This window comes from Plectropomus leopardus, chromosome 18, assembly GCF_008729295.1.
Source record: "Plectropomus leopardus isolate mb chromosome 18, YSFRI_Pleo_2.0, whole genome shotgun sequence".
NCBI lineage: Eukaryota > Metazoa > Chordata > Actinopteri > Perciformes > Serranidae > Plectropomus > Plectropomus leopardus.
In genome coordinates, this window is record NC_056480.1 from 2,377,402 (window position 1) to 2,510,243 (window position 132,842).

A 132,842-nucleotide genomic window follows, 5' to 3' on the forward strand; every position below is an offset into this window, starting at 1 on the left:
GTTGTTGTTGTTTAGCTCTGTTCATGTAATTAGCACCTTTAGCTGCTGGCAGCACCTAATGTCCAGCTACTGTATAAGGTCTGAAAATGCCATATCTTCTCTTTTTCACTGACAAAGGAACNGTTGTTGTTGTTTAGCTCTGTTCATGTAATTAGCACCTTTAGCTGCTGGCAGCACCTAATGTCCAGCTACTGTATAAGGTCTGAAAATGCCATATCTTCTCTTTTTCACTTAACAATGAACTGCTACTTTTTGATTTTCAACACAGGTCAGGGAACAAAGTCTCGACTTGAGCGGCCCTCTTTCCTCCCCTCCAGGCTGCAACCACATTCACTTGGTGTCAAATGACACTTAAGTGGTCCATGATTTGATGGCCAGAATTAAAACCAGCAGGGGCCCTGAGAACCAGAACTAGTAGAGTCTAAGCTAGTGGTTTGGGTTACTACCCCATTTTACTCACCCTTAGGAGGATGATTCAAATCAGTTTTGCTTGAGTGGTTAAACTTGTAATTTACAACTGATTAGTCATTATAATTTACCACACCCTCCTGCAGGCCTGATGACAAAGAGGATCCCAGTCCAGCGTTTGGTGCTGCTTCAGTGGCTCCAGAGTGGAGTAGTGTGGCACTCAAAGCCTATTAATGTAATTGACTATGGTAAAAAGTAAATGGCAAGAAGCCATTAAGACGCACCTGGTGAGGAAGGAGCTTTAATGTGATGAGCTTTTCAGGTCATATAAAGGAGACCAAGCTGTGTGTGTGAGTGTGTGTGTGTGTGTGTGTGTATATCTGGAAATTCAAGTGGGGAATAAAGTCATGTTTAAATATTGTTCTGTGATAATCACTGTGGTTACATTTTCTACTTTATATTTTGAGAATCGATTTTTTGTGTAAAAAACAGTGCCCAGTTTCCCCAAAGCATCTTAAATTATCTGAATCCACAGAGTTATAGTTGGTGTAAAATCAGGAAGCTACGCTAATGACAAGACTTTAGGGTGTCGCCAAAATAGAGTATTCACAACTCGCTTTGGACTTATCTGCACTATCTCACTTTATGGCAAAAAAACTCAAGTTTTGAAATGGTAGCATATCAGAAAATCAATTAAAAAAGGTGTCAGCTGCACAAAAAGGCACTATTAACAGAGTTATGAAAGAAAAATGCTAAAACAATGCGTAAGCTTAAACTAAGCATAAAGAAACCTTTAAGGCTTACAAGTGATTTGCAATTTGCTTATGAAAAATGAGCTAAAACAATTAAATCGCTAAAGCTGCTGATCAACAGAAAATTAATCAGCAACCATTCTTATATTTATTGACATTTTTTAAAACACAAACACTAATAATTTCAAGATCTTGCTGCTCTACCGTGAAGTTCTGACACTTTTTATTTCATTTTATTATTATAAGGTAATATTTTTGGCCTCATGTGGTATTAACAGAACCAAAACATCTGAACATGAAACCCGAGAAACTGTGATGGACATTTTTTTAGACAATAAACTGACTAAATGATGAAAGTTAGTTGCAGCACTACTTGTGCCATGAGCTTGTTTCAAACTAAACTTCTGCCTGAGTCCATGTGTATTTCAGTGCTGCTATGTAGCTAAGTTTATTTACTTAAGTATAAATTTGAGGTACTTGTGCTTTACTTCAGTATTTCCGTTTTTTGCTACTTTATACTTCACTACATCAAGAGGGAAATATTGTACTCTTACTGCAATACATTTATTTGACAGCTTTAATTACCATGCAGATGACAGATAATTAATTCAAAATATTAATCAACTGATACATTCTAATGTGTCATCATAGACTGAAAACCCTGACAGTGCGTGATTTAAAATAGCTCCACATTTTCCATCTGCAACATTAAAGTGATGAAAACATTCATGCAACAACCAATATAACCCAATAACAATACATGTGAATTTGGGGGGCAACCTGTATGATGCCTACTTTTATTTTTGGTTAGCATCATTTGACTGACTAAGTTGGTGCTTTTTTATGAATGAAGTGCAGTCGATTTTAGCATTTTAAGGCTAACACTACATTTATTTGATACCAATAATTACAATGCAGAAGTCAAATGACTGTAACAAATATATTATCAACTCACATGTTCTGATGGGTTCTTATAGATTAAACTACTCAGCAGCATATACAGTAATGAAAATAAGCTTTTGCAGCTGCAACATTACAGTGGTAAACTCTTTAATGTATCACCAATTATGATTGAATAATACATATATATCATTATGGGGCAAATCTGCATAATGAGTACTTTTATTTTCAGTGTTGTTTGGTGCTAATGCAACAATTTTACTTGTAGTTTAAAGATCTGAATACATCCTCCAACAACAATGCATTTGCAGATGACACTAAACGCACATGGCCGTTTGTTTGCATTGACTGAAAAGTAATTCTACCACTGACAACTTTAAATCAAAATTAAATTATGCATCTTTTTCACCACTTGCTTTGGGTTCAGCATGACACTCTACTTTTAACCTCTTACCACTTTTACATTTCAATTATCTTTCTCTACATTGCTGTTAATGCTATATTAATAAAAGTGACTAGGTTTGCCTTTTCAGGGGAACAATCACCTGCATTTACATTTGAAAATAAACAATTTTGTTAATCTTTTGGTGGTTTTCTGTCCCTGTCTGCACCTTGTTATGTTTAAACTGAATTATGCATCTTTCTCTCCATTTGCTTTTGGCTCAGCTTGATGCTTACTTTTTTAATCACTTTCAAATTTCAATTGCCTTTCACTACATTACTATTGCTTGTATCATGTGAGTCGTTCTAGGTTATGTTACTTCACTCCTGCCTTATCTCTATTATTTTTTCTATTATTGCTGAGCTTTACGCACCATTTGCCTCCTTTAATCATGTAAACCAGTGTTGGGGCAGACTGGAAAGCACTTTGGTTTAGCTGCTGTTGTTATTAAATGTGCTATGTACATAAAAGTAACTAAATTTGCCTGTTAAGTTGAACAATCACGTGCATTTACATCTGAAAATAAGCAATCTTTGCATATCTTTTGGTGGGATTCTGTCCTTGTTTGCAGCTTGTTTTGTTCATACAGCATCACTGAACAGATTTATAAAAGTTGGTGATAATTGATGAATGAAACGCAGTTTGTTTTGTTGATTTTAGCACTTGAAGCTAACTTGCAGGACTTCTTGTTCTCAATGGTTCCGCCGTGTACGCAGCGCGTGCTCGTCGGAATTATACAAACTGTAAACAGTGCGATCTTCGACATCAACATCCCTGGTTAAAAGCGGGTGTTTGAAAACGTCAAGGGGTTCAATAAAGTCTCAGATGTGACTATATTATGGTGTATTATTTGTACTTTTTCCTCACACTCAAACCGAAGGCGCCGGCCATGAGGAGGGGAGCTCATCTGAACGTCATCCGGCAGCTTCCAAGCTAACTGGCTGCCTCCATCTTGTCATCGACACGTAAATAATACCGGTAGCAGGCTAAGATTAGGCCCCGGGAACATGCCGGTGAGTCGGCGTGACTTCAATACAACGCAGCTACCAGCCACAACGCTTCTGGCTCTATTTTGACTAAAACTGTTTTTTTAAAGAGAGGCTTTAAACAGCAGCACGGGCGCAGAAAAAATAGCGAGTTAGCTCATTTTGCCGCGAACGTTAGCTACCCGGTAGTTAGCATCTTTGACTAGCTTTGCTAACGAAACATGATTGATATGAACGTCAAAGAAACACACACATGCTAGCCTACAACCAGTTTGAAGCTAACAAATGAGCCTTGTCTTACCGTGCAGTAACCGGTCTTCTGGGGCTCCATAGTCATCTCTGTCATCCTCGCTTCCAGACATAGCGGACAAGCAGAAAACTTTCTATTTAGTTAGCTAACAGTTTAGCTAACTAAATAAAGTTATTTGTTTGTCGGATAATCCAGAGTTGTGACCCAGTCTTTTCTTGAGTCCGTCCCAAGTCGTGTAGTTTTTAGGTGGAGGGCACCCGGCCAGTTTTTTTTTTCGACAAGGGAAATAAGAACAAAAAGAAAACGGAAGTGAATATTTAGCAGCAAAGAGAGCATTCAAAACAGCCGGTGAAAGCGACATAAACACTCGCCGCGTGGACTTTTTCTCGGACAATAAATCCAACTTTATCTGGCTATCAAGTTCACAAAGATTAGCAGTCCATCTCTGCGTTCAGCTGACATGCCATCTTGCCCACAATCGTTAGTTTCCGTGCCATTAGCATGCGTGCTAGCCGAGCTTGACCGGCGGCCAGCTTCAGATTGTGAGAAAAGAAACAAGACGCTTAAATCTTAAAAAAATATCTCCGTGTAACGAGCCGGCGTTTGAGACTGCCTCACCATCTTCACCCTCACTCAAGTACATTTTTTTTGTTACAAACAAACAAAAAAAAACTGGCATACTTACAACTTGATTCCAGAAACTCCCGGGCACAGTTTGTGTACCAATCAATACTTGGAAGCTCTTTATGTTGACAATTTAAATATATTTCCGTGTTTTTTTATTTTTTATTTTTTTGTGTGTGTAAGGCAGCGTGTGCGCACGACGCCGTCTCCTCTTTCTCTCCCTCGCACACTACACACACCCCGCGCGCGCGCACACACACACAAAGAGATCAGGGGGCAGGCATCCCATAATATCCCCCCCCCTTCACACACACACATACACACACTTCACTCACCCCTCCCCCACTCTGCATAGTTACCTTGCAACGTACAGACCATAATAGTCAACTCACCCCCTCCCTCCTCTACAGTCTCTTCCCCATTCCTCCATGCACCCCCCCCTCCCTTAGCAACCACGGTTGCCATGGAGACGCTCACCCCCTCCCACCCCCGTGCAACATCCCATAATAGTAATGAGCGCAGTCACTGACATCCCTCAATAAGCATAACTCCAAAAAGAGAGAGATAGGAGAAAGGAGGGGAGAGGAGAAAAAAAAAAAGGAAAAGCCGTCACATGGCAACTGTGTGTGCCACATGACTGCTTAACTTGAGTGTGCATGTTTGCATGTATGCGCAGGCCAAGTACTGTATATGAGGCACAGCATGTATACACGATGCAAAAAGGATGGCGACCACATTAAAAAAACGCCAACAATAAGCAGGGTTACCCCCGGTGACCCCAGGTGTAACCCCCAACCTGTGTGAGCTGATTCTTTATATACATGACTCAACATAAAGATCTCGATGTGAAAGAAAACAAGGAAAGGTAGAGTCAGAAAACTATCGCCACACGGTTGTATGCCACCGTGCTCCAGTCAAGTTGTACTTTTTCTTTACATCCATGTCTGTGAAAACATGAATGCTTCACACACATCTTTTATCTGGAAAACCTATACAGTCAGCACAATTTCAACATTAGTGTCACCAATTCAGTATCTGATCAAATGTCTCCCCGTTCTGTTCCTGAGTTATTACGTTGAATAATGGCCAGGAAAATGTTTTTCAGAACATTACGTTGTCACAGTCGACCTTTGACCTCATGGATATAAAATGTCAGAACTTTATCATCATATCCTGTTAGACATTTGTGTGCAATTTGTTTGAAGTCTTGAGTCATGGCCAAAAACCTATTTTATGTGGTCACTGTGACTTTGACGTTTGACCTTTGACCACCAGATTCTAATCTGTTCGTTCTTGAGTCCAAGTTGACATTTGTGCCAAATTTAAAGAAATTCCCTAAAGTTGCTCTTGAGATATCGTATTTAAAAGAATGAATGAATGCAAGTTCACTGTGGCCTTTGACCTATTATCTTTGAGCACCAAAATCTAATCATTTAATTCTCGAGTCCACTTGAACGTTTGTGCTAAACATGAGGAAAATCCTTTAAGGTGTTCTTGAGATATTGCTTTCACAAGGAGACAGATGAGGCCACAGTGACCATGACCTTTGACCTATGAACACCAAAATTTAATCATTTCATCCTTGCATCAAAGTGGACGTTTAATCTAAATTTGAAAAAAAAATCCCAGGTGTTCTTGAGATATTGTATTTACAAGAATGAGACAAATGTAAGGTCATGGGGACCTTGACCTTTGACCAACAATCTCTAATCATTAAATCCTTGAGTCTACTTCAACATTTGTGCCAAATTTGAAAAAAAAATCACATAAGGTGTTCATGAGATATCACATTAACAAGGATGAGACAGACAAGGTCACCGGGACCTTGACCTTTGACAAATCATAACTGATCATTTCATCCTTGAGGCCACTGAAATATGCATGCCAAATTTTAAAAAGAATCCCTCAAGGTGTTCATTTTTCACAAGAATGGCACAGATGAGGTCACAGGAACCTTAACCTTTGACTTATGACCAGCAAAATCTAATCAGCTCATCGCTGAGACAAAGTGAACGTTTGTGCTAAATTTGAAGAAATTGCCTGAAGGCCATCTCCAGATATTGCGCTCACGAGAATGAGACGGGTGCACGTTCACAGTGACCTCGACCTTTGAACATCAAACTCTAATCAGTTTAATGTTGAGTCCAAGTGGACGTTGTTGCCAAATTTGAAGAAACTCCCTCAAGGTTTTCTCGAGATATCGTGGTCACAAGAATGAGACAGACGAGGTGACAGTGACCCCTACATTTGACCTTTGACCACCAAAACCTAATCCTTTCATACTTGAGTCAAAGTGGACGTGATAGCTAAATCTGAAGAAATTCCCTTAAGGTGTTCTTGAGATCACAGGAATGGGACTGACGGACAACTTGAAAACATAATGCCTCCGGCCTCGGCTATCGCACGGAGGCGCAAAAAACGTCTTGCCTGCCGGTCAGTGTGAGGTTAAAAAGTCAGGTTGCACGCAGAGCCCTCCAGGGAAGAGGTCACAAAGGTCAAACTGTCGTCAAAACCTTCACGTCTGCTGCTTCAAGCCGCCCCTCAAAACACGGAGCCCAGCAGTACCAGAGCCAAGCCAACAGCTGAGTTAAGCTGTCTGCACACACACACACACACACACAGACAGACAGATACACACACTCCACAGGCTGCTTGCATTGCAGTCAATGGTGGGAAAACCGTCTGGGTCCTAGACAGTTTTTTCCCACCATTAACTGTCTGCAGCACATTGAGACTGTGGAGCGAAAACGCAGAGCTGTTTGTGCTTCGTGTGGCAGAGAGGCTTCTGAATGACGTTTTACCACTCGGGAAATCAACAGCGTGCACGTCGGCTAATGGGGAGCTCTGAATTCGGGGGCCTGCGATGCATCACAGTGAGTTATGTGCTGTTATTGTAGCACTGCAGGACGGATCTGCTGTGCTGGTGCTGCTTGAAGTCACCGGCAAGTGTGCAAAAAAGGGCAGAAATTCAACAGCTGTTTCACCAGCCAGAGTGCAGGACACTGCCAAAAGTAAAGTGAACACGCTTTAACAGTCACGCAGAAATACCTTTGCAGAAAAAAATATACAGCATTATACAATATGTTAACAAAATGCATCACTTTAAGATAAAAACATTTTGTTAGTATAATGCATTGCAAACAAAAAAAGTCAAAATTTGATGTAATAGAAATCTGAAAAAAAACATCATACAATAAATATAGAATAATAAATAAACAAAAATAAATAATGCAAATAAAATGAATCTAGTAAAAAAAAACCCAATTGCCATATAAAAAAAATCTGGAAATTAAACTAATCTAATAAAATAAACAAAATATATAAAATAAACAGAAAAATAAATACAAATAATAATGACTCGAGTAACAAAACCTGTTTAAAAATGTCTGGTAGAATATAATAAAAATAGAATAGAATTAAATTACAGTGTAGTCAAAATACTAAATTTCATCTTAAAAAATGAAATTAGGTTTTGCCAAGTTTTTAGTACAGCAGTTTGATTGCAAAAAAATGTCAACTGTGTGATTTCAGTGCCTGTTAAAGGGATAAAATGAGAGTAATTGACATACACACAGGCAGGGTTAAAACAAAGTGTGTAAGACACTAAAGGCCCTGACACACCAAGCTGACAGTAAGCAGTTGCTCAATAATTTTGGCGGGAAATATAAAATGAAAGTTTGAATTTACGGAATAAGCCTTGAGTATATATAAAATAAACCTTGAATATATGGAATGACCTTGAATATGTGGAATGCATAATGCTTGCACAATCCATAACCAAAGTTAACAGTAGTAGCAAAATTGCAGATTACATTGATTACCTTTGATATTTTGTTCTTTTATTACAGACATCTGTTTTTAATCCCCTAAAACAAGCATGAACCAATTAATAATTGCCTTTCTTACACACAGATCTCGCTATAATACCGTCAACAACATATGATGCCTTTTATCTTGTGTTTCTAGAGTTATATGTTCTTTTAAAGAAATGTAAAGAATTATTAATGTGCCACATTTCTTATAACGAGTTTGGTGTATTATTTTATCTGATAAGATTTCACCTCAAGGACCTCCATCTGCAAATAATACTACAGTTAAGGAAATAACCTGAGAGGACAAGATTATGACCAGAAGTCCTTCTGTGTCTCCTACTCACATTGGGTTAATTTCTATTGTGAATGAAATAGTGAAAATAAACCGTTCCACATTTTCCTTTCGCCCCCCTGAAGCTCCCTCAAGGACCCGTGGTTGATTACCACTGGTCTAAACTCTCATTTTATGTTGCAGAATTAAGATTTCTCTAAATTAGAATCACATGGCCTAACCCAAACCATGTATAAAACAGCCCCAGACATGATAGAGTGCTGCAGGAATGAGTCCTAAAACCTGGAAATGAGTTTGCATTTTAGCACTCCCGGTTCCCTTGTCTTAAAGTCAATGGCATATATATATATTTGCTGTGAAAGTATTAAAACAATTTCAATTCAGTTGCATTTTGGCAGATGAGTGAATCGATGAATAATTGCACAAATTTAGGTATAGTTAATGCAAATAACTGAAGTTTCCACTCACTGTCAATGAAGTAATTTTGACTGCTAACTGAAGTCCGGTGATCCCCAGTCGGCCCCCTGCTACTACATCTCCTTTTTTCCTCTTTCTTCCATAAAGATAGCATCAGAGGATGCTATCTGTAAAGCCTTTGATAAATCCCTGTCCTCTACCACTGAAACTGGTCTGCAGTCTATTACAATCCATTTTGAGAATGGGTTAGTTAGTTGGTCACAGGTAGACTTACACAGTTTGCGTCTGAACGCCCGGTCGAGTGTGGCTTGACGTGGTTTTATTTCACTTTATTTTTCATTGTGAATTATAAAATTACTGGGGTTCTGCCTGGCACCATATTAGGGGATAGTGGGTCGTAAATTGAGGATCACCGTTTTAGAATATACAGGAGAATATCGGGTTTGGGGGGAAACTTGCAAAGAAGACAGCTGGTGGTAATTTCCCAGGGTGAGTGTGCATTAGTCACATAATATGAACGACTTATTTTGCAAAAAAACCCACCAGTTTCTTACACACTGCAGGGGATTAATCATGATATTGCAACGCACACTGCGTCATTTTACCTGTGAAATTGGAAAATTGGTGCTGTTTTTTTAATCTGTGGAGGATTCATGAATCTACGGACAAATTATTCATGTCAGCATATTGTTGCAGTGCCCCGACACTTTGGCTTTTAACCCACTCCAAGCTGTCCCCCTCTCCTCCCTCTTGGCCTCAGGCCTCTCCCTCCCTCTGGATCTACAGTCGCCTCTGACTCAGCACACCCTCATTTTGAATCTTTTTCTTTCTGTCTCTTTGGGCCTTTCCTTTGTCCCACCGCCGGCAGCAGCAGTAGGATCCCTCTCTGTATCCCTGCGACCAGCTGACACAAAGAATGACTTAAAAAAAACAACTTCTTTTCTCTCCATTTCTTCCTCTTTCTCTCTCTTTGGGTTTGCATCTTCCCCCCCTCCCCCACACTTCTCCTTTTCCTTGACTATGGACACAGTGTTCATGTGTGCATTTGGGGGGGGGGGGGGGGGGGGGGGGGGGGGGGGGGGGGGGGGGGGGGGGGGGGGGGGTTAGGATGAGGGGGGTGGTGGTGGTGAGGGGGGTAACATCCTATAATCACCAATCAGAAGGATACTGGGGGCAGTTGTCATAGAAACCTCGTGCACGGCTCTCGACGCCCCTCCCACCCCCCCCCACACTTGCAGAATTGCATATCACATAATGATAATAATATCATTTCTGAGGGAAAAAGGAAAAAGGAGGAGGAGGTGGAGAGGAGAGGAGGGAGATGTGTGATGGTGGGGGGGACAGACCATAATAGTGTTCCTGTGCCGCTGGTCGCTATGGAGATAAGCAGAGGGGTGGCAGTGGTGGTGGTGGTGGGGGGTTACAGGCGGGGTCAGATTATCATGTAAGTCAAAATGCATACCATAATACTTCTCGACTGCTCCTCACCCCCCTCCTCCTCCTCTTCCTCCGCTCCACCTATCGTACCCTACAGGACACGCTCTGACGCTGCAGCAGATAACAAAGTGCAAATGGATTTGATCAGACCCCCCAACATGTCTGCCACATGAGATAACACGCCGCAGCGACTGACAGATGAGAGAGAACAAAAAATAAAGAACCGAAAAATTAGATACGTACGTCGGGGTTGTCCAGATGTCCCAGACGTTGTTCTAGAGGTTTAAACCTGCACTGTGACCTTTTCATCCCCTGTCAGATTTCCTAACTGTGTCTTATTTCCTGTCTCACTTTGTATGTTAGTAGCATGGATGTATAAAGAGACCTGGATAAAAAGTCGAGGACCCGATCATTCCTATGAAAGTAGCTCAGTGGTGCATGATGCCACAAAAGTTTTCTGAGTGAAATATTACCCGAATCTTATGCATCGTTTGGCCCAGAGCAGACACACTAAAACTTTCACCAGCTGAGCAGCTAACGTCTGGTTTATCTCAGTTGACTTGAATGGGGATAAAATTATTTAAATGTGCGCCTCTTACAGACTTTTGAAATGTTATTGAATTGAAACAATAGACTGTATATAAAGATGGACAACATGACAGCTCCCCCAAAATGTAGCTTTTCAGTCTTTATCACCCCTCGGTGTAAGTCTGCAGTATAGGTCATAAAGCCCGCCTCTCCATGTTAGTGTATGGGACATAAGCCAAACTAAAAACAGTACACACTAAACAAAATTATCCCAAAGCTGGTTTCTGTCCTTGAGGGTAGTTCTCATCACCCTGATGTTTGTTCAAGTGATGGTTTTTATGATAAGTTCAGTTTGAATGAGTTATTATTTTCTACGAAAAGAGGGATTTTCTGCTATGATTGACAGCTGTGACAGCCAATCCATGCGCTCGCATTCAATGGGACTGCTCGCGATTGGTTAGTCGAGTGTTTTAGCAGGAATTCTCCCACCGCGGATATTGAAAAACTATACAGTCTTCGGCTCCAAATGATGTCACTGGCACAAGATGGCAGCTGCCTCTGGCCTCCATCCCTCTGTCCTTAGACCCTCACTCGATGTGAGGGTCTAAGGACAGAGGGATGCCGTCTGCTGTAAAGCCCTCTGAGGCAAACTGTGTTTTTGTGATAATGGGCTTTATAAATAAAATTGAAAAAAACAACAACAATTGAATACTTCAATAAATGTCCTTTGTTACACTCCATCACTGGATGTTGCTTATTCAGGGGCCTGCTTGTCCCAATGTTTTGGTTATTTAGAAGATTCCTGTTTTATCATAAAGCTTATTAGATTACCATCAATGCTCACGTCTTTCCAGCTTTACACTGTACACAGACCTCATTTTGGGGATGTTACTACCTCAGTCCCCGGCTTGAAGACAAGACAACTCGGCCCCCCCTTTTAGCGATCAGACGTTATACACATAATGGCGAGGCAGCATAACAGCGGGATATTTCCGCCTTGAACAGGCAGTGTAAATGTGGCTTTAGTCGAACATGTTGGCATGCTAATATTTGCAAATTAGCACAAACACAAAATATTAGTTTTACAGGTAGTTGGGCAAAAACCAAGGTGTTGAACACAATAAAATTTCGACCTTATTGTGTCAATTCATTCAGTGCCTATTGAGATAAATGAAGATGTTGACCTGCTGGTGGCACTTAATGAAAAGTTATAAATTTTAATTTTTTGTGGCAGCCTGACTGAAAGACCAATGACCAGTCCTTAAAGCCACGCTGCTGGTGTGGCTAAAAAGACCAATGTACTCATTTCTTTTTCATTCCTTTGTCTGTCTGATATATTTATAAACTGAATATCAGCAGATCCGATCTCCAGGCATTTGTTGCCAAATTGCACAGAGATGGAAATTTTCCAGCTCGCCAGTCTTTTGTAATATTTCTCTGTCACGGATGGAGCACGCTTGTCCCCCCTGGTCACAGTCTGACTGGTCCCAGCACAGACAGCCGGGCCCAAATCCAAAATCCAGTTGTGACAACATGTTACAAAGATTTTTCACCCACTTTTGAATCAATACTGATCCAGCTACCACATCTGGCCAGGTCAAAATGTATTTCCAAATTGGTTTAACTGCTGTGATATACTGCATTTCAAGAGACATTTTTATCAGCACAAAAGGACGCCGCAGAGGATCCACTGTGATTCAGGCAGTAAACAAGACAAACCGCCGCACATAAACACGTTCATGGCTCCGTCGCTGCCTCGATAATTTACATTTACGGGGGACAGGGAGTGTATTGTGCTCAGATAGTTTGCCAGGCAAGTTTTTTTTGATGAATTCCCAGCTGCCACTCTGCCTCTGTCTCTTTGTGCTGCCTCGTCTCTCTCGGGTCTCGCTACCTTCTTGCATGTGAGTCACTCCGCACCTGAAGATAGATACAATTTCCCCGACATACATCATAGTCTGCGCACGTCGAGCTGTGATGTTGATGCACGCACACACACACACACACACACACACACACAGAAAGCTCATGTGGACTGGAGGAGTGAGGGGGAAGGAGGTGGGGGGGGGGAAGCCACCGCACACAAAAACAGGCCTAGGCCAGACCATAATACTCAATCATCCCCCCCCCCCCCCCTTCTTATTTCACTGCCTCTGCCCCTCCCCCCGCTCGACAACACAGACATCCCATAATATGCATTTGCCCCCCCCCCCCAACCCCACCACCACCTCCTCCTCTTTTCTTCACTGCTTGGCCTGCCACTCCATAATAATCACACTGCTAATTCGCCTCCTCTCTCTCAACCACCCCTCCTCCCCTCCCTCTCCCTCCCCTCCACCGCCACCGCCGCCATCATCATTTCCTGTCTTATAGGTTCCTGAAGTGCAAGTACAGTATGTCTCTCCAAACAGCAGCCACTTAAAGAGGCTCAAAATACCCTGCCTTCCTATCTGTGACGTCTTCATCGCACTTCGTCAACCCGGGGTTCCTCTCCCTCTCTCCCACACAGCTGCAGTAGTACAGATCATCACAGATACTAATAGATATGAGACGCAGCCTGTTTACCATCTCTGAACCACACGGGGAAAGTTCATTTTGTTGTGTTTGTTTTGGCTTGATTATTACAAAATCAAACAACCAGTTCTCATTTCCAGGTCGTCAAACACCGAGGCTTTTTCACATTTCCCCGGTGTCTCATACAAATGTCTGTCACAGCTCTCTCCTGGGTGAAACATGATTTAACACCTGGTTAATGTTGTCACACGACTGTGGTTAAGTTTACAAAAAACATCATGTAATGGGTTACAATAATTATTTTACATTGCTATGTAAGATACGCAACATAACGTTTAAAAACAACACTGACGTTTACTTTCACACGGGACACAAACAATCATCTTATGGGTGAAATACAGGGTTTGTTTGACACATCCACAACCCATATGTGGATTTCCTCATTCTTTATACATTACTTTCAATTTCAAAAATTGCAATGAATGGGTTTACATTTGAGTAAGCTGAGAAGCCAATGCGTCTCATAAAGATGCTAAAGGGTGCCCTTGGCATTGATATCAGCCGCCTAAGGGGTCGTTTACATGGCAACGGTTCTTGCATGAAACATTAAACTTTTGATAAGTTTTGGCCTTTTGTTCACGTGACAACAGTGTTTTGGGGGCCTGAAAATGGAAACTTTTGAAACCAGGTTCCAGACTGAAAAACTTTTTTTGGAATAAATGGGTGTTTTTTTCAAAATTGATGTGTTTTCATTGGGCATAATTTATATTCCCCATTTCAATTTGCGCAATTTGAGGGTTAATAGAAACTTGCCCATTGCTATATGACCAAACTGAAAGAGTAAAAGCTCCACAGTTCTAATAAACTGCTCCAAATGCATGTTAACAGAAGCAGATATGAGGTTTTCCTGAAGCTATTGTATTAGTCTTTATAGACATGCAAGCATGGACATACACTCAATATGTCAATCTTAACTTTTTTCAAAAAGTCCTCTATAACAGATGATCTTTCTAAAACAACAATATTTCGGATCACCTGATATTAAATCTTAATCAGAAATGTATGTATCGTGCCGGTGCAGTCACTACGACTTCATCACGTGTTTGAAGCTGCATCAAAATGTCAAAGTCATGGTGCAAGGACGTGCAGAGCTGTACATACTGATCACTGAAGTAATCGATGGCAGAGTGGCTGATGGGAAGTCTTTCAGATGAGGAGCAGTGATGCTGTGCAGCAGTTGAGGGAGAGGTCGGTGTCTGATGATACCGCCCAATCTGTGGGGTCTGCGTTGTCAACTGGCAAAGTTATTTAGTTATATTTCTACACAATTTCAGCCCAACTGGATGTTTTATTGATTTGACACAGCTGTCTATCTTCGTCCAAACTGAAGTGTTTCATATACAACAGTCTGTCATTTGACTTTGTCATTCAGGGATCATATTTCTTTTACCTTGGCTTTCCGACTTCCTGGGCTTCATTTAGGTTGTCAGTCCACACTGTCACCTCAGCGTTAAGTCTAACGTGTGATATCAAAAACGGCATGCATCAATTTGCAAGGAAGGTGTGTTGATTGATTAAGCATGGTTTGTCATGCTTAAAATCCTGGAGACATCCTAAAGTCCTAGAAATGTCCTAAAATCCTAGAAACATTATTAAGTAAAAGAAACATCCTAAAATCCTAGAAATGTTCTAAAAAAATTCTAGAAACATCCTAAAATCATTGAAATGTCATAAAATCCAAGAAACGTCCTAAAACCCTAAAAAAACATCCTAAAATCTGAGAAATACTATTCCAAGAAGGCCACATTTTTGATTAATGTGTTTGTCTGTGCCAGCAGGTTGTCTCAAAAAACGAAGTGATGGATATCTGTCCTATTCAGTTGATAGATGTGTCTTGGTTAAAGTAAGAAGATTTCATGATCTTACACTCAGACTGAACTCACTGTTTTGAGCTTTTATTCTTAGGGTTAGGGTGTCCTGATTCTTGTTGATTTAGAGGAGTAGGGTGAAGTGTTTAGGCCCTGACACACCAAACTGACGGTCAGCCGTCGGTCAGTGTTGGGCCATGCCTTGTAGCTGTCGTCAGTGAATGAAATCACTGATTGACAGTTTAGCTCAGTGAAGAGATATAGACATGACGCAAATGAAAAGCTTAAGTCAAGAGTGAGTGAGGTCAAAACAAACTTTATATATAAGGTAAGATTTTTTTCTTTAGCCACTGAGCTTTGAAGGAGAAATGTTTCCTGATGGTAGGTTGTCCACAGTAAATATACTCTGTTATTTCAACATATTAGCTTGTGTTGATAATGTGCTAACTGGTTAACTAGTGTCACAACAGTCTTCCAGTTTCTTTGTGAACAACGATTACAGGCCAACTCTTTTGGCTGAGACACTTCAATGTAAAGCAAGACAGCAGGTGAATTTTATCGCAGCTGGTCTTCTGATGTCAGTTTGCTGTGTTTGGGCCTTTAGGGCTACATGGCCGTCCAAATGGAGGCTTTTCAGAGGCACACTTCAGACGGTCAACGTCCGCTGAGAAAGCAACCAGACAGAACCTGTCACATCCACATGATCTGCTGCTGGATGATGTCAGGTTGAAATGCTGCCTGTAAAGATGTAATAATATAAGGAGCACAGAGGTCCCTATAGGGCAGATGGGAGGGGATTAGGATGGATCCAACAAACCCTGGACTTTCATGCAGGAGTCCAGTGTCTGCCTCCTGTCCGAATGTGGTGTTTTTTTTACCCACACTTTACCATGTGCCTCTTTGCCCTAATCCTAACCATCCGTGCTGTTACTGCCTAAACATAACTACGTGCCACGTCATCCCACCATGTGCTCGTGTTGACATCACACTAGTGGCATCCTGGAACGTCAACAGCAGACGCAAAGGGATACCTGGACTGTAATATGAAGACTCGGAAGTCCGCTGCAAAGGGGCAATATTTGACGACTTGGGATGAGAACGTGTTCAACTCAACCAAGTGTCAAGATTCTGCAAAGAGACTTTCTACAACACTGAGAAATGAATGGAAACCAATGGCTGCTTGGAAGAAAGGAGCAATACATTAAGAAAATCTATAACCCCACATCACCGATGCAAAACTTTCAGCAGCATCATATTCATGTCGTTTGATAAATGGCCTAAATAAAACATGCAAAATCACAAGTACGGTCCTTTAAAGGGATTGCACGGTGGGAGAATCACTTTAACCTCAGACTGAAGTTATAGGAAGTCATGTTGCTCTCTCTAAGTTTAGTTTTGCCCTGATAAACCCAATAATTCCTGCTCATGTCTCGTCTTGGGCTTTCGTCAGCCTTAAGAGCAAATTCAACAACAAATCAGAACTCTTGAACGCGTCACGAATGAAAACACGTGCTGAATTAAAGCTTAATGAAGAGATGGTGATGTGAGCAGAAGTAGAAAAAAAAAAACGCATTTTAAAAAAAAACTTTGAAATTCCACCTCGGAGGCCTGCATGCACGCACACACCAGCCGCCATTTTATCTTACCCTCTTACCTTCTCCAAAACACATGCATGCACCCGCTCACTCTCTCTCATGCACACATTATATGCTCGCACGTCCGCAGACACGCACACCCAACCCCCACCCAATCCTCTGCTCGACATGCAAAAACACACACACACCCTTTTCCCTGCCCCCCCCCCCCCCCCCCCCCCCCCCCCCCCCCCACACACACACACACCAAAAACACACATACCTCCCCCTCGCACACGTATGCACCCCCCTGTACCCCCCTGTACACGCACACACTTTTGTGCACGCTAACACACTCACACACACACACGCCCTGTTCCCCTCCCCCCCCCATTCCATACCAGGGCACATCGTGACAAAACAAAGAACACCCCATAATAGTCGGTCGCACAGTATGCATGGTAACCAGTTATGTCAGAGATGAAGGCACTGTGTGTGTGTATATATGAGCACACACACACACACACACACACACACAGTCACACACATTCATACAGCTGCAGATAATGCTCACTTCATACATAAGTAAACACACACACGTACACACCGAGGAGACACAAATTACACATAAACATTCCACAAACCCACATATACACACCTCCTACACACCACCCCTACACACACACACACACACACAACACACACACACAGGAACGTACACAGACACACCAAATTACAGGCTAACGCGTATACATCCAAACACACAATCACACACAAAAGTGCATGCAACCACATGTATGCACACCCAGAAACACACACACATAAAAGTCCATATAAATAATGACATACATGAACATCGAAGGAGGGAAAAGTACACACAACGCGCGCGCACACACACACACACACACACACACACACACACACACACACACACACACACACACAAAGGAAATATACAGACAGACAAAAGATGCAAAATTTGATGTACGAACACAGACACAAAGGATATGAACGTAAGACAACATGTGGACATAAAAGCGGACATCCATGTAAATGATGACATACATGAACAGGACACACACACACACACACACACACACACACACACACACACACACAAAGACGGACACGAACAGAGACACAAAACATTAAAAAAAGAACACAAAGAGAAGATTTTATGTACACACATAGACAAAAGGTATGAAAGACAGCACAAATAATGACATATATGAGCAAGAACAGACAATGCACACACAAAAATCAAAGGACAAACGTTAACAGACAAACATTAAAAGAGAGCCCAAATACAAGATTTAACACAGACACAAAAGATGACAATGAAAGACAACATGAAGACAAAAAAGTGCACATCAAGAACACTGAGGCAGAGGAACAAACACAATTCAACAAATAGATGAACAGTAACAAAAGACAAAAAAATTAAAAAGCAAGAGCACAATGCAAAATTTGAGGTACAAACAAAAGACATCATGTAGACTTAACAGTAGATGTCCATGTAAATAATGACATACGTGAACAAGAACAGAACACACACAAAGACGGACACGGAGAGACATACAAAATGTTAAAAAAGAGCAAGAACACAAGATTTAACAAACCAAAACAGACACAAAAGATATGAATGAAAGACAACGTGTGGACATAAAAGTCCATGAAACACTCTTGAAAACATGCATCCAAAAAATGGGAACATACAAGATAAAAAGAAAAAACATGTAGACGAGGCTGAAGGTTGACGTTAAAATTAGGATGGGACATATGAAATGGGGATTTGGAGGTCCTCCGCCATAAAATTTTAGCATCAAACACTTAATTTCATGCATTCTGGTGAATTTTTATGCACCAATTTGTGCATTAACTTTTGGTGTAAATGTCTTTAGTTTTGTTAAAATACAAGTGCTAAATAGGGACAGAAAATACGAAATGTTCTAAATGTTGACGGGTACGTGTCCCCTGTGTCCCTCCCTGCAATCTATGCTTATGCATGTGGGCACAAATTAAGGGAAATATTCCAAAAAACTCAGACTCAGACAAAATAAACATTTCTAAGGTGAAAAAAATGTAAACACAACAGTCAGAGACAAAAGTACACAAATATACTTGAACAAACATGAACATGACACACAACTTATCCTCATATATGGACGCCAGCATGGACAGAATCCATAGGGAATTAATAATACAAAACTCATGCCTCTGAACTCATCAAACAGCGCCACTCTGTCAGTTTTTTTTTGGTGTACAAAGATGCCAAAAGCCTCCTTCTATAACCAACTGGACTGGAATGCGGCTGGATGGCGTCAGATGAGAACGAGCGCGCACAGAACCGGTGACGTTGTTATTATATGCCCGAAGGCGCCGTCACTTGAGAATGCTTCTGGACAAAACCGGTTGTGTGTGCATGAAAAACTGGAAGACAACATCAGGTAATAACACTGCTGGTAACCACATAATATATAAGGAGCGCCAGTGCACTTATAGGGTGAGTGGGTGTGGAGGTGGATGCGTCCCACAAACAGCTGACTGTCGTGCGGGAGTCAGTAGTTCGCTTCTCGTGTTTTTTCTCTCTACACCTGACCATGTGCCTTGTCTGCCTAAATCTAACCGTCTGTGAATTTTTGCCTAATCCCAACCGTCCTGACAGTCCGTGCTGTTGTGTAAACATAAGGACGGTGCTGCTTCATCCCACCACGTGCATTTGTTGACATCACCATAACGTCAACCCGGAGCATAAACAGCTGACGCAGAAGGAAACCTAAAACGTCAGGGTAGATGTGGAATGTCACCGACAGAGTGGCACCATGTGACGAGTTGTCATGACAACATGTTGCAAATTCAGGCATATGAGTTTAGACCGATATTGGTTTTTCAGGGCTAATACAGATACAGATTATTGGAACTTGATGAAACTAATAACCGATAACTGGAACTGATATGCATTTACAATTAAATGAAAATCTTTCTGTCGAAATTTAAAATTTGATATATAACAAATTTCAACACAAAACTTAGTTTTAATGCTATTAGCAAGTATTTAATCAAAACAGGAACTTCCAACATCATATACAACAAGTTACCTGCAACTTTTAAAAAAAATTTTTTTTTTTACAAAGTTTAAATTAAAAAATAAATGAATAAAATGGTATTTACAAAGTAAAAGTTCCTCCCATGCCGACACTTTCTTTGCAGGTATTGAAGACTTTCTTCCCTGGTGTTGGTTGAGTGAAACTGGCACACTTTTCTATTAATTAACTTGAGCGGCGATCATTAAAAAAAATGCTGATACAGATAATCAATAAAATTCCAAATATTAGCCCCAGTAATTGGCCGGGGCGATAATCTGTGGACCGCTATGTGAACTGTCTGGACACGGTTCTGAACATAAAGGTCACTGAACACCATAAACAGCACCAAAATACAGTAACAATACTGTCAGAGCTAAGGTTGTTAACCAGAGGGTCAGTGCTACATTTCTGCAGCAAACACTGTCCTGAAACACACGCACACACACATGCACGCACGCACGCACGCACGCGCACGCACGCACGCACACACACAGAGGGAGCGTGACTTCTGTCTCAGCTCAGAATAACATTAATCCACTATTTCTTTACGTAGCAAATCGTGTTTGCTGCTCTGAATGTCACCTGCACTGTAAACTTTACATTATCAACAAGTAAGTACCAAACGGAACATAAATTTGGTAAAATTACAAAAATTCGATGCTGCTTACATACGAATACATCAGCAAACAACTCGGGACTTTCAGAGAATTTTATGCTATTGTTGCTTTTACTTGAGTCAGTACTTTCTCCACCACTCAATATTTTGTTTCTACTAACAATTTCTGAACAGTTCATTGATTAATTGAAGAAATGTTGACTATTTTTTGTGGGTTTATACTCTGGCTGGTTTCATAGTTTAACTGACAAACTTTTAACACATTATTCAGCATGAAAAGACACATGAAAACACACAAACACTGACACACACAATGTTGGTTTCCTTCAACAATAGTGTCCAGTGTGTGTGTGTGTGTGTGTGTGTGTGTGTGTGTGTGTATGTTGTTGTGTTGTGTTGTGTGTGACATGTTTTTTTCTTTACATTCAGCCATAAACAAATGTTGCTTTGTTGCTGAGAATAAAGAGACTCGACGTGCAGCTTCTTGTATCTTTGTTTAGACTAACTGTGTGTGTGTGTGTCTGCGGGTGCACACTCTGCATGTGTGCACGTGTACACATGTGCATTTGTGCACGTGTGCGCCTCTCAGAGACGACGGAGAAAAAAAAAAAGGAAGCACAAAAAAAAGAAGAGGTCAGGTTTCTATCCCATGATGCAACTGTTCTATCCCCCTCTCCACCTCCCCCCCTCCTTCTTCTCCAAGCTGGTTGCTCGTGGCAACACACTTATAATGAGGTCAGCTGGACATCCAATAATATTCACCAGCCAAACCAGCGAGCAGCAGAGAGCGCGGCGTGTTGGGACAGACAGCAGTCAAAGTGTCAGAGGCTGAATCAGCAACAAGACAAGATGGCCGACATGTAAACACAATAAGTTGCTTCTGATTCATCAACTCACAGAAACTGATCTGGAATCAGTGAATTCACTGCAGCTCGGACTTTTGTTTAACTGTTTTTTAACCTGGTGGTTTGGCGAGTTTGGACATCAAAAATGGCTTTAATGGCAGATTAAAACACAGAAAAAAAGTGATGAAATGTTTAGAAATTAATGAGGTACAAAATAAAAATGTACGAGTTAAACTAAAGCTGATGTGAAAGCCATTTCTTAGTTTCACAACATTATTTATTAATTTCAGTTTCACTTCACCACACACCCTGTCAGTGACGCATGATTTAACTGAACTCAGAGGAAGTTTTTTTACGCACGAGAAAATGGATTCTGTTGGTCGCTCATGTGTCACAAGTGGTGGTTTGAATGTAAAAAAATATTTACATTGTATTTAAGTGCATATTTTACATACTTTTACTTCACTTGAGTGTATTATTTTCATACCAGTTATTGCTAGTTAGTGCAAAAAAAGAATAAAAATATGACAAAATAAAAAATAAAAATATATATATATAAAAATAAAAATATAAAATAATAATAAAAATAATATAAAATCTAAATATTTATATTTTTTCCTCAATATTTAGATACATTTCAGATCAATATTTTGCAAGTCACAAGTAACACTCAAGTCCCACATTAACACAGGCAGGCTCGAGTCACGTTGGACTCTGAGTCCTGAACAAGTCATGACTTGTTCTTCGCCAAATGTAATGTGATTTTAACAAGAGAGCAATTAAATAACTCATCACTTGCATTAGAATTTTTGCAGATAATTAAATAAATAAAAATATAAATATTTTTGCAAAACTTATGAACAATAAAAAAAATTTAAAAACAAGTGTGACTGAGTATTAATTTTAAAAAGTGGTGCTGACATTTCACTTTCATAGCATATAGCACTAATAACCACAACAGAGTGAGTTTTGTATGTTTCTGTGCTGCCTTGTGAAAAAGTTTCAAGTATTTTCAAGTCAAAACGCACAAGTTACAGAGGTCTTACATGAATTTGTCAAGTTGAAAATCATCAAATTTATATGATTGTAGTCTGACTTGAGTCAAATTCATGTGACTCGAACCCACACCTCTGCGTTTTAATGCTGCAGCTGGTTGAAATGAGCTAATTTTAACTTTTTTTTTTCACACAGCTGGACAATTTAATCTGCCATATTCTTTGGGGGGGAAGAAACATTTCACCTGAAATGTAACTGTCAAATAAAAAAAGTTCTTCTGAAAGTTGCATCAGTTGTATAAGTGCCATTTGTGTAAATGTATTCAGTTTCTTTCCACCACATGATACAAAATACACAAATATTATATTAAAAGGTAAAGGACAGGGAATGCTTTCTGCTATTTGTAGACATAAAAAAGTCCAAGAAAGTCTAGCAAGTTCCCAGAGTCTGCAAACTGATTTTCATGCCATGAATAAAACTAATGGAAATCAACAGTCTGGAAATAACAAAATACATTTAAATAATGAAATAAAAAAGCTAAAGCATTTATGAACTTGGATATGCTTACGTGACAAATACTGATCTTAAAAATCATTTCATATACAGAATAAAAAACAGTTAATCCCTTAAGTGCACAACTGTTGGAGAAAAGCAGTTCTGTAAATAGCTTTTAGGAAACTCTGCTCTGTTTTGCACGCCAGAAAACTGATAAACAAAGCTGGTTTTAACCGGCTCAATAATCGACTCAAGTTCAAAAACGTCTTTTTACAGTCAGATGAAGGCTAACGCTACTACTGAATTTGGGGTGACTTCATGAGACTACAGAGGCAATTTTTTGGAGAGTATTTTTTATGACAGATGTGAAAGTCAGCTGACAAAGCAGCAACGTGTGAAGTTGTGATGAGAACGTGTTGATTATTCAGAGGTTGTCTCCACACGGCTCTCATGGCTGCAGAATGAACAGTGCTAACAGAGCTGTGTTAACCAGGAGGGTCAGGACAGTATATCAGCTGGAACAGCTGTATGAGCATGCTGCAGAGCGGTGGTGATGAACTCTTTAAAAAGTTTCGGCAATTTTTTTTTTCCTTGAAATTTTTGGGTAAAAAAAAATTTTTTTTTCTTTAAAAACCTTTGATTTTTTTTTTTTTTTAAAAATGTTTAGGTGATTTACTTTTTTTAATTACCTTTTTTTGGCTGTTGTTTTTCTCTAAAATTATTTGCCAGCTTTAAAAGAAAGCCAAAATTGCCAAAACGCCATTATTCATCACAGCCAGAAACTGTAAAAAACCCCCAACATATATATGTTATTGTTGGATTTTCAAATCTCCAACGGTCTTGGGATTATCACTTCATGCATTTAACCAAAGTCACCCAGTGAGGCTCAAGGAAAAATATTTGAAGCTTCGGGTACGGTCCACGAAACAAAACAAAACAAAACAAAACAAAACAAAACAAAACAAAACAAAACAAAACAAAACAAAACAAAACAAAACAAAACAAAACAAAACAAAACAAAACAAAACAAAACAAAACAAAACAAAACAAAACAAAACAGACTAAAACAAAACTCAGACAGCCACTTTCTCACAAGTGTCTCACGAGTCCATTCAGACACACGACCCACTTCTGGACTGCGAACCAGTTGGAAACCAGTGTTTTAGACCACAATAGTGGGGATTTACAGAAAATAAAGTCAAATGTTACAGTCGTTTTGTTTACTTTGAGGGTCACTCTGTTGTAGAAATGTATTTTAAGCTTGTTAAATGGAGCCAAAGCTCCTTATTTCTTTACTTCAGTGCCGACACTTTTGGGTCACCTGGCAGATTATTTACTTTTGAGAAACCGTACCACAGACATGTTCCCAAATGAACACACGACGCAGAGACGAGTTCAGAAAAGAGGCCAGTGAACATGTTGAAGTGAACAATGAGGCTGACTCAAATCTCAAACCTCAAACCCAAGACGCTGAGAAGAAGACAGAGGGATGATGGGTAAAATGGGTTAAAGAGCCACAGGTATGAATAAACAGTTAACAGTTTTTTTTGTCTTGTTTTTTGTGTTGCTGCCGTCAGTCAGACAAAGGATCGAGCAGCTCGGAGCCTCCGTGCCACGTCGGTCTGAAGGATCCATTTTAGTCTGCCAATCAAAATGAACCCGGGTCATTTACATACTGTACTGAGGCCGTGCTAAAACCAGGGACACAGCGCCCCCTGGTGTTCACAGCAGGGCACTGCTGCTTTATAGTTTTAAATTATTGATTATAATCAGGTATATAATTTTTTTTGCCATTAACACAAAGATGGAGTAGCTGAGACTGTCTTTCAAAATGTGGTATTTCAACTAACATTTATATTTTATTTATTGAACTTATAGTATATAATTGTTTTAGTAATTATGCATGACTTATATTTTTTAAATTAATATACAATGCTCAGACAAGGAACAACCAATTAGACACAAGAATGAAACCTTCAAAAAGGCATAAAGAAAAGAAAAAGTCCCCAAAAATTACTCAAGTTCTCAGTGACATTGTTCTGCAAAGGCTTCAAAGATTCAAATTTTTTGAAAAATGAATTTAATATATATGAAGAGTATCAATTAAGATGTGGCATAAAAACAATTTTATATTTTTATAAATACCTAAATAGACAAATGGGGTTAAAATAATAGGAGACTGGCTGTGCACTCATTCGAAGGTAATTCTAAGAACGTAAAAAATATCGGATCTAATAATCTGATTAACAGCTTTTATTGAGTTTATTAGTAGGAGCTGACATATGCATAACTCATCAAATGAAAGACTCTTTAATTTAAAATAATTGCAAATTGGAGTAACTGCATATTGTAGTAATTTCTATCCAAAAAAAAAAAAAAGGATTTTAAAAATTTTGATATTTTACCATTACATTTAAAAGACTACAAAATGTAAGATATTTTTCATATTAATTTCAAGATAATTTCAGATGTTTTTTAAAATTAAAAAAAATTCAAAAAGTATTGCAATTTTTAAAAAATTAAACCGTCAGAAAAGTGCATTTTAAAAAAGGGGGGGAAAGCGGCGCAGAGGAAGAAAAAATAAGAAAATAATATCAAGTCAAAGTGAAACAACATTCAAGTTCTGTTTTTATTATTTCCAAACACCCACCAGTTCCAACATTCATCTTTCCATACAGAGTTTCCCACGTCTGTAATTATTGCTTCAGCTGTTACTGTACTGTTGTTGTTTTTCTGCCATTAGAAGCTTATTATGAGGATCGTTTAGTTTGTGACACTCTCTCAAACCGTTGGCACCCAACCGTCAAGTAAAATATCTAAAAAGAAAAAACAAAAATCAAGTGTCTGAAAAACTGCTAAAATAATGTTCCCCAAGAAACAATAAACAGCAAAGAAATATATAATACTTGTAATCATCCATACATTATCAGAATAAACTGCCATTAAAAAAAGCAAAGTGGAATTTTAGTTCATTATATGGGGAATATTCTCAGTTTATTGATTTTAATCGTTATCCCTTCGACCCCCCGAACACATCCGCTGCTTTACGACATCAAGGTTTAACTGTTGACGTTATAAGTTCAAGTTTTCTTATTTCTGCGTTCAAGTGAGATTTGATGTCCAAAAGCAGCAATGAGTCTGCTGCTGGTCAAAGTGAAATCACAGTCCAAGCTTTAAACTGAGAAGTATTCCCCTTTAAGGCCTCCAGGAGGTGCTAACACACCAATCGAGCACTTGAGGTTCAGGCCAGAGAGAGAGCGAAGCAGGAGCAGACGACGCGCGGAGGAGTGAAATGTTAAGTCACGTCTGCTATAAACAGCATTAGGCATCAAAGTTTAGATTAATAATCAACAGGTTTAGTCTGAAAATCAGACTGTTGGTCACAAATATTAGGAAGCAGTGTGAAGAAGAAGGAAAGCTGTTTGCCGTTAGTGAATTTTAAAATATAAAATTTCCTATAAAACTTGAATTAACAGATTTAAGGCGGAAAAACGAGCATTTCACACAGTCTTAACTTGAGGCGTCGCCCCTGAAGTTTGCTCCGTGTGGATCTGAAAATACGACTTTTTCGGATTTGACTGGTTTTGAGCAATAATGCAGAACTGTTATTGAATAAAAATAGAGATATTTTAAACGGACAGTTCACCCTAAAATCAAAAACACACATTTTCTTTGACCTGTAGTGCTTTTTATCAGTCTAGATAGTTCTGGTGTGAGTTGCCGAGTGTTGGAGATATCGGCTGTAGAGATGTCTGCCTTCTCTCCAATATAACGCAGCGTTCGTACAGACGAGTAGGTCAGATTCAAGGACTTTCAAGTACATTTTCAAGCACTCACTTTAATTTCAAGGATGAAATTTTATTTTCCAAAAAAAACATAGTTTTCTCTGCAAATATCTGTTGCAAGAGAATTGTAAAATCCAACATGCTACCGGGGCCTAACATTTTTATCTATTTATTTATTTTTATTTAATGTTTTTTTTCTACTTTATTTATTGTTTAACTGTATTATCCACTTTTTTTCACCTGGTCATTAAAATAACAAATTATTATTTAACTGGAAATTATTATTCAAGCATATGATTAGCAAAGGACAAAAAAGCAGAAGAATACACAAAGAGCAGAGCACAGTGCATCGATTACCTGATTATTTCTATCTGCATTCCTCACATCCTCTCAAAGCAACGTTAGTTTGAATCCTCCTTTACGATATGTTTTGTGCACAAAGTTTATTGGAAATAATATATATTCTCTAAAACTAAAGATAATTTGTACATATTTACAAACTTGCATCGGCAACTCAGACTGCTAAATAGCACTACAGGTAAAAGGGAAAATAGGTTTGTTTTTTTTATTTTGGGTTGGACTGCCCCTTTAAAGCATTTACAGTCGACTAAATCAAGTTTCAATACACACACAAATAATTGAATAAATGAGGTGAAGTGTGGTTTTGATGCTGCAGTACAATTAAGGCGTTTGCAGTTTTTTAGTGCAACAAAAAGCCACTTTTACTGTTTTAACAGTACGATTTCCCAGAAGGACCGAAGCACTGTCCGCGTGTCCCATTACCTGTGACTCATGGGTTAAACTACTGTAAACCAGTAACCAACCCAGTAAGTCCACATGTTTTATGTACCTAATTCTGGGTTGTCAGTCACCTTCCTCAGCTGAAAATCTGAGAGCTGTTGCTCTGTTTGTTTTTTTCCCGTTTTGTGTCATAAAGTGATCAAAATTTTACCGACTGGCTCACAACAGGACATGCAGCTCTGGAGCCGCCAAAAATTAACGTCATATTGATTTACTGATGTTTAAGTCCAATATGTTACACTTTTATATTAGGTGGTATACAGTTTTTAAGAGGTTTGAAATTTAAAAACTCTCCAGGGAGTTTGAGTGTTTGCTTCAGGATGTCCACAGTGAGACGGCAGGACAGAAAAGGCAGCGTAACTGCAGAGAAAGGACTTCTGCAAAGTTCACAATGACAATAGAAAGTATTATTGTGTGCAAATATGTGTGATTCGACTGCAGCATTTTTGAACATTAACATTATTAACGTTGTTTCTGTCGTCAGGTGGAAACCCCGTGACTCCGAATTTGGTGATTATTCCCTGTTTGTCATGTTGCCAGATGTCTGGAGGAAATTTTTCTTGTGAATCCAAACCTATTTATGTTTTAACTTGAAGCTTTAACTTTAGAATAACGTAATAAAAAAGCGATATCAAGTTTGCGAATTTGATTATCGCTCATGTTGTTAGATTACTACAAAAATGCACGTTGCCATCATTCACCCTTTGAGCAAAGTGGCTTGATACATTTTTTTAAAAAATGGAAGGAAGGCAATGAGCAACTTAACAAGAAATGGCCCAAAAATAAGCAAGAAATGAGAAACCTACACAAGAAAAATACCTGATATTAGCAAAAAAAAGAAGAGGTAAAAAACAAAAAGAAAAAGGAAAAGACCTGAAAAAAGTGCTAAAATAAAACAAAAACTATCTATAAATAATCTATTTTTTCCTGTAACTAATTTCAAATATCTAATTGTAAATGGAGTTTTCTTGATATTTTTTTCCTAGTTATTTGATAATTTTTAAAAAAATGATTCTCAATTCTTTCCAGGACATTTCATGCCAAATTCTTGATTGCCTTTTTCCAAAGAAATCAATCTAATTTGCTCAAGTTTTAAATGCTTGTGAAAAGCATTTAAACGCAGCACAAGAAAACTGATGTCCATCCGGGTTTCAAAGTGTTAACTGCTGCCTCCACATGCGTGTGCGCGTGTGTTGTCTTTTAGACTGCGAAGCAGAAGTCAGTAAAGCTCTTCTGAAACTCTAATTCTGCACAAAGTGATCTGAATCTCTTAGAATGGATGAAGTCAGGTTACAGTCTGAAAACTGTTTATAGACCAACAAAAACTCTCAATCTCGAGAACTTGTGACTCGAGCGGAGATCTTTTAAGAAATGTCATTATTTTCAGAAGGTGGTTGGCAGTTTGTAACCGTGACTCCATCCACTGTTTGTATCTTTAAGGCGTCTGAGGTGCAACCCTCTCTATTGCTCAACCCGCCTCCTCCTGTAATTTAAACCCCGGTTCTGTGTTAGTGAGAAGTGTTGCTCACATGTGTTAGTCATATTACATTTGTATCTAGGATGAAAATAAAGCCCGTCTCTTCCAGCGCCACATTCCCGTTAAGTCACTACGGCTGAAGGCACTGTTTAAACATGTGTCTACCTCCACACCCTCCCCCCTGCTGTCTCCCCTTTGCTCCCATCTGGGTTCATCTCTCCCCTCCTTCACCTTCACCTCCTCCTTCACGTCCTTCTCTTGTGGCATCTATAGCAGGACGCAGCGCTTCTTGGGTTTGGTGTCTGGAGGCTCCAGAGCTGCCAGGATGGCCTCATCGAACACGTTCTTCAGTCCCCTCTGAGAGAGACACAGGCAGAAAGAAACACTGATTAGTTGCTTCTCTTTTAGTTTTTAGGTATGATGATCACAAAAATAAAAACTGAAAAGACAAAATATCATAAAGGTGACACATCATAAAAAGTAACATTTGACAATAGGCAGGTTTCAATTAACTCTCAAATTTGCCAAAACAACAGCTGATGGAGGCAGCAGTAGAGCAGCAACTCCACCGATCAGCAGAGTAAACATTTTTGGTGCAGAATTTCACAAGAATACTCCAAAAAAGACAACATTTAAAATGTTACAATACAATAGTATCTGGAAAAAATGGTCAAAAAAATAATCGTTCCAAATGTCAAAGGAAGTCATAGTATAGTATTTTGAAGAAGTTTTCGGTGTAGAATTTCAAAAGAACAAGCCAAAAAGTCATTTTTTTTACTAAACCTAACCCTAAATATAGTAGGGTTAGGTTTTGGGTTAGTTAGGGTTGGTCTGGTGTTTTTCATAAAACGGCTTCAAAACCCCGTCGGTCAGGGCGAAAACATTCTAAATATAGCATAAAATTATTGAATTTTTTTTTAGGTGGCTTAAAACTAATCGAGGCAGAGTTAACTCAGTGCTGTTCTGTTATATGTACGTGACGTGGTGGTTTTTTTACCCTGAAGTTATTGTAAATAAACAGTTATGGCTGTGATTCCATCGATGTCATAGACCATGTAAATAATATAGTTTTATATAGTAACAAGCTGAAAGGAAGCTTATTGCCACCAATGGTGGCAATAAGCGGTCTATTCTCCACCGGTGTTTATATACTGGAACAAGGACAGTAGTCCAATCAAATGGCCTCATTAAGCTTAAACTGTGCATGTAAACGTACTGAATGACACTGAACCGGGGTCATTATTAGCTTTGTGACTTACTTTTATATTTTAGTTATAAACATCTGCCCACTATTTATTATTACTCAAAGTCAAACTAGTCTTCAGCTGAAGGATTAATTTCCATTGTCAAATTGAAAACAAATGCCACTTTAATAATGTTTGCTAACATTTTGTGATGTGAGTAAGATTTTATCATGAAACAGCTTTTCAGTATCATAAACAATAAACATCCATGAACTGACTCTGTGCAGCTATACTTTTATTTTTTCCCTCCAAATGAATGATTTTTTCCATCTCTCTCAAAAAAACCTCAAAATGCCTCTCTCTGCGTACCTGTGTAAGAGCTGAACACTCGACATATTTGACGGCTTTCAGCTCGCGAGCCAGCTTCTCTCCGCTCTCGCAGGTCAGAGCTCGCTGTTTGTTCTTGGCCAGTTTCTCCAGAGTGTTGCTGTCGTCTCTCAGATCCACCTGAGTCCCGACCAGCAGGAAGGGCGTCCGCGGGCAGTGGTGTGAAATCTCTGGCACCCACTGTGAAGAGTCACGAACAGAGGAGGATGAGGCGTTTCATCTAAGAGAACGGAGTCTGGATTCAACACTCGGAAAGATCAAAATCACAGTGGAATTTGTCTTTGTTGAATGAAAATATTTCTACAGGTTTGTCTTAAGTGCATGTTTTCATATTTTGTTTAAGGAAAACTTTTCATTGACTGTTGTTAAAACATCTAGCAAAATAACCTTAAAGAGGACCTAATGTGCTAATTTTAAAGTTCAGAGTTTTATTTTGGGATTCTACAAGAACATGTTTTCATGTTTTCTTTGATCCGCGATAATGAAATGCTGTGGCTGTCAAACACTCAGCTGTTCTACAGTCAAAGTCATCCACTGCATTTGGTTCGCCGCAGCGATATTCTTATTATCACTGGCTGTTCATGTTGTCGCTGGAAAAAATGTCTCATATTTCAATCAAAGAAAAGTTATTCGTGATTAATATCGTTATAATTTTATCACCCTACCAGAAAGTACAAAAAAAAGTTGGAAACAGAGACAAACAGTCCAAAGCCTGAGATTTTTGCTCCAAGGGATTACTTTTACATGTGCTTACCTCATTTTTTAAAAATCCCTTCAGCCACGTTTGATATAAACATCTCACCATGAGATAGAAAACAAGGAAAGGCACAACAGGTTTCCTTTCACCTCAGGCTGGAGATGACAAACACTGACTGAATGACTCAACTACACAGCTTACCTTCTCTCTGACGTTCTCAAAAGAGGAAGGCGATACGACGGAGAAACAGACCAGGAAGACGTCGGTCTGAGGGTAGCTGAGGGGTCGCAGCCTGTCGTAGTCCTCCTGACCTGCAGGGTGAGACACACAAACACTGTGATCAACAACAAACACTATGTAAAAAAACATAGCAGATGGTGTCATGGCAGCTGTCGAAAGGTGGGTTTCCATTAAAGATTTGCGCAAAACCTCAGCGATATTTTTGAAAAGTTGACAAAGCAAAATTTTGTGATGTTATGCAACTTCTCCTCTGGCAATAACACTCCAAGAAGCATGGCGATGGACGTTCAGAATATCAGCAGGTTTACTTCTTTTGCAGCCACCGCACTAGCTGTCATTATTTCCAATCCACGGCCATGTAGGCGTGTAATGCAAGCAATAATGGAAAGACAACGATTTCAGAGAGAAATAATGGATTCAAAACGTCCAGATGATCCGTTCAACTTTTGAAGAGTTATATGATGCAGTAACACCTCATGTAGCGTCTGCTGCATCATGGCGGAGCCAGTTCCTACCGACAAGCGCATAGCTATTTATAAACTGGCTACCTGTGCACAGTACAGGGTAAAAGCAGAAAGTGTTGTCATTGCAGTTGTGCAAAATATGGCTTTTTTGCCATAAATGGGAGTTTTTTTTAATTGTTGTGATCCATTACTGCGTACTATACATACGCAGTTTTAATTTGCACAATTTGAGGGTTAATGGAAACTGATTTGTGTTTATGATGTTAATTGTTTTGTATTATAGCTGGTGTTTCAAATTGTGTCAAATCGTGTTTGTACAGTATTTTATGTAGTTGTTGAGTCATGTATTTGTTTTTAAAGGCCCAGCTAGGGATCAGCATTTCAAATTATATTAGGCTATAAATTCTGTAGTATGCTGCATAGTATACTTGTCTCTATATAAATATGAAATAAAAAATACTTATGTTGTTGTTGTTATTGCTGCTCCTTACAATACCAACATTAACATACACAGTATTTTTACCACATGCAAACTTTTTTACCTGCAGTGTCAAACAGTCCCAAAGTGTACGGCTCCCCGCCGATCATCACTGTCACTGCATAGTTATCAAAAACCTGAGGAAGGAGTGAGAGGCGTGAGGAATGAAGGGTGAGGGAGGAAGACAGAGGGGGAGCACAAAGACAGGAAGTACACATGTGAAAGAGCCATATGATCTCAGACATTCTTTAAAAACAAAACAGGAAGTATACTTGTCATCCTTAAAAGGCATGTGAGTGTCCAACAAAAGACACGCATGCACACACACACTCTGTACTATATTTGTAAGGACCCCAGCTGCCATAAAACATTCCTCACATTTCCTTCTAAAACCAAAAAGCTCTTTTTATGAAGTGAAGACTAGACAAAAAATGTCTTCACTTTCCAAAAATGTCCTTGCTGTCAAAGTCTGAAACTCAAACTGGCAGACGAACAAGAGCACACACATCATACAGAGAAGGTTTCACATCATTGCAGGCCTTTCAGTGATTTTAGGAGGAAGTTTCCCCTTAGTTTCCTCTTAGTTTTGCGCGTAAACAAGGCAGAATCTTAAGCTGGGAAAGCAACAAAGTGGGCATTTTTAACTACATAAATATGATAATTATATTGAGAATTGTGTGTTACCGAGTGGCCCGGGGGTGGTATTTTCCTGGAAGTTAACATCACCCTGGTTCCCTTGTAAAAAAGTTGGGATTTTTTCCATTGCATTTTGGATTATTGCAGAAAATAAGTTCTGTGGTAAACAGAGCAAGATAATCTTCTAAAAACTTCCAGGATTTTTTAAGCCTATATGCATCGCTAGAAGTCAACAACTAATGTTAAGACTGAAACAAACTACACTACAGTCGCATCACCACCGCTACGAAGCTCTGAAGCTGTGTTCGGCATAATGATGTTCTGTGGTGTCATTTAGACACTCGTTAGCATCCATCAAGACACTTAAAAATGTCAAAGTTTACTGATGTATTTTATGTCGTAAAACAAAAAATGCGAAAGTCTCTTCAGCTTGTGTTAACCACAGACCTTATTTCTTACAAAAAACCCATTTAAAAAATCCAATGACTTTAAGACAAGGGAACCACAGGTGCTAAAATGAACGAATTATTGGGATTTAGGACTCATTATTTGGGTACTTTATTGATCTTCCAAATTAGCTATATTCCTCTAACCTGCTAAACAACACAAAAGCTAAGGAACAAACTGCTGTGGAAAAGGTTTGTGATTTTGGGCTTTATGAATAAAATTGACTTGACTCAACCAATCAATGGCCTGTTTTTTGCTCCATGCTTTAAATTTGGATCAGTGTGCTTGGTACCCTGATAGAGGCTTAATAAAGTCTATTGTTTTTTTTCACAACTTTTGACAATGGAAACCCAAAAATAATCGTTCTAAAGTGTTACAAACTCAGTTGACTCCTGGCTGCTTAGTCGAAACAAGGTCTTAGAGAAACTGTGCAACTTTAAATCATGTGAATCCGACAGAAACAAGCTGAGTGCTTGCATTAAAGGGAGTTTTGTTTTTCTGCCGTTCAGGTGAACAGTCTCTCTGTCAGCTCGTCTACCTCCTGTTTCATCACTGTCGTACCTTCGGGCTGCTGCTAAGTGCGATAACAAGCAGCACGGTCCCAACATGCCTGCTAACCTCAGCTCTGTGACTGTGGCAATGAGCTGAAACAGGGAGTGTTTTATAGCCGCTGTGCCATGCTTGAGTACACGGCACAGCTTCAACACGTCAACCTGCCGCCGCTGCCTGCAGACACGGTTCCTTTTTAATGAAGCTCCATATGCTCAGACAGGTTCCAGATAAACTGCAGGATGTAGCCTGCAGGAGAGGAAGCCACAGCAAGTATTACAAACATGGATTCATAGGTTTACTCCTGCGTCTGTTTAGTCTTTATTTAAACAGGCAGGCTCACAGCAGGTGACTGGAAATGCTTGTTGCAGGATATCTCCTACATTAAGGCTGCGTCAAACCTCAATATGTTTTCAGTACTAATTAAAATATATCTGTAGCACCTGGTATCAAAACTACCTGTACTGAAAGTAAAGCTCAGGAGAAGCGAAAGCATCCTGGAGCGCTTTTGTCAGGACATTAATGAGTCAGCACCACCCTGTTTACTTTCTGTCCTCATGAAAGCGTGATATACTAAGATTATCAACACAAGAAGCGCGTTTCTGTTTAGTAACGTTTCTTAAACTTTCTGTGCCGCCATTAACGTTACACCATATGACACCTAACTTTACAGTCTGTCGTCACATTGTGTGATTTCTGTTACAAACTGTAAACTGTTACATTTACTTTCTCTGCTCCACACTGATGCAAAAAAATACATCTGCCAGTGATTATAAATTACTCCAGTGATGAAATAAGTCCATGTCAAAACCATATAAGATTTTAGTCCAGTACTTGAGAAAAAATAACCCACTGATTCTCCAGTTACAGCAAAAGGGCTGCTATGATACACTATGATTAAATTAATATACAGTATGTGTCACAGCAATGATTTTGAGTTCTAGTATTTTTCTGATTGGGCACATGACAAATAGGGGTAATAATAATAATAATAATAATAATAATAATAATAATAATAATAATAATAATAATAATAATAAATTAATGTTATTATTATTATTATAAAACACAGCAGTGATATAAATTGGATTATTTTTTTAAAGCCCCTATTTTCATTGTTTTGGGGGTAAATGATTGAATTGAAGTATTAATTAGAAAAATTTTTAAGTATTTATTTTTGAATTAATTCTTACGTCAATCCAGTGATAAAAATAATAATCTTTCGAATTATCAATACATTAGTCAGATTAATCAACAAATAAAAAAAATATCGTTAGCTGCATTCCTAACTGAAAGAATCAAATTTATGTTGATTTTAACTAAAAAAATGAATAAAACTTTGGCAAAAATAATTTTTCCACAACAAAAAATAAAAGAAAAACAGAATAAAAACTAAAACTTAAAAAGAAAAAGTCCGGCCAAATATAATGCAAATTTAAACAAGCATATTTAGGCATGTAAACAGTTTCTGCTAAACTTGCAATAGAAGAAAACACATGAAACTATGTTAACTGCATATAGATGGCAAAGACGCTACAAAGACGGGAATAGCTGCAGACCGAATAAAAATATAAAGCAACACAAAAAGAGGTATGCAGTATGATTATTTATGCTAGCATTGTGTCAATAATTACAATGCTAGTATTATGACAACCTGATAAACACACACGCACGCACACATGCACGCGCGCGCACACACACACACACAGTGTAAGTTGAAACAGAAACACTGAGTGATTTGTTGAGGCATGATCCATGGAGACACACACGGACTATTTCAATGAAATACAAACCACACACACACACGCCACACGCACGCACGCACACACACACACACACACACACACACACACACACACACACACACACACACACACACACACACACACACACACACACACACACACACTGGCTCATTGTTCACACACACATATCAACACATAGAGACACACACACACGAGCATATACAGGTTTGTGATGATGATGTGTTTGGACAGAGCTCAGACTGCAGAAGCTGCTAGAAACAGTCTGATGACAGCACACTGGTTACTGTGGGAAAGAGCCGCAGACACATGGAGCTACATGGAGAAATGGCCAGTTAGAGATTGTGCAATTTACTATTACAATAACTTTATTATTCTCTGTAATTGAGTTACACTTTGCTCGTTCATTCTGCAACACGAGCTGTATTCAGATCTAATAGAGATCCAAACATCAGCTCGAACTGAACTCCCTAACAAAGACACTCCAGATAAAATGTTATGGATGTGACACTAAGGTCTTGATAAGGTGACATATTTATGAGGGATTATTTCCTGGAGGAGACTTCCTCTCTCCAGATTTTTCTTCTTATTTTTTGTGGCTGTCAGCTGACTGACAGGAAGCAGCTCAATAAGATGCAGCACTGATGTAGAAATGATCAACACAAACATAACAAAGTGAGACGAAACAGAAAGTTTGCTGCATGTTTGCCGTGATGGATTTCATTCTTAAAGTGAAGAGAGGAAGCAGTGGGCGATCAGAGTCTGCAAAATCATGCTTAAAATATTATAATTTCAAGCAAATTCCAGGTATAACGTGACATATGAGGGCTTTGTGATAATAAATCAAATAATCAATTATTACTTGAAGGCACAGAAAGCTGCGTAGGCAATAAAAACAATAAAGTTCACAAACAATGGGACAACAAACAATAAAAAATTACATAAAGGTTTCTGACTCACCCAACTGTTAAGCAGCCTGGATGAGTGGGAGGTATGTAATCCTTAGTTTAATTATATGGTTGAACTTCACAGTTGTTTCAAACTATGTCAGAGTATAAGGAAATACTGGAAATAAATGAAAAGTCTTATTAGGATAATTAAGTTGTATTTTTTTTATACTTGGAGAATAAAATGTCATGGTTTGATTGCATTAAAGCTTAAAACCATGATAATAACAACATTACATAACTTTTGTTACAACTTGAAATAAATATTCTAATTTTTTTTCTCAAATGCGACCTTTATTCTCATAACACTACAACTTAACTGGCATTATAATACCACTTTGTTTCCATAACACACCTTTATTCTCAAATAACAGTGCCTGTATTCTGAAAATACTTTGACTCTATTCTTAAAATACTACAACAAATATTACTATTCTCCGAATACCGCCACTTTATTCTCAAAATATCCCAACTTTATTCTGAAAATATTACATCTATTCTCCAAAAACCTCCACTTTATTCTCAAAATATCCCAACTTTATTCTGAAAATATTACATCTATTCTCCGAATACCGCCACTTTATTCTCAAAATATCCCAACTTTATTCTGAAAATATTATTTATTTTCACAACAAACAAATCTGCAACTTAATTCTCAAAATACTGTCTAAGGATTATTCTCAGACTACTAAAATGTTATTCACAACTTTATTATGACTCTATTTTCAGAATATTAAGCCAAAATGATTTACACTGACATGAAAGATATTTGTTTATCGTCAGAGTATTGCCATATTGTCTTTGAGTTAAATTTTTCTTAAATATCTCTATATTAACATTATCATAAAAGGACACAAAGAGTGATATCATATTTTTGCCTAATTCTGACAGTAGGTGGTCAAATACATACCCAACTATCTATACGCAGAAGAGGAGCAACATATTTTGGTGTTAAGATGCTACTGAAATATTCAAAGCAAATGGTTAAATATGAGGATGGGGGGGCAGACAGACAGGAAGAGGAAGATCAAGTTGAGTCAGCACTGTTGGTTCTGCAAACCTCTGATCAAACTGTGCTGACCACTGACAGCAGCGAGAGAGAGAGAGAAAGGGGGGGGGAGAGGGGGAGAGAGGGGGAGGGAGGGAGAGAGGGAGAGGGAGGGAGAGAGGGGGAGGGAGGGAGGGAGAGAGAGATGGGGTCCTGATAGAAAGCAGTAGGGAATTACTCAACAAATTGCAGTCAGCATTCAGTGCAGCTGCCCATCAATTAGAGAGGTTTTAAGATATTTCCAGTAGGACAGTGCTGCCTGTCAACAGTCAGTCAGCTGTTTTCTGACTGTCAGAAACCAAAAAAGTCAGAGTTTGCAAATCGGTCAAGCTGAAGTGATAGCGTGGCCCACATCTTATATCTGCAGAGGCCGCTTCCTCATCGTGCTGCTTCAGCAGGACACGGTTAAAAAAATCTAACGAGAATTTACAGAGAAAAACTCCAAAGAATCTCAAATACTTTAACTTGCAGTTACATAAAAATAAGCAACCACACACACACACACACTCAAACACACACAGAAGGCTGCAATCCTAAGAATCTACTCAAATGGTACAGATACTTGAAGTTTCACCATCACCAGCATACAAAAATGCAACATATTTTTTTCTGCTGCGTTTCAAAAATGCATGCATTCCAACAGAGCATGTCAAAAACACAAAGTGCAGGTTTGATGTAACATTAAAGAAATCGTTCATCATTCTGGGGAAATGTTCACGGTTCCCACACGTCATCATGGACAAAATTTCAAAACTTTTCCATGACTTAATAGGGCCCAAATTATGTTTTTCTCACCCCACACGTCAACACACATTAGCGCTACTTTACGTTCTTTTGTATTATTGACAATCACTCCCATCAGTCATGTAAGTTAGATAAATAGGTTTTATCTGAAGGTAAAACCAAAAGTGAGCGCACCTGCAATGTCAGTGATAATCTGTCATCGAGGCAGAAAAACTATGTGCACACTGTTAATACAGAAGTGTCCGTATTGTGATGTCTTTCCTTCTTTAATTTGTTTTGGTGACAGATCACTGCTCATGTAAGCAACTGTCCTTTTATGTCTGTTTAATCCAAACAAACTGTAAACAAGCATCACTTCCTGTGTGACAGGAAAGAGCCACAGAGGCAGTGATTGTTCAGAGCGGAGAGAGGAAAACCTCGCTGCTGTACGTTTGTGTCGCCTTGAGTGTCAGTCAACAAAGACTCACCGTGGGGACGTATTCAGAGGGAAACTTGTTGGTGGTGTAGGAGATGAGCAGGCAAGTCTTTCCTACTGCTCCGTCACCCACCACCACACACTTTATAGTCTGCATCTGAGGAGGAGGACATAAAGAGGAGAAGAGCGAAAAATGTGAGACAGAGGGAGTCTTTGGTTAGTGACAAGATCACTGCAACAACTTCTGAAGTTAAGACTTGAACAGATTACAGACAAACGCTGCCCACACAGTGACTAAACCATTAAGTTTTTCAATTTCAATCATGTCTATATGCGTCATATAACTCACTTATTCAAAAACACATCTAAACTTTTAAATTTCTCTCTGTAAAATGTAAAAAAAATGTTTGTCATTGAAAATCCTTGACCAATATCAAAACACCAACAATAAACAGCTTCATATATGCAAAGTTTTGTGATTTTTCAGTTGCATATCTAGACAAATGAAATACTACAGTTTTAAACAGCAGCCCTATAGAAGAAGGCAGTGGACTTAACATGTAAACTTAATTAGTAAAAGTTAGAAGAAAATTACCTGAAAATAGGAAAAAAAAATAGCAAAACAACTACATGACAAACAAACAACTAAATGACCTTAAGAGTTAATACAATATATATATTTTTTATATTTGTAACATATTTCAAAATCAAAAACATTTATATATATATATATATAGGGATGATTTTCTAATAACTCATATTTTTGGGGGGTAACTTTCTTGTCACCTTAAACTAATTTCTTGCAATGTGCCAAGTGTCTTGCCAAATTGGTCATTAAAAAAAAAAAATCAAGCTACAAAGGAAAATGATCCAAAAAGTGCAGAAAACTAGAAAATATGTCTTTTTTTCTGTAAAATAATTTTAAACATGTAATTAGAATGATTTTAAATATACTTTCTAGACAGCTTTCCATAATTTTTTGATAAAACTACATTTTCAGGGAATTTTTTTGGGTCATTTTCTTCATCACCTATTACTAATTTATTGCCATTTGTGGGACATTTCTTGCAAAGATGGTCCTTGCATTTTTACCCATGCTTTTGAAAGAAATCAAACCATTTGCTCAGGTTTCAAAAGATTAAAAAGCTTGTGAAAGGCAAAACTATTGTCCAACCATGTTTTAAATAGTATAATCAATAAAATAATCTGATTACGGCAATAACACACCAAGGCAGGTGCCAAAAGCAGGACACTAAAACGATCTAATTTCGACAATAACTTAACAACCGTGGGCAGAAAGATAAAATCCTGCTGCTGTCAGCATGTATGTTTCAGGTTGACTGATGCCATGAGCATCTGTGAGCAGACAGAGTGAGACACAGAAGCAGCGGTAGCTATGAGACTCAGTGTTTAATAAACACTGGCTGGAGATCCTGTGACCACCCAGATGCTGAGCAGCTCACACACCCCGGCTGGCGCTTCATTAAGGGGGACAATGGTAAAGGGGAATGGGCTGCCACTTCATCACTGGCTCTTTGTTTGGGCCTTTTGGCAGAGGCAGCACTCAGCTGAACTCTGATGAGTCAGGGACAAGTTAACTGGTCATCTGTTGGGACGATGACACCAGTTATGTCTGCACGATTCATTCTACTGGGAGATTTCACAAAACACATGCAGACAATTCTGGAAAAATGCAGAGATTATTAGCAACTACATTTTTTAAATGCACTGTTGTGTCTTCTGCATGCTGTTATGAGCATCAAGTTGGTGCTGTTTTGGAGATGCAGCAACAGATTATTTTTATGGGACCCACAAGTCACCAGAAGATGACTACTGAAAAGATCATGTGTTAAATCAGTTTGGCAAAAACACCAAACCAAACACAATACCCCATATCCTCACAAGTATATAAAATGTTAAAATTTTCAACATTTTCAGTACCTCAAATGTGAGAAAACTTGCTACTTTCACTATCTGCTTATCATGTTTATCTTTGGGTTTTGGATTATTGGATTTTTCACAGTTTTCTGACATTTTATACAATCTGCAGTTCATAATAAATAAATCCACTGATTGATTAATTAATATTAGAGACACTATCCATTAGTTGCAGCTCAGGTCATTTTTTAAAAACTAGGATTACATTCTTTTTTTGTCTTATTTGATTAACAGACTGCAATATGTGTGACTCTTTACTTTTTAAAAATTTAATTACATACACTTTATACTTCTTAAAAATATTTGTAGTATTGAGTTATTATATTTGTTGTGTATTGATTTAGATGTGTATGTCTGCTACAAAAACTAGCTGAACAGAATAAAACTGACCAGATTTTTTTGTATGTATGTATATATGTACATATAACCAAATGTAGCCTTATGTATGAAATTAATCAATTAAATAAATGATTAATTGATCAACAGAATTAAGAATTAACGATGATAATGAATGCACACTTGACAGATAATTAACCTTAAAGCACTGACAATGAAAACAGAAAGTGTATATTCCCGGTATCCAATGAAAGCAAACGTTTAGTCCTTTAAGTAAACATATAATGATGAAATAAACATGATGTCAATTGTCAATTTGAATGGATCAATTTTCTGTGAGGTACTTTGCTGTTTGTTTCCTCCTATTGCTGCGTTTTGATAGTTCAAACATCACGTGGGATTTTTTGTAGTTCATCAACCAAACACAGACGACTTAAAATTATTTAAATGAAAGATTTTAAGCTATACGTAATAAAATATCAGTCTAATCTCACTGATTCGTTGCTGCTTTTTAAGTCACTTCCGCGTAGAAAAAAGTGGAAAATAACACACAAAATCCTAGTTATTGTCTTTAAAGCAGGTTAGCTCGTCAAAATGCGCATTTGTACAAAATCAAAGTTATTAACGAATGAAGTTATAACTTGTTTACTGCGTTTAAAAGCAGTTAAAGTTATCTAAATGTTGAAAAGTTTACTCCTAGCTTAGCTAGCTGCGTTTAGTCGGCAGCTAACTTGAAGTTACATCCGCCGGACCCCCACCCATAACAAAATGGCCTGTTTTAAACTAGTTTAAAATGAATACAACAAACAAAACGACACTTTTAAATGGGCTACACGAGTGCAGACTCACAGACTTACACATAGTTGCTCTGGTTTAACAAAACCGGAAACTTTTCTGTAGCGATTTAACAGCACAGCTAGCACAGTTAGCTAAAGGAAATCGTTTGTTTTGACAGCTGCCGGTTAGCATAGTTAGCTTTTAGCGGGCTAACAGGCAAATATTTTACAAAATAAAGAGTCGTTTTAAGTGTAGTGCTGTTTCTCTGCTGATATTTCAGTGTTTTTAGTCCGTAAATCACAGTTAAACAGAGTGACAGCTGGCGTTACTACCTTTTCTCCTCTCCGCCGCTGGAGTGTAACGTTGTGCTGCGTTCAAGTGCTTCCCCGTAAACTCCCTCCGGCCGGAAATATGACTGGTGGTGTGTTCATGTTCCGCTGGATTTATTGGTGTTTATCTTAACCCTTAAGGACTCTATAGCGCTTTTTTTTGATAATTTTGACTGTGTCCATGCACATGGCATACATTTTGTTGTTAACCCTTTGTGCTGCGTCTCGACACCTTTCACAAGCTTTAAAACCTGAGAAGATTGTTTTGATTTCTTTCAAAAATAGGCATTCAGCAACTTTGCATAAAATATCCTGCAAATTGCTAAAGAAAATATTAAAAAGTGATGAGAAACAAAAAATAGAGGAAAATGTCCAGAAATTATATTGAAAAATGTGTACTTTTATATTAAAAATTAGGTTACAGAAAAAGAACATTATTAAAATCATCTCTTGATCTTTTTTCTTTAATTTTGGCGATAATTTTTAGGTTATTTCCTGTGACTGATACTTTTTTGTGCTATATTTTTGTTTTATTATTATTATTAGCTCAGCTCCAATAAGTCTAAAAGACACTATGTGAACAAAATTGTTACATTCATACTGATAAATGTAAAAAAGAAAAAAAAAGAAAAAAGAAAAAAAAAGCTCAGTTGAAACCCATTCCAACTGCAATTTTTGATCCCACAACTCTCAAATTATAAAAACAAACAAAAAACATGCATTGTATTATTTCTGGGTGTCATTCTGGGCTTTTGCCTTGGAATTTGTCATTTTTTACTATTTTCCACTTTATGACATCTTTTTTGAAACCATATGTGGCATATGGTGCACTGTCACAATTAGGTGCACTGTCAAAAACTATGTTGCTGCAAATCATTGACATATCACAGGCTGTGATAACTCCAAACTCAGTGTCTATTGAGGACTACTGACAAAAAAAAAATCTTTTCTCAGTGACCACCAGAGGGAGATGAAGCACAGACTGTTGGTGTTTTAAAGGGTTACTGTATTGCTCTCAGTAAGGAGTAATTTTAGATGCTTTAACACCTAAGGGCCGTGACATGACTTTTTTTTTGCTGTTAGCTCTGTCCCCAGTGTGCTCTGCTCCTCATCATCTACTTCAGACGTCTCCATAACACCAGCATGAGGACGAACCTGCAGCTGAATGCTCTAAAAAACTGCAGAGATGACATATTGCCATACCGAACAACGCTGTGTCTGCTGTGGAATAACTCAGGTTTCTGGGATCCACCGTCTTCCAACATCCAGCATTTCTCTCTTTTTCATAACATTTTCTTATAACATTTCTTGCCAAAATGCACAAAGCGTTTTTTTTTCTTCACATTTTTAAAAGAAGAATTTTTAACGAGTTTGTGCAGGTTTTGTTGCTTGGATAAATGCACTGGATATTACACAGAGCGGCATGCTGGCATTCAGGTTTCAAGGGGGTAAATGCATTGCATCTTTCAAAAAATACCCTGCCACTTTCACAGGGAATGTACATATTTTGCTCATTAGGAGCGTATGGTATTTTTCAAAATAAACTTACGTCAGTATAAAATTGTGTATATGTTTACTTTGTTGTGCAACAAAAGCATGTGATTAGGTTTGGAAAAAAAACATCACTGGTTCGGATTAACATTCATACGGGAAGCAAACAGAGGACTCGAGGGTGAAAGTCCAGGGGTTTTTGGACCCACCCTGCCCTTCACACCTGCGCTATAGGATTTTCCAGCATTACCTGCAGTGTTTCTAAATGTCGCCGTTCAGTGGCGCATCATACTGCTGCGACAGGTGCTGTCCGGCTGACTGGCGGCTTATCATACTGCCATAAATGATGTAGTCTGACCCATTATAAACTGCCGCTGACACTGGCTGTCATGGTGCTGCAACAGGTGGCTTTTGGTATCAGTGTCTGATGCCGAAATCACTGGCCAAGCGGTAATATTTGACAACGGCTGCTGCCAGCTGCAGCTCTCTCTCAGTATCAGACAAATGAAAAACTGTTGCTCCCAAGAGTCACTCAGATACAAAAAACGTGCAAAACTCGGGTCCAGGCTGAAAAATACTGGAGTCTCCCTTAAACTTGATTCTTCAGGGGGAAAAACAGTTAAGCATTAGGTTTTGGTCAGGCTTACTTGCTGTTATTGACTCTATTAATTAATCAGTGGTTTTAATTTCAAAACATATTACATATTTTATTTCTTGATAGCATCAAATTTAGCGTCTGGTGTTTTGTAGGACATAAAACTCAAATAAAGATCTCATCTGGTGAGTTTCTCAAGTGATTTATTTTCATATTTAGCCTGGACAATGATAGACATAAGTTTTGAAATCACTGGAAAAATGTGAAAGGTAAAGAGAAAGTAATAACAACATTCTGCTTATGTGTTAATTAGGTGTTTGTTTAGACTGCACTGTAACAAAGTTTCCTGTAAAGTCACAGCAAACTACTGGCAACTGTAGTTACCAGCATCCTACTGTTTCTTTACAGCATTAATACCATAAATTACTTCAACATCATATTACCGTTAATTTTTTAGAGTATTTTGCAGTAGAATTTGAGGTTTGCAATGTAATATTGGCTCAAAAAGCATCAAGATTTAGTCTTTAACTGTGTTTTTAAGAACCTATACATAACTGTTAGAATTGCCACATTTTTACAGCAGTTTTTTACAGAGTAGATTTCTGCTGAGTGGCATGTGTTTTCCAGAATGCTAGCATTACTTTACTATCACTTATTGTTAGAGTTTGCCTCCAAAGAGTATTAGGATTTACAGTGTTTCAAAAACTGTACATTATTGTTACAGTTAGGCTTTATTTTTATAGGAATTTGTTACAGTGTGTCCTGGCTGGTTGCGATGTGCTGTCTGTAGAAAAGGCCAGTTGACCTTCAGTGGTAACGCAGCAGAAAATAAGATAATTACAATGCGAAGCACTTCTCCATGACCACTTCCCTTTCATGGCTTCTCTGTTTAACTTCACAAGCATTTCTTTGCACTTTGATTGATCCTCGCTGTTTTTTGTGCTTCTCCTCTCTCTTGCTGCCTCTTGGTTTCCTCTCTTCTCTCTCACCTCCTCTTCATCTTCCTCTCCCTCTCTGTGTATGTGTCTCTATCGGTCGCTCACCCGTGGCTAACCGGAGGCATGGATGTCAAGGACGTTGTGCTGCTTGTCTCCCAAAGATAATCCCATTAAACTCAGGAATTTAATTATAGATTATCTCACACGCTCACACTCACACACACGCAGCTGCACACCCAAAGATGTGCACACAGGTGCATCTGCCTCTGCACACATATAAACACAGAAACTGGTGTACGAAGATGATACTCACTCATGCAGAAACATTTTTATCATACACAGAGGTAACACATAAAGACATGAACACACTCACACTCACACACACACACACAGGCTTCACCCTGTTTCCCTGTCAATGTGTATCAATGTCACCCTCCAGTCGGCATTAACATCTTCACCAGTCTGTTTTTAGAGCAGGAAGGACGCGGCACAACATGATTTTGCAGTGAACACAGGAAGTAACCCAGTCACCGCTGCACAGTCATCTGAAACACTGGAGCTGCCAAACAGGATGAATGTGCAGGAATTTTTAGGTACACTGAAAGTTTTAGTACACCTGGAATGAGTTGTGAAAGGTGCTCAGCATTTTACCACCAATAAATCATTATAGTGATTCTTTAAAAGTTATAATTCATGTAACATAGTCTAGAGTGCTGCAGGCATGATGCTTTTTTTGTTGGCCAACCTGGGAGTTAACCCTTTGAAACCTGGGTCAACGTCACTTTTCTTCAGACGCCTTTGACAAGCTGTTTAACATTTTGAATCCAAGAAAACTGGTTTGATTTCTTTTGAAAACATGGGGAAAGGGCGGTGAGCAACTTGGCAAGACGTCACAAAAATTGCAAGGAAAAAAATGTTAAAAGGAGGAAAAATACAGAATTTTTTTTTTTATTAAAAAGGGGGGTAAATAAAAATAAAGAAAAAAATGTCCAGAAAACCTTTTTCAGAATTATAATAATTCTATATTTTAAATTATCTTACAGAAAAAAAACCCCCAAACATTTTCAATTTTCAGCACTTTTCAGCATTTCCTTCTTGGACATCGCAATGAAGAGCAGTCTTTTTTTAATTTTTATTTGTTTTTTTTTACCAGGACAGTTTTTTGTTTCCTGCTGGTATAATGCCATGTAACGCAGTTGCTCTTTACCGAGACAGCGCTGCGTTACTTTTGATTTTTACTAAGACATTTCTGCTTTATAGGCTGTACCTGGAATTTTTTTTAAAAAGAGAAATTGCTGCATTTCCTGCCAGGATAGTGCATGAAAAGTGGTTGCTCTTTACCAAGACCTTGCAGTGTTTCTATTTTTACTGACGTGTCACTGTGTTTCCCGCTGAGATAGTGCCATGAATTCTTTTTTTTTTTACCCAAACATTAGATGAGAATTAGCAATATAAAACATAAATATGAAACAAAATAAAGAACAATTAATGTGTGCATCTTAAAGAGCATGTGTGCAGGATATCGTTACTCTGGAGTCATTTGTTTGTCGTCTGCAGCCATGTTACTCTTACCCACAATGCTACTGACCTATGACCTCACCTCATGACATCACATTTCCCACAATGCCATTAACTACACTGGGGCGGTGTTACTTTCTGCATTAAGTGAAGACCTTACATAAAGAGCAATACATTTTAAACAAAAACATTTTAAAGTATCTTTTAGACACATTTTTATCTATTTTAACATCTTATTTTTCACATTTTTAATGACCTTTTAACAACTTTATGAACTTAAATTATTATGAATTTATAACTGAAACATATGAAATAAACAGCAATAAAACTGTCTCTGACACAGTTACAGGTTCCTTGTAGTACACCTGCATCACCTTTGGGTTAAGTACCTTGCTTTAAGGGCACACCGAGTATCATATGACTAACCGATCAGCCTGGTGATCCAAAATAAATCGCTCACTCGGCGGCGTTATAGCTGGACACCTCTCTTGCTTATAAAGGAATTTCTGCTGCTGCATTGTTTTCAGTGTTTGTGTGTTTAAATGCTCACACACACACACATACACACACGCTCGGAGCATCATCATGTCTGAGTGTGTTGCAGAAGGATGGATTATGTAACTGTATATACAGCAACTGAACCCCACTGCAGCACCAGAGAGAAAGACAGGGAGACACAGAGAAAGAGAGAAAACCGGTCCTCCCTTCATCTATTTTTACCTCCTCTGTCGAGCCTCTGCACCCCGTCCTTATCCCTTCATCCCACCCCTCCGTCCATCTCCTCCTTTTTAATTAACCCTCCTCTTCTCCTCCTCTTCCTCTCTCTCTCCATCTCCCTCTGAGTCATCTCCCCTCCCCCCTCTGTCACACATCTCACCCCCCCTCTCTCTCCTCCTCCCCTCCTGTTTTCCTCTCCCTCTCTCTTGCTCTGCCTCTCCAGTATTTTCTCGGTTGCCGTGAAAGGCAGAACGCACACACACAGGCAGCAGGTAAAGGAAGGAAATCCTCTCTTCCTCTTTTCATCCACTCAAGAGCTTTTTGTGTTTTTCCATCCATTGTTTTTTGTATTTCTTTCATATTGATCGAATGCTGAGTGCAGAAAGGATGCTGAGTGATGCTGCTGGTGTGTGAGATAGAGATGCTTGTAGGTGTTACTGTATGTGTGTGTGTGTGTGTGTGTGTGTCATGCATTTTTTTTCTGATTTCTTGGAAAAGAGCTGGCGACTCGTGTGTGTATGTGTCAAAAGAGACAGGACATATGTATGCATATAACGCATATGTGTGTCAATTTTAGGTGTTACTGTGCATGTCTGTATGTGTGATTTTGCTTCATGGCTGTCAAATGTGTGTGTGTGTGTGTGTGTGTGTGTGTGTTTTGGCAGCAGGAACATTATATGTGTGTACAAGAGGATCCTGCAGTCAAGTGTGTGTGTGTGTGTGTGTGTGTGTGATGGTTGATGTGTTTTAATATGGCAGGCACAAGAACATGTGTGTGTGTGATTTTGCTCCATGCATTTTTTGGAAGAAGGATTGTGTTTGTGTTTGTTCAAATGTTTGTTTGTGTGTGTTTTGGCTGCAGAAATATTAGGCTTTGTGTGTGTGTATTTTCTCTTGGATTTCTTGGAAAATGGCTGTTTGTGTGTGTATTTTTGTGTGTTTGTTCAGGTGTGTGTTTTGGCTGCAGGGATATTATGTGTGTATGTGAATTCTTGTACTTGCTACATACTGAGGACCACCAACATGTTTTTAACCAACAAAGTGAGGACATTTTAGGAAATTGAGGACATTTTGGCTGGTCTGTTTGAGGGTTAAGACTTTGTTTAAAGATTTAGGTTTACATTAAGGTTAGCGGTTAAGGTTGAGGGTTGAGGGTTAGGGTTTACTTGTATGGGGCTAAGAAAATGCATGTCCTCATAGAAATAGAAGTACAAGAATGTGTGTGTGGTTTGGCTTTGGTAATATTATGTGAAACACTCACACGGTCAGTTATGGTGTTGTGTTTGATGGTTCACATTTTTTTGTAAATATGGCAGGCGTGGGAATGTGTGTGTTTTATGGGATTTTCTGAGTGTGTATGTGTGTGTTTTGGCAGCAGGAACATTGTGCACAGTTTGTGTGATCTTGCAGTCAATTACGGTCGACTCCTTGGTACATCAAGTGTGCTTGAGAGGGTTGATATCTAACATGAAAGGCACAGAAATGTGTGTATTTGCACAGAGGCACCATTTGAGATGGTATTGTATGTACTGGGAGCGTCAGTCAACCCAACTCGTCAAACACCATCATGTTGTTAGTGGATGTGTCAGATGAAGATTGTATATAAAGATGGACGGTGCATCTCCACTTCCACCCACTATATAAAAATGAAGCCAAAATATGGTGCTTCTCATCCCAAGTTTTCTGAACTCGCAACTTTGTCCATAGACTTTCATTCATTCATAAGTATCCTCCTATGTTACCGCCGGGATGTCAAAAAAAGCACGTAGTTAGTGTGGCTGTCGCAGAAAGATATATTTCTTTGTAGAGATTGAATGTCTTTACAGAAAAAATGCTTTGTTTTAAATGAGTGTGAATACTATGGTTTCTCAGTGACACCTACTGGTCAGCTTGGGTATTGTGCAATAGCAACATGCAGTGTTCACATGATCAATTTACTAGTGCATGTGCTGCCAGGAGATACAGACAACAGCCAGATGCTTTAGAAAGGACATTAAATGACTATAAAACAGTGATTGGTTGTATATTCATTTTGCACTGGCAATACATTTAGGTTTTGAAGGTTTCAGAAGAAAAACTTTTGGGAGCAGCTTAACATTCTTCCTTGAAGTGAACAGTGGCCTCTCAGGTAAAAGTCCAGGGTTTGTTGGACCCATCCATCACCCCTCCAACTCACCCTATAGGGATCTTCCAGCTCAATATATTATGTCTTTACTGACAGCATGTCTGCCTGATGTCATCCAGCAGCATATCAATTAACCGCTGCAGTTTGCTGTGCTATCAATTGATGCTGAATATCATTTTGCTGCTTCAGGTGACTTCCAGCTGACTGGCAGAGTATCAGAGGTTATATCTGGCTATGTTACAGACTGACACAACTTGGCAGGGTATTACACTTCCATTAAAAGTGGCTTTTGGTGTCGGCATCTTGTTCATAATCACTGACAAAGCAACAATATTTGAAGAATTTGACCAATCACAATCTCCGCCATTGAACGCAAGCACACAGTTCTCTCACACAGCTGTCAATCATAACAACAAACCAACTTTTTAAGGCATCAATTAATAAAAAAACAAACACTTGAACTAACACCAGGGTGACAAGAACTATGTAAAATGAGAGACAGTGTGTTTGAAAAATATGTATATATATTTTTTGGGCCATTTAGGGGGCGGGGTTTATGACCTATACTGCAACCAGCCACCAGGGGATGATCGAGATGTTTTGGCTTCACTTTTGGCTTCACTTCTTTTATGCATTGTATCGGTCAGACACAAATACAAAGAGGCTCCTTCCATAAAAGCCTGATATGTACGAGCCGCAACAGTTTGAAACACCACATACCATACTGTCATAATATAAAGAGCGAGAAAGTCTGCATGGCGCTGGTGGGAGGCAAGGTGGATCGATCAAACTTTGGACTTTCACTTGAAGCCCGATGTTCTTTTCACGTGTGAATTTTAAGCCGAACCAGGATGTTTTGTTTTTTCAAAACATAGTTAGTAAGTTAAGGAGATAACCATAAAACAACGTGTTTTACTCATGTTGTGATAATATTTTCAAAAAGACTTTATGTATGTACTTAGTGTAAATTCACATATCGTCTCTGAATGTCGAAAACTGACACGGGGGGTACCTACATGTCAAATTTAGGCGTATATTAACAGTAGTATATGTCAAGTTGGGATGAGAGTGTGTTGGTATTCATGTGTGTGTGATGTCTTTGTGGCTCTGTGTGTGTGGGTGGACATCAAGTGAGTGTGTGTTGGAGTACTTGTGATAATTACAAGTTGAAGATATATGTGTGTGTGTGTGTGTGTCAGTGCGGACACATTAACAGCATTACGTATGTGTGAGACTGCTCCACTTCCTCTGTGTGTGTGTGTGCGTGTGTGTGTGCCAAACCTGCGATGATCAGCCTTCTGTTCCCCCTCTTCCTCTCCATCCTCCTCCTCTCTCCTCCCCCCAGTTCTCCTCTCTTCTCCAGCCAAACAGGGTCATTTAATTATTTATCTCTCCTCCTCTCTTTATCACTCTATCGCTTTCGCTCCGCTTCGTTTCCACTCATTCTCCATTTCGTCCTCCATTGCTCCCTTCCTCCATCTCTCTCTCTCTTCTTCCTCCTGGCTGTTCTCTATTTTTTCTCTCTTTCTCTTTGCATATATTTCTATTTAAAACCATCCTTCATCACTCGTTCCTCCTTACTGTCTTTTTCTCTTCCTTTATTCACTGGTCTCTTTCCCTCCATCCGCTAACCGTCATATCGCTTCCTTTCTCACCACAGACGATATGTTTAACCAACACTGCTGCTCCAATTAATTACTGCTTTTTAGTTAAATTGTTTTTGTCAGCTGTGGTGACTTTATTCCTGCACATATTTATATTTTCTTACACACGGTTTAAATAACTGTTATGTTGTTTCTTATTTTCTTTTATAAATTTTATGTTACAATTTCAGATGTTCACATTAAATGTGGCCAAAGTTTCAAGAAAGGAGGTAAACATATGTAAAAGTAATGTGTTTGAGTAAAAACCTCAGGCTTCAGACTGTTCTGAATATTCTGTTTCCAGCATTTTTTAGTAGCAGATGACGTCATCTCGTGACAGATTACTTTCTTATGGTCATCCCATAATACTACAAATGTAGCCCACACTATGCAGGTTTCCATTACAGATTTGCATAAACCTTAAGCAATATTTTCAACATGTCGATAAAACACAATTGTGAGATGACTGCATTTTCCGTCAGTAATATTGTGCAACTTCTTCTCTGGCAATAACATTCCAAAAAGTATGGTGATGGATGTTCAAAACATTATCAGGTTTATTTCTATTGCAGTCACTGCACTAACCATCATTAACTCCAATAGAAGGTGACGTAGGCGTGTTATGCCAGTGATAATGGAAAGGCGAGCCCCTTTTATGTGGGTGAAGCCACGTATGAGGAATTTCTTGGTGGTGATAGTCCACGATTTCAAAGAGGAATTTAGGATTCAAAACTTCCGGATGATCCGTTAAACTTTTGAAGAGTTATGTGATGCAACGTAATGCAGTGTAACAGCTCTTGCAGCTGCTGCATCATGCCCGAGGGAGCCTTGTTTTTGAAAGAAATTAAGCCATTTTCAGGTTTGCAGTATGTTAGGATTCCTGCTATAAAGTGTGTCTTAAGCTGCTGATGACATCATCTGTCTGACTTTAGAGAGCTCCCTTTAAGAGCCAAAGTACATATTCGATAAACAGTAATACCCCTCACGACGTGTAAAATGATCTGCCTCTTTAATCTTCAGGAGTCGAAGCGAATTGAATCAGGGGATCAGAGATCCACCGTTTTTCCCATTTTGTCTTTCTTGCTTTATCGATCACTACCTTCCTCTTCTCTCTGTATTTGGATTTGATTTTAACTCCTCCCTGTTTCATCCTCCCAGCCTTTATCTTTTTTTCTCCATACAAAGATAATATAAAATGAATATATACATGTTCTCCATCTCCTCGCGTGCCTTCATCCCTCTCTCCCTCATTCTCTCTCTCCCCGGCTCGCCCGCTCACGTGTTGTGTTTTCAGTGCTGGTGTATTTTCTGCTGAGCACTGCAGTCTCTGGTAGGTGTGGTGTGGTGCGTTCATGGGTGTCCTCCCTCTCTGCTGCTGCTGCTGCTGTAGAGCTTACGTAACTGGCAGCACAAACTGCACGCAGACAGGGACGGAGGAGAGAGAGGGGAGATAAGAGTTAATGAGATATACTCATTAAGGTGGTGACACGAGGAGCATGTGTTTATGGATATGAGATGAGTGTATGCAGCAAATATTGACAAACAGCATGCTGGTGTTGCGTACACATGACCGACATTTAAATCACGTCAAAATGGAAATGAAAGAACGCACAGTCTGTTTTCATGGGGAATTAACACAACATTAGACTCGTTTATCAGAATACACACAAGTTTACACACTGTGGAGAGGAAATAACACTTGTGTTTGGAATATGTTTCAAAAGTATTTTATCAACATTTCTGAAGTGATGTAGTTTGAATTTCAACATCTATTTATTGATTTTATAGAGCAGTTTATAACACAAAGAAAAACACTAACAGCAAATACACAACAACAGCAGAAAACAAACAAAAAACAAGAATTTCATAAGCAGAAAAAAGCCAAATCAGACAAAAAAAGAAAAAAAAACATCAAGAAAAAAGAAAAATAAAACAGGACACTGATGGTAACACAGACCAGAAAAAAAAGACACATTTGTTATCACATGAGTTCAGTTGATTGACATATGACACACTGATCCAGTTAACCTGTTAGACCATTAACTATTCAATTCAATTTTCTGATCATTAGTTTCCAGATTTTCTGAAAGAATTTCTGCCTGTTTGACATAGTAAATCTGACTTTCTACATATGCTGATTCTCTCAGCCACACATCAGATGTTGGGGACATCTGCTGAGCTGCAGACGACTGTTCAAGACCAACAAAACTGACTTTTTAGCAATTAAACATGCCACCTGTCTCTTTGTTTCCTGACAGGATTGTGCCACAAAAAGCAGGGGTTTTTTTTGCATTTCCAGCAGGAATAGTGCCACAAAAACTGATGTTTTTCTCTGAGACATATTAGCTATGTTTCCTGCTGCGATCATTTTTTATGAAGAAATTGCTGACAGCCCTGGAAATAGTTTTTTAACCAAGACATTGCTGGGTTTCCTGTCTTTTTGACAAAGACGTCGACATGTTTCCAGCTGGAATAGTGCCCCCAAAACTAGTTATTTTTCACTGAGACATTGCTGGGATATTGCCACAAAACAGCAGTTATTTTATTTTTACTTTTTTTTACCAAGAAAGAATAGTGTTTCAAGTCAGGATAGAGTTTTACCAAGATATCTTTGCATTTCCTGCTGCGATAATGCCACAAGAAATTACAGGAGTTTCTGCTGGGATAGTGTCACGAAAAGGGGTTGTTATTTATGAAGTCATCATTTCATTTCCTACTGGACAAAAAGTTGTTTTTTTTGGCACATTTCTAGCTGAGATAGTGCCCCAAAAAGTATTTGTGTTTTACTGAAACATTGTTTTAGCTGTGACAGTACCATGAATTTTTTTTTTCATCAAGTCATCGCTGTGTTTCTGGTGGCTTTTTAGCCACCAAACGTGTTTTTCATCGACCTGCCGCTGCATTTCCTGGTAGTGCCATGAAAAACAAATGTTTTTTACCGAGACATCTTGTCATTGTCAATTTTTTCAAGTTTAGCTTTTTATGTATTGCATCAGTCCACTGCTATCTCTCCATTCACAGAAAATAAACTTTATGCAAACAGCAAAAGCTACAGACATCCATTTATTATGTTGGTTTGGCAATCTTGATAGAGCCCCTGTTATGGTTTGCATAAATGTATAATGCCAGCATTTATTCTGGGGACAGGGTTTTGTGAACATAGCCACAAAGTCTATAAGAAAAGAACTGAATGTATCATAGCATTTAGGTCCGGGTGGTATTTTTAGACGTGCTGACTAAAATTTGACTTGGATAAGAATATAAGTGAATATGTAAAATATTCATCAGCTGCTTTGATGCTTTGAGGATGTCGTCAGTTAAAAAAAAAAAGAAAAAGAAGGAGCCTCAAACAGTTGGCAGGCGTCCTGTATTCTGCTGCTCCACCCTGAGGAGGAACTTTGGGAAACTGCAGTACTCTGGGGTGGGGCTTCAAAACAGCAACAAAAAGAGAGGGAGAGAGCGAAAACCCTGAAACTAATCGAGGCCAGTCGAGAAAATCACCCACGCATCAATCCCCTCGACTCTCTGCTCCAGGCGACTCAGACACCTTATCTGCTCTTTCTTATGCTGAGCAACATTTATACGTTTTACACATTTGGCTGATGCTTTTAAGGCCTGAATAAGCATAAACCAGGAGGTCGTCGACGTTGTGATCAACACACAGTGAGGGGTTCAGACATGCTGATGGAAATATTCCAGAAGGATCACGTAGGATAGAAGAGTGCTGAGCAATGAGGACAGAGGACAGGATGAAAAGACAAGAGGAGTGATGTGATTTCTCTGCAGGTTAAAAGCAGCACACGGGGGAGTTTATGTCCCAGAGCAGAGGGAGAGAAAGGTGACGGGGAGAAGAGCGAAAGAAAAGAGTTTCGTGTCATTTAATGTCTTCAGGAGGGTTTTACATAAACAGCATGTGTTTGGTTTTTTTCTGACTCACAGCTAAAACACAGAAGGAAAAATATAGAATAAACATGACAACAAAAAACAAACCAAGAAAGAGACATTTTGTGCAAAAAATACCTATCATAGAAATACATTTTATTTTTTCAGATTTTCTGTGTTGCCACAAATGCCTAAGAGACAGAGAAAAAAGGAGAAGGAAATATTACATAAGGAAAAAAAACCTGAGATTTTAGACTGCTGTACATTCACTCAGTAAGGACTTAAATGGGTTTGAAGATTGTAGGAACAAAAAGAAATGGAGGATATTCATCATTTTTTCTTACATTAAAAAGTGACAGAAATAGGAATGTGCGATATCAAACACGTTTAGATGACAAAACAGAAATAAACTACAAACGGACAGAGATTTAAAAGAATGTCTAAGAGTAATTGAAGAAGACAGAGACCGTGATGTTCCTCTGTAATGCGGCATAAATCTGTAGAGTCATAACAAGTTTATCTCCCACAATTTCTGCAACGTTGAAACTGTTATATTGAGACGTGCGACAGAACAGAACATGTTCATTTATCAGCGATGTGGAGATTTAATTAGCTCAAACAATTAGCCTGCTTATGGACATTTTTTGTCTTTTCATTTTGGCAACATTGATATAATGGTCCGCATCTGAGGAACGGCATTCTCGTTAACCCAGTAGGATCATTTAAATAATGCTTAGGGCTCCTGACCCAGCGGCAAATATGAGCAGGGATTAGATGTTTATTATATTTATATTTATTAAACTGTTTATTTTTTATTTTATTTATTTAACCATGTTGGTCCAATTGAGATTAAGAATCTCACAAAAGATGTTTGGGTTTAAAATACCCAGTTTTGGTGACACAATCACATCTGGAAATGCCGCTGATGTCTCACTTTAAAAAAAACATCCAGTTTGTAGTTTGTTGGTCATGAACAGTGGTCTGCAGCTTGGCAGGCGTCTTGCCCTGGTGTCACAAGTAATAGAGCTGTATATAAAGTAATATTTCATGGCACTATCCCGGCAGGAGACACAACAGCAGATTTTTAAAAAATACCCATGACTGGTGGCTAAAAAGTCATCGGAAACACAGCATTGACTCGCTAAAACACAGCCGGTTTTGTTGTTTGTTGGTCTCGGACAGCGGTCTGCAGATTGGCAATCGTTTCACCTGGTGACACAAGCTACTGAGCAGAAAATAAACTATTTTATTACCATTGGCATTCTGCAAAATTAGTAATTTTACTTTTGGTGCTTTAACCCTCTGAAACCTGAGCAGGCTCAATTTCTTTCAAAAACACATTTCAACACAAAACAAACATGGGGATGGCAATGAGTAATGAAAAGAGAAACAACCTAAAAATTTCAAGAAATTCTTTAAAAGTACAAGAAATTTAAGTGAAAATTAGAAATAAAAAAAGGAAATAAAAAAAATTAAATCAAAAATATTTCTATAACTTGGCTCCAGCCCCCCCACGACCGTTGAGAGGACAAGCGGTTACGGAAAATGAATGATTGAATGAATATTTCTTTAACATAATTTTAAATATGTAATTATGTATATCTTTTTTCCTTAGCTTTTTTTAACCCCAGACATTTTTCCCTCAATTAAAAAAAAAAAATCTAAATCTACTAATTTCCTGCAGTTTGTGGAACATTTCCTTCCAACCTGCTCATTATCTTTTTCTCATGTTTTTTGAAAGAAATACAGTCAGTTTGCTCAGGGTTCAAAGGTTTAAATACTTTTAAAATGTGTCTTACAGCATCAGAAGAACACTGATGTCGGATGCTGATACATTATTATTCCTTTTACTCTATTAAAATATTTCAGTGCTTCCTCCAATACTGCAGATGCTATAAAACGTTCATGGAGCCGAGCCATCATTAATGTAATTATTTATACCTGCACTTCCTACTGATAACTTAAACTGTCTGCTGCAAAGAAGCTCTAAATCACCGTGCCCTCTAAAATCTAATTTCTGACTTCGAATGATAGAATATCTGTCTCCCTGTTGGCAGCACGGTGTAGTTTTGCATTGATGAATGCACACTAAAGAGGCACAGCGAGGAAATATGTGTCTACAGGAGCTGACACACCCTCTACAGTGACAGGTTTGTGCAAACTAGCAGCCAGTTTTAGCTCCTCACAGATCGATAAAGTATTCATACAGCAAGGAGACAAGGAAGACATAAAAGGGCTTTTTTTGACATGTCGTTGCAGCGCTGCGTGCCTTGAATATCAAGAGGAGAAAGAGGGGAAACACCCACACAGGAGATTAGCGCAGATGATTGTGACATCAAGCTCCTGGTGTTTTAGGTTCATAAAGATGTCATGGTGACATGGAAATTTAAAATGCATCATCAAACAGAACAGAATGAGTTTTTTCATGTTGGTGATTAGAAATAAAGTGGACTGCAAAGATGTACTTTTGGACATAGTTGCTCTTTAATGTAAATTCATGTGATTTCTTTTTGAGATTATCTGACCTGAATATGTCTTCATGTCACTCTGTGCTGCAGGATTTCATAAATAAATCCATCCCTAAGTTTATATGTAATGCTCCGTCTTAATTTTTAGTAACCACTGAATAGTGTTAAACTAGTGATTTACTAAATTAAGGTTGCACCATTAAAACTTAAAGGTTTCCAGTACTTCTAATTATCAAAATTATATATTTAAAATTATTCTACAGAAATGTTATGCATTTTATATATATTTTCAGGTCATTTCTCTGTTGTTGTTGGCTTTATTTCTTAAAAAATATTTTTCTTATTTCTTTTGTTTGTTTGTTGTTTTTTTCTTGCTTATTTTCATGTAATTTTCTTGTTCTTTTTACTAATTCTTTTCTAATTTTATTCTAAGCAGTGACTCTCAGCGACAAAGCCCATTGGTTCCTACTGAAGACATAAATCTTTAAAAACATTTCTGAAATATATCGTTTAATATGTAAGTTATTTCAACAGCTGGACACTGTAGTTTGTTATCATATAAACATGAGGATATTTTTATTTTTTTTTGCATTTGTTGGGGACTATTTTCAGCAGCGGATTAATCCACATTTGTTGTTTAAGTCAGTATTTATGGCAGCAGGACGGTGTGTGGGATTGAGTCAAAATAAGATTGTGTGGTCATGGTAATAAAGCAATGTCAGTGCTGCTTATTGACGCTTTTTTATTCGTTTTTCGGATGGCAATAACTCCATGGCTGAGAGGAAGAACACATATTACAGTTTGGATACACAAACAATTAACTCACAGTGAAAAATCTATTTATCTTTTTGCAGTCTGAAAGCAGCGGATGTATAATTTACTCTGATGTGAAAGAATTTGACTTCAACCTGCTTCCAGAAACACCAAAGACACTGCATTGTATGTGTGTGTGTGTGTGTGTGTGTGTGTGAAACTGTGCGTGAGACTGTGGTGAGCTTTGATTTTCAGAGTGAATCTGCAGTGATGTTGTTTCTCGTCTCCCCTGACAGGTTCTTCTGTTTGTGTTTGTGTGTGTGTGTGTGTGTGTGTGTGTGTGTGTTATGTATAAACAGATCTTTTCACCCATGAGATCTCTCCTTCCCCTATTCTTTCTCCCTTTTCCTCAGTCTAATCTTCCTCAGCCTCCATAACCAATTTAACTGTCACTATTTAACTGTATGTCCAGCGGGATGCACAGCACAGCACATTACAAGTTAAACCGATTGTAACGCAGCCTCTTTTCTCTCCTCCTCCCTCTCAGGATGTCGATCGTCAGCATTGTTGCCAGGGAGATCTTGGACTCCCGAGGAAACCCCACTGTGGAAGTGGACCTTAACACAGAGAAAGGTGACCGCCGACGAGCACGTCTGCAAATATCAGATGGGGGAAAAAAATGAATGTTATGGATGTCTTCTCAGATTTGTCATGTCAAAAAATTAGCCAGAAAGCATTAAGGAATTTGGCAGTGCAACAGCGTTTCTGTTGTAATCGTAAATTGTTTCTGACATCAAACGACCTTCATTTGACCTCCGTCCAGATCAATCAGTTCTGATGTTTGAAGCTTAGAGTCTTCTCGTAGACCGAACAAGCATGCGTTCATAATCCCACTGAGATAAACAAATCAAATTTAATGTTATACAAGATCATCTTTCAATAATTATTTAGTTTTTTGTATATAGAACATTCAAGACACAAGTTAACCCTTTGTAACCTGAGCAAATTGGTTTGATTTCTTTAAAAACCATGGTAAAAAGGCAATGAACAATTTAAGATGAAATTTTAGATGATATTTTAGTGGTGTTTAGAGGTGACAGATCAGATTTTTTTATGACAACATTCCTATAATGTGATATGTTAACAAAAAAGAAAGAAAGAAAAAACAAACAAACAAACAAACAAACAAAAAAGCATTTTTTTAAACATTTTTTTTTATAGAAAATGCTACCCGAACTTTAAAATGGACATTTTGGGAACTAAAAGAAAACTTGCCGCTAAAAACATTCCTTAAACAGTGCATTGGTTGAATTGTATTCTCAGAACATTTTTGGAGCCAAATTTTGTTTAAAATAAGTAGGCTACGTTTATTACAAGCTTTACAACACATGCACCACGTGACAAACTACGTCACATTGAATAGCTAAAATAACTCTAAGTGGACGTTTGGTTTCTCAGGCGACACAAACACTAGTCTTATCTTGTGTTTGTTTGAAGCATCCTCCGCCCTCCCATCCACCAATTCTTTAAATCACGTCTCCTCACTTCCTCCTTTGCTCCTGTCATTAGTACCATAGCTACTAGGTCTCTGCCTAATAATAAATATGAGGAGGACAGTCTCACGTCAGTGCATGTGAGTCCATGTTTGTATACTGACTAGCTAATTGCTCCCACTCTGCACTCCACTGTGGTCATATGGTAATTACTACCCTAGCATAATGAAGAAAAAAACAAAACAAAAACTTAATTCTTGATTCTTGATTTTCAGGTCTGTTCAGGGCTGCGGTGCCCAGCGGAGCATCCACGGGGATCTACGAAGCTCTGGAGCTCCGAGATGGAGACAAGAGTCGCTACAAAGGCAAAGGTACAGGGACAGATCGACTGTGTGCATGCATATTAAATTCTGCAAAAAAGTTAAAGCTCCATTATGTGATATTTGACCACAATGGGGCAGAATGATTTCAAAGCATTGAAAAATATCTCTTATGTAGCCCACTTGGTTTTCATGTAAAATACACAGTTTCTGCTTCTTACTTGCATACAGTCTTTTTCAAAATCAATAATATTGGTATAACACGTTCCATTTATAGTTATTTCCTTGTGCAACACGAGCATGTGGTTAGATTTAGAAACAAAGAAATCATCGTTTTGCTTAAGACAAAGAGTAGATTTATATCAGTAACTACCTTTTTCCCCTTTTCTGACCCACTTGTGTTTGTCTTCTCTTCTAGGTGTTTTGAAGGCAGTCGGGCACATCAACGATACTCTGGGTCCCGCCCTTATAGCCTCTGTAAGTCACCAAAATGTTCACAGACTCAGATTCAGTTCAAGATACAACTGTTTAAAAAAACAACTCAGTTCCCAAAGAGGTTTGGTACAAAGTTAGAGCAATAAATTTCAGAGTGATTGTGACTGGAGTGTTTGCAGGTTGGACTTTAACCCTTTGAAACTGGCTTGATTTCTTTCAAAAACACAGAAAAAATGACCAACTTTCCACTTTCATTTCTGTAGGTTTAGGCACAGATACTAGGTGGTTAAATTTAGAAAAAAAGACTATGATTTGGGTTAAAATAACTACATTTGCCCCGTACCTTAATGTGATGTCGCTTAAAGTACCGTAACATGACAAACTTATGTATGTCAATTAAAATATGCCAACATCGACTTTTGGTTTGTCATGGGACACAACCGCAGTCTCCTGGGTGAAGGTCCCGTGTTATTATAACTACGGCCTCTTGAATGGTGATTAAATTGAGTGAAAACATTTGAAGTAGATGTGTATGAGGAAATAAAAAATAAAAACATGGAGCAGATCACATTGAATATGACATTGCCTTTCTTACCTTGGGGTGTTGAGATTTTCCCTTTTAATTTGGTCTAAAGATAAGAATCATACTATGCAAACAACTGTTGTTGAAATCAACACTTTGGACTTGGACAAGAATCAAATGATAATATAACAAAGTGATAAAAATATAAAATATATAAATATAATGATAAATAACTCAGAAATTATAATTGATGTAACAATAAAGGCCAAAACTGTAATGTGTCTCATGATATGGGGTGTATGTTACCCCACCTGTGCTATCACTGAAACGTGTTTTTGCTTGTCTGCAGGGCATCAGCGTGGTGGAGCAGGAGCAGCTGGACAACATGATGATCGAGATGGACGGCACAGAAAACAAATGTGAGTCAAAACAAGTCGTGATGGTCTAAAACACGGCATCATCAGAGTCCGGCAGCCAGCTGGACATCGCCCTCGCTCAGCAGCTCGTGAGAAGTCGCACACATTTAAGAAAATGTCTTTACCAAAAGCACATTTGTCACAAAGTGGGCAACGAGAGAAATAAATACAGACGGGAACAAGACAGAGCAAATGGATCCCTGCTCCAAACAGCCGTTTGGCAAACTCACAGCCTTAATAAATAAATTCACTTTTCATTTATTTTAATTTACATTCATGCCAACTAATCATTTCAGGCAGGAAGGTAAACGGCAGTGGAAGTGATGGTGTTGGCAGGAATTAATTTCAGCCAGCGCAGAAAACCTGTCAGACTAAACTGCAGCTGAAAAGATTTTAATTGGCTTTCTGTCCATGTTGAAATATACGCAATTACTTCCATGCTTACATGCATAAAAAGAGTTTAGATCATTTTGAAGTCACAGAGACAATTTATTTTCTAGTAACTGCCTATTGTATGTGTTCACATGTAAACCAAGAAGACTTGTTTTTTACATGTTTGTGTTGTTCACTCTTCTTTTCACAGTCACAGTCACTGATTTTAAATCAGCTGATAGGTGAGAATTGGAAAAGAAAACTACCCAATGCAAGTTTCAAGTTTTGAATTCATTTGCCACATGCACAATCATACACATACAATGCACAGTGAAATGCTTATGTACTTGAAACGCATACAACGGACAATAACAATAAACAATTGTGCAAACAAATCAAAAGTGCAAATGTGAATGCAGCCGCATTTTAGTGGGTAACTACTTAAAAAAATACTGCTAGTTTAAGATTTCACATGCATAGAGAAAGTTGGTGTGCTTACTTCAACTTAAAGGAGAATTACAAGATGCAAAGTAGATTTAAAAGTTATTAAACATTTGAAAAAAAATGAGCTGAAAACTGTATTTTAGGGTCATGATACTGAAATAAATTTACTTTGAAATAATCAGAATAAATGCTGAACTTTAGGTGCAAATCTTTTTTTTCCTTAATTTTTAAAGTTTTTTCTTAAAAAAACTAAAAATAAATAATCTGACTCTAAATGTAATCTACATCTAATTTATAATAAAAGTTAAATTTGACTGCACCTCAAATAAAAACACAAACGCTAAATTCATTATGATGAGTTATTGTCCAGACAGTGAAAGAAAAAATTGATTTGCTGTTTTTGTTTCCTGTCAAACAGCTCAGTTTGGGGCCAACGCCATCCTGGGAGTGTCTCTAGCCATCTGTAAGGCCGGTGCAGCAGAGAAAGACGTCCCCCTGTATCGCCACATAGCCGACCTGGCCGGAAACACAGAGCTGGTGCTGCCCGTTCCTGTAAGACACAAACTCAGTTGTGTTTTTTTGAATAAAAATGTAGTTTATTCATATTTATTATATTATTTTGCCTTAAAAAAGTTTGACTATGTCAGATTTTGAATATGTAACATCATTTTGAATTGAAAAAGGTGCACTCAGTAGAGTTTACAATTATACACGTGCAGATGTTCACAGATGCTTCTTAGTTGTATATATGCGGCAGTAATTATTATTAAATTCCTCAAATTTCTTCTGCTTGTCTCCTTGTTTCCTCCTCTCCTCCTCAGGCCTTTAATGTGATAAATGGAGGTTCCCATGCAGGTAACAAACTGGCCATGCAGGAGTTCATGGTTCTTCCTGTTGGAGCTGAATCTTTCAAGTAAGAAACTCTAAACATGAAGTATTCATATTTTTCCTAGATTTTTATTGTTTTTTCCTGTTTTTTTTTTATTTTAAATACCTTTCCTAACTTATTATTATTTATTTGTCTTTCTTTGTCTCGCAGGGAGGCGTTGAGGATAGGAGCGGAGCTGTACCACACGCTGAAGGGGGTGATCCAGGAGAAATACGGCCAGGATGCCACCAACGTGGGAGATGAAGGAGGATTCGCTCCCAACATCCTGGAGAACAGTGAGGGTGAGGAAGATGAGGAAGATTATCACCAGTAATACTCTGTGCTTGCACAATTTGTTGTGTGATGAAGTTTAATTTACACCATTTAGATCACTGAACACGCTGCATATGTGGATAAAACGAGTGCATGGTGCTGGAAACAGAACTTTTATTTTGACATTTTTTGCTGAACTATAACAGAAAATTTATTTTGCTTAAGGCAAGGCAAGGCAGCTTTATTTGTAAAGAACATTTCATACAACACGGCAATTCAAAGTGCTTTACAGAGCAATAAAATAAAAAAAGAATTATATAGGATACAGATTAACAACAAAGAGTACAAAGATAAGATATAAGATGTAAAAAAAAACCCTCAAAACACTAAAGACATCAAAAGTTCAGATGAGAAGTTCAAAGATAAAAAGATAATTTAAAATGATTTAAAATCCATTAAATGTGAAGTACAAATGTGAAGTACATTAGTTTGCATGATGATATCAGTTATTGAAAAAAGCCTTTAAGACTGAAATATAGTTTTACTTTTAGGAATATAAATGAATAATAGATTAGGTAGTGTCAACATTAGGTGAAAATATAAATTTAATATTTTTACCCATTAAACAAGTAGAGGAGGTTGCATCAGTTTTTTAGTCCTCAGTTGCGTCTGCAGATCTGTTTCTCAGGCTGCACCAATTAGAGTGTTAGGGACCCCTGTTTTTAGCCTGAGAGGCAAAAAAGTTAAAAAGTTCACCATTAGTTCAGCTTTTTATTTCTTTCTTTACATTTTTTAAGTCTCTATCTCTGCTCCCTGCTCTCCACCTCTTCCCTTCACTCCTCAGCTCTGGATCTGCTGCAGACGGCCATCGAGAAGGCCGGCTTCACGGACAAGGTGGTGGTCGGGATGGACGTGGCCGCCTCAGAGTTTTACCGCGACGGGAAATACGACCTGGACTTCAAATCTCCACCAGATCCAGAGAGGCACATCTCCGGAGAGGAGCTGGCTGACATCTACCAGGGCTTCGTCAACAACTACCCAGGTCAGCTATGTTCATCGATTTGTTGATCTTCAGCCAGGGACAAAATATTATTAAATCACTTTTCCCCCTCTCCTCTCTTTCTCAGTGGTGTCCATCGAGGACCCGTTTGACCAGGACGACTGGGAGGCCTGGTCCCGCCTGACGGCGCAGGTGGGGATCCAGGTGGTGGGGGACGACCTGACGGTGACCAACCCGAAGAGGATAGAGAAAGCTGCCGAGGAGCGAGCCTGCAACTGCCTGCTGCTCAAAGTCAACCAGATCGGCTCCGTCACCGAGGCCATACAGGCGTACGTCTGCTTTATTTAACAAAGCTTTTTAGATTTCTATTAATAACGTTTTCTATTGGTAACGTTTTCTTGGAGTGATTACCAAGCCAAAACAATATAGCTAGGTGTACATGTGTATATGTTTCTGATTATAGGATATTTCTAGGATTTTAGGATGTTTTGAGGATTTTAGGACATTTCTAGGATTTTAGGATGTTTCTAAGATTTTTGGACATTTCTAGGATTTTAGTATGTTTCTAGGATTTTAGAACATTTTTAGGATTTTAGAAAAATTCTAGGATTTTAGGACATTTCTGGGATTTTAGGACGTTTCCAGGACTTTAGGACCTTTCCACGATGATGTTTGTAGGATTTCAGAACATTTCTAGGATTTTAGGATATAGAGGCTTAGCTAGGTCCTCTGTCAGAGGTGCGGGGGATCCTCCACTGGTATTTTTTTTGAACAACCTTTTTTATGCTGCTTTATGCACTCTGGCACCTTATGCATACTAAACATACAAACACAGTTCCCAGTGTTAATTGTTTTAGTTTTATTGTGAATTAGAAAATGGTTGGGATCCCACCCAGCACTCTATCAGGGTCAACATAAACTAATATGGCCGCCTCGGGCAGGCCGCTGAACTTGAACTGGCCAGAGAAGGTCATCCATCTTGGCTGAGATGACAGAGGGCCCATAGGGAGATACACGGAGACCCAGCTGCTCCGCCATCAGTCACACATGTGGAAACACACACAGCAGTCACATCACTCATTACCTGTCAGCCATGTTGACCTTGAGGAGCCGCGGAGCGACCTTTACAGGAGATAAACGCAGGACAGGACGTGACAGGAGGTTTTTAGTATGAAGATTGGCTGTCAGTCAAACATATTGATGCAGCTCTGGTGTTGACTGTTCTGTTGATATCTTTGTGGAGAGAGCGTATACTACCGTCTTAAATGTTTGTGTCATCGATCTCAGACTTAACAAAACGTCACTCAGGGTTATGAAGCCATCAGTCATAGATAGACAGCGTGGCTGCAGCAGGAGGAGCTGAGGAGGATGCAGATGACAGCAAACGTGATGTATGACCGTCACATGAAAAGCTTCCAGCATCATTAATCTGATATATTCGTCTAAATTCTCAGCAGGATAAGTGAAACCCAGCGGGAGCAATTTTCAAAACCTCAAATTTGACCCCAGGCACCAACGCTGTCTTGATTTTCATGTCGTTAGCAGGTTAATGTGTCAGATGCGCTGAAGTCACACATAAATCTGATTGATTAACTCTAGAAGTGATAATGTTAAAGAGTCACAATTTTGTAAAAAGAATCTCCTTTCACACACAATCTGCAAACTCTCAGTGTGTCAGCAGTTCTGTTGTGCAGCGGTGGAAGTTTTCAGATCTTTTACATGAGAATATTTCGTCATACCACAGTGTCAAAATACTCCGAGGCTGGTCAAAGTTAAAAGGTTTAAAACTGTACAACGGCTATAGCTATTACATTATAGCTAAAGTTGTCAGATACAGTCGCTTAGTCAGTGGCCCTGTGTGTCAAAATATGATGCACCCAGGCGTCAGTTTTGGACATTTAGGGACAGCAAGTCAATTTACACTCATTACATTCATTCATTCAAATGAGAGACTTAACAAGAAAAGGCCCAATAATGAGCTTAATGTTGTGTAAATTTTAAGGTTGTGTGTATTTTTTGTGTATTTTATTGCATTCTATTTTATGATTTTTTTTTTACTTTTGTCAAGTGTCTGAGAACCTTCAAAAGTGCCCTATAAATAAGATACATTATTATTATTTTATTTAAAAAAAAAAAAACATTTCTAGCAATCCTCCCCCTCAGAACTAATTTTCAGGCCATTTTCTTGTCATTATTTAATAATTTCTTGCAATTTTTAGGACATTTTTTGACAAGTTGTTCATTGCCTTTTCCCTAATGTTTTCAAAAGATATCCAACTCAGTGGCTCAGATTTCAGAGGGTTAAATAGCTTGCAGTTTAGAATTAAAACTGTCTGTCTGTGTCTTCGTGTCTGTCTCTCAGGTGTAAACTGGCTCAGGCAAACGGTTGGGGTGTGATGGTCAGCCATCGCTCAGGGGAGACAGAGGACACCTTCATCGCTGACCTGGTGGTGGGACTCTGCACTGGACAGGTGCGCACAAACACACACACACACACACACACACACACACACACACACACACACACACAAGTGTTTGTGTTGCTCAGCAGTTACATCTTCAAAACACTAGTTGGTGCCAGTATGTTAAGTTTTAATTTATAGTATCTCCATAGGGGTTTGCATGTATGCAGACTTAAGTATAAACCCGTTTTATCCTGAACCCTTACTGCAACCACTACATGCATAATGTATGCAAAGTGTGTCACTTGGGTTTCAGACTAACATGTTTTCTGTTGTATTCTAATCTTTGTGGTCTTTGTGTTGCAGATAAAGACTGGTGCCCCCTGCAGATCTGAGAGGCTGGCCAAGTACAACCAACTCATGAGGTCAGTGTGTTGGAAATAAAAAGGAAAAAAAAAACTTAAATTGTATTTTCTTGTTTAAATAAATTTATTTCCTGAAAGAGGTAAAGACTTAAGATTTTTGGGAACATGGAGAAAAAATTTACTTCCTTTAAAAATAGTTGGTACACCTCTGACAAAACTTGTCTGTCTCCTCTTTTTGATTGTCTTCGCTCATTAATGCATGCTTTGCACAAAGTTTAATCTGATTAGACTTGCAAAAAGTGCAAAACTCCAGTGTCAAGTTGGTTTAAATGACCTCTCGTTCAAGGTCTTGTTAATGTATTGCTTTGCAAAATAAAAGGAGCAGCAGAGAAGGACGAATGCCGCACTCAAACAAATTTCACCTGTCTAAATCTGCTTTGACCACATGTAAAGACAAACAAAAGATTTTGGAAACCCATGTGGAGGCTGTTTAAAGAGGACAACGTCCTCATACCCTAAGACAAATCCATGATGGTGGAAACACATGTGAGAGAGCAGCAGGTCTTATATACCTGCAGCCACGCCCAACTCTCAGGTGCAACCAGTCGACCTGATTACTCACTCAGAAACAGCACATGTGCACAGGAGAGTAGAGCAGTCAAGCATTGAAATAAGAAAAAATAAATACAGTTGATTAAATTACATGAAAATAATGAGAAAGAATGTCTGTTTTGAATTCTGAGGTGGAAAACTGGACAGAATGTAATTTATAATTATTTCGAAGTAGTTTAATTCAGTAATTTAGAATAAATGAACATGTTTACATGGGGGGGGGGCTGTTACTATTGGCTCGCTCTTGGAGCCTCAAGTGGACATTAGAGGAACTGCAGATTTTTCGCACTCGTGTTTGCTTCATGTTTTAGCTCTGGAGGTTGCTGCTTGATCTGGACTAATTAAAACCTTTTGAACCTGTATAAAAAGCTATTAATTAATGATAATTAATAACTTGCTTAAATAGTCTAACCTAATATTTTAAGCATCTCTTTCAATATTTAATTTAATATCTAATATTTACTTTTTTGTATTCAGTGTATCGTCTTTTGGCTCCAGCAGGCGGGTTACTATATGACACGGCTCTTTCGGTTCCCGCTTTGTCTTAGCGCTTAGCATCAGAGAGCTAATCAACATGACAGGCGACAGCAGCGCCGGTGTCACCCCATGTGTCCGAGCCAGTAAAGAGCAGGAGGAGCAGGGCGGAGGAGGAGGGAGGAGGTGGGATCGGCTCAGCGTTGTAATCCCATCGGACTGCCGAGGAGACGCAGGAGAGGTGGAGGGTGGAGAGACTTACAGAGGCATTAACCAGCGATAAATACTAATCAGTGCAGTGAAGCATGCACACACACACACACACACACACACACACACACACGTACAGTGACACCGGAAAGAAATCAGTCATTTACACTGTAGTCGGCTGTCACACAGTGGCAGCTACAGAGACATGTTGGATATTTTTAAGGGAGTAATCCAGAGATTTAGAGTTGCATTTCCATAAATTTGAGGGACTCGTAAGAAACAAGTGAAAAGCAGGAGAGGCCGATACATCCCGACTTTTAGTTTCTTGCTGTAGGTGATTTGTTAATCCAAACCCCTGACGCCATCCAGCCGCATTCCTGTTGGACGTGGAAGGTGGCTTTTGGCTTCACATCCTGAAAGCGCTGACAGAGCTGACGTATAGTTTGAAATGAGTATAGGCTGGTTGCTCGAACTACAGGCTGTACTTTCTCATTTTCTTGTTGCCCGCCAATCATGCTGCCATCACGGACACAAAGAGTTTTCAAGTCAAATGACAGACCCGCCCCTCTCTCTCTCTCTCTCTGCAACTGGGAAAGAAATCCAGTTGAACGGTAAAACTAGGAATAACATAACAATAACAGTTCGAATAACATCACCCACAATTGGGAGTGTTTATTGGTCTGGTGCGATGCAGTGCATTCTGGTAGCTGTAGGTTTGGGCAAATGCTCTTTTTCTCTGGTAATGCAACACCAGACAGACGTATTTTTTTAAACATAAATATTTTTGCAGCTTAAAATAATTTACCACCGCTCTCTCCTTTTCTCTTTTCTTCTCTCCAGGATTGAAGAGGAGCTGGGCGACCAGGCTCGCTTTGCAGGCCATAACTTCAGGAACCCCAGCGCCCTGTGAAACTGACAGACAGATGAATGACACGCACACACACACACACACACACACACACACACACACACACAGACAGACTCGACACACATGGAACGAGCCATGTACAATGAAAGATCACAAAGATTCCTAAAAAAACATGCGAGCAAAAGAGCTAAGCAAAAAAAAAAAAATAAGTAAATAAATAAAATAAATTATGCACTGGACTTATAGGTAGAGAGATGATGCTGTATGCACACACACACGCACACATGCACACACACACATAGAGTACGCAGATGCAACATGTGCTCATGCACATGCAGGGGAATACTATAAAAATATAAAATTTCTAAGCCAGACATGCACTGTTACTGTAGTTTTAAAGGAATAGTTCATGTACAGCTGGAGGACAGACCTGCAAAAATACAGATTATTGTTGTAAAAACAGAGAGATCGATAGGTAGAGATATTATAGAATAATGTAGACTGACGCACGCATCTGAAAGAGATGAAAAAAGTAAAACTTTCAGCACCAAAAGAGGACGATGCACTCGCAGAACGAAACACAAAACAGCAGTTTCAGGGACTGAGTGAAAAAAAAAACCAAGTAAACTACACAAACACGTGAACACTTACACACTCAGATGTGTCACTCTCACCTGGACACTGACGTACCTGCACTCTGCACACTTCTGTCCTCCTCAATCTTTTTGTCTCCTTTTTCTTCTTGTCGTGTCTGTTTCTCAGTTTGGAAAACGCTCTTTTTGTTCCCGCCCTGTTGTGATTATAATTATTTGTCCTTTATGCTTGAAATCCCGCCTTTGTCCTAAAGAGAAAAAAAAAAAAAAAATCTAAAACCCTGAATGCTGTGTTGAAAAAGAAGAAAGAAAATAATAATTTAGAAATGAAAAATAAAAAAGAATGCTTGTCATCGAAAATAACGTGAAAATATGTGAAATAAAAAGATGGTAATTTACAATTTCAATCACAGTTAAACGTTTTTTGTCTTTTTTTGTGTCCGTGTTTCTTGTTCAGTTCAGTTGTTGTGAAAATTATTGTTATTGTGATTATTTTCGTAATTTTTATGTCCTGAAATAACTAAATTTGCAGGTGCTTTTCAAAGAAATTTGATTTTTTTTCTGCATTAAACTAAGATTGCAAGTCAGCTGTAAAAAAAAGTAATTTTCAGAGAGCTCATTAACTTTCAGAGAGCTCATTGCGTTTAAGTGTTTGAGGTTTTGAACTGAACATGCTATGAAATGCTTGCGGGCTGCAAAGATGACAATAATGTCTCAAAAATCAATCAATCCTTGAATACATCTGAGGGACAAACTGTCCCCTGATAACTGGTGGATGACCTCAGAAACTACGCCTTCAGACACCCCATGAATGTAGCATAAGTAACACAAACTCACATCATCAGGTTTTAGATTTTTGGAGCCACAGGTGACCATATTTGGAGGAAAGGATGGAGAAAACTCTTGGTGAGCATGCTGCACGTACAGCCATGGTTAAGTGTGGTAATTCTAGTACTCATTTTCACTAGAAACCAGCTTAAAACCTTTCAAGCAAAACGTATTAACCGAAAAACGAAATACTTGACCTTTTAGAGTAGTGTTTCCCAAACCTCTCTTCGAGCAGTCTAACAATTGTCATGCGTGTTTTAGATCACTCACTGCTCCAACACAGCCGATTCAAATCATCAACTCGTTATAAACTCCTAAAGCTGCTTAATAACAACCTGATGATTTACTTCTGCAGTTTTGCATCTATCTATCTATCTGGAAGTTTTGTTAAAAAAGTTAAAAGTCTCCAATACTTCTGTCATCGACTATATTGACAATTAATACTAATTGGACATCCATATAAAAAGTGGGATATTTCCCCTTTAATGTCACTCAAGACAAAAACACAAACCTCTATTCACATTTTATTTATTTATTTAGGTCCAGTGTTAAACATACAGCAGCAGTGTTCAGTGTTAACTCTTAAGTGCCTATTGGTGACAACTTCACAATAAAAGTCCAAACTTCTCACAGCTTAGTAACAGCTAAGGACAGACTTTGTCTGCATTAGATATTTAAGTACATTCGGTCCAGAGCTCCTATTGTCCTCAAGTAACAGTTTACAATTTGTGAGAGAGTGTGTAACATTAATACAACATTACAAGACACAGGACAACCTGGAGTGACTGATCACCTGCTGGAAATAACATCGCTTCACCTCAAATTAGCAGCTGCAACTATTAATCACATACTTGAATATTTTATTGTTTTGCGGAGGTGATGAAACTTACAGTGTATTGTTTGCATCACATTTAAAATCTTGTTTGTCACCACTTCCAACTCTCAAATAAGTAAAACAGGAAAAAGTCTTCAGACAAAAGAAGATTGTACACTCTATCTCTTTTCACCTGTGCTGAACTTATTTAATCTGCAAAAAAGGTCATTAAATCAGCTGAAAATATGACACTCTTTTGTAAAGTTTCTCATCATCAGAATTGAAGTCAGAAAAGTTGTAAAATACTTGATAATGTAACCCAACATTAATAGAACACTAAATGAAAAAAGAAATAGAAATAGTTTGACTGAAGAGATTAATGACCAAAAATGACACCAAAACAGGACAAAAAAGTGCTGATATTTACTTTGAATTACTTCTAGTACCCTCTGTTTACCTGATCCAACAAAATACTTCTACTTCGACACACGTCTGCCTGCGGATCAGTCAGCCCAGTTTGAGGACACATTGTGACAATCTAAAGGGCCGAGTGTTTTTTATTCGTCCCGATGGAGACATTTGTTGTGTTTGTTACGCGCGTGCATTGATGATGTCGACAAACTCTGGTTTGAGAGAGGCTCCGCCCACCAGGAAGCCGTCCACGTCGCCCTGAGCCGCCAGCTCTCTGCAGTTAGCTGCCGTCACTGAACCTGGAGGACGAAGAAAAGACGCGACAATGTGGGAATTTAAAGGGTAAGGTAGTAAAAGTCAGGGTATGATGACCAGTTTGCCCCCAGTTTGGAGTTTGGTGAACTCTCTGTAACAGTGAGCTCTGACTGTATAGTTACAATATTTTCATGTGAACAAAGCAATTATGAAGCAATATATTAAAGATTTATCAACGTGTGGCTTTGAAAACAAAAATAGCATACATCACAAAAGAAAAGCTGGCAGTTTTTGATGATATATAGGGGAGCTTTATACACGTCTTGAAACAAAATGTTGATAAAGACAAATAAAACTAAAGACAGCTGTGGGGTCGGGGCAATCGGAAATAATCTTAATATTTTATATTTTTTTCTTAAAAACGACACAAGAATCAAACATCAGTCAAAATAAACCGTTAAAGGAAACTTTTCTATTGATGCAAAGATGCAACATTATTTATCTTTAAGTATTGGCTCTAAAAATTAAACTAAATGTTATTTTAATTTGAGTTAAGAGAGCATGAATGCCAATGTCAGATAGTTCTTTTCTTTTTCTTTTTTATTAAAAAAGTCATGACTAAATTTTGTTCTTCAGCCTCTAAAACCACACCTTCACCCAAACCCACCGCCAGGATAAATGTTGGCACTGAACGTTTCTACAAACCACATTACAGTACCTTCTGTTTGCACATAATTATGTAGCAGATACTTTGAAACGTCACATTACAGCAAAGGAGTGGTTTACAAGTGGTTACATTTAGGAAAACATCACTTTTTGGCTTAAAATACATTAATATGTTAGTATTGGTGGCACAAAAAGCCAAAAATGCAAAAAACCCGTTTAAAACCTAAAAATGTTCTTCTAGTGAATGGCCTGTCAACCCTTGAAAAATGCTAAAACTCACTACATAAGCCTGTTTTTTCTTCAATTTTTAAAATGTACCGGAGTAGGGTTCTGGTACTGGTATTACTAACAAAAAAGAAAAAATCAACCTGCCTCCCAAACGCACACATGATACGACAACCAGGAGTCAGCAAGTCGAAAAAAAGCTCAAATCCTGCACAGGAGTTCTTTAAAGGTAAAACTGCCAGAAATCATCACTGACCTCCGTAGATGATGCGCACAGAATCGGCCACTTCGTCTGAGACGTTGGCTCGGAGCCACGCCCTCAACTTCTCATGGACCTCCTGGGCCTGGAAACACACACACACACACACACACACACACACACACACACACACACACACACACACACACACACACACACACACTGTTGTTACTTCTGGACAATTAAGAAGTAAATAATTAATCACTGTATTGACATATTGACAAAATACTATCAGCAAAGCCATTAAATATTCATCCTTCACCTATATTTTTTTTGTTTGTTAAAAAACCTTTAATCAATAAAATGTGATGACATGAAACAATGTTTCCAGCTGGTATCAGCTGATTGGCAGCCTGCAGGTGTGAGTGTGTTGTTGGTGTGGTGAGTTTTTCCTGGAGAAACTGGATCTGCAGGAGTCAGAGCTCTCAGGGGCCGTTTACATGGCGACGGTTCTCGTATGAAATGTTAAACTTTTGTTTGGCCTTTTGGTTACACAACAACGGCATTTTGGGGTCCTGAAAACACTTCTTTCTTTTTCTTTTACCTTTATTCAATAGGCAAGGGCACAGCCTTTGTGATGATAGTTTTTACAATGTTATCTTATGAACACTGATTTTTTAAAAAACTCAAAAGGAAGACTTTTCTGTTTTTAGTTGGGTCGTTCTAACCTAAACGTGGCCTCACTGGTGCTGTATTGTCCTGTGTAGACAATCTGTTACAATGAACAATAAATAATAACATTTTTAATCATAAAATATACTTAAAAAGGGCCAAAATGAAAGCAAATGATAAAATATTCTTGTTTTTAATGATACAAGCTAACTGCCTTCTGATGCTGTTCTCATGTTGTTTATTACCACAATTTCCAATGTACTTAGTTAATTAGACCCATTTCGAACATGCCAAATAAAGAAGGGGAACAAAATCAAATAGAAGCAAGACGAACAACACCAGACTGCCCACTGGATATATTCAAATAAGCGCAGTTATACTAACTGGAAACAATCTTTTTTGAAGCCTAAACAATTTGTTTTGGAGCTGAAACCGAACTGCATCACATAATTTCATCACATACATGCCACCACGTAATGCAGCGCTCAGAGGTTGTGATCATTTCACCTGTTTCTGTGATATCACATCATAACAGAGCGTTACAGAAAATTGTGCTTTGATTATAATGAACTGGAGAGGCGTTTTTTCTAAGTCCTTCACCTTTGGCACGCTTCATCTTTGCTCCAGATGTCTGACAGTTCAGATAAGATGAAGACCTTCATCATGTTCCCGACTCCCGACAGTCTGAACCAACGATTTCACAACAAAGTTTTCTTCTCCAAGGTGACACGATTACACGATTCTGCTGTTTAAGGCTCAGTGATTGAAATGTTACTTTAAGATTTTGGGGCGTCTCTGTAATGTGATGTAATTTTATTTAGACAGGCACGGTGCACGAAAAAACATTAACCTTATATAAAACAAGGAGAGAAGCAATGTATCAGATTTTAGCCAAGCTGCTATTTTCCTCCCGCAGTCCCTGGGCAGGTAGTTGGAACAAATAAATTAATTTAAAAAATTGCTAAAATAATAACAATAACAAAACATCTGTCCACACACATGTGCTTCTCATATCAGATTTGTGTCGTAAAAACGTACATATGCAAGTAAAGACAAACGAGGCTCATCAAGTTATATCTATATTCATCTTAGTGAAGATTAAGCTGAAGTTTCACATCACAGAAGAAGGAGTCGGTGTTACCTGCTCAGGTGAAGCCGTCTTTCCTGTGCCGATGGCCCACACAGGCTCATACGCCAGCACCACTTTCCCCCAGTCCTTCACGTTCTCTGGAAAACATCAACTCATATTCATAAAATACATTTCCTTATATTTAACATGATAATGTTGCCATACAAACACAGACACTGGGGTTACATCAGCCCAAATTACTGAAAAACTCTTCTAAAGAACAACAGAAAAGAGAGAATCTAGACAGTCTTTTCAGTTTCAGGGAAAAAAATGAATTAATTGTCGGACGCCAACAGAAAAGGTATATTTATTTCAGATTGAGAATTCTGCAGGAGAGCTGTGCTGCAAACATCCATCAATTCTGTAATTTAGCTCACATTTTCTGTGAGCTCTCAGAAGAGAAAATCGTGCAATAACAGAGGAAGGAGACGACTAAAGAAGCAGCAGAGACCACTGACCTATTTGCATTTTAAATCAGCGTGTAGCCTACTTTGGGTATAGAAGTAGGCTGCATGAGGCAAAGATGTTACCAGAAAAAAAAAGCATCAATCAAATCTTACTATCTCTATACTAATATCAGACTGAGTGGATGCAGAATATGAATGTCATCTGTTGTAGATATATGGGAACTGAAGAAACTGCCACACATGAGAATTTTATTGGTGCATGTTGGTCACCTCACATTTTGAGTTTCAGCTAAAGAAGGGAGAAAAATACAGACATATTTTGGTGTGTAAATAAAATCTGTTCTTATTCTTACATATTATGTATGTTTATGTATTTTGGCCACGGGTCCGGATGGGACAAAGATTTAGTCCGCAGTGAAAAAAATGTCATTAGTCCTTTTTTTTTACCTGCAATGACCTGCGTCTGAGCGTAGACGACTTCTTCTGTGGTGCCTGCCTCTCGCTCCTCCAGCTTCTCCCCGATGCAGGCGATCACACCCAGATCGCTCTCCAGAGCGTGAGCCACCTGAGAATCACAGCGTATTTACCTCCCTGCAGCCACATGGATACATCTGAAGCACAGACGCATTATTTATTTTTAAAAGCTAATTTCACTAAAGATTTTAATGTGTAATGTCTACCTCCGAACACTAAAGGTGATGATTGTCAATTGTGATTAGTTCAAATATCTGTGCTTTCACTTGTCGATGGACTGAACCACAAGTGTCTCACCTTCTGACCAATCAGCTCGTCGCTTTCCCCAAAGACGTGACGGCGCTCAGAGTGTCCTAGTATCACCCAGTCTGCCCCGCAGTCCTTTATCATGGCCGGACTGGAGGGAGAAGACACACGTTAAAGACACACTGGTCATGTGATGCATCATTTTACATGTTTAAAAATTATAAATACAAAATCTGAATGGTTTTTTTGAGTGTGAGGATTCTTTTCAAAAATTAAAATTATTATTAATTAATTAATTAAATTATTTTTTTAATGGAGTCACAAATCATAAAATAAAAGCAAAAACAAGACTAACACAACAAACTGAATTTTTAAAAAATATAGAAAGCTAAAAATATAAAACAAAACATGTTTATAATATTTAAATAAATAAATACATAATTATAGGTACAGATATGTAAGTTCATATTAAATAATTTAACTGGTGACATTAAATCAAATTCCATTCCAATAACCTTAATGAGTCTAATTAAATATTATTATTATTGTTATTATTATAAACTGGCACATAGATGAAAGTTCGTATTGAAATCAAATTCTTAAAAGTCTTAAAATTATACAAAATTCTATTCCAATGCCCTTAATGTGTCTGATAAAACGGGGCCTATTATGCTGTTTATTATTTTTTCTTACTTTTTGTATACTGTTTTCTCCGCCTAAAGAGCCCCTGCCCCCCCAAAAAAACTGATCTATGTCAGCGATGAGGGGGATTTAACGAGTTAATGAATAAGACTGCAGTATAAAATAATTCATGAGTGTATTCATTCATCGCTGAGATACCTGATCTCGCCTGTGAACGCCCCTTTGGCCACCTTGTAACAGTTCTGGGCGGCGACTCCGATCCTGGGGTCGAGTTTGGAGCGAGCGAAGTCCAGGTAGATGGAGGGCGCTCCACACACCACCTCTGAAAAACAGGTCACTGTGACTTAAATTTTCTCTTCATCTGAGCCGAGACTTTTTATATTTGTGTTTGCACTCTCTTAACAGTCCCACGTTGAATGGCTCTGAGCTGAAAAGTTAAATTATTTACATTTAATCGGGTTACATTTATTTTCAGGGGAGCTCCTTCACGGATAGCTGCAGTGTGGCTGTAAGAGCATGACTTGCTCATTTTAAAGCACTGACACGGCAAGTTTAGGTTAAAAGCACTTCATGCTATTGTCACTTTTGGGAGTTAAAGCCCTGAAAAGAAATATTATGAAAAGTCAAGAGCAAGTTTACATGGAAATTTAGAATACAAAAGCTTCAGTCTGAAAGGTGAGGAGAAGCATTTTCATTGTAAATTGGAGAACTGATTTGGCTTGCAGGCCATAAGTTGAGTATCACTGCCATAGTGAATGAAAAGGCACAAAATTAAGCTTGTTTGTCAAAAAGCTTAGGATAACAACATAAAACAGCTCAGATTACGCACATAAAGAATAACTCGTATAACCCACCAACATCTCTTCCTGGCCCCCCATTCAAAGCAGTCCAGAACCAGGCCGGGCTAACACTAGCATCCACTGATCAGCTTTACACCAATATTTGTCTGTTCCTAAATAATGAAAAAAAACAGTATGGTAAAGGAAAAACTGAAAAGAGACAAAAATTTCCTTAACCCTTTCAAACCTGAACAAAGTGTCTTGATTTCTCTTTCAAAAACATGGGCAGGAGGCAACGAGCAATAAAAGGAATGACCCCAAAAATAAAAAAAAAAACAAAACAAAAAACAAACAAGATTATCACCCAAAAATTAAGAAAATGAACACAAGAAAACACCAAAAAAAGAAAGACAGAAAATAAAGTTAAAAAGCAACAACAGAGAAATTACCTGGGAAAGAAAAACTATATAGAATAAGTGTAGTTTCCCCCTTTTTATGTCTATTTTGTTCCCTAACTTTTTAAAAAGACTGTTCTAAATCTACCAATTTTTTGTAATTTCTTAAAAACATTTTTACTACGAGGCTTGTTGCCTTTTCCCCCACGTCTTTCAAAAAAAAAAAAAAGGCATCTGAAAGCAAAGTGATGTCACCCCAGGTGCCATTAAATACTGAGGTTTTCAGATCTTTCTCCCCGTCCCACATGACCCGCGCTCTCCCCTACTCACTGTCCACCTCCGAGGATAAAACAGAGACGTCAGAGGCCTTTATGCAACTCATCCTGATCACATGACCCCCCAATGTCATCGTGTCATCTGAGCAGCGGCACCTCCCTTCCTGTTTATCGATTACTTTAATATCTCCCTGCACCCTGCGGTCGATCTGCAGCCTGTGATCGATCACTCACCGGTCTGATCGTCCAGGCTGGCGGTGCTCAGGTGGGTCATCAGCTCCTCCAGACTCTCCTTGTTCCCGTTCATCTTCCAGTTTCCCCCCACGAAGAAGGTGCGGAGCGCCATGGCCGGCTGATGGAGGCTGATACCGGTGAGGAGGAGCAGAGGAGGAGGAGGAGGATGAGGAGGTCTGGAGGATCAGCTGAGCTGCAGGAGGACTCCGGCCGGCTGATGTACGTCAGGTGCGGTCGGAAATATGTGCACCAAACACCGGCAATAACATCACTCTTCTTCCTGTTTGGGTTTATAAAGAAACTCAAACAGCTTTCAGGTGCATTACCGCCACCTGTTGGTCCAATCGTGCACTGACACTAACTATTTTATTTTATTCTATTCTTTATTTATTTATGATTTTTTTTCTAGTACTTTATTTGTTTGTTTTTGTAGAATTTCTCCATTATATACATGTTTAAAAAATCAAATCAAATAAAAAATAATTAAAAAAAAAAAACCTCATGTCTCTTTCAGATGCCTTTCACAAGTCACAAATAGGTACAATTATGTTTTTTTTTCATAAACATGGGAAAAAGGCAACGAGCAACTTCGAAATGTGCCAGGCGGGGTAAAAATTATTTAGTAAAATTGCTGTAATGTTTCAAGCACTGTACCATAGTCATTTTCTTGTTGTTTTTTTTTTTTTTAAAATTTACAGAATTCACAGAAAACTGTTGTTCACCAGATATGGGAAATACAGTCATATATTTATTAAAAATGAAAAAAAAAAAAAACATGGGAAGAAGGTAATGAGCAACAAAAGAAGAAATTACCCTGAAGTAAGCAAGAACTAAGTTTGAAACAAACAAACAAACAAACAAACAAACAAACAAACAAAAAAGAAAACAAGAAGTTAACAAAAAATAAAGTTTCGATACTAGTTTATTTAGATTTTATGTTTTATGCATTCAGTTAACTGTTTAATTATATTGTCTGTAATATCTATTCACCAACATAAAAACCAAAAACGTTGTTTTTGGGAAGAACACTCAAAATATGTCTAATAATACTGGAATCCATGAACTGAATTACACTTTGGATTTTTACTTAAAACTAAATGACATATGCTGAAACTCTGCATTAATTTTCTGTGTCCATTTCAGATACTTCCTTCCACCTCGTTGCTCCTTTCGTCCTCTGTCAGAACTTATATGGACGGGTGTCTTTCCAGTTCAGGTCCAATAAACTGAATCTACAGCAGCTGGACTCCAGTCGAGCTGCAGAAACATCTCAAAGGTTATCCAGAGAAACTGGATGCATCTGGAGGTCTATTTCAAGTGTTGAGGCAAATGGTTTGAATATTTTGTGAGGTGCTGTAATGCTGTTCTCTTGTTGGTGTAGCCACAATTTTGCACGAACATTTGTGTGTCCTCGCTGCTGCTGTGTGCAGGTGTGAGTCACGCTGCTGATGCGTGCTGACCTTGCAGATGAAACTTCCCTCCAGACTAATTTGTCCTCCAGAGCTCAGCAGCTGCACCTGCACGGGCAAATTTACTGTTTCCCATGTGTACCTGTAGACTATAATTCATTATAAGTGTCATTCTTTTGTATCATATTTAACCCTTTGGAATCAGGATCACCACCAGTTTTCTTGTGCTGCTTTAGATGTCTTTCACAAGCATTTACACCTCTGAAATGTGAGAAAATTAGTTTGATTTCTTTGGTAAAAAGGCAACCAGCAACTTGACATGAAAAGTCCAACAAACTGCAAAAAACAATGAAAAGTGAAAAGAGAATGACTTGAAATTTAGCTTAAAAAACAAAAGAATAATTGGAAAATCATCAATTAACTTGGGAAAAATATCAAGAAAATGTATGATTACTCTAATTCTATGTTTAAAATGAGTTCACAAAAAATGTTTTATTACTGCTACTACCACTATTATCATTAGTACTATTATTATTATTGTTATAATTATCATTATTTAGCTCTTTATAAGGTCCTTTCCTGCTTTGGTTATTCTAATTGTCTTTATTGTTTTGTTTCTTATTTAAAGGAATTTTCTTGTGACTTTTTACTAATTTTTTGATCAAAATTGCAAAAAAAAAGGTGAAAAGAGAAGGATGTGGAATTGAAGTTAACAAAAGAGAGAGACTCATGAGGAAATCATCAGTTAACTTGGGAAAAATATCAAGAAAATGTATAATTACTGTAATTATATATTTTATAAAATTACATTACTGGGGGCCCCTGCTGGCTCAGTGGACAGAGCGGTGCCCCATATGCAGAGGCTGCATCCTCGCTGCAGTGGCCATGGGTTCGATTCTGGCCTCGGCCCTTTGCTGCATGTTGCCTCCGCTCTCTCTCCCCCTTTCACACCTAAACCTTTCTGTCCATTAAAGGGAATAAAAGCCGAAAAAAACCTTTGAATCAGATTACTGTATTTTTATTTTTTTGTTTCAAATTCAAGGTAATTTTCTTGTTACTTTTTACTAATTTCTTCAATTCCTCTTCAGTTTTGAGCCTTTTTTTGTCACCCTCTGTCTATGTTTCTGCAAGAAATCAAGCCAACCTGCTGATGTTTCAGAGGGTTAAGGTCATCCCCAGCCATCGACACACACAGACTCTGACCTGGTGTTAATGCAGAATTCTATGTTTATTAGAAAGATTTTCAACAAACATTTGGTCTTTTTACAGAGGAACTGCACGAGTGTAAAAGTACTACAAAATGCAGCTGAGCCCAGGGGAGTAAAATGAAGTTTACAGTGTTTCACAGGTCAGACCGCCGCCAGGCAGCCAGTCTCTCAGCCCGACCGCTCGGCTACACCATCCAACCTTCATCCGTCTGGGTTTAGGTCATCGGATTGTCACGGTGAGATGGGGAAACAGCAGCAGCCTTCTTGGATCTGGTTGTTATTGGGGGATCCGAGATGGCAGCTCTACCATTCACATATACTCAGAATATGTGCAGCCCCCAAAATAATAAATAAATAAAGAAAAAATAAAGACACTGTACATCAACTCTCCGTCCTAATATGTCAATCTATAAAATCCAAATAAATGTACATATCAATACTTTATCTAAATAAGTGCAGGGCTCTTTTACAGGTCAAAGACAATAAAAATAAATCTGTAATCCTACAGTCTTTGATATTCAAGAGTTCTTTCTTTTTTTATTGTCAAAAATCTATTTGTGTTTATTTGATATTTTCAATAAGAGCTTCTCTCCTGCTCGCTGATCATTTTGAATAATGTGCTATTTTTTACATTTTTTTTCTTTAAATCGTCTCGAAAACAACAAAACTCTCTTGCACATACAGCGGGATGCATCGTGCACTGTTTACCTGATGCCATTTATTCAACTCGACTCTCTTGCAACCTCTCATATTTTTGCATACATGGATGAGGAAGAGGCAGAGAGGGAGAGAGGAAGAGAGGACGCTCGGTGCCAAATATCTCCCAACCTCACTTTGTTTTTCTCTCTCCCTTCTTCAACCTTTTCCTCTCCCTTTCCCTCCCTTCCTCTCCTCCTCTTCGCTCGGTGTTTTCCTCGTCCGGGACGCCTCAGTTCCACAGTTTGAGGAAGCTGTCCCAGGATCCTGTGCACACGCCCATACCGTCTGAGGGGACGCCGGTGCAGCTCACCCTGTTGTCGTGGCCAGACAGCACACCTGGAAGAGTGAGGAGAGAGGAGAGGGTGTTAAAGAAAGAAAAGAAGGACAAAGTGCGCAGAAAGGAAGTAAATATAGAATTACATGGAGAGGAGAGGAGAGGTCATGTAAAAAATGAAAAAAAGGAAAGAAGAAAATTGAAGGAAAAGCAGGTGATAGTCCACGATTTCACAGATTAATTGTGGATTCAAAACTTCTGGATGATCTGCTCAACTTTTGAAGAGTTTTACGATGCAGTAAAGCCACAATGTGACCTATAAAACTGAAAAAAAGTGTTTCCATTGCAGTTTTGTGAAATAAAAAAAAATGGCTTTTTTAAATGGCCTGAAAATACCACCTCATGTGAGCATGAAAACTTTTCCATTTGGTGTGTTAACGTTTGCAATTTGAATTTGGGGAAGAGGAATCAGAGAAGAGGAGGCAAGAGATGAGGAAATTAATTTGTGCAATTCGAGGGGAAATGAAAACTCATTAAACCCACTGGCCTGCCTTTACAGTTTTACAGAAAAGGTCGCTCTCCATCTCGTAGATTTATATGTTTATGATATTTTTCGATTGTGTGCGCTAAATCAAATCACAAGTTGAACGATTTGGGGCAACCACAGTGTAATTTCGTTTACAGCCTAACAATAGCTTTTTGCTTCCGGCAATTTAATTTACTCTTCAAAACACACAAAGGTGGTGTTCATCTGTGAAAACGATCATGCTGAACAAAATGTATCATAAATCATAAATATTGTATTTATCACAGAGATTCTCAAAAATCCCATTCAATAAACCCACTTTGGTTTTTGACGAGAGAACCAGCGAGATGCTAACTACCGGGTTGGCCTACAAAAATGCATCGTCCCTTCTCCTCTCTACTATGTAACCTGCCAGGGGGAGTGGTGATTGGTCTGGTAATGTGCAGTGCATTTTGGTCGTTGTAGTTTTTCTACGTCTTGAGTAAAAGCAAATAGCTGCCCTTTTTTTCTAGTTATGTAGCATCAGTTTCACAAATATTCTATGAAAAGGCTGTCTATCCATCAGTCAAATACTTGTTTTTAGGCTTCAGACAGATTTTTCATTTTGTTTTTTTAAAATCTTGAAATTCTGAATAAGTCGACTCACCAACTTTCTCTCCCTTCAGTGAGTCCCAGATGTGGCAGTTGAAGTCATCGTAGCCGGCAAAGATAAGGCGGCCTGAGTTGGAGAGGGCCAAAGACGTGACGCCGGCGTTCAGGGTGGTGTCCTGGTAGCCAATCACCTCCTGGTCGGCGCGCAGGTCGTACATCTTGCAGCTGCAGTCGTCGGAGCCTGTGATGACGCAGTTTCCGCTTGGGAAGAACTGAGGCGAGGAGAGAAAAGAAAGAGCTGGTGTTTATTCTTACGGGCAAGGATAATTTAAAAAAATAAAACCACAATGCTGCTCTTCACCCTCACATATCCAGATATAGTCAAAGTCACTCGCCCACTAACTTCAATTCCCCCCGTAAAAATCATTAAAAAGCAGTAGGTAGCAGTAAGCAAAACGAAAATTAACCAATAAATTGAAAAACATGTAAAATAAATCTAAACACAGCAAAAGAAAAGCTTTTGAAGGGTCGTTGCTAAAAATTAAGATAAAATTCTTCATCTCATTGGGACTCTCTTGGTTGAATAAAGGCTAAGTTAAAAAAAAGTTGTGTTATCCTCACAGCGATGGCGTTGATGTCGCTGGTGTGTCCAGAGAAGGTCTGCTTGCAGACGCCTTCCCTCAGGTCCCACAGCTTGGCCAGAGAGTCGCAGGCTCCAGAGATGAAGGTGTTCGTGTCGGGGGAGAGAGCCAGCGACATGCAGTCACCAATGTGGTTGGTGAAGATGATCTTCTGCTTGCCGGTCTCCAGATCCCACAGACAGCTGCAGAGGAGAGGAGGAGCGATATAGAGGAGGGGGTGCAAGGAAAGGAAAGAATGAAAGGATCGGTAGGTTGTATTTTAACCAGCAAATGCTGTGTTTCCATCAACAGTTTCAGCCATGAAAAATTCATGTTTTTTTAATGACCCATATCTGTGTTTTTATTGTCAATAATGTCACAAAATTCAGTTGCTCTTTACAAAGACATCACTGCATTACCAGGCTAGCAAACTGCAAACTACAGTAGAGTAACTTGAGGCAAACGTTTTAAAAACAGCTTTGAACAACAGCTCTTTCATTTCAGTGTGGAGCGTCACATGAGATTTACGAACACACCCTTGATTTTCTGCAAGCAAACACTGACTTTGTCTTATTGAGTTTGAAAAATGGTTTATGATTTTGTGTGCATTTCAGTGCCATTTTGGTGACAAAGAAACTCTACAGTAATGCCTAAAGTCAGATGTAGTTGTCCACTGGCACTGCAGTCCATGTATTGCAGCCATAGACTCTTAAGAACAATAAGAAGAAGAATAATGGACGTGGCCAATGTGATGTCACTCATCGTCTTGGACCAGATGACCACGCCCTTAATTATGCCAGATTTTAAACCTTAATAAAATATAAATGGGTGCATAATAAGAATAAGAATAAGAATAAGAATAAGAATAAGAAATCACCTCGTGCAGTCGTCATAAATGTTAAAAGTAGATATAGAGGCCAAAGCTGTAAAGTTGGGTATTTTAACATAGGAGTCTCTGGGGATTGACTCTGTTTTGTAGCCAGCCCCAAGTGGCCATTAGAGGAACTGCAGTTTTGGGCACTTTCGCAACATAACTTTATTTTAGTAACCTCGGAGGATGCTGCTCGATAATATTTGAAGGCAAAATCATGAACTCACCAGGTGGTGTCACCAGAGGCTGTCAGGATCTCAGTGTCGCTAAGGAAACGGCAGCAAGAGAGGTAACCTGGGAGGAAAATCAGCATCTCAGTCTGACCATGCACCAGCTTGTTTCTCTTTCGGCTTTTAGGTAACACAAAACTTCATTTCCATATTTACCAGAGTGCATTTTTTCTCACCTGTGTGTGCGTCCAGCTCCCTGAGGGTCTTGGGGCTGGCAGCCTTGATGTTGTACACTGTGCACATGTTGTCCAGACCACCGCTGGCCACCAGGTTACCAGAGGGGGCGAAGGCGACGCTCATCACCCAAGCAGACTTTAGAGGAACGGCAACCAACTGCAGAGCAGAGATTTAGTTTGAGTGATTGCAAACAAATTTCCAGAGTAAATTTTGGCATTTCTGCAAACCACAGATATGTTACATGTTTTGTATGCAGCGGATATGCTAAAACTTTATGTTTCAGTTTTAAATTGTATCTTGGAGCTAATGTGTGGTGAGGTTTAGGCACATAAACCACTTGGTCAAGGTAAGAAAAACATCATGTTTTGGCTTAAAACACTTTGTTTGGTTGTTACAGGACATGTCCCAAATCCTTGTAATAAAATAAAAACCCTTTGATTGCTACAAACACAGCTTGAAGTGTGCTGCACCCTTGTTAAAAAGTGTATTTGTTGATTATAATTTGAACAGAAATGTCCCAAACTCGCTTTAATAAATATGAACTTTTGTTGCTACAAATACTCCTAACAATACCAAATTATTGTTAAAAAAGTATTAATTCATTTTTCTGCATTGAGTACTGCGAAGTCAACATCTGAAATTAAATATTTTTTAATTTATTGTTTACTGTATATTACTTTTAATACATTAAGTATCTGATAATACTGACATATTTTATATATTCACTTATATTTATATGTACATAGGTAACATTTTCAATGCAGGACTTGTACCAGTGTTTTTACAGTGTGGTATTAGTACTAGGATGTAAATACTTTCTCCACCACTGGATGTCAGTGTGTCTCCAAACAATAAACTCTACCAGCAAGACTTTGTCATACAGACTTTAAAATATAACGCTTTGATTTTACCTTGTTGCCTGTGAAACAGTCCCAGACGAGAAGTTTGCCATCCTGTGATGCCTGACCATTTGCCTGTGAGAGACAAGACAGAGTCAATGTGTCTGAAAATGACTCAAATATATATATATATATATATATATATATATATATATATATATATATATATATATATATATATATATATATATATATATATATTAATTAAGATTTTTTAGAAATACTTTCATCAACATATTTCCAAGCACTGCTTATCATCATCATCATCATCATCATCATCATCATCATCATCATCATCATGTCTTAATGCCTTTTATGTGAAGGTGCCATACAAATAAACTTGCCTTTCCTGTTCTTGTTACTTAAATTAATACAATATTTTACAGCAGAAATCTAATATTTTAGAGACTTATTTAAAACTTTAGTACACTGCATTTATAGCTCCATCAATTGTGAATTGTTGATAATTAACATGAATAATGGTTTAAGATTAAGACAGGTTTCATAGGAAAAAAATCCAGTTTCTTCTCCCTGAAAGCTTTTCACCAAATTTTATAGCAGTCTCAGTAATTCAGAAAAACAGGGCAAATGTTTGGGTTTTTTTTCCTCAAGTGAATGCATTATGCTTCTGTAGTCTAGCCCAATAAATAAAAGGAAATGAAAATGTTGCAAATATGCAAACTGTCAAAGGTGAGGTCTTAAAAGAGAACTCTGCAGGACAGAAAACTGGGGCGATTTACCAAAATCTTTACCAAAATTATGAATAGAGGGATTTCACTGAAACATCAGGATAATTTCAGCCTCAGAGAAATTTTGTAAAACAGCTCTTTGGCATGTTAGAGCAGAAAAAGCACAACATAAACACTGTCATGGTTTACGGGGACACTTGAACACAACAGAGCCACTGATGTCTTTACTTTTCCTGCAGGGACAAGTCCTAAAGTCCCGATATGCTCTCGTGGTGAGATTCCTGTGCACCTCCTCATCCTCACCTGGCGTCAGCAGACCAGTGCATGGCATAGATTTTGGCCAGGTGACCCTTGAGTGTCTTCCTGAGCTTCAGCTGCACACGGCTCACCGGAGACGCTGCTCCCGATGCTGCTGACATGCTGCCATCATTCACGGCCTTACGGGCCGCCTGGTGGGCACACAGGGAATTACATGTTAGGGGAGAAACAACAGAGCTTGAACTCCTTTTTGATTGTTTTATTTTTTTAAATTAATTTGTTGCATTTAAACTACAGTTAAAACCAACACTACAAAGTGCTTTATGCTTAAAATCACAAAAGACAAACACAGGGGAAAAAATTAAAACACAATGAAATATACAGAACAAAATCAGTGGTTGAATTTAAAATCAAAACAGTGCAGTGCAAGACTTAAGTACAATTTCAGGAGTAATGTACACTATATTAATAAAATAATCCTTTAAGAAGAAATAATAGGACTGTCTTTTGATAAAAATGCATTTTTAAAAGTGAGCACTGGTACTCACACCTGTAGTATGTAGGGTCACGATATTGTAACCCTTGTTCTATTAGCACCAGAGGAGACCTCTACTGTATTTTATGGGTGATTATCTCCCCTCATCATGAGCACATATTTGTCCACTAAAATTTGCATAAATGCAACCAGCCAATCAGGATGAGCCTATCTGAAAACTACGGGTGGGAATCACCCATGACACCATATTATCCAAACACTTAACTAATGGTACAATATTATTACAATATTAAACATTTTGCAACATACTGAGTACTGGGATAACATATATGGTGATGTATTACCTTTTTCAACTGAAAATTGTGTCCCCAAAGAAAAACTTTGTAAAGATCTGTTTTATCCAGTAAGAAAGTTATTTTCACTGCAGCAAAATGTATAAAGTGGACTAACAAAAATGGATTGATTTTATTGTTCTCGTAGGATACCCAAAGTTTCATTGGCATTTGTAATTTAATAATTTCTATAAATTAAATTCAAATGATGTGCCAACATAAAAAATATCGATATTATCGCACCTGTGAATTAATACAACATACAAAAATTCACAACAAATATTCACAAGATATTGTGATACTATGTTGTATTGATGTTTTTCCCACACCTCCTGACTACATGTGTTTGTTGCCTGGTTCTTTATAACTTAGGATAGCGCAGAAGTAAAGGGCCCTCGTCAGCCTCGGGGTGGAGCAAAGGCCTAACATGTCAGGGTCAAAAGACAAGCAATAGACAGTGAGCAATCGCTGCAGAGAAACTGGATCACAGACAGCAGTTGTGCTGCCTATAAACCGTATAAATAATATATGTAGTTACCGTGACATCACACATTGGTTTCAGACTGTTGTTATCTTGTTTTATTGGAGCCAGAAGTGGTGATATTTGGGAGTGAGTGCTGGATCTAACTCACAGACGCTGGCGACCGGTAGGTACGACTTGCAGACAGTCTGCCACTCAAGCAGCCCCATCCTTAAATATGCACAACTTTGGGCCTTATTAAAATGTAAATGGGTGAGTTATAAAAAAAAAAATCAGCCCTACACAGTTGGCATGGATGCTGACATTAGCTGAAGAGACCAAAAGCATTTTTTTGTACCAGGCTGTTTATTGTGATGTTTATATATATTATATATATTGTCACTATTGTAAAACTGATAGAAAACGAAAAGTGCATTGTTAGATAGACGAAAACAGGGCTGTTTTTGGAGATATGCAGTTTTCACAAGCCGGCAACTGTAACATTTTGTGTAATCGAGCATCAAGATGCTTCCAGAGATTTTAATAACCTTCCACTTCCACAGATTTTAACTTCAGGAACTGTGTGTTTCACAGGAAGTCGCTCACCTCAATCTGTGCGCGGAGGCCATCGCACTCCTTTTTCAGTGCATCCATTTCAGCTTTCTCAGCTGCCATGGCAACGGTTGCGAGGGGATGTTACTGATGGAAAGAAGAAACTGTCACTCTGAAGAAGACAGAAAAAAGAGAAAGGAAGAAAAAGGGACAAAAAATGTTAGTTGTGTAAAGTATCAGCATGTCAGCACAACAACTCCTGAAGGAATTTAGGATGTCAGTTCACCGCTGTCAAACTCCTGCACTACAGGTAACGGGTAAACATTGATCCACTGACCAACCTGTGCATCACTCACTGACCCGGATTCCTTGATCTGGGACACTTGAGTTGCTGTTACACCATCAAGTCTAGAGCAAAGATTAGACATGTACCTGACAGGTTTAATCCCTCACCCTAAACCAAAGTTGTAATACCTTTAACTCTCATACTGGTTGAGCTATTCAGCAAAGGAAAAGGAGAAAAAGTGATATACAGAGATAGAAAGAGCAAAGTGAGAAAAAAAATTCATATTCGTATTCGTGGTTAAAAAAAAAAAGGCCAAAATGAAAAATTGCACAACTATGTAGGAAAAAAAATCATAAAGTATGTGGGAGAATAAAGGTGAAACAGGGCTTGAAAGAGAAGACAAATAACAAAAGAAATAAAAGACAGAGAAAAGCTGTTAGGAAAGATTGCACATAGGATATTAAAGCATGTAGGAGATGGAGAAGTTTACCTGACATGCATAAAGCATGTACGAGAATGTCAGAGAAACAGGATTGGAAAAGAAGAAGAGATCACATTTTAAAAAGGAAAGAAGTAAACCTAGTTTAGACTTCATTAACTGAAACTAACTAAATAACAATAGTAATTAATAATGTTAATTTATTATTGGTAGTGCCGTAATTTATGCCATTTTTTTATTGTTGCAGATATTAGCCTTAACATTATATAAACTGTTTGGGGTATTTGTACGGTTTAAAACAGCTGAATATGACCTTACCTTGTTAACGGTTAATAAATACTGTGTAGTACATCTGTAAACAATATTTAAGTGGCCATTATTATGTCATTTTTTACCATGAGAAAAGTCTAAACTTGGTTTGTTTCTTTCCTTCATAAAATAGTCTTTTCTTCTCTTTCCAGTCTTGTTTCTCCTACATTCCCTTACATACTTTATGTATGGAGGTGAAATATACTTTGATATTCTTTGTGCAATCTTTCCTTTATTAACAATAACAAATACTCAATATCATTCATAAAATATGATGTGTGAAGTAATATACTGTTAAAGTAACACACAGTTTCACATCACTAATAATTAATAAACATAATTACTTATTGTTTCATTGTTTGTTAATAGTAACTATGATGTAGTACACTGAGTTCAATATACATTCAATTAACTATTTATCAATGAGTGTCATCATAAAGTGTGATTTAAGAGCACTTCCTGAAATTTATCAGTACATTTCTCATCAGCAGAGATTAGAGTAGATTTTTTTTTTAATTAACTGTCTCTGACATTTCTTAAATTCAAGTAAGTTTATGAGCATCCTCAAGAGAATCAGTATACATTTAAAACATTTTGTTCAGAATTTTCAAGACTAAATTCAACTTTTATCTAAAAACTAATTCATGAAGTACCATACACGGAGCAATATACACAGTTTTCCACTATAACAGTCTCCAGCAACATCACAGTCAAGGAATAAAGGGTCAAATGTCTGTATTTCTAATATCTAATGTAAAATTTACTCCTTGTTTGAAATGTCCTTGTTGTCTTTTCTACCTGACTGGTTACTTTACTTTGACACATCATTTTAATTTCAAGCCCTGCGTGCAGAAGTTCAGTGTATGTGCTTAATACTCTGTAATGGGATACTGACGTCTGTCTCATTTAAGCTCAACAACCTCAGGAGAAATCTCTTAAAAAATAAGAGCATAAAGCTGCACAAGAGAGGGAAATATAATTGTTAATGTTAAACAGGAACTTTAGTTTAATTCTATAAAACTTGATTGCATGACAATTTGAAAGGCTGCAGGGAAGGCATGGGTGACAAAATCAAAGAACAAATTCTGTATGTTACAGAAAATTAACTAGGAACTTTTAACCATTTGTTGCTATAAATGCTCGATGCAACAGCTTCGACTCTTGCTCGTATTACTACAGTTTATATAGCACTAATGTGCACCAGTAAGTGATGCAACACTGCAGTTTGTGGGGACAAGTCAGAAAAAATTAAATATTTTAAAAGAAATTGATGAAAAGATGAGAAAATAAAACAGTACTGATGTAATTATTTATAGATATTTCTTAAGCTGAAATGCCAAACATTCCCAAGTTCTAGCTTCTCAAATGTGAGAATTTGCAGCTTTTTCCTTACTTTTTATATCATTTTACATAAGTGTTAAGAGGGCAAAACAAGCAAATTTACTTTGTGATGGGCATTTGGTAACTAACCACTGACATTTCGTAGACTAAATACTTATTCGATTAATGGAAGAATGAACAAAACGCTGCGGCCCTAGTATAAGCGTTGGTCTGCGACAGGAAGTGGGACGGAGGGTGGAGGATATGGGAGGGGCTGGTGGTGCCAGTGAGTTAGGGTGGGTTGCTACACGGCTTTAAATCCCAGGCAGGAGATCTTAAGGGAAGCTTTACCGGTCAAATCTCCTGTCATCCGATTACTGACTGCTCTTTACCTCGGGATCAGAGAGAGAGGGAGGGCGTCGTGGATGGTGGGAGATGTGGAGGGTCTTTTATAGTCAAAAATCAGCTACTCCTCCATCCCTGTGTCTTAGTTAACAGCAGTTATGGTGCCTTTGCGCTCTCACATGTAACTGTTTCTACTCTTGGGTGAAACCATTTTCTAAAGATACTAAAACAGTGTTCCAAAAACAATCAAAAGAAAGCATTTTGGTGAGAAACAAAGCCCTGTTTGCACAAGCAAATCTGCAGTGCAGAATTCTGCAGATGAGCTGCATGAGTTTTTGTGTGATAGATCAGCCTGCAGCTTACTGCTGCCGCACCTGAGGCACCAATCCTCTTTGGCAGCTTCTCTACAATCCAAAGATCACCTTCAAATGGTTTAAGGAATCATTACTTTGGACGTAAATGTACAAGGAAATGATTCTTAAGAAATCAGGGCTTCAGGATGCCTTTAAAAAACACAGACATCTTCTTGCATTAAAATTTGCCACTAAATTTGATAAAAAAAAAAAACCCAGAAGGAAACACTGGAAGAAAGTTTCTCCAAAATCATTGGAAATCACTGCACGCGTTGCAGCTGCAGGAGGCCATGAGCAATGAATCCTCTGATGTACACAGCCTTTTCATTTATTTTCTATCTTGCATATAAAAACAAAACTCCACATCTTGTTTTTTTAAATTTCCACAAAAGCAAAATCCTTCATTTAAAACCTCACAAAATAAAGTAAGCTTCAGAGCATTTTTTTGCTACAGCTCCAAATATCCACCTGCAGAAGAAGAAGCACCTAAAGAGCTGAACAGAAGCATAAAAGATGAAACTCACCTGTTTCCACACACAACGTGGTCCCTTTTCTTCTCCTGCAGGTCCTGGTTCCAGACACCTCCGGCCCTTCGAGCTTTTTTAGATCCCACAATCCCCCGGTGCACAACCTGCTCGCTGGCTCCTCGGACGCTCTCCCCCGGCAGACTGCTAGCAGCTTACTTGTGAGAAACTCTCTCTTTCTCTCTCCCTTCCTCCACGGTGAAGAACAGATGAGGATTGGAGGGGATGAAGGAGATAAGGGATGAAGGGATAAAGCTCAAAGATGGAAATAGAGAGGGAAGGAGAGGGAGAGAGAGACAGGGAGAGGGAGCATGGCGAGAGGAAGGTGGGTAAACCGATTGCAGGGCAAAAATGAGGTTATGAGGTCAAAAGACGGGCAGGTGAGGAAATGCAAGGAGGTGGCAGGGAGAGAAAGGGAACAGGTGGAGATGAAATGTGAGAATATTGGAGAGGCGACAAATGATTGAGGAGGTTTGTAGAGAAATTACACCTGATGCGCCTGGAAGTTAGGCACTGAATGAAGGGAAAGTGACTCAATGGGCATGCACATAGTTAAAAATGAAAGAATATACTTTTGTGCCATTAACCACAAGTTTTAGGTGCAACGATAGTAAACTAAATTTAAAAAAGTAAAATTAAGTCCAGCAACTTGTAATTCCTCACTTGCATCCTCTTATTCATAGATATGAAACTTTCTTTTCTTTTCTTTGGTTTATTTTATTTTTTAAGATCACCGGTTTCCTATGACAACCAGGAGGTGACATTGTACTCAGATTCATGGCATAGCGCTGCATGTTTTCAGTCCGGGTGCAGGGATGGGGAGTCTGGGGCGGAGGTTGACATGGGTGAATTGGTTTTTCAGAGCTAATGAGCTGAGCCCGGTTAATCAGGGTCTAATGGGATATCCGGGGACAGCCAATCTCGTTAGGGAATTAGAGCAGGTCAGGCTAAACGTGCGTCACACCTGACACACCGCGAAGGCCGGGACAACAAGTGGATCAAGAGTCAAATGCAGAGTTTTGCCTAAATCAATGAGGTGTAGCTGTTAAAGGAACGTAGCCACTCCTCCTTAAACAAAGAATTCAGAGTTTAAAGATAGCTGAACTTCAAGAAGTGTGTTTTTTAAACTTTACAAACCATATCATGTGCACTTTGGACATAATTTCTTCTCCAGAATGGGCAAATGAAATGATCACACGCAGGAGGCGAGATATATTTGGATGCTGACAGTGAGGCGGGACAGAAGGTAGGTCTTTGGTTGAGCATTACAGGAAGGAGAGCAGGTATTGGTCAACAATGAGAGATGATCTCGTTTGGTCCGCCCCACTTTGACATCCTGTAATCTGACTTGTGGCTTTTCTTTGGAAAGCTGGGTGGTAAGAAACTCTGTATGAGTAATAATCAGGCGAAACGTTGTACACCAGACCAGACCAGCCCAGACAGCAGCAGAAAATGTTGGCCTTGTACATTTCTGCACACCACAAATGCATGTTTCATATGCGATGTTGCTACAGGCAAGTGATGCATGAGCTGACGTAATTAACTGGAGGTGGATACAGTGACACCTAGGACAGCTGCCCAGATGCAGACCACTGTTAAAGACCAGCAAACAGAAAAGTTAGGTGTGATTTAGAAAGTAATTGCTATCTTTTCAGTGGCTTTTCAGGCACTAACTAATGTTCTGTAGCGACCCGTCAGTCTTTTTCCAGCTGCGTTTTAGGGCTCCAGATGTGGGTTTGAAGCAACCCATCACTTTTTTCCAACAGCTTTTTAGGCACCAAACTTGTTTTGTAGCGACCTGTCACTGTGTTTTTAGGCACAATATTGTTAGAGCTCTTTGTAGCAACCAATTTCTAATAGATCAGCATGTACTTTGAGCACCAAACATAGGGGGTTTGTAGTGAAATGTAACTGTTTTCCAACAGCTTTTTATGCCCCAGTTGCGTGTTTTGTAGCAACCTATCACTCTTTTTTACAGCTGCTTTTTATGCACCAAACATGTTCTGTATCGACGAGTTCCTGTCTTTCCAGCAGCCAGCAGTGTTGTCTGCACATATGGTAAAAATGTATGTTTTATTCAAAGACACCGGTATTTTTACAATAATGGATTTAATTTTAAGCCAGGTTAGAAACCTTGGGTGTAATGACATTCGCTGAGCAAATCACATCAAGGTCAAGTGATACAAAGAACAGAGGGGTTTCTGCAGCTTTGTGTTTGTGCTTGTCAGGACATTAAAACCTCCAGCATGGTCCTTAGCCAAGAATTGAACTTTCAGAGAGAAAACTGAAATTGTCTGATGAGCTCTCTTGACGGTGTGGCTGTTTGTCTGCTTCACGTGTGAAATTTTAACCTCTCAGGCTCAGGTAATGTAGCCCAGTTACTACACTGCAGCTCTGAGACACAAATCTTGTCCTCATTGGCTGAACGTCCTGCTAATCCACCATGTACCTTCATGTATTACGCTGAGATCATCAGTGATGTTTGATGGCCTCCACTAATGGGGACTTTTAGATTAAGCCTCACCTCGCACTGCGTCTTTTTTTAGTAATTGATGCAGCAGGTTTTCTAGCCCTAGCCTGGTGACATCATATGGCGGCATCACTGTTACGCAGCCCTGGTTTGCCGTGTGGTTTATCCGTAAGTCAAATGAACAGACTTAATGCCAGCAGAGTCCATTACGTATGCTCTCTTTAACCAGAAAGCTTAGTTTTCCAGTTGTTGTGTTTACAGGAACAACAAATTTAGAAATTTGGTCGAGTATTGAGCAAGAGTGCAGCAGCTGCAAAGAAAGGCTGCAATTTTAACAATCTTGGGATGTTTGCGCTGCTCATCTATGTCCACTAAAAGTGTTAGTTTTTGATGTAAATGTACAATAATCCATGGATTGCAGAAACCTGCAATGCCAAGATTTTCTTCAGGAGACTTGGTTGGATGATTATCAAGTGGTTACCCATGACGAGATCGTAGAATCACGTACATGAGCAGTTTTTTCATCATATAGCCTCCAGAATGATAGCTCTTTTTTTTGTAATTGCTGTTGTTCCTTTTTAATTGGACCAGCTGCATTTTCTTTAATGCATTTTACATATGGAGTCTTATGTGGCCCTCACATATAAATCCCCCTCTGAGGTTTCATCTCGTCCTCTATGGACTGAAAGACCTACATTCTGTCTTTCATGTCATCCCGTCTTGCTGTCAAAGTGGGCTAAGAGCGTCCCTTAATGACGAAGCCAAAGGTGGAGGGGAGTTTGGTTGTGTGCACGGTTTGTACTCCTTCTTGCCTCCTGAGCTCGTTACCACGGGGAGTTATCAGGAAGTCAGCTAGGCCTCTTCTGTCACAGTTCGTTAACCCGGATTACAGGCCGACACTTAGTGAGAGAAAGAGGGAAGGAGAAACACGCCGGCTGCTAACAGCGGGTAAAAATGTCCCGTCAACTTATCAAAACAGGAACATATTTTCAATTTCAGGACCCCCAAAAGAAAAGAAAAAAGCATAAACACAAAATATAGAAATAAAGCATCATCCTTAAGGGACATTTTTACACATTTTTCATTCTTTATCTTTTTTTTATATATATAATTTTGGCTGTGTTCATGCATATGGCATACATTTTAGCACAACTACGTGTTGGAATTTCCAGCTGAGCTCCAACATAAATCCAAAATACACTGTGTAAACAAAACTGATAAATTTATACTGTTAAGTGCAAGAAAATGCACCATTGAAACCCATTCAAACTACATTTTTTTTGTCCCTCAGCCACCAAAGCATAAAAAACATGCACTGTATTATTTCTGGGTGCCATTCTGCACTTTTGCCTTTGAATTTGTCATTTTTTTGTTTCTTTGTTTGTTCATTGTTTCTTTTTTTTCCACTTGATGATGTCATTTTAGGAAATTGACTTGATTTCTTTTAAAAACATGAGAAGTGGTGGATAAGAAACTGAACAAAAAGAAAGAAAGAAAAAAGGAATAACCAAAAAACAAACAAAAAGTCCTTATGAAAGTGATAAATATAGATTTTCCTTTGAAGCAGTTTTAAATATATAATTAAAGGAATTATGAATACAGTTTTCTTGACATTCTCCCTAGTTTTTTGGTAATATATAATGCCTGCCAGCTAATTTTCAGGTAATTTTTTGTCACCTTTTACTAATGTTTGTTTTGTTGCTGGATGTGAAGGTCCGTTGTGTGGTTGTGTGGTTGTGTGGTTGTGAGGCCTGTTGGATGTACGATGTAAGTTCAAGGGCAGCAGCTCTGGTTTTTGGCATTGACATTCCTGCAGTGCTCCACCTGTGACGTTGTATTTAGAGTGGCCTTTTATTGTGACCATCCCAGCGCACACCTGAGGAGTAACGATGCCGTTAATTCGCACCTTGGCCTGCCTCACCTGTCAGGTGCATGGGTTATGTTGGAAAAGTGCTCCTAAACACAGATTTTGACAAATTTGTGACCAAAATTTGAGAGAAATACATCCATTGAGTGCATTAAAAAGTCTTTAACTTAACCTGTGGAAACTGGGATCTAATATAAAATAAAATAGCGTTTCTTTATACATAAAAGGTCTCTTTTCTACCTTCATAGACCAAAACTGAATCTTTCTCATCTAAGAATGTATTCATTATGAAGAGTTTAAGAAAATAAACCTTAGTTGCTCATCCACTCTGATATCTTAAAATATGTTCTGCAGACTCTAGTATAGATCGCATACAGATTGACTGTATGTTGCTTGTGTTGGTGGTGCCACCTGCTGGGGAACCTCAATAACGACAAAAACAACAAACAACTAAATGAATAAATAACTAAAATAATACTAATAATACACAAAATAATAATAGTACAAAACTGACAATAATTAAGATAAAGAAAAAATAAATTATTTAAAAAGTAGAACCAACACAACATAAAAAAGACAAGTTGAAAAAAAAATTAAGTGGATAAAATACATAATGAGGTATAAAGAAAACTGGTACAAGTACGATACAAAGTAAAGAAGAAATCAATCACCTTTATTATTTATTTACAAGATTTCTGTGTGATTTAAAATATTTGATTTATCCTGCAGTTCAAAAAGGTATGAAAACTTTGACAATTAAAAGTGCATCAAACTGACCATTCTCACTGAAGTAAACACAGTACGTAACACATAATTAACATCATGACATTTGCATTATAGTAAAAATAGAATTCTATTTTCAATTATCAACACTATTCACTGCTAAAAAGCCCTACTTCACATGTACAGAAAAAAAAAGAAAACATTAACAGTAATCTTGAATCCCTGATCTATGTAAAACAAAAAAAGGAAAAAAACAAAACAGAATCATGAAAAATAAAAATGTGATGTTATTTATGTGATTTAAGGCACAGATATACATACAACAACACCTTTGGTAACATAAAGCTGTAGAAGCACCACAGTCAAAGCTTCAGCTTCTGACGTCCAGCTCAGCACAGATTCTCTCTACACAGATGATTTATAATTAGCTGATTTTAAATGAACATTTAAATTATATTCTGATAGTTCTGATAGTTGGTGATATATGATAGATTTTCGCATTTCCTTCAAAACTTTTGTTTTCATTGTCGTCTCTTTCATTAATGTGTCTTTTCGGAGGATTACTGCATCATTATAAATGAAGACAGAGATTTATTTTTTTTAACCTAAAAAACTGCTTGCTTCACTTTGTAAAGTTGGATTAATCTCATTATTCTGTCAACACTGGTTGCACTTTATTTTCCGGTACACTAACAATAAGTTGTACTTTGTATCAAATTAGACCAAGAATGTCCTTATTTATAAGATATTTCTTGGTATATAACCTGCATGTTGCACCAATTCAGCTTTAATCTATGTTTTGGGGTGAATAAGTGATTTCATTAATTCTTTTCCAGATTCTACTTGCAAACAACTGCATGACTTTATAATCTTACACAATATTCAGGTTTTTTTTTTGTTAGTTTACCTCTTCAATCACAGACAATAATAGTTATATATTGATAATACTGTCCTAATTTACGATTGTGTTTTTTTTTTTAACAGCTATAATAGAAAAGTGTGGGGTTGTATGATCTAATATTATTTAAATGTCATTTTTTTAACCATTTGTTTTATTTTATTTTTTTTATGATATATCCAGAGACATTCATTTTTATTTTAATGTCTCTCGATAAATCATAAATAAAATAAATTAAAATTTCTTTAAACACTGATATTAAACATACAGTCAGTGGCAAAAAATTACAAACTATCTGAAGGCTAAAACGTGTTAAAAAGTCACAAAAATAAAAGTATAGTAACTGCTGCAGAGTACAGTCACCTTACATTTTCTTCATACGACTGTAAACCCATTTTAACACAAAACTTTAAACATGTTTGTTCAGTGTTCATGCTTTTATCATAAATGCCATGTGTTCATTTGAAGACATAAAATACTTCATTTTCATCCTGTAAAAGATGAATTTATATCATATATCAGATTTAGGTAATGTGGGAATTTAAATGCAAGGTTAAATTATACTTGCGAAATGTCAACATCCTCGGTTCCAGGTTTTTGGAGAAAAAACAGCCGTTCAGGCAGCTGACAAACGACAGACTGGTTGTTTTGTTCCGCTGGTTTTCCCTCAGACGATAAGTAGAGCTGACGTGTCAGTGCGGTAATGCGGTGCTGTGTCCAGGGCCCATCTCTTTCTCACAGATGAAGGGCCAGTACATGGTGCAGGGGGCGTCGTACCAGCTCCGAATCGGCACTCGCTCCAACACTTGAGTTTTCACAATGTAGCCACAGTCCTCGTTGATGTGGTTGTTGGGCTCGCCAACCTCCCAAAAACTACAGTTAGTAAAAAGACAGCAAGAGAAAAAATACAATATGCAGTCATCCATAAACATTAACACTTAGGAGTTATTGTGTTCATATTCATGCGGCTCATGCTGGAGAGTTCACTTCCAGGCAGTACCAATGAGAAAAAATTAAAACTAATTCGACTGATTTCTGTCCGGAAATAAACACAAAAGTTGCAGACGGTGTAAAAAGTGGTTAAAGGTTAAATCACTGAGCAACATGTGAGCAGAGCCGAGCCAGAAAAACATGAGGGGAAAAAAAGGAACATCTCAGCAGGAAAAGAGGAAGAGAAGGAATGTGAGGGGCAAAAGAGGAATGACAAAAGTTTAGTCATTTTCCAAAGAAGGAAGAGAAATCAGATGATTATTAGAAAATCTGCTGAGTTGGCACAAAAGGGGAACTTAAGAGAAAAAAAAGACACTGTGGACAAAATATTAGGACAAACTTCAAAGATCATGTTGCATTTTAAATAAAAGACTTTCTTTCCACAAAGTTCCCCCCTTCGGCTCTGATTTTTTTTTTTTCGTCAGAGGTCAGAGGTCAGGGTTGCCTGCAGTGCCGGTTAACAGCTCTTATATAACACTGCTAAGAGCTGCTGTTTGCAGTGAGAGCAGGGGGACGCAATCCTGGCCTCCCTCCAGCTGCTATCTCACATCTGGAACATGTGAAACCTTTCAGAAAGATACCGTTAATGTTTGCACACAGTTTCTTCCCCAAATCTGAGATGAGAAAGGTTTTCTGTGTGCGTTTCCTGGCTGTTTGACTTATGACCTAGAGTGGCTAAAAATAAGGATCACATTGGTTTCAAACCAACAATAGTTATGTAGAAGTATGCTTTTCCAGGAAATTAAGCAATCTTTATTTGCTTCCTTCCCTCCCGAAAATATTCTGCATCCCAGAGAAGACTTTCCAATAAAACGGGAAGTATCGAGTTAAATTTTGCACTTTACAGTGTCCGTTCTTCTCGTCTAAGTCCCTTCCTCTCCCTCCGCTGGCTGCATCTTCCCTCTGGCCACCTGACTCTTATCTGTTCAGTGTAAACCAGTCCAACGGCCGTCACTGTGCAGGCCAAAACCTGTGCCAAAGTCTGACGGTATGCAAGAGGTCAGTGTTCAACGGAGGTCCAATGGTCAGTAAATCTTTGTGTGGGTGTTTGTCGAAGCATGTGTGTTTCACAGACAGTCTGGAGTCCGAGGAGTGAACTCAGTTTGGGCAGAAATGAACTTCCTTTCTTACTTGTATCAAAGCTGCTGACTCGATTTCCTTCAAAGTTGCATTTTATGTCCTGTGTCGTCTTTTCGAATACTTTGTTAAGTTTGTCATAATAAATACTGATTGAGAAACTTAAGTTTATTTTAGGGTTTTTTATGTTTTGCATTTTAAAGTAGCTCGAGGTAGCTTCAATTTATTTTTTTTTGTTTATTTGTTTTAGCGGCCATTAATGAACATAATTTCTGGACTGGAAACAGAGATAACAACTAGACAGTTGATTAGGACTTTGGTGAATTTTATGGATATAGGCAAGACCAAGTTATAATGATTAAATTTTTTTTTTCTTTTTTTCTAAATGTATCTTTATTAATTGCATTTATTAAATGGAGTATGCATATATGTATGTATTTATATTTTCATTATAAAAGCTGTGGAAAAGTATGAGGTCTGCTAAACAAGTTGATGAAAACTGAAAAGTCTAAATACACTAACTGATTTCGCCAATTTATTGTTTCAATAGTACTTCTATTGATTTTTGCCGTTCGTGTGATTTTCATTAGTGCTTTCATTTCTGTTATGGTCTCCCGGGTTGGGTTGGGAGGATAAGGGGAGAAAAAATTGACCCTTGTTTGCTCTGTGATCTAAACAATATCTTAAAAAATATAAAAGGGGGTGGTTGTATTTAAAGCCGAATCATTTATGCTTATTTTATTTTGCTAAAATAATAATCAAGTTAATTAAGTACTTTTCGGCGGCTGAGGAATTGGGATTGTTAATAATCGTTATCAGTGTGATATCTTTTTCAAAACATTTTAAAAGGTTCTTCTGTATATCAAACCAAAAAAGTGACAAGAAAACAATCTACAAACATGCTGACTAGTTCTCCCCTCAAATCAAATCAAATCAAATCAAATCAAAAAAACTTTATTTGTCCCCAGGGGGCAATTCAAGGCACACAGAGCAGCATGACAAGCAATAAGGTAAAGATGAAAGTAAGAAGGAGAGAAAAAATAGAAATCAAAATAAAGATAATTTAAATATTTGTGTATATACTGTATATAAGGAGGTGTTAATCTTACAAAGTCGCTTCCTTTTTTTAATGTGACGAATGACATTGAAATGCTGTCTAAGAGTGCGTTGTTGAGGAACAGAAGCTGTGAAATGAAAAAAAAAGCATGACGTCATAACTTCAGCTGTCGTAGCAAGTTTACTTCTGAACCGTCAGGAGTCAGAAGGTAGTTGTGAAAGAAGTAAACCTACCCGCCGACCAGCGGGGTGCCATCTTTCTTCCACTTCCTTTTTTTCACTGATCCTCTGTTGCTCGTCAGTGATCCCCCCTCAGTAGGCGTTCCAGTGGCCTCTGGGAAGAAGATTCCACAGAAACGTCTGAGTGGAAACACACACACAAAAAAACACAAGTTTAAAGTATATTCAAGGAAATAATTTATCACTGATTGTTTTTCGTACAATAGAGAGACAGCTCAGTGCCTGAGCTTTTAGCATCGCAACCTTATCACAAGACAGGAGAGTTGTAAAGAAGTAAACGATTCTGCAAAAGCCCAAAATATGTTCAGTGATGCTGTTTTTGTGAAGAATAAGTGGCTGGAGATATTCCACAGTGTATTTTTTGTATTTTTGACATCAATGACCAAAACACTGTTAAAGCAACACCTGCCTTACGCTTTAATGTTCAAAATGCCATTTTTTTTGTGGCTTATCCTGTAGACAGCAGTGGTGATCAAGTAACCCTATGAAAGCCAGGATTTGAGAAAAGTACAGATATCTTAAAGCCCAACTTTTCGGTTCAGCAATTAATCGGCTAACACACGTAACTTTTCTGTAGGTAATTACAGTTAAAGAAGTAAAGTCGCTGCAACAAATGTGGGACTTTTAAGCAGCAAAACTAAAAACTGTAGTTTGGAAATTTAACAAAAGAAACAGAACTAAACTTTTAGCTTTTGACATATCAATGAAATGACGCTGCCCTTTATGTGTAAATTTGCACAGCATCTCTCTTAATGTTGAGTTGGACAGCAGCTCTGCTCTGACATCTGCTATGTTCACATTTTAAAGAAATGTCATTCATATTTTCCTTTTTAACAGTGTATTATTTCACCAATAAAACAAAATTCTGAGCCTCCCTGTTAGTGTAACAAGCATGTGTTCTCTTTTTTTAGAATCCGCCTGTGTAGGTGCATCTTACTATCTAAAAAATGTCCCCTTTTAATAGCAGGAATATACTGTGCTATTGTGATTTTAGACCAGGTTTTTGTTGGTAAGCGGTGCAACCACTTTCTACTGCCCTGTAAAATAGCAATGTGCCAACAATTCACCTGACCACACCTCATTTTAAGACCTACACACCAATGAGTCATAGATGGGCTCAAATACATTTGCTTTTTACAAAACATGGCCGCGGCAATTAAACCTGCATTGGTCTTAAACTAGCAATGCCAGTTGCTCTAAGTTGTGTGCTGGGCGTAAGACAGGACTCTTTGCCACTCTTTTCTTCTTTAAGACATTCACTCAAAATGAACTCTAACAGACACAAACGGGACACATGACAGTATTGAGATTGTCATGTTGCGACCAAACAGCTAATCGTTCTGTACCTGCTCCTCGGCTGTGAGGATGATAGCCAGGTAACCTCCTTGGCTCTGGCAGAACGACTGACTCTCCGGCCAGTCCCTTGAGTTTCTGGAGATGAAGTAACAGCTGTTGTTGAAGAAATGCCAGTCTGCAGGGCAGATGATGGGGGCCGCCGTCATCGATTTGGTCGTTGACTTGATCACCTCAGGAGCTGATAACATGCAGAAAGAACACTGTCATTCTTGCTCAAACACACACTTCACTCTGATGAAGTAGAAGATGATAAAAGTTGACACTTGGTGATCAATATGGAGCCGACTACCTTTAGTGGCCATCTTGACCTTAGCCAGTTTGGTGAGCAGGTCATCCTTCTCTTTCTGCAGCTGGTTTTTCTCCTGCTGCAGTTTGTTGATAGAGGCTGTCAGAACCGAAATATTTGCACCTTGCGTCTCTGTTTATGCACCTCTGACGTCACTTTGCCACCCCCCTGAGGTTTGTTCTTATCTGTAAAACATATGGAGCAATGAGTACTACGTAATTTAATACAGTAACATGATCAGTTAAAAATGATTAAGCATGAACATCTTGGGAAAAAGACAAGTATAAAAGTTCAGGCTGACACCAAGAGTAAGATGCAACATGTGGATTTCTATTACAACATATTTACATGCTTAATGTTCAAAAACACCTTATTTTCCTCACAGTTTTCTCTGCTGGAACACTTGTATTAACCCGCTGTTTGAGACGCTCCATTTTAGCACTCTTTTGTCTCTTTAGGCCCCCTACAAAAAAAAGCCCAGTCTGCTCTGACTGCTCAGAGGCAGTTGAGTCGTGACGTGGATAATTGAGCATCAGTGGATGACAGGAAAGGCTGAGTGCAGAGTGACCCAGTACACCCAGCACCATGAAATGGTTAAGTTTCACTTTCACTGCACCTGGTGTTCTGCTGCTCCATCTGTGACAACAGTATGCTCTGCTGTGCAATGAATAATTGCATGGTATGTATATTCAATTAGTGCTAGTAAATCTATTTGTGGCACCCAACCACAAATAACTGAATTTGTGGGAAACCCGGTGTAAACACTTGCAGAGGCTGCCTGGGGAGGATGACAATATTAAGAAACTTTCACCTGCTAAGGTCAGCTTGTCTTGAATGTAGAAAAAAATGTTGACAAAGTATTGAGAAAGATCTAAAACTGAGCCATGTTGAAAGGTGCTTGATTGTTTAGTCTCAGGTTGTCAAATAGTGTCAATATTGCAACTAGGGTTGCAGCAGTATACCAGTGGTTCCCCTACCAGTATACTGTTTATTATATATTGTTTTAGGTTGGTTTTTTTTGGAAAGGATGTAACAAAACACCAAACAAAATAATAAATGACACAGATCTTGTATGAGGTACAGTTGAATGCACATTTGTTCTAACACCTACCACACAGTAGACATCATCACATCATCTGCACTGCACTTTTCTCTTAAAAGAGTTGCATTTTAATTGCAGATTATAAAATTATGATAATTATCTAAATGTACAAAATTATATATGTATGTATATATTTTTTTAATGAACTTCTATCTTAAATGTGTTCATTTGTCTGATTTAAAATTATCTCTTCAATCTTATTTTCACTTTGCCTATTTTGCCTTTTTTGGTACACACCATGTGTACCAAAAAATAAGGCAAACAAATTCCTCTCAAATCGTTTGTCTAAAAAAGTTGGTGTTGCAAGGCTCAAGCCACTAGATCCTCTTTTTTTTTTTTTACTTGAAACTGTTAATTTGGCATTTTTAAAAAAAAAAAAACACTGTCACTTACTCACATATTTATTTCATTTGTTCCTGTTTTGTTGCCTGAAATGTTTGGGGTCAGCAGAAAGAACAGAATACACATACTTTTTAAGACTTCACTCAATATCTCCAAATGATAATAATAACAGATTATTTGATTATTAGCATTCAAATAGAAAAAAACACACAAACTTTTACAACCTAACACAGAAATGACTGAATGAAAATTGTCTTCTGTCGTGTTTATCAGTTTCTGTACTCACAGTGAGCAGCGACGGCTATGACGGAGATGAGAAGGACGGCGCACAGCGTTGCCAGGCAGATGGTGGCGAGGCGGTAGGGCCCGGGGCCGCTCGGCCTGATGATCAGTCTAACTGGTGATACTGGGTGAGCTGGAGAGAGAAAGAAGACAAGATGGTTAAGATTAAGATCATAAACCAAGTTTTCTGTATACTGCATACTGATACTGCACATTTTCTTTGTATTAAGAAACACCCCGACTTATCTTGGTCAATACTTTTACTAAACACTGTACAGCTCTTTTTAAATTGACAACAGATTTATTTTAAATATTTTCTATGTGAAAGGCCATTTGTCAGTAAGCTTGTGCCTAAAAACCTCAAGCTAAATACTACAATGTTGAGCTCATTAAATGAGAATATTAAAATTAAGCTTTTAAACAAAACAGTAACACATTGTTATTCATACAAATATAAAGTTAAAAGTAATAAAACACAAAATAACTTGTTTAAATCCACAGGGTTTTGCACCTGCAGCTGATGGTGTTAAGTCCTCTTTGCATCAGTAATGGGGTTACACAGGGGTCTGTTCTTGGTCCATTATATTTGCGTTACACAGTCCCTCCAGGATTTTTGCTGATGTTCTTTTGGGATTGTTATAGGCCTAAAATTGATTTCACTCCAGCTTTTCTAAAGAATAAATATGCATGTTGCTGTGTTTTGTGATGTTTTTGGAATAAAATTGCAGATGCAAGTGAAAATTGCCAAAAATATTTGCAATTTTATTAGCATAATTTAATCAAAGATTGAAGGCAACTTGTACCTCTGAAAATAAACTCAAATACTCACTTTTGATGTGGAGAAGTGTTTGTCAAATGATGACTTTTGTTTGTGTTTCACCATAACTCTGAACATGGTGAAAAACAGTTTACCCCAACTTATGTGCAGGACATCAAGGCATTGCCTTGCATGGTCTTTAGCAGTCATTTTTATCAGTTAATGTGAAATGTTAGTGTTGCACATTTTTGACCAGGGACTGCTATGACTGGTGAAACTTACACATAACTACCATTATTGGGAAAATATGATTCAAACTTGCCGAGATGCAAGGCTGCATATAATTCACAGGGACTGATTGATTTTGCATGAATTGTTGAGATTGCAACATTGCAACATCAAGGATCAGCTATTTATATATATAAATAACATTATGTACTAATCAGTACTTCAATGTCCATTTTTATGCAGATGATATACATTTATCCCCCCTAACTTATCTTTAATCTGCTTTTAACACTTTTCTTTTCCCACTGCTTAATCATGGATGTGAAATTTTAGAAACACAAATGTTCTCCAGTGATCCCTGTACTTTTTACTACACATGACTGTACTCCTGTATTGTAACATTACAGGAACTGAAACTGCTGTGGTACATGAAATTAGCTGTTGACATAATTTTTTATAATGATTCATTTATTTTCTGTGTTATAGTTTTATACAATGCCTCAATACTTACAGATGAATGACACAAAGGAATCTAGTCTGCTCTGTTCAGACATGTGAAAAACGAACATGTTTGGAGCAGTTTCTGGGATGTGGGAAACTTGCGTGCACTGCGTTTATCAAATCAAGCAAACAGCCTTGAGGGAAAGTGCTTTGACTTGTTTGGATGTGACGCAGAAAAGATTTATTCCCACACAGATTCAAGAAACTATTACACTGGTAATGATGTTGGTAGTCTGTCAGTAGGACAGACTACCAACGGGACTGTCATATATTTTGATCTAGTGTTTAATTAATTGATTAAAACAAAAAAACATATTAACTGTCATTTTCAAGGGAAAATAGTTGGTTAGTTAGTTAGTCTAGGTTTAGCAAAAAAAGATACATGAAATAAACTAAGTTTCTAAAATAATATATTATCAACTGTTCTGCAAAAAAACCCCCCCCCCAAAAAAAAGAAAACAGAAAACAAACAAACAAAAATGAAATAGCACAATGAAATGAAAAAAAAAATTACATATTTTGCAAATCTACAGTTTATCTTAATAAAGAGCTGATCTATTATTTTTACTACATCAATATCTGTGTTTTATGTTACTTAACGAAAAAATGCTCAAATACTTGAGTACAATTAGACTATTTTCTGATATAAACAGACCAAACAATTGGTCCATTAACAGGGCAAATAGTCTTCAGACTTTTCCCGAATGAAAAGAGTCATTATTTTCAGGCAGCCATCAAAATAAGCAAATAATGCGTGATTTATAAAATACTACTGATTGCAACCTAAATAGGCTATTTACTATTTCCCACGGTAACTGTGTTCACAAGAGATTATTAAAATATACAGTCCGGGCAAAATATGTCCAAACCAGGTGCATAATGTAAAGTTCTTACCGCTGAGTCCCACATCTGGCCTGCTGTTCAGCTTGTCATATGCGCCCTCGTCGTCTATAAGTTTGGAGTACATCCCCTCGTAGGGCGGAGAGCTCCCGGTGGTCGTCATTACAGCGGTGGGGAAGTTTAAATTTTAAAAGTTTAGAGAGTTTCAGTGTGGATTTAAAGCGAGCTACATGCAGTGCAAACTGCAGTCTGTCAGCCCGTGCGCTCTTATCTCTGTTTCTTCTGTTTATAAACCGTCCCTGATCCACTCCGCGGTCCGGCCTCAGTCCAAACGGGGGTCCTCCCACTCTTCTCCAATGAATTTACTGACTATTGAATGGCACTTCGGTCTCACAGTCAATAGTCAAGCAGCCTAGAGAAGAGTCATTCCAGTCACATGTTTCAAAATAAAAGCCCCATACATGCAGAAGTTATTCTAACGAAATAACAAACTCATCCTTAAAGAAAACACAGTGGATGAAAATCACAACTATAACTATACAACAAAAATGACTAAAAAGAGACACACAATTAACCACAAAGACACACACCAACCAAAAGAGACATGGAATGACCAAAAAAGACACAAAAAGTCCTTGTGAAAACAAAATTATCACAAAAATACACAAATGTCCAAGAGGGACATAACACAACTAAAAGACAAAATTAAGTCAAAATGACACAGAATTAAGAGAAACAAAGCAATCACAAAGAAACACAAAATCAACAAAAAAAGAAAAAATTATCCATAAGAGACACTAAATTAATTCAGTGAGGTGCGGAAGACCCACAAGAAGGCACAAAATGATGCCTATCAGCCACAAAGACAAAGCAAGACAAAATTACCCCACAAAAAACCCACAAAATGCCCTCAATGAGACCCATAACAATGAGACACAAAAACCCCACAAGAAGACACAAAATGACATACAGACACAAAGGTATCATAAAAAGACTCAAAATATTAAATGAAAAAGCGGCAAAAGCACCACAAGGTCTGTGTCTTGCTTCTATGTAGAGGTGGGCCCATTCTCCCCTATTCCACCCATGGTTGTTTCCCACAATTATTTAACACAAGCCAAAACAAATATGGACATTAATATACAAACACACACTATACATGTATTCAAAACACACTAGTTTTCATGAGAAATACAGACTTTTCATGTAAGACTGCAGAAAAGAAAGTAGTATTTTTTCGTCACTTGTCAAAGTTAGTAATTTTCCCATATAAAGGGTCTGTTGTGGGGAGTTTTTCTTTATCCATGGTGAGAGTTGGAGAACTGAGGGATGTCATATACTGTAAAACCCTGAGATAATATGTGATTTGTGGGCTTTATAAATAAAATTGAACTGAGTTAAATTATAGTAAAACAAATAAGGGCTTTTATTTTGAAGGTAGACTTGTCTGTTTTCTGGTCTCGCTGTGCTGGTCTTGACAAAGCACTCTGATGTTTACTATGCCACACTATGAAACCCCTGCCAGACTCCTGCTGTCCTGTGAGCTTTTAGAGGGATCTACGGGAAAATGTGTAACACTTTCCAGTACTTGTGGGTCAAAAGTATTTTGTGTTCGTCTGTCAGTGCTTGTCAGGACAAGTCACAGTGTCTCCTGAAGGCACTGATGGATTACTGGATGTGGCTTCTGGGAACAGGCCCAGGGGCCAAAGTATCAGAGGCCCCCCTTTCCTTCACTTGCAAAATGTCACTCAAATGAACACAAACCAACCAGGAAGAGAATCAAGACAACCGTAAAAAAAAAAAAAAACCCCAAAAGAACGTGTAAATGAACTGCAGAAAGACCCAAACAAATACAAAAACACATAAAACAGCCACAAGTAGACAAGAGACATTTACCTCAAAGACACCAAAACAAATCCAAAAAGACTGAAAACAACCACAAGGAGACATAAAATAACTACAAGGAGACAAAAAATGACACAGAGACTACAAGAAGACACACAGTGACTACAAATCGACCGTACCTACACAAAATTACCTGAAAGAGACCTAAACAATTAAAAAAAAAAACATAACATCCACAAGGAGACACACAATGGATAAGAAGTGACCAAAATAGAAACAAAAGGATCAAATGATCTAAAAAACATCCAAAATTAATACATAGAGACACAAAACAAAACACTAAAAAATGTGTACTCACAAAAACCTGTAGTAACAAAATGACCACAAAGTGACCAAAAAGGCATAAAAAGGAGACCCAAATGACAACAAATACAACTACAAAGTGACAAAAAAAACCTCACAAAGATCCTAAATGACTATGAAAACTAAAAATTACCTTGAAGAGACCCAAACAGCTAGAGGAAGATACAAAACAATCACAAGGACACACATAATACAAAAGAGTCTAAACAACAGAAAATTACCCTCAAAGAAACAGATAATTTGTAAGGTATTTTACAATGAATTCAGTCACTAACTTTGTTTCCCTGACGATAGTACTATCCCATCAGCATTACACTGTTGGTATGTCTCTGTAATGACGTGCCCACTTTGCAATGATTAAATAAATTTCCTTCCAACAGTATACCCCCCCCCGCCTATCCTATTTCACATGTAAATACACCACAATACTGAAGTTATGTACTCTTGAAAGCCTGTTTCATTTGGACTTTGAGCTGTGTTATGGTGTGCGACACTTTCAGCTTGCACAAATAGGTTACTTAGATGTCTTGGTTGGCTCTGAATTTAAGGGCTATTGCTGACATTCATTATGCAGTAAAGTGTGTAAATCAAACTGCTGCATACACTCACAGAGAGAAAGGCACTATAGCCATAATTTATGCACCAATACCCCTGGAAAATGTCGTTTCATGGTGCCCCTCAGACATTTATTTAAAGAAGTATGTTTTGCAGCCTACATGTTTGGAAGTTTCTCATGTTTGTTCGTGTGTTGTTCCTTCTCTACTCGTCATACGCTTAATGACATGAATCCATCAAGCATACCTTAAATGTCAGTATGACAACTTTCAGTATTTGATCTGTTTTTATGGTCTTTCTCAGATAACACTTTTAGTAACAAATGCATCATTAAGCATTTAAAAAATATATATCAATTTCAACCAAACTTTGTGTCAGTTTAAACTTCGTTTGGAGAAAATTAACACAAAAACATGTTGGTCCCAAAGCGTTTCCAGGCCATATGAGATATATAATCCGTTCAGTGTGTTCTGAATCGTTCCTCGTACTAGGTTTTGTCCCATCATGCTGAACTAAGGAGGCAAAAATGGTTAACATTATATCTGTTTGTTTGATCTACAAACATAGCCAGAAATCTAAGAGTAGTGTGACTAGACATTTGCTACACTAGAAGTATTTTTTTTTTTTTTTATTTTGGGGGCAATTATGAGCACTTTACACGAATAAAACATTCACAGCCTGTTTATTCTTGCGATGAGTAATCTATTTTCCATGAGATGTCAGACCCACACTGGTGTACTGACGGATACTTCAATAAAAACTCTGCAGATTTTCATTCAGGATCACTACTGAAAACTGTAAAACAATATCCACAGACTCTATTTGAGTCTCCTCATCAGCAGTAAATGAAGATGTTCCTTTCTTGCTACATTAAAAAAAAACTATTCATCTACTCTTTTATAATCTATGAGGAAGTACAATGTAGATGTAGAGCAGGTTAAGCAAGTTTTTTTTTGTTTTGTTTTAACACAGGGCGCTTTGTCATTGAGAGAGAGATAAACAAAAGTACACACCAACTAAAACAACTTTTGTTTGTGTGTAATTTGACAGACCTTTATGAGCTACAGTTCTGGATTGTAATGAAAATATTAAAAAGTAATCATTATCTGGCAAAGTACTGCTGTGCTGCAGACATTGCCTTTTGTAAAGCACTTTGTATTCACTGATTTTGATGACAGTGTTTTATAAATAAAGTTTTTGTTATTAGCTCTTCAGGGGAAGAATTGCATCATGTCAATGGGCCAAAGTCTCGCGTGTGATTCATGATATGTTGTTTAAGTAAAAAAACAAAAAGAAACAGAGGATAAAATTACAACACGGAAGCAGAAAAAGAAAAAAAAAAGTCTCTGTTGAACGCACTGCAGAGAAATTATGCTCTAATTCTATTAATAACAATTGTGGCAGTTAAGTCTGTAATCGGTCATTTTCGGGGAGTGGCTTACAGGTGAACACACCTGAAATATGTAGAAAGTAAACGAAACTGCCGAAAACTGACTTTTCTCAGACACACGGCACCACTCTTCACTCCAAACAAGATGAAGACGCTGACGATGCTGCTCCTCTTCTGTCACACTGCATCCGCAGGTAAGGTCATGATACAGGCAAAGATTATACATATATATATATATATATATATATATATATATACTTTACTGGCTGTAATTGTGGCAAATGTACCGCAGGGTACTGTATGTGTCCAGAGATACTTGTGTGTCAGCTGTCAAGTGAAATACAAGAGCATGAGCTAAATACAGCCTAGATTATGTATTCAGACAAATGTGGCTAAATTAAATGGATAAATATAAAGGATATACAACAGCAATATAAATATATTCATTAGTTGTTTTCATTGATAGTAACTGTCGACTATTTATACCCTAAAACCTTCAAAATGTTTTTCAAAAATGTTTCTTTCAAAAGTGCACATGTAACTGCTGTGTACATGCAGGTGAGTTCAAATTTCAGGAATACCATTTTAAAGTGTGTAGCTAACTGTCATTACTACCTTTCACAAAGTTTTTGAAAGGTGACAGCCAAAGACAGTTACATACAGGCACAAATTTACAATAAAACTAAAAGACATCGGGTTAGCACACATTTTTCTGGTAGAAGAAAAAAATTCTCTTGGCTTTAAGAGAACTACTCAAACTGAATAATGTAAAAAAAAAAAAAAAAGAAGAAGAAGTAATTTATATCAGTTTTATATCCTGTTTGTGCTACAGTGGAACGCTCCCTGAGATTTCATATCATGGTGTCTTCTGGAGTCCCAAACATCCCAGATTATATGGCCATGGCAGAAACTGAGGAAGTAATTATGGTTACTACGACAGCAGTTTGGAAACAGTTGAACCCCGGCAAGACTGGGTAAGAAAAATGATGAAGAAGAAACCACAACTCTGGGAAAGATTGAATAAGGACACCCGTGATTATCAGCCATTCCTCAAAGCTCGATCTGACAGTTTCAAACAGCAATCGAACCAATCTGGAGGTAAGTTACAGGAAAAGTGCAATGACAGTGCAGACAGTCTGTCTTCAGGATCTGATTTAAGAAACAAATCATATTAGCCTGCAGTCTGAACATAGCCTCAGTGAGTAATTCTTTTTACTGGATCATTTGTTTTCCCGTTAGATTAGATCAGAATTACTCTTCAGTCCAAACCAAAGTAATACAACAGTTTTATAACAAAAGCTAAAAGATGAACATGATTGGTTATATAAGACTGACATACTGCAAAATCTATTGGATGAATTATTAAAATTCTGTACAAACGTTCATGGTTGTTGGAGGATGTTTCCTGGTGACCATTTAAACATGTTGTTGGAGCTGCAGGGTGCATCACTCACTGATAGTTTATCTGCACAAAAACAAAGCTACTGAAAATGGAGTGCTAATAAAGCATCGGTTTAGTCCAATAATTAGGTGATGACAGAGTATTCTTTCTAAAGTTGTGTTATCAACCCGAGCTGAGTGTGCTTGAATCTCACTGCAGTCTCTGTCTCTCTCAGGTGTTCAAATTACCCAGCAGATTGCAGGTTGTGATTGGGATGATGAAACTGAAAAGGTACATTTGTATAACCTTTATGGTTATAATGGAGAGAACTTCCTCACATTTGACGGGGAGACAAAGTCATGGATCGCTGAGAAACTGCAGGCTGAAATCATTAAACAAGAGTGGAATGAAAATACAGTTTATATTGAGTCTTGGACAAGACACCTCAACACCGAGTGGGTTGCTTGGCTGAAGATGTTTTTGAACTATGGAAAGAATCTTCTGCAAAGAAAAGGTAGAGTCCCATAACCGGATGCTTTCTGAATGACGATGAAGTGAAGTGTCTTATGTTTATGTTTTTAACTTCAATTAGATCATTCTTTGATCATTAATCACATGTTGCAAAGGGTTTGAGCAGTGTGTCACACAGATGCTATAAAGGGTGCTCTGTGTGTCGCTATCAGATGCTGAGGGGTGGGCTTGCATGGTATTTAATATTAATTACTTTCCGGAAATCTCACAGGGTATATGACAATAATAGTGTGTGTCATTTACACAAAATAAGCAATAAAAACCAATTAAATGTTCACAAAAATAATATTTTTACACCTTTTTTTCATCTTTAACGGATAATTTATCTGTACACCTTATGAGTTCAACTTCTTTCACCAAAAAAAAGTAAAGTACAAAATAAAACTCACCCTCTCTCGCCAGTAGTCTAGTTAGTAAGTCCAATGCTCCAGCAACCACACCAGCTCCAGTTTGGTTGAAATAAATCCTTAATTCAAAGTTACAGGCAAAAAACCTGCTGTTATTCCCCACAGTCTCTTTCTGCCAGCTAGCTGCCGGCTGTTTACAGTCCTTTAACTTCCTCCAAACCACAAGGTGTCTTGGTGTCTTTCAGCTTAGCTTCTGTTCCACCAGTAAAGACCAGAGACTGCACCTTGGTGGTGCATGCTGTGCACTACATACAATGAGTTTAATAGAAAAAATAGCACCTGTATTTTGGAAATTGTGCCTTCAAGATTTCTTCATATCCTGGTTTACTGTTATATGGTAATAGCACCCAAGCCTACCAAGGGATATGACAAATTTGACAGCCTGTTTCTAGTTCGTCCTCAGCATGATGTAAATTTAATTTAATTTTATTTTTTAACATAACATCCCAACTTACTACATACTTACATAACTTCTCCCTTCACCATTAGGTGACTTAATAATTCTAAAACTGTATTTTGTAACTCTTCAGACCTCCCCTCAGTGTCTCTCCTCCAGAAGTCTCCCTCCTCTCCAGTCAGCTGCCACGCTACAGGTTTCTACCCCAACAGAGCCGTGATGTTCTGGAGGAAAGACGGAGAGGAGATTCATGAGGACGTGGACCTCGGAGAGATCCTCCCCAACCACGATGGATCCTTCCAGATGAGCATTGACCTGAACGTTTCATCAGTCACACCTGAAGACTGGAGGAGGTACGACTGTGTGTTTCATCTCTCTGGTGTGAAAGATGACATCGTCACTAAACTGGACAAAGCTTTGATCAGGACCAACTGGGGTAAGACTGACATCAGAAGTGACATTCGTATATGAGAAAGATGCATTTAGTTTAATAGTCCTTTAGTTTTATGTGTCTGCGGACAGTATATAAAGATATTTTTTTAACCTTTGGAGTAAAATTTACTGTAAAGTTCATTTGTGATATATGTTTTAAATAGTCATGGAAAAAACATTATGCTTTCTTTGCTTGTGGCGTCTACAAAAGACAAAGGTGAGTTGTTTTTTTTGTTGTTGTCACTTTCTTGTCACTTAAACTGAATGCACATGCTGTTATGGATGGTTAGGATTAGGGCAAAGAGGCACATGTTACAGTGTAGAAAAAACCCAACACATTCAGAAAGGAAACAACCATTGGACTCCCACATGAAAGTCCAGGGTTTTTGAAACCCAACCAACAGCCATCCCACCTGCTCTTTAAGCAAGGTGGCTTTTGGCACGATGATTTTACCCTGAAAACACTGCAAAAGTGGCAGAATTTGCAACCTCAGCATGACACTAAAAGTCATCTTCTGCATCCACCTGGAATGCTGCTGGACGGTGTCAGATTACAATGCACCTGGGCAAAACTGGTGGCGCTGTTATCATACAGCATCAGACGGCTGAGGGGCACCAACTGCGTCCTCATGCAATGTGCACGCACGGCTTCAGGTAATAACACTGCTGGTAACAACGTGATATATGGAGCTCGAGAGCACTTACAGGGTGAATGGGAGGGGCTGTGGATGGCCTCCACAAATCTCTGACTTGTACAGTTTAAATTCTGTGTATTTCTGCACTCACACATTGTTGTATTATGTATTTTGCTGTGTTCACTCCCCTGTATGTGATGTTCAAATGGATGAATTTACGTTGGTTCTAAACTGTGTCATCTGCACACTGTGAACATTTTTTTGTTGTTGTTTGTCTTTGAGCAGAGGATCCCAGTGACAAAACTGTCCCAATTACTGCTGCAGTGGTTGTTCTTGCTGCTGTCGTCATTGCTGCTGTTGGATTTACTGTTTACAAAAAGAAGAAAGGTGAGAGACTCAGGGGAGCTGAGCTGTTGCTCTTATACAGACTGTAAAAGAGTATAATTTTAGCCCGTGTACCCACCAAACGTGATGAAAAATGATCGCGCCTCAAGATTACATACAAAGTCAATGCAAAGACGCGATTTGACGCGTCATTTTGCCGGGCGACGCGATGGACACGATTGCGCGGCGCGTTGGACGTTGGACACGAATTTCGCCTCGCGTCCAACGTCTCGCGTCCAACACTCGAGTTGAAATAATTGAACTTTTGCGTTGTCGTCGCGTGAAGACGCGCCGCGACAGCCTATCAGCGTTGAGATCGTCATCGACGTGCTGACGTATGGACGTCCTGGTGTTCCCTCGCAAAATCTAATCAAACCGCCAGAAACAATGGAGGAGCAGCTTATCATCGCCGTCACCGCTCACCCAGAGCTGTACGACAGTGACGCCGCCTCCGTAGGGTAGCATGCACCCAGAACCGACGTCGGCGCCTAGCCCGCAGACGACGCTGGGAACTTCTCCAGAGCAGGTACAGTGCAGCAATCGTGGTTATCTCAGGCATGGTCAACGAGAGAATGAAATGGCGGAAGAAATGTTGTTGTTTGGGCGGGCTCGATGAAATAATTTTCATCGCGTTTGGTGGGTACGCAGGGTAAGTCTATAGAAAAACACAAAATATAAAGAGATCTAAAAATACAAAAACAAATACAAAGATTTTATCCATCATTTTACATGAAAGAGAATGAGAATGTAAATTTTCTGGCATTTGAAAATGTAACAACTGAAATTTTCTCTTTTCTTTTAATTTCAGCCAATCGCACTCCAACTCGTGAGTAGAGCTCATCTTTATTCAAATGTCTCTGATCTGACTCTCACTCTCTGAAAGATTAAAAAGAGTTTTAATTTAGTTGTGTAGGTGAAGCTTTTCAGTGTGAGCTGATGTAGTCTAATGCAGGATGAGAAGACTAACAGTGTGTTTCTGTCCTTACAGCTCCACGACAGCTCTGAGCTCTCTGTGAGACTGAATGTCTGACAAAAGCACCATCCTGCGCGCAGTGACATCATGCACGACATCAAAACATTAAATTTTATGACGAGAAGTATTCACACCTCCAGTTACACAAGATGCCATACAGGGAAAGTTCACTGAAAAACTGAAACTGTCCCCTCGTTTATTCACTCACTGTTCACTGTGTAGTGTGTGTTAAATAGTGCAGTATATAGAGAATAACAAAACAAGATTTCGGACACTGAGTTGGAATTTTTTTTCCCCAGAAATACACAACTGCATTGCATTGTGGTTGACGGGAGTTTAATGTAGTGTACATCATATGTACACTCAAATTTTATTCATGCACTATATATAGTGGATGAAATTAACTGCAGGGAATTCGGACACCACTACAAAATGGCAAACACACTATATAGTGCACTATATCTGTGATAGGGGACAATTTCGGACACAGCTATTGTCTACTCACACTCTGTCATTTTTTGTTGAGCACCAACAGCTACAGTTATTAGCCCTGGATGTGTATTCATATTCAAACTCTACAAGTTCTGGTCTTATGTAAAGCTGTCCTGCTGCTGTGGTTATCAGAGCTTGCCCTGATTGAGTGCAATGTTACTTTGAACCAGAAGATGTCATCATTAAATAGCTGAAAAACTCCAGTGACATGATGGTAAAAATGAGCTTCATATGTTCAACAGAGTGAAACTACCACCAACATTAGTGGTGCAGAAGGTTATCTCTGTTCCCTTTTCAGTTTCTCCACACCTATCTGCACCAACTCATCCAACATGGTCTGGTAGGTTAAAAAACTTAATTTTGGTAGTCAGATACACAATATTATTCAGTTATAAAAATGTCATTTGTAAAGGACCTAAAAATGCTTGAAGTTAAAGGTTAGGTGGAGATATATATTATTTGAAGGAAAAGAAAAAACAAAAGAAAAAATTAAAATACGCCTGATATTTTGAAAGAATAGAATAAAAATCAGTGCAAGGGTAAAGTGACCCATACAGGTAAATTCAGTCTTTATTCCAGATTTCATTTGTGAATGCCAAACCTGCGTCATTACACTAAATGCAAGCTAGTTTTTTGTTTTATGGAAAATCAGATGTAATGAGTTTTGTAGATGTCTACCAAGTAAGAGATGAGGAAACACGCATCCAAATTTCTAAATTACCTTTCGATTCTTTTACGTAGTGGGATTATTTCGTTTGAATTATTTTATTTCATTTAAGAGAAAGGTGGATTCCAAACAAAATACTTCATGTACACATTCAGTTGTGACTGAGAATAGCCAGACAATCTGATCTCACTGATAGCTAAAAGAAAGGATGAAGATTTTGTCTTGTAGAATAGGGTGTCATCGGCATATCAGATTTTTTTTAGATAGTATAAATAAGATGATACCAGACATGCTATATATGTGTGTGTGTGTGTGTGTGTGTGTGTGTGTGTGTCCTCAGTGAAGTGTATCAGTCTCTGCAGTAGCTTCCAGCTGCAGCTGTCAGTTTAGTTTCTGTTCAGTCTGACTGAGGGAGGTTTTTGTACGACGCTTTTTCACTGTGTGAACACATACTGACTGTTGATATAATGATAACTCTGACAGTAATAAACTGCTGCATCTTCAGTCTGAACTCCACTGATGGTCAGAGTGAAGTCAGAGTTTGATCCTCTGCCTGTAAAACGATCTGGGATCCCTGATGCTCGAATGCTGGCCTGGTAAATGAGGAGTTTAGGAGCTTCTCCATCTCTCTGTTGTACCAGGCCATAGAGTGGTAGCTGCTCCAAGTATAAACATCCTGACTGGTCCTACATGTGATGGGGACGGAGCCTCCCACAGCAGATCTCACTGCTCCAGTCTGAGTCACTGTGACCTGACCTCTGGACTCTGAGGACACAGAGACAGAAACATAAAGCAGCGTCGTGGTTTTGTCGGCTTCATTTCAGAGGGACGGATGTTCATAGAGGAGAGGAGTTTGATTCTCTGGACTTTACCTGTGAAGCAGCAGCAGAGGAGAGTCCAGATGAGGACGCAGGTCAAAGTCATGTTTTTGATGAGGACCATTTCTGTGTCTTTTGTTGTCATGAAGGACAGCTGTCAGTCATCCAGAGTTCAACTCTCAGGACTATAAACTCTCCCCCAGAGCACTGGAGCATGGAGCTGCTGATGCAAAGTGGCTCTCTATGGAAATTATTCTCTGAGACTCTGCTACTGGTTTTACTCTGCTCCTGTTCTCAGTCTGCATTGTGAAAAAGTCTCTTTATTGCTTGCCTCTTCGTTGTTGATGGTTTTAAAATTTTTTAAAAATAATAAAGATTTAACCAAATCAGCAGTCTTCATGAGACTATTATCAATGTATAACGTTTTAAGAGTTGCTATATAATATATACATTTAGAAACATTATTAATATTCATGTGCAAAGTCGTGTCTGGGTAAAATGTTCTTTGATTGGCTTCATTTTTATCTTCTTTAAGGACCTCTGTTAACAATAGCCACATTTAGACCATTTTATTCAAAAATCATCCAGTTATCTGTTATCACTCAAGTCTGATTTTCACAAGTATTCACATGTAACAAATGTTTTGTCTGTTCCTTCAAATTTTACCAAAATGTCACATCATTTAAAACAAAGTTGGATGGAGAATGACATAGATAGGGGATTAGATATATACAGCAGTACTTCCCTGTGTGCTGAAAATGATACACAGATCTCGGGTCTAGGTACCTCTTCATAGGTGTTACTTTTGGTTACAAAGGTACTTTACCAAAAGCTTTCGATAAAAACAGCTTAAAATGGTGATGGCCTCAATGCCAAATTCGAGGCATCAAAATTGGAGTCCACAAGGTGACGTTAAGGTATCTATGTCCATTATTATGTAACACTCTACAATAAGGAACACAATTTGCACCAGTAAAGACCAGAGACTGTGCCTTGATGGTGCATGCTGTGCACTACATACAATGACTTTAATAGAAAAAATAGCACCTGTATTTTGGAAAGTGTGCCTTCAAGATTTCTTCATATCCTGGTATACTGTAATATGGTTATAGCACCCAAGCCTACAAAGGGATATGACAAATTTGACAGCCTGTTTCCAGTTAGTCTCAGCGTGATGTAAATTTAATTTTATTTTTAAAAATAACATCCCAACTATAACCTCTCCCTCCACCATTAGGTGACTTAATAAATCTAAAACTGTATTTTGTAAGTCTTCAGACCTCCCCTCAGTGTCGCCTCCTCCAGAAGTCTCCCTTCTCTCCAGTCAGCTGCCACGCTACAGGTTTCTTCCCCGACAGAGCCGTGATGTTCTGGAGGAAAGACGGAGAGATCCTGCACAACCACGATGGATGGTCAAGTGTAGAAAAACTCACACACCTATGCAAACAGCATGTCTGGCATCATCATATTCATGCTATCTAATTGCCGCGTTCTCAAGTGCACACAGCTAAAGCCTTCCCGACATCCATTAGAGTACAATTACAATGCCACTGGCTGTGTCTGACAGCGTTCTCATCTGATGCCGTCTATTCGCACTGCGAAGGTGGCTTTTGGAGTCACATTCGTACGTCAAAAGCACTAACAGAAAGGCGCTATTTGACGAGTTTGTTGTGAAAATGGGCTGCACCGGGTGACCACCTGCATATGCATGCGCTTCATACAGTAACCCAGTGTTTCCCACTCTTCGATTTATTCATCCTGCTCCCCCTCTCTGCCTTTCAGACCATAAATGAGACAAGAATTTTGCCTGCTCGGCTGTTTAATTCCTTTTATAATGATGTTTTGTAACAAAATCACCTGAGTAAATGTATGACACATGAGGGTGGAGGCTGAACACAAAACTATCACGTTAAAGCACTGTTACAATCAAAATTAATCATTAGTGACATTTGCCGGAATTTAAATGCTGCTCTTTAACATATGGCATTACTTGGTTTCTTGAACCATGCGCTGTAAAAATAAGAATGAGGTGAAAAGAAACAGCTTTTAACTATGATTTTTGATTTAATACCAATAAGAGTTCTTTACTGTATTTTTACTCTTTTTCATGTTTGTCATAAATACATTGGGGTTTTTTTCTCCCCGGTTTCAGGGTTTTTTTGGGGGGGGGGTTTCCTTTGGCGATTTGAGGTTCTAAGGGCAGGGGGGTGTGGTATGCTGTACCGCCCTCTGAGGCAAACCATGTTTTGTGATAATGGTCTCTATAAATAAAATTGAGTTGAATTGACTTCTTTTGAGATGTTGGGGGAGGTTACTGTACTTTTTCTCAAAAGGGTATCCAAAGACATTAATCATGCTTTTTCCTTATATGTATATATAACGAAACAGGAGATTTTCCCCACCCCCACACATTCCAAAAATAAAGTTGCACAGTCAGGAGTTGAGTCTTAACAGAGACACACCCACTTTCCACTGCAAGGACAACACAGCTGAACCAGACGAATCTTTTACTCACACGTCTTTATCAAAACAAGATGAAAAAGTTACTTTTGTTGCTTCTCTTTTGTCATGTTTCATCTCAAGGTGAGTTCACATTTAAAATGTAAACTTTCCATAAACTCTGCTTTTTGCCCACTCTGTAGCTCTGGTACACACACTTGTTTGCACTTAGTTTCACTTTCAACTTGGCCCAAAAACAAAAAGGGTTGTGCAATAAAGCAAAATATGCACAGTGAGGTGCAAAAGTAAAATAAAATACATTTTTTCTATGTTTATATGTAACATAGTATGTAAAAATGAACTTAAAAATGTCTTTCATAATATTGCAGATATATTAAAAATAAAAATTTAAATCGCATTAAACCCTGTGGCAGGGATACTATACAGGGCCCCCCTTATGTAATTACCAGGGGTAAACAGAGGTGTGATCTAAGGACGATCCTCTGTCTGGGGGTCAGTGAAATCCTCCTCTGTCACTACTTTTTTGGTGAGATCTACTTGTTTTTTTGTGCACTCTGGCACCGTATTGACAATATAAACAAAATTCAGTTAAAACTTATTTTCATTAAGAAATAGAAAATGGAGCCCCTTGGAGCTGAGTTTTCCAACATATTTCTCCTTTTACTGTGTTTGAATTACACTCCACGCTCCACCATGAAAGGTACACTTGACAATTTTTAAGCTTTTTATGTGGATTTCCAAAATGTTTGCGTAGTTTCTCATTTCCATAATAATATTCATTGTCTATATAGGAATACAACTGCAAGGTGGTAATTCTAGTTTTTTGTTTTTTGTTAATAAAATTAGTTTTCCACTTAGATCACACCCTTAAATCTGATGATGTGTGTGTATTTAAACTGAATGGATAACCTCGTCTGTCCTGCAGCGAGACACTCCCTGAAGTTTTTCCTAACCGCATCTTCTGGAGTCCCGAACTTTTCCGAGTTCATGGGCGCTGCTATGGTTGATGAACTTCCGGCAGCTTACTGCGACATAAACAAAAAGATAGCAGAACCCAAACAGGACTGGGTGAAACATTTATTTGAAAAGGATCCTCAGCATTTCGAGTGGCACAATGGACAGTGTTTTCAGATTCAGCCTCATCGTTTCAGAGCCAAAATGGAAAACTTGAAGCAGCGTTTTAACCAAAGTGGAGGTATGTATGTCATATTTCACTTTTTGTTTTACTTAACTCTTCTGTGTCTTATGTACATGTATAATTTTGGGTTTTCCCAGACAACAGATGACAAACACGACATGGTGATATGTTTGGTCATGGCTCTAAAACGGTGGTCCAACGTCTCGCACTGAGAGAGGTTCAAGGATGGCCGTTGTTACAGCCTTGTGATCTAAGACCTCCTGGGTTAATGGTTTCAAAACAGCTATGGCCTCCGCCCACACTCAATGCACAATATGCTTCAGATCATCTTTCCATTGCAGATATTATCTGTACAGCATCAATTAAATTGTCTGTCTCTGTCTCTCAGGTGTCCACGTTTTACAGGAGATGTATGGCTGTGAGTGGGACGACGAGACCGGAGAGGTTAATGGTTTCAGTCAGTACGGTTATGATGGAGAAGACTTCCTAGCATTGGACCTGAAGACACTGACATGGATCGCTCCGAAACCACAGGCTGTCCTCACCAAACTGTTATGGGATGCTGAGAGATCTAGAATAATATACAATGAGATTTACCTCATGCAAATTTGTCCTGAGTGGCTGAAGAAGTATTTGGCCTTTGGCAAGAACACTCTGCTGAGAACAGGTATAATTACATAACGCTGTTTTATGGACACAACAATGTTGATAAAGTTTACTCAGAATGAATTTGAGACTGTGACAGCCAATGTACGTTCATCATGCTTTCAGGCAGTTATCACAGTTGCAGTGTTTCACACTGTAGTTCCTCTGAATATTGACACTGTGACTCACTGCTTGGCTGCAAACGATAAAAGGAAATGTCAGATTCTTTCTCTCTGACTGTGAGTTCCTTTGATATGCGGTACTTTCCTTCTCTGTTTCTTTACAGACAACATGGTGACTGTGTGGCAAATTGGTTGTTATGCAGCACGGTCGTATGTTTTTTAAGCTGATGAGATTGTTGTATGGGCCCGTACATGTTGTTAACGTGTTATTAATTTAACTGATCTGTTGTGTCTTGAGTTCCAGCTTGTTCTTATTCCAGAGTTGTTAAATCTGCTACCTTTGCACTGATTTCAACCAAAAGCATCCATGTGATTCTTCACTGGATGGCGCCATCTGAGAACATGGCTGGACCATAGACTGTGGATAAAAATGGACTACCTGACAGCTCCCCCAAAGTGTAACTTTTCCATCTGTATCGTGCCCTGGTGTCCGTCTGCAGTATAGGTCATAAGACCCACCCCACCATGTTTGTTAATGGGACATAGGCCAAAGTAAAAACTCAAAGTACACGCCATATAATTTTCCCAAAGATGGTTTCTGTCACTGAAGGTAGTTCTCATCCCCAAGATGTTTGTTCAAGTGATCATTTTTATGATAAGTTTGGTTTTAATGAGTTATTAAATTATACAAAAAGGGGATTTAACGCCATGATTGACAGCTATGAAAGTTCACTGCAAATCGGCAATTTGTGATGACTTGGGATGAGAACGTGTTGTGAGCTCGCTGTAAGGAACCCTGTAGGTCTTTGACCACTAGTGTGCTACAGGGCAATCTTTTTATTTGTGGATTACTCTTTGTTTGAATCCTGTTTCTACCCCGTCCTTTCTTTTGCTCCCTATATCATTTCTATCCCTCTCTCTCCCACTTTTCTTCTTTTTCTAGCCCTCCCCTCAGTGTCTCTCCTCCAGAAGTCTCCCTCCTCTCCTGTCAGCTGCCACGCTACAGGTTTCTACCCCAACAGAGCCGTGATGTTCTGGAGGAAAGACGGAGAGGAGATTCACGAGGACGTGGACCTCGGACAGATCCTCCCCAACCACGATGGATCCTTCCAGATGACTGTTGATCTGAACGTTTCATCAGTCACACCTGAAGACTGGAGGAGGTACGACTGTGTGTTTCATCTCTCTGGTGTGAAGGACGACATCATCACCAAACTGGACAAAGCTTTGATCAGGACCAACTGGGGTAAGACTGACATCAGAAGTGACATTCGTATATGAGAAAGATGCATTTAGTTTAATAGTCCTTTAGTTTTATGTGTCTGCGGACAGTATATAAAAATATTTTTTAACATTTGGAGTAAAATTTACTGTAAAGTTCATTTGTGATATATGTTTTAAATAATCATGGAAAAAAACATTATGCTTTCTTTGCTTGTTGCATTGCTTTCTTCCCATGTTTTTGAAAGAATTCAAGTTTGCTCAGGTTTCAAAGGGTTGACTCAACTTCAAGTCAGTTTTAGTTCAAATTAACAAACCCACATGTACGTATGAATGAAACATAGGATGGCTCGATGTACTTCTGTTCTGACCCGTTTTATCCGGACTGATCTCTTCTTTTTTTCTTTTTTTGGTCAACAGAGACGCCCCGTGACATGACTGTCCCCATCACTGCTGCAATGGTTGCACTCATCCTGATCGTTGTCACTGGAATTATCGTTTACAAAAAGAAGAGCTGCTTAACTGGCTTTCCGTTAATTTAATTTTGGTCTTTTAGTTGATGATTTTATTCAGGTTGCATCTGAATTGAATTACAACAGACATCAGTTCCGTGCATCCCATGACGCAACCACCAGTCACTGCTGTGAGACTCAGAGCCTCTGCGTCATGATCATAGACTGTATATAAAGATGGACGACACGCCCACACTTAGCCCCTCTACACTGAGGTGAGGTTAAAATATCAGAGATACAGGATGGCATTTTGCAAGGTTGATGTCATTGAGAGCTGGATTCTGCGTAGTACTGATATCTGCGGTGGGGGAGTTCCCACCAAAACACACCCGTTCAACCAATGCGAGCGTAAGAAATGGCAATCACGATGGAAAAAAATCCCCTTATGTGTAAATGTGTACTGTAACTCATTAAAACCAGACTTATCATAAAAGGGAACACTTAAACAACCTACCTTCAGTGACAGAAAAACGTTTTTGGAGAAAAATGTATTTGGGTGTACTTTTTTAGTTTTATGTCACATTAACTAAGATAAAGTAGCAGGCTTTATGACCTATACTGCAGCCAGACACCAGGGGGCGATCAAGATTGAAAAGCTACACTTTGGGGGAACTGTGATGTTGTCCATCTTTAAATACAGTCTATGGTTATGAGAATGTGACTAAACAACAATGGTGTGGTAGAGAAGAGATAAAGTAAATGGAGTAGGGTCTAAACAGAAGGATGAAGGGATTTATTTTTCATTTCAAGTAAACAGAAGAGGGCATCATACTCAGTGGGGGATAACAAAGTACATTTGTCATATTTCAGCTATAACTAAAGGAGACTAAGAAAGGGCTTCCTGCAATAAAATGAAGAAGTATTTGTAATTTTTGTGATTTTTTTTATATTTAAATGTTTGATGTAAAAGAATAATTTACATCCCAAATTTCAATAATGCTTTAATTCTATTTTACAAATGTCTTATTTTTTTATGGATCTTTATTTTATCACTCATTTTACTTTGATGCAATCAAGTATGTCCTGTTTCTATAAAGCACTTTAAATGAGTTAATGTTTTCACAATAAAGTGCCTTGTGTTAACAACTGCTGGGGTTCTGTCAACAGAGATGTTGTTGGAGGGCTTTTATTTTGAAATGGCAGCAGGAAAGTATTAGTAAAAGAGATGTATTTGTATTTCCTCTTTTCTGGGACAGACAAAAACATTGAAACTGCAGTGAAAGGTGGTGTAGAGTCAATATAATTATCATAACAGTGTGTTTCTGCTGTACCGCGGCTGATACGCAGCTGAGGTAGGCCTGACCAGTGCTGCGCACACAGGCAGAGTGGCTGCTCTAACTCGTTAACATCGGCAGCGGAAACAAAAACAGCTGTTTCCTCAAAGGTCACATGCTGGTCATGCAGGCAGTGTGAAATCAGAGACACTCCCACCTCTCACTGCCAGGCAAAAGCCCAGAGGACAAAAGGTTAAAACAGCTCAGTTCTTAACCCACATATCTTAATCCAAACAAGATGAAAAAGTTACCTTTATTGCTTCTCTTTTGTCATTTTTCTTCTTCAGGTAAGATAACATTTTAAAACATAACTTTGGGCCATGCTTCATTTTCCACTAACCCTTGTAATTTGCTGCTGCATTTAGTTTCACTTTTTCTTAGAGTATAATGATGAATATGTGTGTATATCTATACTAAGTGTGAAATCCTTGCCTGTCCTGCAGTGAAACACACTCTGAAGTTTTTTGTGACTGTATCTGCTGGAGTCCCAAACTTCCCAGAGCTTACAGCTGTTGCAGTCGTTGATGAACTTCTGATGAGTTACTGTGACAGCAACAAACACATCGAGCCAAAACAGGACTGGATGCAAAAAGTATTCGAAGACAATCCTCAGCAGTTGGAGTGGTACTCTCGAAGGTGTTTTGAGATTGGGCCTGTCGGTCTTAAAGCCATGATTAACAGTTTCAAGCAACGCTTCAACCAAAGTGGAGGTACAGTATATATTTTGTTATATTTTAATCCTCTTTCAACCTGCAATGCTTACAGCAGCCACAGTCAGCTCCCATGAACCAGCTGCTGGTTACGCCTTTTTGCTGGGCCTGGCAAACACAACACTGATTCACATCCTGAAATAACAGAATTTAAAACATCTATTGATAGAAAAAATATCATCACAGCACAGGAGGAGCAAAAGCAGGAGTATATCCCTCATTTCAAGTCAAATTTATTTATAGTGCCCATGATCATATATCACAAATTTGCCTCAGGCGGTTATACAGTCTGTTCAGCAGAGATACCCTCTGTCTTTTCGACCCTTGCTTTGGAAAAAGAAAAGTTATCTTTTGTTGACCCAGTGTTTCCCATTAATAACTGTGGCTGGCCGCCAAAGTCTAATTTGTGCCGCCATAGTCTTAATGGAGCTGGATTGTTAATTAGGAGCGATATTAAAACACGGTTGGGTTATTTATAGCAGTAGTGGCAGAGAGGAGCAGTCGAACGTCAGGTGCATTAAAAGTTAAACTAAACCGTATACTCTGCTTGGCCTAAAACTCTCTTTCACTTACAAAAACCTATCGATGTGATCAGCTGTGGACGTATCAACAGATCAATTATTCACCCCACAAGTGAAATTGTGCTGCCATGGAGATAAAAGAAACTCCACCTGCTGTGCTGCTTTCATGGACCCGCAAAAAAACCGTTAGATATTAGAGTGTGACCACAGGACACCAAAGTGTCCGAAAATTCTGTGGGAAACACTGGTTGACCTGTCAGATAATTGGACTGGGGTGCTGAACATCCGCGTGTACATGTTATACTCTACTTTCAAATCAAGACATTGAAAGGGCCACCATTGCCTTTATTTTTAATAGGTGAGATTACTGCAACTGTCTGTTCATAGGCCTTTCAAAACAAGCTGTCAGGCAACTTCTGTTTATTTTGGATGCTGCTGCTAAGGGCCCTGACAAAAACCAGGAAATGTGATCACATTAGTCCAGCTCTAAAATCCCCACACTGGCTTCCTGTTACTCAGAGAATTGATTTTAAAACTTGCTGCTATTCTATAAATCAGTCGGTGGCTCAGCACCAAAATATAGTACGGAGTAATCTACACTGGTGTGATGTAAAATAGTATTAGTGTATTCTACCACTGATAATAACCCTGCTGAAGAAAAAAAACAGCTTAAGATGGATGGAGAAATAACAATGTCATGAGGAGGAAGTACAAAAACAAAAGGGCATAAATCATTTAGGACTTCTGTCATGTGTTGTGAATAAAGATAAAACACCAAAATATGATAAAAACTGGGTTCCATCACCCATATAAAGAGAAAGTGCACCAATTATCTGATTTTAATCAGATAACATGACAACACAAAATGACTGGGAGGATAGTATTGCATTTTTAGTGATCATTGTTCCACTGCAGATGACCTCTGTCCATCGTTGTTAATCAAAATGATGTCTCTGTCTCTCAGGTGTTCATGTTTTACAGGAGATGAGTGGCTGTGAGTGGGACGATGAGACTGGAGAGGTTAATGGTTTCATGCAGTTTGGTTATGATGGAGAAGACTTCCTAGCATTGGACCTGAAGACACTGACATGGATCGCTCCGAAACCACAGGCTGTCATCACCAAACTGAGATGGAACGCTGACAAAAGTACATTAAAATACAGCGAGCATGCACTGACTCAAGTTTTACCTGAGTGGCTGAAGATGTACTTGACCTATGGCAAGAGCTCTCTGCTGAGAAAGGGTAAGTTCACATGACCTGATGTAGTTTCATGGACACAACACTGTTCATACAGTCTGCCCTAACTCAACTGTCATTGTGTTATCACTCCAATCAGTCTGACACTATCTTCTTTTTGACCATTTCCTGTGGTGCTCAGAATTTACTTAGCCTTCACCGCTCAGTAGAGACTGGCATGTTTCTGATATTCCTCTCCATATCTGTGATAGCAGGGGCACTGTAAACACGAGTGAGGTCAGTTTAAGGGCAATGCAGTTTATCAGTCATTTGGTTGGTCCTTCATTTTGGTACAAACTGAAATATCTCTACAACTGTTTGATTCATTGTAATTGCAATTTGTTGTGCACCTTCACGGTACACAAAGAATGAATTGTAAAATCTTTGGCCCGCCGATGTTTCATCAAGGTCAGGGTGAAATGCTGCAGTTAACAACATAAAATAAGGAACTTGAATGTCCCTGTTGGGCTTGTGGGAGGGCAGTGGTTGGATCCAAAAAACCCCCGAATTTCATGCGGACTTTCACTTCCCATCTGAACTTCCCATTTTTTCCAACACCTTACCATGTTCCCTTTGCCTAAACCTAACCATCTGTGTCAGAATATGCATTTGTTGATGTCGTGGCAGTGGTTGCTCTGTGCTTTTGTTGCCTAAACATAATGACATGCAGCATAATCCCACCATGTGCTTGCGTTGACATCACAGCAGCACCGTCCCAGGATGTCAAAAGCAGACGCAGAAGGATATCAAGACGTGCATGAATGTGTAGAAGTCCACTGTTAAAGTGGCAACACGTCACGACTTTGGATGAGAACGTTTTGTAGCATAACTGCAAAACATCAACATGACATTAGCATTCTGTTATTGTTATTCTCATTCTCTTTTCTCTATTCTTTATCCTCTCATCTTTGCATTTCTTGACTCCTCTTTTACCATGTTTACCTTTCATCTACATCCCCTTTCTCTGTCTCTCACCCTCTCTGTCCTATTGTGTCTACTTCTTCCCTGTCTCCAGACCTCCCCTCAGTGTCTCTCCTCCAGAAGTTTCCCTCCTCTCCAGTCAGCTGCCACGCTACAGGTTTCTACCCCGACAGAGCCATGGTGTTCTGGAGGAAAGACGGAGAGGAGATTCACGAGGACGTGGACCTCGGAGAGATCCTCCCCAACCATGATGGATCCTTCCAGATGAGTGTTGACCTGAACGTTTCTTCGGTCGCACCTGAAGACTGGAGGAGGTACGACTGTGTGTTTCATCTCTCTGGTGTGAAGGAAGACATCATCACCACACTGGACAAAGCAGTAATCAGGACCAACTGGGGTAAGACTGACATCAGAAGTAATGGAAGTTCAACATACTCACCTGTTTGTTTGAGTTATTTGTTGTCTAAAGCTAGACCTGGATTTAAACGCTCAAATTTTAAATCTCAGTCCCCATCCTTTTGCTAACAGGATGACTGAATGATCTCCTCTCATGGTTCTGGCCATTATTTACAGCAGTTCTGATAATATTGTACTCATCAAAGTCTGTATACTGTATTGTAAAAAAAAGATAAATTCATGAAATTTAAGTAAATCTGTCACTAGATTAGCACACAAAACACCTTGGTCCTAAGAACCTACACCAGATTCAGGAACGCAGCGGAAAACTCGCATTTATCTGTGGACAGGTGTTCATGAATGCCAGACAATCATAGATTGACAGCGCGTAACATGTATGTAACATGCAGCAAAGCATGGTAATCATAATCTATGGGCTGCATCGCCATGGATCACTGCATACATATTTTAAAATGAAAAAAGATACATTTGTTATCTATAAAATGTAATATAATATAGGCCTATTTTTACAGTGTAAATTCAATCGAGCTTGGGCCCAAAACTGAACATAACAAAGCACAATACGAATTAAAATTTCTAATAATGACAAGTAGTACTCATGTATTTACACAAGCACTAAAAAAATATCAAAGCTACCAACATACTGATGAACGGTGGAACACATGTTAAGAGTTTGCACACAGATTTGTTCTTCTCGTGTTTAATGAAGAAGACTCAACGTGTGAATGTTCTGTTGTGGTTCCAGTTTCTCCCACACAGGTTCCTGCTGGTCCTGTTTTCGGAGTTGTTGCAGGACTGCTGCTGGTGGTGGCACTCTGCATCACGGGACTCTTTGTGTGGAGAAGGAACAAAAATGGTGAGAAATTTTTTTACTGTACTGCTGGATATAACATGCAGGTTCAACTCAAGGACAAGATGTGAAACAAAAACCAAACAAAAAATGCATTTATTCTGAAAGGTTAAAAAAAATGTATGAGGTGGCTAATGTTCAGTAACTTTACTGCCAAAAAAATGTATGAAATTTATAGGTGAATTCTTCAAAAAATGCAAAAGTGTTTTCTTTGTTTCCTTCCTTCTTTCCTTCTTTCTTTCTTTCTTTCTTTCTTTCTTTCTTTCTTTCTTTCTTTCTTTAACATTAAATACTGCAATCTCGTGTATTTCAGGATTCAGACCTGCAAACAGTGAGTTTTCTTTTTTTTTATTTAAAATATACTTTTTAATCTTTATAAATTTAATGTACCTGCTATGGCTTATCATTTTACAATTAAATTTCATTTAATTTTCTGTTTCTAGTTTCAGACTCTTCATCGTCATCGGACAACACTTCAGCATCTGACTGAAGAAAGTGAGTTTGTCTTTGGCTCAACTATGACATAATGTGCAAGTTTCAGAATTCACAAAGACATTTTGCATATCTGCGTGTGACCCAATAAGCCCAGTGGGAGCAGATGGAACTGCATAAGCCTCTTAAACATCAAAATACGTAGTCTGACAAGCAAATCAAGTGAAGGTGAAGAAAAGAGCAGAGAAGTTTGGGGGAGGAGAATAAGGCAGCTGAGCAGGCAGGGAGCTGACTGACTGGGAAAAAGTGAGGGAAGGACTAACGAGGCTGATGCAGCGCAGGTGTGCAGGTGGGTAAATAAGAGAGAGGCAGCACAGGAGCACAGGAGAGGAAAAAACCCACTGAAACCCCAACATGCTGAAAACACTGTCTTATTTCTGTGGAGAGTGCAACCAAAGACAAACTAAGTAATACAGGCAACTTAAATGCCTCAATAGTCTATTACATTACCACTCAATCCAATCTGACAGCATCAGGACACAAAGTACAAACACAACAATGTAAAAATACCATTTTACAAGTTCAACTCCTGGATTCAAAACCCTACTTGAGTAAAGTAGGAGTCAAGTCTAGATGTATTATCAGAAATTAGCCTAAATTTTCAAAAAGAAAACTACCTGTAGAAACTACCTGAATAAATTTTAATGTATCAGTGTAACTACCAGTGATGAATTAGTAAAGATGGAGCTATGTTTCACTACTTTTTACAGTAAAGTATTGTGAAAAAATGGATATTTTGACTTGTTTGGACCTCAATCTGAGTTATGTTTTTGTGCAACCTGTATCAGAATCAAAAATACTTTATTGTGGTTCATTACAGTTGCTCCGGCACTAGAGAATTATTGCAAAGAGAAATAAGTACCAGCACAAGTATATAAAAATAGAAAGTGGAAAAGGAAATACAGTGAGAATAAACAAGCAGCACAGTATGTGAATATTTTAATATTTAAAATACAGTATGTTTAGTATGCTGAGTATGTAAGTGTGTAAAAATATAAGGTGAGAAATACAGTAATAGACAATTAGCACTAATATGTGAACAATGAAATTATAATATGGATAATGTGCTGAGTGTGTAAAGTGTGTAAGATATAACACTGTGCCTTATGCTACAATGCAATTTATGAATGTAGTATACAAGTTAAAAATATAAAAATATAAATATGTTTACCTTTTAAATGTACTGGAATATAAGTCTAAAGTAACATAAAATAGAGATAAGCAGGGACCTCAAAACAGCATTTGAATAAAGTCCAGAAACGGACAAATTACTTGCAAAATAATGGTTAGTGATGTCTAGTTTAAACACTAATAAGCATCTAATCTCTTATTCAGTTTTTGTAATTATTAATTTTTCTTGACAGGCTCCCGCTGAAGCTTATCTATCAGACTGGTCTAGTGTGAATCCATTTACACACCAAGAAATTAAAAAAAAAA

General features: G+C 38.4%; 7 protein-coding genes and 3 pseudogenes across 8 annotated transcripts in view; 4 read left to right on the plus strand and 6 right to left on the minus strand.

Annotated features, from left to right (window-relative positions):
• LOC121958126 (chromodomain-helicase-DNA-binding protein 4-like) overlaps positions 1-4,664 on the minus strand; it is a 31,632-nt gene extending 26,968 nt beyond the window's left edge. Inside the window, exons 1-3 of the mRNA XM_042506996.1 lie at positions 4,424-4,664; positions 3,790-3,952; positions 3,177-3,276 (exon numbers count right to left, since the gene is read on the minus strand). Coding sequence (XP_042362930.1) covers positions 3,177-3,276; positions 3,790-3,850 — 161 coding nt within the window. The 5' untranslated portion in view covers positions 3,851-3,952; positions 4,424-4,664. The remainder of the gene's footprint in view (positions 1-3,176; positions 3,277-3,789; positions 3,953-4,423) is intronic.
• A 24,418-nt stretch (positions 4,665-29,082) lies between these two features.
• On the minus strand, positions 29,083-42,352 carry LOC121957557 (cell division control protein 42 homolog). The gene is made up of 6 exons (XM_042506186.1): positions 42,288-42,352; positions 38,957-39,061; positions 32,420-32,492; positions 31,375-31,484; positions 30,459-30,656; positions 29,083-29,262 (listed from the first exon to the last, which is right to left on the minus strand). Exons 2-6 carry the CDS (start codon positions 39,059-39,061, stop codon positions 29,173-29,175), a joined length of 576 nt encoding a protein of 191 aa, XP_042362120.1. The 5' UTR covers positions 42,288-42,352; the 3' UTR covers positions 29,083-29,172.
• A 5,404-nt stretch (positions 42,353-47,756) lies between these two features.
• LOC121958204 (gamma-enolase) lies at positions 47,757-70,443 on the plus strand. The gene is made up of 13 exons (XM_042507075.1): positions 47,757-47,815; positions 58,962-59,047; positions 60,183-60,278; positions 60,646-60,704; positions 61,535-61,604; positions 62,836-62,969; positions 63,239-63,330; positions 63,457-63,587; positions 64,403-64,600; positions 64,686-64,887; positions 66,921-67,029; positions 67,327-67,385; positions 69,462-70,443. The coding sequence occupies exons 2-13, from the start codon at positions 58,963-58,965 to the stop codon at positions 69,529-69,531; spliced, it is 1,305 nt and encodes a 434-aa protein (XP_042363009.1). The 5' UTR covers positions 47,757-47,815; position 58,962; the 3' UTR covers positions 69,532-70,443.
• A 981-nt stretch (positions 70,444-71,424) lies between these two features.
• Positions 71,425-78,864, minus strand: tpi1a (triosephosphate isomerase 1a). Its single transcript, XM_042507158.1, has 7 exons — positions 78,734-78,864; positions 77,249-77,372; positions 76,460-76,559; positions 76,136-76,253; positions 75,294-75,379; positions 73,538-73,625; positions 71,425-72,434 (listed from the first exon to the last, which is right to left on the minus strand). Exons 1-7 carry the CDS (start codon positions 78,843-78,845, stop codon positions 72,316-72,318), a joined length of 747 nt encoding a protein of 248 aa, XP_042363092.1. The 5' UTR covers positions 78,846-78,864; the 3' UTR covers positions 71,425-72,315.
• A 3,414-nt stretch (positions 78,865-82,278) lies between these two features.
• On the minus strand, positions 82,279-89,147 carry gnb3b (guanine nucleotide binding protein (G protein), beta polypeptide 3b). Its single transcript, XM_042506877.1, has 9 exons — positions 89,079-89,147; positions 87,230-87,375; position 86,948; positions 86,250-86,312; positions 85,338-85,494; positions 85,159-85,225; positions 84,062-84,263; positions 83,496-83,712; positions 82,279-82,385 (listed from the first exon to the last, which is right to left on the minus strand). Exons 1-9 carry the CDS (start codon positions 89,145-89,147, stop codon positions 82,279-82,281), a joined length of 1,029 nt encoding a protein of 342 aa, XP_042362811.1.
• An 8,442-nt stretch (positions 89,148-97,589) lies between these two features.
• LOC121958227 lies at positions 97,590-107,989 on the minus strand (annotated as a pseudogene).
• Positions 107,990-111,720: 3,731 nt separating this feature from the next.
• On the plus strand, positions 111,721-116,769 carry LOC121958127 (annotated as a pseudogene).
• Positions 116,770-118,271: 1,502 nt separating this feature from the next.
• On the minus strand, positions 118,272-119,077 carry LOC121957811 (annotated as a pseudogene).
• A 2,276-nt stretch (positions 119,078-121,353) lies between these two features.
• LOC121957815 (major histocompatibility complex class I-related gene protein-like) lies at positions 121,354-125,815 on the plus strand. 2 transcript variants are annotated; one of them, XM_042506599.1, is made up of 5 exons: positions 121,354-121,468; positions 122,271-122,540; positions 122,872-123,150; positions 124,194-124,496; positions 124,892-125,815. In XM_042506599.1, exons 1-5 carry the CDS (start codon positions 121,420-121,422, stop codon positions 125,011-125,013), a joined length of 1,023 nt encoding a protein of 340 aa, XP_042362533.1. In that variant the 5' UTR covers positions 121,354-121,419; the 3' UTR covers positions 125,014-125,815. The 2 variants fall into 2 exon arrangements, with proteins under 2 accessions (XP_042362533.1, XP_042362534.1); XM_042506600.1 differs by having other exon boundaries at positions 124,194-124,413; positions 124,892-124,983.
• Positions 125,816-126,270: 455 nt separating this feature from the next.
• Positions 126,271-132,403, plus strand: LOC121957814 (major histocompatibility complex class I-related gene protein-like). The gene is made up of 7 exons (XM_042506598.1): positions 126,271-126,544; positions 126,701-126,967; positions 128,453-128,731; positions 129,741-130,043; positions 130,809-130,919; positions 131,227-131,244; positions 131,357-132,403. The coding sequence occupies exons 1-7, from the start codon at positions 126,496-126,498 to the stop codon at positions 131,401-131,403; spliced, it is 1,074 nt and encodes a 357-aa protein (XP_042362532.1). The 5' UTR covers positions 126,271-126,495; the 3' UTR covers positions 131,404-132,403.
• Positions 132,404-132,842: the final 439 nt, after the last annotated feature.

Coding starts and splice junctions, on each gene's coding strand:
- LOC121957557 (XM_042506186.1), bottom strand. CDS start 39,061: ATGCAGACTATAAAGTGTGTGGTGGTGGGTGACGGAGCAGTAGGAAAG. Junction 31,485..32,419: donor GGGACTGTTTGACACTGCAG/GTAAAAAAGTTT, acceptor CTCACCCTGCAG/GTCAGGAGGACTACGACAGG. Junction 30,657..31,374: donor TTGAGAACGTCAGAGAGAAG/GTAAGCTGTGTA, acceptor GACTCTTCACAG/TGGGTGCCAGAGATTTCACA.
- LOC121958204 (XM_042507075.1), top strand. CDS start 58,963: ATGTCGATCGTCAGCATTGTTGCCAGGGAGATCTTGGACTCCCGAGGA. Junction 63,331..63,456: donor GTTGGAGCTGAATCTTTCAA/GTAAGAAACTCT, acceptor TTTGTCTCGCAG/GGAGGCGTTGAGGATAGGAG. Junction 67,030..67,326: donor TGGGACTCTGCACTGGACAG/GTGCGCACAAAC, acceptor TTTGTGTTGCAG/ATAAAGACTGGTGCCCCCTG.
- tpi1a (XM_042507158.1), bottom strand. CDS start 78,845: ATGGCGCTCCGCACCTTCTTCGTGGGGGGAAACTGGAAGATGAACGGG. Junction 75,380..76,135: donor TCAGACGCAGGTCATTGCAG/GTAAAAAAAAAG, acceptor GATGTTTTCCAG/AGAACGTGAAGGACTGGGGG. Junction 73,626..75,293: donor AGACGGCTTCACCTGAGCAG/GTAACACCGACT, acceptor GTGTGTTTCCAG/GCCCAGGAGGTCCATGAGAA.
- gnb3b (XM_042506877.1), bottom strand. CDS start 89,147: ATGGCAGCTGAGAAAGCTGAAATGGATGCACTGAAAAAGGAGTGCGAT. Junction 85,495..86,249: donor ACTGTTTCACAGGCAACAAG/GTAAAATCAAAG, acceptor TCTGCTCTGCAG/TTGGTTGCCGTTCCTCTAAA. Junction 83,713..84,061: donor GCGACATCAACGCCATCGCT/GTGAGGATAACA, acceptor TCCTCGCCTCAG/TTCTTCCCAAGCGGAAACTG.
- LOC121957815 (XM_042506599.1), top strand. CDS start 121,420: ATGAAAAAGTTACTTTTGTTGCTTCTCTTTTGTCATGTTTCATCTCAA. Junction 121,469..122,270: donor TTGTCATGTTTCATCTCAAG/GTGAGTTCACAT, acceptor TCTGTCCTGCAG/CGAGACACTCCCTGAAGTTT. Junction 124,497..124,891: donor TTTGATCAGGACCAACTGGG/GTAAGACTGACA, acceptor TTTGGTCAACAG/AGACGCCCCGTGACATGACT.
- LOC121957814 (XM_042506598.1), top strand. CDS start 126,496: ATGAAAAAGTTACCTTTATTGCTTCTCTTTTGTCATTTTTCTTCTTCA. Junction 128,732..129,740: donor GAGCTCTCTGCTGAGAAAGG/GTAAGTTCACAT, acceptor CCCTGTCTCCAG/ACCTCCCCTCAGTGTCTCTC. Junction 130,044..130,808: donor AGTAATCAGGACCAACTGGG/GTAAGACTGACA, acceptor TTGTGGTTCCAG/TTTCTCCCACACAGGTTCCT.